Source organism: Ochotona princeps, chromosome 18 (assembly GCF_030435755.1).
Source record: "Ochotona princeps isolate mOchPri1 chromosome 18, mOchPri1.hap1, whole genome shotgun sequence".
Taxonomy (NCBI): domain Eukaryota; kingdom Metazoa; phylum Chordata; class Mammalia; order Lagomorpha; family Ochotonidae; genus Ochotona; species Ochotona princeps.
This window is the reverse complement of record NC_080849.1, coordinates 13,886,899-14,031,077: the sequence shown is the minus strand read 5'-3', so window position 1 is coordinate 14,031,077 and position 144,179 is coordinate 13,886,899. Positions and strand designations below refer to the sequence as shown.

Sequence of the window (144,179 nt, the reverse complement as noted above, 5' to 3'; positions counted from 1 at the left end):
TTTTTTAGATAATCTTACTTAGCTGATTAGGGTACAAAGGGTCAAGTGTTACAGGAAAGTGGGTAATACCATTGTTTCCGCACTAACATCATTTTTCCCCTGTATCTGGGGTCAGGGGAGAAACTAAGGGAAAAGCCCCACCCAGTATCCCACCCATCCCAGGTCCCCGATTTGAGGCACACTCCGAGGGGTCCTGCTCAAGCAGTTTTGATAGTTCAACAGGTCTGAATTGCTGCCAATCTCACCGTTCCAATTGCGATGAAACCTATTCAGAATCCACTGGCTGACATAGTCTCTTCAGGGTTGGGGTTCTGAGATCAGCAGTTCAGTTGGAGGGATCCCCAAAGAATCTCCAAAGATGATCCCAGACCTGATTCTTGTGTGAGCTTGCCAGTACAGGGTCTGGCACAGTCCATCGCCCCAGTCAGCTTATGCACATGTTGGTCATTGCAATTGCTGGGTCAGTTCTGCTTCCGGCCCTGTCTTCCACTTGAACCAATGGGTGTTGCAGTCTAGATCGATCCTACCCACTTCATACTCAGTCCTCACACAAACCAGTGGAAGCTTCAGCCTAGTTGGGGCGACTACCCATAACCCCCATCAGGCCTGCTCCCTACCCTGGTTCCCATGCATGCCAGTATGTACCGCAGGCTTGTTCAGTCTGTCCCACATCCCATTTTGCTTTCATACTTGTCAATGGGCATTGAAGCCTAGTTCAACCCAACCAACCTAGTATCCAGCCCACACACACACTGGCAGGTGCCTTTCTGTCTAGCCACCCCTGCCCCTGTCCTGGTTTTCGTGCTCTCCAGTGGGAGTGGTTACCCATGAGGGAGGTGCCCACTATCTCCCTACTAGGCCACTCCAACTTCCAGATTATTCACTCTCCAGGTGGCTCTGACATTTAACTTAACAGAATTAGCCCCCAATGCCAGTCTCTGCCATCTGATGATGTGGCAAAGCCCAACCAACCCTCACCCACTCTCATTTTTTCTTGCACCAATAGGAACAGTTTGTCCAATCTGGCCCTTCCCCAATCTAGCTCACGTGAGGCCCACAGGTGTTGTTCCCATCCCTTCTTCATTCCCTTTCCCTTTCTGCTTCACTCATCTCACTACCTGCCCTCATTCATCCCATCCTGCATCCTTGAGAGGTGGGCTGTGCAGAATGTGGTCCTTGGATTCAGACAGACATGGTCTCCATTCTGGCCCTGCATTCAACAGCTAAGCAATGGGAATGAGCCACCTGGCTCACACTGTTCAGTTTATTGTTTAATGAAAGGAGAAACAAACACCTCATAGTGGTCTGCAGAGAGGTACCGAGGCCAGGCCAAAGATGCAAATGTAGTTCTGAAGTCACTGATTTGCCTGTAGTCTTCTATTCTGTGCTACTGTCTATGTTAGTTTCCTTAAGTCGTTATAACAAGTTCCCACAAACTGAGTTACTTAACACAACAGAAAGACATTTTTGTCACAATTCTGGCAAATCTATCCATTGTTGGGCTCCTGCTCCTCGTGACTGTTAGCATCTTTGGAATGCCCTGGCTTCTGCTATGTTGTTCCATCATCACCACAGTCTTTTTCTCCCTCATCTCTGTGTCCACGTTTTCCAGTTATAAGGATGTTGGCTAGGGGCCCACCCACATCTTATGTCACATATAAGGTTTTGGGGAGGAGGTTAAGGAGTGCACAATTTAACCCACATCACTCTCCTTACGTTTACTTATGCCCAATGAAGAGTGGGCAATACTGGAAATACAACTACATTCAGCAGAAACACCATAGAAGCAGTCAGAGAAGATGCTGTGTTGGGAGACCTGACCCTTGAGCCCTATGGAAACACACAGGTGTGTGCAAGTCCTGAACTTGAGCAAGGGAGATGGAAGTAGCTTGAATCCCAGTCCTTCCACATGTTTTGTAAGCTTTGGGCTTTTGAAGGAGTCACAATCCCCTCCTGGAAAAATCTATCACATGTACCACATGGAGTTTCTAGAACTGAAAAATAAACTCTGACGTCAGGCACATTCCATAGCCTCTCTGAGGTTATGTCCATGTTGGTGAGATAGGGATACAATAATTACATGTAGGCACTAAATCTGTAAGGATCCAGTGTGATGTCATCTGCAGCAGGCCTGGCCCAAGCTTGACTCTCAAGCTTCAACCCACAATTCATCTCCTGGGTTTGTTTGTTTCACATACCTAGAGATGCTGGCAAAGGGAATACAAGGTGTCAGCTCATTCCATGGCTCCAACACCATCTAGAGCCCAGTTCTTCCTGCATTTCCTGTATTTCAGCCTCACTCTCTCCCTGTCATGCCTACAAAAATGGCCACCACCAGGGCAGATCTCAAAACAAAGCCAACAAAGTCAGGGGAAGAAGAGGGACTACCCTTCTTGATCGTACTTTAAAACCAAGATAGGTTTTCTTAGCACCTCTCCTCATGTCTCACTGACTAGATATGGTTCATGCTCCCTACTCCAAGTGGCACAAATACGGCAGTGTCATGGTGTAATGGGATTCATCAAGAATTGCCCCTAATGAGGAAAGGGTGCTAAGGAGTTCACCTGAAGTACCTGTTGCAGGTGCCAGGAAGGAGTCTCACTCTGTTTTGAAGTATCTGGTAGCAGGTGCAAAGCATGTGGGATAGGCAAGTTTCAGCGCCATCCTCTGGCCATGAAATTCAGCAAACAAAACTCTGCTTCTCCCTACACCTAAAAGAATAGATCAATGGAAGCAAGATAAGATGTGCCTAATTCTAACTTTGTTGGAGATAGAGAAATAAGGAAGACAGATGATGCTTGCTTATAGGAGGTACCAATAGCAAAGCAAAGATACCTAGAGTGCTTTGTACATGTCTAGTGCCATGCCAAATATACTGTCATCAGTTTCCCTCAAACACAGTTACCACTAGTTCCATTTGAGGTTGGGTTAACTGAAGCACATAGGTCCTACGTGGCTTTTCTTAGGTCATTAGATAGTCCCCTTATCTCCAGATTCAAGCCCCGGGACGGTGACTCCAGACCAATTCTATACTTCATCCCTGAACCATTCTTTCCCTCTTGATGACATTTTAAAAAAACAAACTTTCAAAATGACAAGGATGAGTTGCCCAGAGAAGCCAGAAACAGAAGAGAAAAATAAATAAGTTGGGTTAAGGTAAAGAGATAAGAAGGGGCCTGGCGCGGTGGCCCAGCGTAGTGGTTAAAGTCCTTGCCTTGAACAAGCCAGGATCCCATGTGGTCATTGGCTCTAATCCCAGCAGCCCCACTTCCCATCCAGCTTCCTGCCTGTGGCCTGGAAAAGCAGTCGAGAACGGCCCAAAGCCTTGGGACCCTGCACCCACATGGGAGACCTGGAAGAGCTCCTGGCTCTCGGCTTCAGATCGGCACAGCACCGGCCTTTGTGGTCACTTGGGGAGTGAATCATCAGATGGAAGATCTTCCTCTCTGTATATCTGACTTTGCAATAAAAATAAATCTTTTAAAAAAGAGATAAGAAGAATCACATATTCCTACTAAAAATTTAATAACAGATGGGAAGTGATTAAGACCTTGGTGACAAACTAAAATACACACACACACACACACACACACACACACACAGGAACATGCAATTTTCGAAGGAAACGATAGTAGGACTATTTTTTATATAACTGATCATAGATGACTTGCCAGACAGTTTCACATCAGCAACACAAAGAGAAATTGAGTTTCTACAAAAGATTCACCACAAGACCTGGAACTGAATCTAGAAAGCTGTTCAGTGTCCAGGCAAGCTGCTCATAAAGCTGTGCCTCTGAACCTGTCAGTCATTACTCTCCATGCCCTCCCTCCATGTGCCAGAGAGAAGTGGGAGCCATTCTCTGCAATCACCCTTTGGGGAAATTGATCAGTGGATGGAAGAACCTACCCCCGGTCCAGTCCAGTACTGCTGCCTGGCCAGGGGCCAGGCTGGGTCACGGGCAGAGCACAAATGGAGAGACAATGATGCAAGGAGGAATAATAGGGAAGGAAAACGAGGTGGAGTGAATCCAAAGGACTGGAAGGTTGCAGCTATTGGAAGCAGTGTTGTGGATGGGAAACATTTGCAAGAGCTATCTTGTCAAAGAAAGGAAGGTGGTGTGCTCTGTTTTGAATAGGCTATGTTTCAGAAGAGGGTGGCACACCCAAGATGGCATTAGATGGGCAAGACTGGAATGCAGTCAGCACTGTTCACACGGGATAAGAATACTTGGGTGGAAATGATCACTCATCCAGTTACCAAGCATATGCCCAACTCTGTCCTAAACTCCAGAACTGCATTGATGATGAAAATAAAGGCTCTGCCCAACACAGTTCACCTGCTCAGTCTCACCCCTTGAAGACAAGTCATCTTGCCCAGCTGCCCACACCCTTCCCTGTGTCCAGTGAGACCATGCAGAGAAAACAGCAAACCTGAATTTAAGGCAAAACAAAAATGAAGAGCAAGACAGTAAGACAGGTGACTTGTCATCAAAGAACAACACAGAATTGAGAAGCTTGCATTTTATAGAAACCAAAAGAGGAGTGAGTTTAAAGAGGAAATGAGTGTCAAATGGCGCAAGACTCACAGCAATGAAAGTCATTTAATTTGACAGCCGTTGCCATTGGTGAGCTGCTAGCAATGGTTTTTGATCTTCATCATGCATCAGAGGCAACCAAGCAACTTTAAACCACACGGATGCCTGACTCAGTTGTGCTGCAGTGGGACCTGAGCGCTTGCTGGTACATCTCAGTGGCCCAGACAACTGGAATGCACAGACAGAGTTGAGAAATCCTGCTCTACTACTCTAAAGCATATTCCTTCATTTCCTGTAGCCATGCCACATAATATATACATAATTCAAAACATCATGTTATACATAATAAAAACAGAAAATTTTATTTGCCAATTTAAAAGAACCAGTTAAGTGAAAGAAGCTTTGCAATCAGATTTTAAAAAAAAAAGGAATAGTGATTCCAGGAGGGTGGTAGCAGAAGCTGGGTTGCAGGGAATGAAAGGAAAGGTCTGCTTTTTCAATAGAGAGACTGGCAGTGGCAACATCAGACATGGATGGTTAGCCTCAGTCCCCCTGCCTTACCGTGTGGTTTAACCTCTGTGTGTCTTATCTGTGAAATCATGATAGAAATACTTGCTGTGCCCAACTCACAGTTTCCTTGGGAGGTCAAGATGGGATAATAGATGTGAGAGTTCTTTGAACAAAGATTGAAGTGCTATAAAAATGTAAGATTTATATAGTTGTCAGGGTTTTTTTCTCCCCAAAGATGGCCCTAAAGATAGTGATTATCAACTGTAAAAACCTTCGTGGAACCAGCAGCCCTTTCCACAGAGCTCACAAAGACAGCATCCTTTGATAAGTGCTCACAGCTACTATCTAAAGGTCTAATGCTGTTTGCAACTCTCACTTGCTCACAGCTAGCCTTGCACTGGATCTATAATAGATGCAGCTTCCACAGTCTCAGAGGGCCTTCCTAAAATTGCTAAATAACACAGCAATCCAGCAAAAGCCTGAAGAGTTGAATGCCGCCATAAAGGTGAAAAAGTAAGTCTAATGTAGGAAGGTCCCCATTAGGTTGTCAACCCTAGGATGATAGAGAAAGGGGTGGGCAGAGGACAGATTGAGAGCCATCTGGGAGAGCAAGCAATGCTACAATGTTGGAAAAGCCTGGTTTACCAGGTCGAGGGAAGGACCCTCCAAGTCAAAATCAGCAGCAGAATCCCATGACCTTGAGACTGACCCAGAGCCCAGTGCATGCCAATCTATACAACATGAGGGGACTCCAAAACACTCCTGAAAGGGGGAATTAAAAGGGCCCAACACAAGTGCCTAGTAGTTAAAGTCCTTGCCTTGAATCCGCTGGGATCAATATGAACACCAGTTCATGTCCCAACCACTATACTTCCCATCCAGCTCCCTGTTTGTGGCCTGGGAAAGCAAGAAAGGGTAGCCCAAGCCTTGGGACCCTGCACCTGTGTGGGAGACCTGGAAGAAAGAGACCCGGCTCCGGATCAACTCAGCTCCAGCCGTTGCGGCCACTTGGGGCGTGAACAAGTGCATGGAAGATCTTTCTCTCTATATCTGCTTCTCTCTGTATATCTACTTTTCCAATAAAAATAAATAAATCTTCTTTTAAAAAAAAGGAATTAAAAGACAAGTGGGGTTTTTTGGTGCCAAAAAATATTGTAATCATGAATATGAGAGGCCTTCAAAAAAGTTTTTTTACACTAAAAAATTTATCTTTCAATTTCCTTTCTGGGAGTTATTTTTTCAAGATCTATTTTTTTTTTTTTTACTTGAAAGGCAAATTTTAGAGAAAGAAGAGACAAATAGAGAGGTCTTCCATCGGCTGGTTCACCGCCTAAATGGCCTCAATGGCTAGAGATGAGTCAGGAGTTTCATTGAGTGCAGGGACCCAAGAACTTGAGCCATCCCTCACAGCTTTCCCAGGCCATAAACAGAGAGCTGGGTCAGGAGTGGAGCAGAAAGGACTCAAACTGGCATGGAAACAAGGTCTGGGGGAAAGGATAACTTCACACTCATTGAGTCCAAGTTCAAACTCCATCTTCTTTGAAATAAACGAAGTACCCATTGACGGGGAAGGGATTGAGAACAGATGGTACATCCACAGAATGGAATATTGTCCAGACCTTAAAAAAAATAAACAAAGCCCTGTTATTTGCAGCAAAAACGAATGGGAAGTAGAAGGCTTTCTGTTAAATGAAATAAGCCAGGCGAAGAAGATAAAAAACCAGTTTTGTTTCTTCTATGTAGAAGCTGAAATAAGTCCATCTGAACTTTGGAAAGCTGGTGACTGGAGACTAGGAAGGGGAGGAGGGGAATGGAGGGGGAGGACACCAGCTACCAACACACAAACTGAAGGGATAAATTCTAGCGGTCCACTGCACAGTGGCGTGATACAGCTAACAATAACTTATTATGTATTTATGAATACAGAGAAGCAAACTGCTCAAAGGCTCTAAACATAAAGGAATGACACAGAGAGGAAAATAGTACTTATCCTGATTTTGCAAGTACACATTTTCTACATTTATTGAAATATCACATTGCACTCCATAGATAAGCATATTAATTAACCAATTTTTTAAATGTTTAAAGAGATAAAAACCCTAAGTAACCTGATTCCATCATCACACATTGAGTATATGCATCAAGTAATTACAATTTGCCTTACAATCGCAAATAATTACAATGACATAATAATTGACTTTATTTCATCTTTTGCATCAAGCGTTGTGACACAGCAGGATAAACTGCTCCATGGGATATTCACATCCCCTACTGAAGTGTTAAGTCCCAGCTTCCTGCTAACATGCCTGGGAGGCAGCAGCTAATGACCCAAGCACTTGAGTCCCTGAGACTCACACAGGAAACCCAGATGAAGTTTCTGGCTCCTGGCTTTGACCCATGCACGTGGGAAGTCAAATAGAAAACTAAGCTCTATCCCACTTGGCCTTTTAAATAAATAGATTACTATCTTAAAAGTAAATTCTGTCTTTTAAAAAGTAGTTGTCATCCTGGTGAAGTTATTTAGGTTCCCTAAATTATCTTTTCCCCACATCCATGGAAAGGAGTAAGCATTCTACCATATGTCATTATTGGGAGCACAGTTCGAAACTGAACTCGAACAGCTGTACTACAAAACGTGGTGCACTCCATCTTCTTGGCTTCTAGCAAGACTGTGTTTAGGATAAGGGGTCCAATGGCCTCCTAACTTTGGAGCCCCCTGTGAGCACAACACAGGAGATTTTGGCCAGGTGTAGGAGCTTATAATTAGGGTAGGGGGTCCATAGCCCAGAGAGAGAGACGTTTACCAGCCGATCCTCAAGGATTCCATTGTTCTGTCTATGAAAGCAGAACTCATCAATAAATCAGCAAGTGGCAGTGCAGTTGTCCAAATTGCATGGAAATTTTACCATTTCTATACTGTTGTAATAACACACAAACAAAACTGCAGTTCCTCTTGCTCTCAAAGATATGCTGTTGACAATTACAGTTTCAGAGGCACAAGGTACAAAAAAAAAAGCCCAAAAATCTCAAGATGAAAGCTAAAATTAGATTTCTTTTTAAAACATCTCCCCTGCTAGGCTCTAGGTAATGTTATTGCAGCTGCCACAACCATGGGTGATTTTCTGTACCCACAGTCAGTAATAAAGAGACACAATAGACATAAGAATAGCTTAAAACTTAACTGTAAGATTATTTTTCAAGTAGCTTCTCCAAGTATAATACCTTTGCTTCTAGAAAAAGTAATCACTGCACATATTTGAAAAGTCGAAATTCTATGCAAAGGCCTGTGAGATTAACACCAATTGAGCATAATAGCTCCTTCCAAACCATTTCCTAGCAATGGGACTACAAAAAGCCTTGAACCTGAAGATGTTTTTTAAATATATTTTATTTATTCAACAAAGAAAAAGACAACCTGAAATCCTTGTGTACCTTTCTGACGGAGTCCCTTCACTGAGCTGTGAGAGAGGCATCAGGCTGTGAAGGCACACATGGGCTATTCCTCACCTTCTTAAAAATATAATCACGGCAAATATCCGAAATGCTACAAGGCTATGCAAAAGGATTTTTATAGATATGCAGACAAAACTCCTGCAATAAATATCATTTCAAACTAGTCCCAGGGTTGACAAGAAGCAAACGAACGTGCATTCACCTGCTGGCCATGGGATGCATGGAAAAGCTGGACGGAGCAGTGGCTGTCCCCAACCCTGAGACAGTGGGAGGGACTGGTAGTGATCACAGGGCATCCACCCAGGGTTGACATTTTGCTCCACGTGTGTAGTAATATTAAGGCAACTGAATCTAATTACTTCATTAAAAGTGGACTTCCCCTCAGGATGGCAAGCTCACCCTCCCCACGCAGTAGATGACCTATCTCTACTCCTGGACCCGCTTCCATGCTGCTGGGAAGCACAGCAGCTCCCTGCATGTTAACACTGAGCTCCTTCCATTCTGGATGTTGTGCTGACGTTAGCAGGGATGGCCAGCCCTCCCTGACCAACCGCCAGTCCTGCCCAGTTTTCTCCCAGTCCCAGAAATGGCCTTGCATTTCAGACATACCACCCTGGTCTTTTCCTTGGTGTCCGCACCCCTCCAGCCTTTCTCAGCAATCCTGAGACACAACGACGAAAGGAAAAGACAGAAGTCTGCATTCCACTGGGCCCTGGAATATCAGAACTCACCGGAGCCAAATTCTCCTCTGCAACTGACTGGCTGTGTAATTTTGGCAAGTTACTGAACCTCGCTGAGACTTGTTGTTTCAGTTCATGCAATTTGATCACTGTTACATTTTCAGAAGGCTGGAATAAAAGGTTGAATGAGATCAGTTATGTAAAATATCAGTATGATAGCCAACACATACCATACAAGTAATAAATATTGCATCAGATAATCAATCACCATTGTCGATTGGTTCTCACTGCCAAAGCATGGTGCTTCTAAACTCCCCAAAGTTGCACACTGCCAGCTCTGTCCCAACGACCTACAGGCAGTGTGGAAGTGCAGAGAAGCTGGGTTTTGTGGTCACTGAGACTTTTTCTTGAGTGAGTCCTCAACACTTCCAGCATCCATTTCTCCAACTACCAAGTGAGAGTAATTAACTACCCTTCTTCCTCTTCATGGGATCCGGCAACATACGGACAGTCCCTGGCATATAATACATGCTCTATGCATCTTGGCTGTGTTGCTTTACTCCCTTGCTCCTCACCAACCTTTCCCTCTTGTACTTGCACAAGCTAATGGCCCTAACTACCCTGCCCTCTCTCGCTGTCTCCATCTGAAAAATTTTGTGCACCCTCCCAGGCTCTCTTCCATCTGGGATGCCTGGCCTCTGCAACTTTTCCCAGCACTGAATGTCATTTATTTTCCATTGGGAAACAAGACGTAGAAACTGCAGGATGCTGGCTCTGTGGCCACTGATAGATTCCTTAGAAGCCAGGCTGTCAGGCCAGCCCATGCAGAAGGAACTCCTGTCCCATGTCACCATGGAGCAGTCATCCAGTGCACTCCCCCTGAGCTCCCTAGATCAGGATCTCCATATGGTCTGGAAAGGGTCACTTGTCCTCACTGAAGGCAGCTCCTTAATGTCTTATTCACACATGTGGCATAGAAAAAAAACTGACTTACTGATGAATTCAACACAGCAAGGTTTGTGGACGGTGGACAGACTAAAGGCCACCGATATGTCAGCTGATACCCACATGAGTGGCCAACTTCTCACCTCTCCACAAGACCCATCTCCACCTGCTTTCATACCCACTTTGTGCTAATTGGACTGAGTCATTCCTCCCTATAAGCTAGATGGTTCTGAGTAGTGCTGTCAGAGGATACTGACCAGCTACTTTGTACCTACAGGCCCTTCTCAACCTGGCCCTCAACTGCTTCTCTAGGCCATCTTTGTGGGTAGTCAGCTCATACCTCTTGATGTTCCTCAAGCCCAAGTAATTTCCCCTGCCTCCTAGCCCTCCCTCTGCCTGGGCACTGGGTGTCATTTTGGCCTCTTTTGATCTAACGAGTTCCACTCAGCCTTTTAAACCCAGAGCCAACATTGCCCCCAAGAAGGTCTCTGCCAACCTTTCACAAACCAAGCTTATGACCCAGGTCTCCCATCAGTGCTATGTTGCTAAGCTTTTTGCATAGTACTTCCACATTTACATCCTTCCCTCTCCACCAAGACCACAAGCGTTGTGAGCTTGAGATGATTTTATAACCCAGGTCTGCCCAACATGGTATCTGATTACCAACACATTTTACTTAATGGATGATAAAGAAAACAGAAATGAATGAATGGGTGATGCGGTTTCTAACCAAAGACACAAGCCTTCCAAGACTTCCCAGCTAAGCAGTGCCTGGAAATGACTTGGTAGGTATGGAATCATGAGGATACCCAGGGTAAGACAGTCATGTTTGCAAAGGCAGAACACTCACAGGAGAAGGTAAAGGAAGTGAGTGTCCAAAATAACAACGTAGCTAGACCACATGGATCCAGTTTTCATTTCTGTACTTTTTGTTCTCCATCCCCTGTATCCTCATGCAGGGCTGATTTCCAAAGTTCGGTAAGCAATAGTTGGGTTTTTTTTTTTTTTTTTGCAAGACCCAATTATTTTTTAATTCATTAAAAGGCTATACTTCCCAGCCTGAAAAAGTGTCTTAGGCAGCAGCTGCAGCTGCACCCCCACCAGGACTATTGCCTTAGTGATCACCGATCAACCCATTTTCCACTTGAGGCCTGGTGCATGGAATAATGGCTCCCCCCTGCCTGCTTATTTCTGGGATAATTTGGTCCCCTTCTTTCACGTGACCCTCAATAATCCAATGCAAGGTGGGAATCAGCTTACTAGAACTCACTTTAGAAGGCTTGAAGAGGCATACTTAGTGTAAGCAGCACATCAAGTTTATATCCAGACAGACTGAACACACCCCAGACATCCCAGGAAAGCCTGTAATGCCACATTTAAAAATGAACAGAAGAGTCACTTACTTTTTGTCATTCTATGGTGGAAATGCTCTACCCAACTCCAACAGTCCCTATGCATTCTGTAGTAAGGCACTGATAAAATCAAAGATTAAAAAAATTTGCCCCAGCCATTCAGTTCATGTTTATAAGCTTAAGTGAAGCCAAGTTGCAAAGACCTTTGCATGCCTTGTTTAATCACCCCACCCCCTCCAAGCCCTAGGAAGTTCATACACAAATTGTGCAAATGAGAAGTCTGAATTACACAGATGCTGAAACCTGCCCAAGGCCACAGAGCTTGTAGATGCTAGAGCAAGCTGTCAAAGTTGGCCGGCAACAGAGCCTGAAGTCCCCTACCCCAAGCTAACTCTTCACAACACACTCCCCAGACGTCTGTTCAAGAAAGACTTATCCAGTTCCTTCTGGCATTTTGCACTATATTCACATAATGTTTTCTTTAAAGGAAAAAGGGCATAATTATTCAAAACCATTCAAGTGTTTGTCATATTCAGATATGCAAGATTTTTATGAAGCTTTTGAATAATAAAAAGAATCCCATAGGGGAAAAGGTTATTTCTTTTTGAAATATGTTCTTATTTATTTTAAAGGAAGGACAACAGAGAGACAGAGAGGAACACACAGAGAGAGAGAAAAGGAGAGAGAGAATCTTCCATCTGCTGATTCGTTCCCCAAATGATGGCAATAGCCAGGGCTAGGTCAGGACAAAGGAGCCAGGAACGTTACCCCAGACTCACATGTGGGTAACAGGAACCCAACTACCTGGCCTTTCTGGGCATACAGCAGAAAGTTGTATCATAAGTGGGGCAGTCAGAATACCAACTGCCAGCCTTACAGGATGTGCCAGCATCACAGGTGGCAGCCTAACCCATTCCACTGTGACACCAGCCCAAAATTAATTTTGTTTTCCTGACTCACAATTTAAGATTTTTGGAATGAATATCTGTATTACTGAGCTTTTTCACTACTATAGTAAAATATTTGAGCTGGGCTATTTTATGAAGAAAAGTTTGGGCTCATGGTTCTGGAGGTTAAAATCCAAAGAGCATGACAAGATCTCATGAAGGTTCCCAGGCTGTCACTTCCTGGCAGGAGAACACACATATTTTAAGTGGTTTCAATCATAGGGGTTCCAACTTAATGATCCAACTGAATTCAGGGACTTTCCAAAGTTCCCCTCTCTAAATACCAGAGTCGGATTAAGTCCCCCCCCATGCCCCCTTAATATCATTAACTAAGACATCTGGGAATGGAACCCCGGCAGGGGCCTCAGGCTGCAAAGTGACTCCCTTGGCACTGGAAACAAATCACCTGATGCTTCTGCCCACAGATGCACTCCCACAGCCCTGAAACAGGGTCAAAGTCAGGAGGGGAGAAAGAAGACTGGGTGAAAGCTGGCAGGCCAAGAGCCCACCTGCTGGGAGCTCCCAGCCCCCATACAAACAACCCCAGTTTCAAGAAAACACTTTAGACAAGACATTCAGGAGACAAAGAAATCACAAGTCACCTTGGAAAACTCTAAACCTACTTTATTAAGAAAGCTCTTCAAGGACAATTTCTTACTCCCAGCTTCTTTTCATTAGTGTTTGTTGACCAAAACAGGGAGGACCACACCAAACAGTAAGGTTAGGGTTGAACAGGCCATTAGCTAATTGCAAAGCACAGAGCTGAAGATACATGCATGTCCAGGATGACCCAAAAGCATGAGTGAAACCGGAGTTGTATTTCTAATGAATGTAAAACAAGAAGCCAGTGAATATGTGGCAACAAATTTAAGATGCAGTGATACAATCTAGTGTGCTTCCCTACCTCTCAAGGGACAGCCTCCTCCCTGGCTCCCTGGACAGAGTTGTGGACACCTGTAACAACACCATGTGTGGCCCACTTACATTCTGGGACTCTCAGCCCTTCTACCCCCACCCATTCTGAGGAACCTGGCCCAGGGATGGGACTGATGGGTCTGATGACTGCACAATGGCCAGTTCCATAAGGGCTAATTATTCCAGGCCACCCAGGAGCAAACATTGTCCACCTGCTGTAGCCACGGGCCATGTCCTGAAAGGGACAGCCAGTACCTCTGCACTCATAGCTCACCTTGTTAGGTATGCCTACCCAAGCGAAGCACGCTGTGGGCGCAAGGGTCTGATAGGGGATACATTCTAGAACGTTCCAAGGAGGGTTTTAAGCTCTCCTGAGGCAGGCAGGCGCAGACCCTGTTTGGGGCTTCTTGGCCGGTGATGCTGCGGCAGGTGCTGGCCCTTGGGACCCTGGGTGATGCCTCTGCAGGGAGGAGAGAAGCTTTCAAACAGTTGCCTCCTTAAAAGCACCGTGCCTGCATCTGTGCGAAGCAGCCAGATGGTGTTTATCCTGCAGAGCGGCAGATCCGGTTATATATCTCTCTATTCCGCGATATATTTATAAAGTAATGAATGGTCCACCGAACCAAGTTCGTCTGTTTCCGCGCAGGCTCCCCCTCAGCCTCAGTCCCCTCCCAGCACAGCCTCCGCCCGCAAGCCTTCCCTCCCTACCCCTCCCCTCCTTATTTTGGAGATTAGAGTTCATTAATTAAATCCTGCGCTTAGATCGAACAGTAACATTATTCCAATCACATTTATCTTGCAGGCGGTGACGGAGATGGCAGCCGCGCTGGAAACGCGCGGGGGAGCCTGAGCCCGGGGCCGGGAACGCACAGCGCGCTCCCCGCAGCGCCGCCGCGCAGCCCCTCCATCTTTCTGCTCACCAGCTCGGCCCGCTGGCCCCCTAGGCCCGCTGGTTGCAGCCGGGGGTCCCCGCGCGCCGCCGGCCCGCCCCTAGCCCGGCCCCGGCCGCCGCGCCCGCCCCCGCCGCCGCCACCACGCTCCCCGCGCGCGCGGACAGTCGCGCGCGCACTCGGGCACGCGGGCCAGCCGCCGGCCGCCCCATGGACCCATCGGCCCGGCTGCCCTGATCCCGCCCCCCCAGCCCGGGATGAGAAACTGCAAAATGGCCCGGGTGGCCAGTGTGCTAGGGCTGGTCATGCTCAGCGTGGCCCTGCTGATTCTGTCGCTCATCAGCTACGTGTCCCTGAAAAAGGAGAACATCTTCACCACTCCCAAGTACGCCAGCCCGGGGGCGCCGCGCATGTACATGTTCCACGCGGGATTCCGGTAAGTGTCGCCCGGGCCCTGTGTCCTCGGGCCCCGGCCGGCCGAGTGCGGGCCTCTGGGACAGGGATCGGGCTCTCCTAGAGCCCCTGGGCGAGGAAACTGCCTGCTTCTTCCCCCCTCCCCCCTCCCCCCTCTCCGCTTCACCCTTCCTCCTCCCTCTTATTTTTTAACCCGAAGACCCTAAAAGCCTTGGTGCTACTGGGTGCGACTGCCTTTCTCGTTTTCTTCCTCGGCATCCCCTCCTCATTTCAGAAACGGGGGAGGACTCTGGAGAGGCTATGCGCTTGGGAGGGGGCGGCGAGGCAGGTGGTCAGCGCCCTCCCGGCTCCAGGGTCCGCAGCCTTGGTGGCTGGCTCCAGGCAGTGCGGGCGCTTTAATGGCGCAGGCGCCGGGCTCAGCTCACAGCCTCCCCGGCCCCTCCCGCCGGCGTCCAGGGATGCGCGGGTTCCTCCTCCCCAAGCCCCTGGGTGTTCTCCTCCACCGGGTCCCCACCAGGCCCTCGGCGCCCCGCCAGCCCACTTCAGGATTCCCCGGAGGAGGAAGCACTGTCCTCCGCCCGCGCAACTCGGCGCGGTACGAAGGCGCCACGGGGCGTGGGGCCGCACGGGGGAGGCGCCGGAATCCGGGAGAGCAACTCCTTGGATGCGCCCGTGCCTACCTGTGCCCCCGGCGCGCTCTCCAGCGGCGAGCGGCCCACACCCACGCCACTTGCGCGCGCCCGCCGGCCCAGACTGCTCCCACCAGAAAAGTCAAGGGATGGGAGTGAAATCTTACTTGGGCTCGAGAAGGAAGAGGTTAAGGTTAAGGCTGGAACCACCCCACTTTCCCGCAGAAGCTCTGTTTTCCAGTGCTCTGTCCCCCAAAAATCTAGGCGGTCCGGGCGGCCGCTGTCCGTGGTGCTGACTCGGAGTCCTCACCTCGATCCCGGCCCCTGGTACCCGGCCCCTAGTACCCGCCCCTGCCCTTGCACGACGGCCATTTTCTGGCCTCTCCGCACCCGCAGGCCAACAATGGAGACAGCTTCCCTGGCTGCCCGCCTTCCCCCGGGCCGCGGGCGCCCAGGGTGGTCCTCCCGAGGGCGGCCCGAGGCTACTCTCTGCGCTGAAGCCCGTGCTTCTGTCTCTGCTCCTCCCGCTTCTCTCCAGGTCACAGTTTGCGCTGAAGTTTCTAGACCCGTCATTTGTGCCCATTACGAATTCTCTCACCCAGGAACTCCACGAGAAACCTTCTAAATGGACTTTTAATCGGACAGCGTTTTTGCATCAAAGGTAGGATAGGAGGAAACGATCCAAACGTGTGTTTGAATTATCTAACCCACAGAAGGAAACAACTCCCTGAAATTCAGAACCACCAAAATTACTCTTCCCCACCCCCCACCAGCCTCAGCTCCAGTGTTCCAGCCCAGTTCCAGCCCCAGCCCAGCCCCAGCCCAGCCCCAGCTCCAGCCCCAGCTCCAGCTCCAGCCCAGCTCCAGCCCAGCTCCAGCCCAGCTCCAGCCCCAGCTCCAGCCCCAGCCCAGCTCCAGCCCCAGCCCAGCCCCAGCCCAGCTCCAGCCCAGCTCCAGCCCCAGCTCAGCTCCAGCCCCAGTCCAGCTCCAGCCCCAGCCCCAGCTCCAGCCCAGCTCCAGGCCAGCTCCAAGCCAGCTCCAGCCCCAGCCCACCTCCAGCCCACCTCCAGCTCCAGCCCAGCTCCAGCCCCAGCCCAGCTCCAGCCCCAGTCCAGCTCCAGCCCCAGTCCAGCCCCAGCCCAGCTCCAGCCCCAGCCCCAGTCCAGCTCCAGCCCAGCTGCAGCCCCAGCCCAGCTCCAGCCCCAGCCCAGCTCCAGCTCAGCCCCAGTCCCAGCCCCAGTTCAGCTCCAAACCCAGCCCAGCTCCAGCCCAGCTCCAGCCCAGCTCCAGCCCCAGTCCAGCTCCAGCCCAGCTCTATTCCAGCCCCAGCCCCAGATGTATTTGCATGGTCTTTTAGCCCCAGGACCCAGAGTTAGGAGCTATGGCCTCTCAGGAAATCGAAGTATGAGGATGACCAATTTGGGGGAAATGATGTTTCCAGTATTCTCCCTAATTTGGGCTTAACTGAACGCCAAGCATTGCAGTTAGCAAGTCTAGATGATACTACCAAAGCCATCCATTCGAAAATTTAAACAAAACAAACTTGCAAAATGGGTTTAACTACCCAATGCATTTTGATTTTTTCATTGAGAAAAAAATTTTTAAAAAACAAAATGCTATCATCTCATTGAAACACACACAAAATAACTTGATCCACTGCCATCAAATTACTAGTTTAAACACTGGTCCACATACACGTAGATTTCTAGGTATCATTTTCAATGTTTTTTGCTTTGGTTTTATTTATTAACCCTTTATAACTTTTAACTTATTGTGAAACTAACATCAAAATGATTTTTTGTAGTGTCATTATTTTTACATGAAGTTGTTTTGCTTGTTGCTTGGTTGTCAGTTGTTTTGGGGACAAAGGAGTGAGCTTTGCTGAGACTTCCCACTGACTCTGCTCTACTTTCAGTGCTTGGGTCAACTCTAAAACCCCCACCTCCTGTGCACAAGTGCTGTCCTGCTAAACACCACTGTGAGCCATCTAGTGTATTCATGGGGGTGTGAGGACTTATGTTACCAACCTGTCTGGTCGGAGAGCTGTGCCTATCCAGTTACCCCTCCTTGCTAGCTCTCTTTTGAATGTCTTAATCACTTGGCGGAATTAAATTCCACAGATATCCATGGTGCCAGGAAAATATCGCCTAGTAGAAAAACTGACATATAGTCATATGAATATGATTAACATTATGTTTCTTTAGGAAGTAGTTCATGAAAGTTAATTCCAAACTCCTAGAAGTAGTTTTTTAAAAAAAGTCTGTCTCATAGACAATGTAGAAACTTTCTGGGTAAGTCACATGATATCTTTCCCCAAAACCTATTTCTAACTCAGTAAAGATGTTCTTCCCACAGTGGACCACAGAACCCATGTGGTCAATCAGAATAGTTTTCTCAAAGCCTCTTTCCAAAAAGCCACTTAATAAGTAACCTTTAACTGGCTTTCACCTGTGTTGTTTTATTATTGTCTTGCCCTGTAATGGCTTGTATGAAGTTACTGGTTACTTAGGAAATTTTGAAATGGAGATTGAAGTTTGTGTTGCTGTATACTTTGAAGAATGAAGTCTTTTTTCAAAAATAGAATTCCCAGCAAAGTTAAAATGTGCAAAGCATGTTACTCCACTCTCGATATTTTTAGGCAGAAGACATGGAAGACTCAGTGTGATTTCTTGGCACTGGGGAATCTGCCAGCAGAGTAGCCACTGCTTATCCCACTGAAATATTTTAAATAGCTGAGACTTGAACAGGAGAGGCTTCGTTTTACTCAACACTTAATCTGAAAGTGATCTGAAATTAGGTCTTCTTGTCACTCTTGCCTCACTCGGTGCTCTGACTTGCTACGGTATACATGCTTTTTCATGATGTATAGCAGCCTCTTTTTCTAGATTAGATTTTGCCAACTAAATTGTATTTCTGTATAATCAAGCAGAACAGAATCCTTGTTTCATTATCCAAGAACCTTATTAAGATTATCATCTCTTTTTTATTAAACAAATACACCCGCTGCTATTGCCTTATTCCTATTTTAATAATAGATAGTCATGTACCAACGAATCAGATCTGCTTGCCTCTTCTTTGCACACCAGTGGCACCTGATATCTTGTAAACACTTGGGACCAACAGCCAACAGGCAGTCCCTGCTTACAGACTCTCACTTATGTGTACGTGTTAACACGAGCTCTTTGGAGCCTGTGTACATTGTCTCCCTCTATTTTCAGACCTGCTTTGGTCCCCATGTCGGACCCCCTGATCAGATATACTCTTCAAGTAGAGCAAAAGCACAGAAATGGCAGCCAAAACAGTTCAAAATTTGTATTCACAGCTTAACCTAGACAGGCATGTGTCTGTAAATCCCAAGACAGTCATCACGTCAAAGACTGTAACTGCTAATATGTAGACTTTTTGGATACAGTGTGCCCAAGATGCTCCTCTGAGTGCAAATGGCAATGTAACACAAACGATTGCACAATCAGTTCTTTGAAATGGAATGCATTTAATGAATTTCTTTTTATTTTAGGCAAGAAATTCTTCAGCATGTCGATGTAATAAAAAATTTTTCTTTGACCAAGAATAGTGTTCGGATTGGACAACTGATGCACTATGATTATTCCAGCCATAAATATGTTTTCTCTATTAGCAATAACTTTCGCTCACTGCTTCCAGATGTGTCACCCATTATGAATAAGCATTATAATATCTGTGCTGTGGTTGGAAATAGTGGTATCCTGACAGGGAGCCAGTGTGGACAAGAAATAGACCAATCAGATTTTGTTTTCCGTTGTAATTTTGCCCCTACGGAGGCCTTCCAAAAAGATGTTGGAAGGAAAACCAACCTTACCACCTTCAACCCCAGCATCCTGGAAAAATATTACAACAATCTCTTGACCATTCAGGATCGGAACAACTTTTTTCTCAGTTTAAAAAAGCTTGATGGGGCCATTCTTTGGATCCCTGCATTTTTCTTCCATACTTCAGCAACTGTTACCAGAACACTAGTTGACTTTTTTGTTGAACACAAAGGTCAGTTAAAGGTCCAGTTGGCTTGGCCTGGAAATATAATGCAGCATGTCAACAGGTATGTATATTTTATTGCATTTAACTTCTACTCCACCAGATGACAAATCAATATTATAATCTCCGGGGGGAGGTGGCTGAGGTAGGAGCCATCTAGTAAGTCAGTCATGGTTATTTTAGTTGTGTTGGGCAAACTTTTTATCTTTTGTACTGAATGACTATATTGCCATTCTAGGTAAGTTCAGTCCACCCTCAGCTAGTGACCAAGAGCCACATGGAGCGAGTGGTGTTTCATCACGCTCTCCCACTACTCCGGTCCCCTCTCTTGGTGAGAACACGGGTCTTCAAAAAGTTCATGGAAATGCATTTCATACAAAAAAACCTGCAAAATCCCTTTGCACAAAAATAAAGTTATCTCTTAATTCCATTGCCCATGAGCTTTTTGAAACTCCCTTATATGCCTACCAAGCAATCATAGCAATTACCGTAAATCAAGAATTCACTTTAGATGGATAACCACATCTCAAAAATGCCATAAAAATTATTACAGAAATGAAATTTTTTAATAAAAGATGCAGTTGACTTTAAATGTTCCCTTTTGTTCAAAACAAAAGTATTTTGTTGATGTATGACTTCAGTAAACCACCTATATAAATCATAAATACATAATTTTCCTTCATAATTTGTTATTTGAGGGGGAAAACCGCATGAGAAAAATTTCATGAATGCACTATTCCCTGTGGTTTGATAGAGGGATTGACCAGAAATGCAATATTTCCATCTAGTCTGGGAATTCCCAACTCAGGCTGTAGAGAACTTGAAACAAAACACTACTACTTGGGCTCTGCCTTAAGAAATTCTGTATAATCTTGGTGATAATTAGGTGGAGACCAGACATTTGGTATGTTTTGTAAATCCCTGGATGATTCTAATATGAAGCCAATATTGACAGCCACTCATCTGGGACACTTTGTAAAGCAAAAATTAATTTCAAGATGCTTTTCCCTTAAGTCATCTGGAAGATTGCCTCAACTTTAATTTCTCCAGATGTAAGTAGTAGCTGGATCCTAGCAGAGGATATTATTACAAGTTAAACTGGGTTCTCGAAAATCTGGCATATGGACACTTACAAAGATTTGTATCCCATAATAGATTATCCCATCCTGGAGTTCCCTAAAGTCGTCCAAGTTTAGAATCTGTTTAGTTGACCACTCATAGAAGAAAGAACTATAGTCCAATAAATTGGGATATATCTGAAAGACACAGTGATGCCATGATTCATATTCCAGTCTGGAACTTTGAAAGAAAGATGCTGCTGGTGATAACTGTGACAAGGGTCACAAACATACATTTCCCAGCTTCCCTGAATGTTTGTCCTTTAGGACAATGTAACCCAACTCCTAAATTTGAAGATGAATCAACTAGAGTACTAGTAGCAGGATTTTCTATTTATTTATTTATTTATTTATTTATTTTAGCCCAATGTCACTACTCAAAATGATCAGAACAAGAAAAGCCAAGTCTCCTGCCAGCCTGTCCCTTGGTCTTTTGAACTCATCATTTCACTCCTCTCCCCCTTAGTGTCTTCTGGAAGAGGAAAGGTGTACAGGACTGAGCTGGGAAGTGGATTTATCCATGTCACTTGAAATAGTCTAGACAAACCTGCCTCCTGGCCCAGGCTGACTGACTTATTTTATTGAAGCTTTCAACACTGGTCTCTGAATCCATGTGTACTTATCGTTCCACAGGTATTGGAAAAACAAACATCTGTCGCCCAAACGGCTGAGCACAGGTATTCTAATGTATACTCTTGCATCAGCAATATGTGAAGAAATCCACTTGTATGGATTTTGGCCTTTTGGATTTGACCCCAATACAAGGGAAGATCTTCCATACCATTACTATGACAAAAAAGGAACCAAATTCACCACCAAATGGCAGGAGTCCCACCAGCTGCCTGCTGAGTTTCAGCTGCTGTACAGAATGCATGGGGAAGGGCTCACCAAGCTGACTCTGTCACACTGTGCCTAAGAACTCCAAATGGAGAGTGCCAAATGGCTGTTTTAAAGTGCCCCAAAGTCAAGTTGAATAGTCTTCAGAATAGAACCCTAGGGAATGTCTCTTAATCTGCCATTTGAAAGGAAGTAATTCTCTTTCTTGCACTGCTCTTATAAGGGGCTTGGCAGATTTAGCAAGGACAGATGGCATTGAAACCAGATGATTGAAACTGGATTGATAAAGGGAATGTTGCATTTGGAAGTATGCTGCTAACAAAATGGTTTAAATTATTTTCGTGTTTGTATTTTGATAAAAAAAAAACAACTGCCTCCCATCTTTATGAGGATGAGAGCTAGAGTTTCTATAGCTCTTGCTTAGGTACAGTCCTCAAAATCAGAGGCCTCTGGCCAACTGGGGCACATCTCAGTTTTGCTGGTGGGATGGAAACAAACAAAAACCTGGTTTGCATATCTCATCTCCTCCTATATCCCTCTCTACCATTTCTCTTGCTCTCCTTACAGCCATTCCCTTTTGTTCCCTGCCCCAGCACTGTGGAGTTTAATAATTTGCTAGGAATACTGTTGAATTAGCTTTGCTTGTGTGTGTTGCATCTGTACTTGATGTGTTCAAGGCTCTGAGTAACTTTGATGTTTTGTGACAAACCAAGGACAATCATGATGGATCCTCTGGTGATTACTTTCATAAGAAATGACCTTTATAAAGTCCTCTCCGATCCACACAGTCATTCTGTAGCCACGGTGGCCCCTCTGTCGTGGGTAGCATGCAATGCAGTGTACCCTTTACTCAGAGAGAGCACCTATGGCATGCGTGGCATCTCATGTCTTGGTATGAGTGCCATTATGGCAGGTGTTAGCACCATTACCATCTCTACTAGGGCACTACAGTCTTGGTTTGGTGCCTGAGCAGGGCATTGTCTCTGAATTTAGAAGCATCGAGTCTGCTTAAGAGCCTGGGACACATAAAGGAAAAGGAAGATGAATATTCAGAAGTTGTAGAATCCTGTCTCCCTTTAATGCGTTACTATCATGTTACTGGGTCAGAGCCTTTGAGAATCGGCAGGTTAGACTGGAAGAGAAGCTTGGACCTTGGCCAGACAGGCCCCTGTGTGTGTAGTGCCCACATGAGGTTACTTTGAATATCACTGCACCCACGGCTGCCCATCAAGGATTAGACACTTGATATTCCCTCTGCCCGCTGAAGGCATTTCTGTATGCCTAAAAACAAGCATTTCAAAAGGAAAATTTTTTTTCAGTAGCAAAATTGGCTACTAAAGCACTCTTGGAATTGGGTTTTATGCAGACCAATTGTAAAGCAATTGGTTGATCATTCCCCTTTTCATTATTTTTACTGACGAAGTAGAAATCACATCACTTCCATCCCTGACGTTTTACCGAGCATCACTTCGTTCTTACAATTCAAAGTCCAGCCAAGTTGATGTTAAATGTTAATAAGTGTTTCTTCTTTCCAAATGCCAGTCAAGCACACTTGCTTTAGGTTTGAGTGGGGCAGCTCGTTTCTTTCCAGACGTCTGGTCTAGATTACTTGCAGTGTTACAAATACAATTAATGATAATTGCTATAGCTCAGGAGTCAGCTCACAGCCCTCTTTGGGAAGGTATAAGCATGCCCCCAATTAAACCAAATGCAATGAGGAAAGACACAGACTTGATGTTCATGTTGTGCCTGGTCCCAAAGCTGTCCCATTCTTTCCCAAATGCTGTCTAATTAGGACAGTGTATGTAAATATAGATATCAGTTGCTAATAGAGAAACCATTCAGGTTCAGATGTGGCCAGTTGTGACACATGCTCCAATGTTGTGTGAATGGCTATTATCCAAATAGATGGGAAGAAATAGGAGTAGATGTTTCAAAATGGGAAACTCTAAAATAGCTCTGTTCTTGAAAATAATCATTAGGGGAAATAGTGAAATCAGCTTTAAATTCATAGGTTTGATTTGATATCCATCAGAACCACATCGTGTTTGTTCCTTTTATGACAGCACCACCATTCTCAAGTTATTGTTCTTTTGGTTTCACTGTGAGACTGATAACCGACAGAGCTGTCTAGTTGGCTGTTCCCGAGCACTTAGGTCATTTGGTACCGGTTAAGACAGTTATACAACACTAAGGCCTGGTTGCAGGGACCAGATTCTGACTGGAGATTTAAGAACAATGGGTCCTTTGGTTTTTAGGCAGTACTATTACACAGTCACTTTGAACAACACAGGTTATAAAACAAAACACTAGAATCCCTAAAATCAGTTAGTTGCTACAGGGTGAGCTCTTTAAATTTGATCTCATCACAAAGCAAGAGTTAGTCTTTGTTCTTTTTTACACTGACTCCAGGAGTTTTTGAAACTTCACTACACTCTTAGCTCCATCTTAAGTCTAGAGTGGGAGGACTTTGTTGTCCCTCACCATCAATTTGTCAGTTTACCAGAACTCAAAATAGCGAAGAAATGAACTTGTCTCCAGAGCCAGAATGGTCAGAAATCAGCTCATCCCTGCTTCTAGGTCAAATTTCCAGGAGCTGATCCCCAAGGACTAGCCCCCACTTTGTTACAAAAAAAAAAATCTATAAAGAATATTTCAACTCCTTCTCTAGAGGTTCATGAACACAATTCTCATAATTTATAACTTCATCATTTATAGCCTGCTCTCCCCTATTGCAAAATTTAGGTGCAGTTTGCAGGTAAAGCATTCAGTTCAAGTTTTAGCACACAGTACGTGCTCAATGTGTGGCAGCTTTTACTGTTACTTTTACGGTTAGTTATGTCCTTGACTTGCAGTTCTAGCACAGAGAAAAACAGCCAGCGGCTGGTCATACCGAAAAATCGTTTTGTCTTAAATGACTGCTTCAGAGTTGAACATTATATAATCATTCCCACAACCAAAAGACTTGGTGGGTCCCCTGTGTCCTGATTAAGGAAACAGCAGTAGAAGCAACGAGAACTTGCCAGCCCTCCTACGTTTCCCAAGCTTGTGTGGTCAAGTGCAGTGAGCTGTACTGAAGGGACCATTAGGGTCTCCCTTCTGATTCAGCTACAGATCCATCTCCCTGGCTTTTGCATGGACCTCACTTTGTTGGTTCTGGGCTTAGAACACTTTTTTGTTAATCTCCCTGGTTTGGGATGCTCCTAGCAGCTCCCCAGCTATGGAAATAAATTTCATGATAAAGCCCCCAAGAGTCTCTACATCCGACACCAAAACCAATTGAATTGTAGGAGGAGTAAAGGTAAATATATGTAACTTGATAATACTAGACCCTTGATTGCTATCACTTGTTCTGAGTGTAATGTGTATAGATCCAGGGGAAAAACGAGGTTAACAAGTGATATCAGTCATTCCTTCTATTGCTGAAAAACCTCTCCCTTACTTGATGAATAAGAAGTCTGGTTCCTTTACCTTTGTGTCTGTGTGTTACGTGTCCTTGCCTAGCAAAGAACTGTGTGTATGGTGGCAGCACATGCCTGGCAGTGCTGATGCTGACTGCTGTGCCATCTCTCTGGGACCTCAACGTCAGGCACCTGACCGTGGGGTACCAGCAAGAATGTGCAAAGGAAAAGGTACTCTCCCCAGCACCACCAGCCGCCTTCTGCCCAGGCTACCTGTCACTCAAAGATGTGAGTGCCAATTCTGGGAGGAAGTTGAGGGATGAAAGAACATTTCCTCAGACTTTGGGCAAGACAATGATTATTAGACACTCTCAGACAACAACGCAGACTTTCCCTGACGCCAAAGGTGAGTGGGATAACACTTGAGAATGTGTAACACTGGAAACTGAGGAGCCTTCAAGCTTCTCCAGTGCTCATTCTTGACTTTACGAAGAAGATGGAGAAACAGAGAGGCTTGGTGACATGCCCAAGATTGTGTAGGTAATTAGTGCAGCAGTCATGATTCCTCATCAAGCACTCCTCAGCCTTGACAGACTCAATCGGAAGGTGGTTTTGGTCTGGGATATATAAGACACACAAAGTATGTTAGACATAGACATGGGAAAATAACAATAAATCAGATGCTTGCCTCAATATGCAGCAGCCCACTGATACCTTCCTTTGCTTATGAAATAGAAGAAAATCCACTTGGTCAGCCATTATATGATAAATCACAGTTAAGTTAATGATGATTCAGGGTTGACAGCTGAAACCTTACACAAATTTCATCCTAAATCCTGGCTTCAGTAGAAGTTGAAGAGTGAAAATGGTTATGTACGTCTTTGTTTTGTACACTTTGTAACTGGGGTCCCTAGAGTTAAGAAATGCCTCCTATATTGTAAGTTGTTTTATGCACTTAGTTTCATATGCCAAGAAATGTACAGATAGTGAATGGCTTTGCTGGGTCTTCATGTGTAAAATAACAGATTGAGTAATCTTCTGTGTGATTCTGGATCCTATAATTATTTTTCCCATAATTGTTTGCACCAGGTAAAAGTTTCTGTTTAGCTTATTCTGATACCTTTGCTTACTGAATTAGGTTGTGCATATGTGAATGAGGATCCCAGATGAAACAGCACCATCAGGAGATGTGAGAATCGTGTGCCCAGATGACTAACCTGTATGGACTCTGTGGACAATTAATCAAAGCCACAGACGAGCCAATACTAAAACTAAAATGGCAAATTCTGCCTCCTTCACACCCTGATGGCTTTGTTTGGAGACAACACTTGAAATGGGAAATAGCTTAGAATGTCGTTGTGTTATGCAGTGTTTCTGGAAGTGTATTGTTATTGTGATGATTTATTATTGAAGACGTATCATTTGAATAGATGTTTTGATTCTCAACAAGCTCCTTCTCATTGTTTACAGTGGAGTCACAGGGAAGAGCCTGTTGCAAAGTACCACCTCAGTTAAGATGAGTTGAGGGTTCTGAGCTTGCAGAGTAACTGAATTTAAAACTGTAGTGGCATCCTGAGATTAGACTCTGAATTTTGCTGCCAACCCCACAGCAACAGAAGGCCTGACATGAGGAACTCTCAAAGTACAATCATTGCTCCTGATTCCATACCATTGACTCATAATGTCCTAGAATAAGTCAAGCTTACAAAAATTCGAAGATATTTTTGACTTGGTGAGCACTTGGAAACCAGTAGTACATAGCAAAGTCAACATGAGTCAGCTGAATGCTAATCACTCATCAGATACTTATTTTCAGGTGCCCCTTGAAGTTATCATGATTCATGGTAGTGTAGATGCAATCTTAGTAACTCAACCATCCAACTATTTTGGCTCACTTGCAGAATCACCAGTGGTTAAGCAGTAATTGTCAGTGTGGTCCAAGTGGATGCAAGTCTAAAGACCAGGTGGGACACAGAACTCAAATATACTTGAAGACCAGCCTTTCATCTTTCCAACTAAGAGGATCACTCACCTTCATAAATGAGTAAATTGAAAAAGAGGGAATTCACTTGGACAGTAATTCTCAGAACCTAAAATAGTACTCAAGGGGTCTGATTTTTCAACCTCCATGTGAAGCCCCAGATACAAAGGCTTTCAGGCTGAAGGGAATTTCAGGAGCTTAGATTCTGAGACCAACACCACAGAAGAAAGGTGGTCAGTTGTTCCAGCCACCTAGTGCCAGCCTATTAAACAAGATACCACCATCCTAATGAGCTTTGACAAGGCATCTTTCTATAGCTGTGTACATGTGAAGCCTTACATCACCAGAGATACCAAGGAACCCCTTTGGTTTCTCTTCTGTATGATTCAGAAACAGTTTCAGCTCTTTGGAGTGCTGCTAGATATTTAACAGCTGGTTCTGTAGAAATGTGGAGCCCTGATTTGTGGCTCTCACCAGTTTCCATAGTGTAAATACTCTCATCATAGGAAATTGCAAGCTGCTGAGTGTCAGTCAGCTCAGAATTTAACAATACGTTTTCAAGAGCCAATATGGGTTGGCTCCAGCACAACACTGCCTGAACCATCTCTGAGTCAGTGAGTACCAAATAGGAGAGCTTTGGATAAACCTCCAAACATCCTTCTCTCCAGGAAGGCACCTCCACCTTGTTCTGTTGTATTCAGTGCTAGTAATAGAGCATATTATCAAGCCCTCTAGGCTGAACTCCTAGGGAGTTCAAAATATTTCCTAGCCATGTGACTCTTAGGAACCTCTCAGCAGACTCCTCAATACCTTAGGAGATGATCAACCACAGCTTTTCTGATTCCGAAGGGAAACATGTCTTATTTTAGCTGCCAACTAAAACCGTACATGGCTGATATTTTTCGTGTATATCCCATGGTCTGCCACTTCTTTTCCCTTTCCACTCGTTCCTCTTCCTTCTGGCACAACACAGAATGCACAGGCATCCATAAAATAGTGATTGCAAAGAAGCGGTGGATGAGTAAAACACCCATTCAGCTCAGTTGGCCCTACACAGACTGAAAGACTCCTTGGTTCTAAGGTCTCTATCGAACCAGGGGACTCTCAGATAAGCAGTATGCCCAGAGCTTGCATGTGCTATCAGCTGAGCTTTGTTTAGTTCCTACTGGTCAAAATTCACCACCAAACAGGAACCTCTGGGCAACTTCAGGGGTAGGTTACATCATGGGATGCCTTTCCCTTCATTAAGCTAATAGAAGGCTTGAGCATGAGACTGGTCATCATGGTACTCAGGCACTGAGCCATGGAGCCACTTCCCTTCCTTCCCACTAGTTGTGAATGCATTGCACCCAAGTGTTCAGAAGTCAGATACCCTGATCATCCACAGAGCAAGTTTTGCATGCAAATTCAAAGTTTTACTAGAGGAAGTGATTCTTATGTGGGTTTAATTCGATCCTTTGGAAGGCAATGCTAGAAAAAATGTACACAGTGAATATTTGTTCTACACCTTTAGTGAATTACAGTTAGATCATAATGGAACAAATCTATTTTCCCGACTGTAGCAAAATACCACACAAAAAATGTATACCATTTCTGGACTATATATGCCTGAAACTCATTTTTCTGTATTATGTTTTAAAGGCCAAGATATCCTCTGTTTTCTGTTCTTAATACTCCATGGAAATGGGTTTTTCTCTATCCTGAGAAAGGTATATTTTGTTTTAAATGAGTCAAATACATCTTTAGATGGTTTTCTCTGTTCCCAACAAATTGCATGTAGCCCAAGCATAAATCTGGCACCAGAGAGAAAGTTCATAGCTACACGCACAAGGAACTTGACAGGTGTGCTCAAATTTATTATGAACAAATTCACAGCAAAACACAACCTTGAAGAAGCAGTTGCTCCCATAACATTTTTAGCTGGGGAGATAGGAAAGAAAATCGATACATGGAGGAGGAAAGGCTTGGTCAACATGTAGAGGTGGAAGAAAAGCACTGGAGCACTTGCACAATGGGGGAAGGAGGAGATTCTGAAACCTAAGATCTGGATCGCTTTGCCAGATTGGGAACAATTGGAGTCCACATTAGAAATGCTCACTAACAGCAGTTTAAGATCCAGACCTGAGGCCAAAGTATACAGAAGGGCCGATTTACAAATCAAGAACCCTGGGAGAGGTTGTCTAAAACCCAATCACCAAGCAACAGAAATTAGTAATTAAGTTCCCCCAATGACACAGAACTAACCTACTGGAAACTCCCAATGCACAATCATTTACTTGCAGGGTGTAATCAACCAAGTCCACAGTAGAACTGCACTGACCTGAGTATTATCTTAGGTCCAGATCAGCACCTTCAGTGTGGAGAGGAGACAACTGACTTTAGGAAGTCGAATGACTTCTCTTTTCAGCTAGCTAACCAGAATCAGAGTGAGTCTCCCAACCACTGTATAGCACACCATGCTGCCTCCGTTCTTCAGGTGCACACTGACAATCCAATGTGAAAGCATAAGTTAGAAGTTAAGACAAAAGAATGTTTATGATATCTTCTCTCACTTAACCTCCTTAGGCTTCATCATTCATGTTAACATCATTTTAAAGAATGTTCTATTATCATAGAATGAGGAACAGAGCTCTTTATAGAGAAGTGATGAAACCAAAAGGCCAAATGCGAGAGAACAGTGAATATAAGTTACTAAAGAAATGAAGAAGCACGTGTCAGGGAAAATCAGTGCTTCGTAGGGTGTATTACCGTGGCGCCCTCGTGATGCTCACTCGATGTATTTGTTCTGGAAAATGCCATGCTATACGAAGATATTGGTATTGAAGGCTTCACCCTTTCCCAGCTACATCAGAAGTTCTCTGGCTCATGAAAGAGGCCACTGGCCCTAAGGAATCAGACTCACTTTTTGTGAGAGGCAGCCTTACCTGCGTTGGAAACAAACTGTCAGACTGTGAGGCCCACAGAGACTGGAAAGAAAGAAGCCAGTGCTGCTGAACTGAGGAACATGTAAATATCTTCTGCCTTCTTGGTGAGCAAGGATGATCACCTTTTCACAGAGGTAGTTACGTGTATATCGTGACTGTAGTTTGTGAAGAAAACGCAATGGTTTGCTTTGACAGCTCCCTAGCGTACGTGTTAAGTGTGAATGTGCCTGCCTCATTGCCTCACGTGCCAAACACAGTACTTACTGAATGCGTTGTTTTTAAATAAATTGTTTTATTGTGTACCGGAAAACACTGCTGGTTTTCTTTGTCGCATTTGAAACAGCACCCACACATGCACACACTTGTATGCCCTAAAACATTCCCACATGCATGCAATGAAGACAAAGTGTGTGCTCATCTTGTTTTCATCCTGGGTGTGTGGCAGTCTTCTCCTGGAAGGCATGTGGGATTCCACAAAGGCTGTGCTTAGCTGTCAACAACCTGGCACCAGCAGCAAGGACCTATGTGTACTCGTTCCACAAATCTTTTCCATGAATCTTTTGCTTGTAGATCATGCAACAAGCCCTACAATTTTTAATAATGATACATAACTCTTGGAATGTTAAAACTAAGCACATCTTTGATTTCATTAACAAACCAAGGAGGGAGAGATGCTCAGGCCTTAGCTCATGTTGCACACTGAGTAGTGAACTGGAATGAGAACTCAGCCTGGCTCTCAATGCAGATCTTGCCCCTGAATCTCTGCCCTGCCCAGTCTCTTTAGGTCACCTATTCCAAAAGCCTTCCCTGGCTACTGCTAATGGCCTCTATCCCCTTATCCTGTATTATTTTTTATAATATAATATTGTTATAATATTTCAAGTAATGAAAGCATTTCTTTTATTACTTGAAATAGTATCGGTTTACTCCTTGTTTGTCTGTATCTCCCACTAAATTATAAGCTTTTCCTTCTACAAATCTGGTAACTTTGTCTATCTTAATCATGCTATGCCCCCACTTCCTGGAACAGTAGAAGGAACTTATTTGGCTCTTGGTATTTGTACGATGGATGGGTGAGTGAGTGGGTGGTGGGTGGGTAGATAGGTGATTGGGTGAGTAGGTGGGTGGACTGGTAGATGGGTAAATGAAAGGATAGATGTGCCAGAGACTGTATTAGTTAAGTTTTTCCTTTGATTTCCACTCCTTCCACATCTTTGTACCTCTGTCACAGAAATCAAATGTTCTGGCTCTTTGACCATGCTGCTTCAGATAGCACCATAAACGGCACTCAATAAGCATTTTTCGATCGAATGAGTGAACAGTTCTAAGAATTATTTCTCTCAGTATCTATGCTGTAACATCAAAAATGGCTCACTATACTAATGCGCCAAAACACATTCTGTTCTACTCACTGATTGCAATTTCAAACAAAAGAAACTTCAGTAAAAACTTTAACTGGAGAACAATATTCCACTTTCAGTAGACAGCTGCATCTGAAAAGGCTGCTGCTCTTTAATTCAATGTAAAGTCCTTGGGGTTCACTTATACACAACACTGAGCAAGACAGCAACAGGATGCAAAATGGCAAAGTCACAATGTTCAATCAAAAAGTCTTCCTGGAGAAATACTTGGACACATTATAAGAGAGTATCTTTTGTCCAGCTGGCTCAAAGAATGTTGGGAATACAGGTGAAGAACAGAATAAGACAGAAAAAAGGTAGCCCTATTAAACTGAGGGAAGACAATAAATTTTTAGAGGGCAAATGTAATACCCAGGGCTTATATTTTCTGAAAACTATTTGCTAGATTGATGATACACCAACACACAGAGACACACACATAAACAGAAGAGAGTAGCAGGGAGAGAAAAGTTGTTCTAAATCACTTCAATAACTTTGCCAAGGCATGGAATTGACATTAATTTAATTGTGGACTGTGCCTGGAGCTGATTACTACAAAGTAAATTTTAAAGGTAAAATTTTTTCTAGGAAAATGTGATGTCACAGCTTGGCCAAGAGGGGGTTTTTGAGAGAGAGAAGCTTTAGCCTCGCAGTTAAGACAGCCATGTGCCATGCTGGAGTGCCTAGGTTTGCTGCCTAGCTCAGGCTCCTGACTCCAGCTTTCTGCCAGTACAGAACGTGGGAAACAACGGTCATAGCTCAAGGACTTGGCTCCCACCACTCTCCTGTGGAAAACCCAGACTCAATTCCTGGCTTCCGGCTTCAGCCTGGACCTGACCTACACCCAGCCCTGGCTATTGAAAGCATTTTTAACAACAACAAAAAAGTTATCAACCAAAAATTTTCAACTCTAACCCAAGAGTATTTAAAAGGACCAAATGTTCATTTTGCTTAAATGATTTATCTTTATTATTACAAAATATTCATTGAAAAAGTATTAGAAAATAGTATATGACAGAATATTTAAATGTTAAATGTTTCACCTGCTCATTCCACATCATACATTTTGTTATATTTCCTTTTTTCCTCACATAAAAATACATCAAGAACAGAGGGCCCGCACAGTGGTTTACTAACTAAAGCTGTTGCCTGTGGTGCCAGCATCCCATATAGGCGCCATTCTAGTCCTGGAAGCTCCACTTCTGATCTAGCTCCCTCCTAATGCACCTGAGAAAGCAGAAGATGCTCCAAGTTTTAAGGTTTTTCACCCATGTGGGAGACCATGAAGAAGTTCCAGGTTACTGGCTTCGGACCAGCCCAACTCCAGCTCTTGTGGCCATGTGGGGAGTGAACCAGCAGATGGAACATTTCGATCTCTTCTCTTTCTCCTTCTCTCTCTTTCATTCACTCTGTGTGTATATGTGTCTACCTCTGTCTCTGCAGCTCTCACTTTCAAGTAAATAACTTTTTAAAAATGTATAAAAATACATAATGAAGAACAGTTTTCCACAACAGCAAATAGTCTAACATAAACTCACAGAATGAAAGCAGTGTAGTTTCTTTGGTCGCTTTTCCCCTTTTTTTCAAATTCAGGTTCTTTGCAACTTTTCATTGTTATAAGCAGTGTTTTGGTGAACATCTTTTCCTTTCTTTTTTAAGATTTATTTAGTTTTATTGGAAAGGCAGATAAACAGAGAGGAGGAGAGACAGAGAGGAAGATCTTCCATCTGATGGTTCACTCCCTAAGTGGCTACAATGACCAGTGTTATGCCAATCCGAAGCCAGGAGTCAGGAACTTCTTCCAGGTCTCCCACATGGTGCAGGGTCCCAGTGCTTTGGGCTGTCTTCGACTGCTTTCCCAGGCCACAAGCAGGGAGCTGAATGGGAAGTGGAGCCGCCGGGATTAGAACCGGCTCCCACATGGGATCCCGCTACATTCAAGGTGAGAACTTTGGCCGCTAGGCCACGCCACTGGGCCCTGGTGAACATCTTTTCAATGTCTGCAGTTAAATGCTCCATTATTTCCTTAGATAAATCTCTTAAAGCAAATTTTTTTCAAGAGGTATGAACAATTTATGAGTATTTTTCAAAACCAGTCAGCGATGTTTAAGTACATGCTCAATTATTTTATTTCTAAATCTGCATTTTCCAAGAAAACTTGTAAAAATAAATGTATTACTCATCATTGAGCATGATGGAATAGTAGCTTTGTGTATTCTAAGCTAAAGTAAATAAATAAGCCAATGTCTGCTACTTAAATTCAGTTAGTTCAACCCTGGTTCAGGAGACAGAGAAGCATCAGACACTCCAGAGAGAAAGCCCATCCAATTGCACCCTCACCACTAATCAAGTAAGAAGCACCCAGGACTATGTGGGAGACAGGCCTTCAATACAATGATAGATAACTCTTTTCCTTATTCTGAGAGTATGCTTATTGCTTACTCAATTCTACCAACTTAATAATGCTTCCAGGACACATTAAGCCCAAGAAGTCGAAATGAGAAGTTAGAGCTAACCAATGTACCTTGAGGCTACGTAAATCCTATAGGTAGTTATTTTTGTTGAACTTTTAAAATCAGTCTCTCTGCCTCTATAGATGTAACTTTTTAAATAAATTAAAATATGAAGATACAAATTTTTAAAGAAGATATTCTTAGGAATGGCCAAAGTAATTGTTACAGAATTCCCTATCTACCATCATCTCTTTAAATGAACCTATATTTGTACCCTTCCCACCCTCCAAAAAATGTAAAGACACTTGTCTCTGTGGGCCTTACACTTTCTGTCACTCTGTCAACTGTCAACTCTTGTATTGTAGCATAAAAGCAGTCCTAGACAATGTGTGAATGAATATGACCACATTGTACTAGAAGCTTCATTTATACAAACAGGTAGGCAGGCAGGCAGCAACTAAACTGAGCCCATGATACTATGTTTTGCCAAGCCCTGTTTTAGTTACAACTTCCCTACCATATATCAAACATTTCATTTGACCTTCATTGTCTTAATTTCTTAATTAGCTTGGTAAGGATCTTGGTGGCTTCAAACAATAGATCTTTATTCCATCGTGGTTCTGGAGGCTAGAATTCAAATCCAGCTCTTTCTTTGGTAGAGAAACCATTCATGCTTCTTTCCTGCTCTGGTAGCTGCCAGGAACCTTGGGGCCCAGGGCTCATGGGTGCATCACTCCAATCCCTGCCTCCACCTTCACATGGCCTTCCCTAGATGTGTTTCTCCCTTCTCTTTTCTTGTAAGGACTCACCATTGAATGTAGGATCCATCCAACTGCAGGATGATCTCATCTCAGGATTCCAATTTTAATTACCTCTGCAGAGACTCTTATTACACATTCCATGTCTCAATGTGGACCTGTCTTTAGGGCATCATAATTCGTCCACTACAACAGTACCCGTCCACCAAATAATTCAAGAGCTCACAAAAGCACAGCCCATGCAACATCACTTGGTGATGCACAGACTGAGATGTGTTCCCGGTGTGATCACTCCCCTTCAAATGTGACAAATTCACCCTGCAAAATCCCATCAGCACTATTGAGTGATGGAACTTATGTCTTCGGATGAATTATGTTTTGCCAAGTTTTCTACTGTCTGTAGACAATAAATGGCTATGCTACCCACAACAGATTCAAAAACAAAACACCTCAAAGCTAACACATTCTAAAGCATTCCTAATTTACAAGAACTCAAGTCCATGTCAACAGGAAGTTCAATGCCAGGGATATTGATCTTGTGTAAGTGAGTTTTCTGGCTTGGATGCATGCACCACATTGAAAGGGAAAAAAAATATGAAGGTTAACTAACCTATGACATGTTAGGTTCAAAAGACATGTCTACAGTGTTTCAGTGAACTTACTTATACTTACTTGTTCAACACCTTAAAGATCAATTTAAAACTCATTCTCATCTTTGCAGCAGATATCACAGATATATAGATATAGATCTAAACAGCTTTAGTCACAAACACTAATATGTTTGATTTAGCTTCCAGAGACCTTTGTGACCTAATCAGCAAGAAAAGCCCATCGGGAACTAAGGTGGAAATTTAGTTGGAGATATTTTTCTCAGAAATGGGACACACTGAACCTATCTTTAACAATGTGTGGAAGATGGAAACGGAAGCTAACCGAGTGAGTTGGAGGAAACAAAAGTCAGAGTTCAGTAGAAAACCACAAATTGAAACAGCCACAAGATTGGTTTCCTCCAGTTGGAAGCACAATGTCCTTCAAAATGGACCATCTGTGAGAAAATTTGCTGCCCTAAAGGATGTCATGACCAGAATGAATGCTTAGAGGGTTCACTCTTGGAAATAAACTTGTGTGCAAAGTGAAGATCCCCCAAAGGAAATGGCCTAATTGATTTTCCATGTAGATAGTAGGGGTACCCAGATGGGAGGTAAACCATATCACACACTCACCTGTCTAGACCAGGAAATGATCCCCCTCTGGCACAGAGCCCTACGTGGCTTATCCATTTTCATTCTTTGATCCTAGTTAAAACAGACTTTTATGTGAGGTAAAAGGGATGATGAGAGGAGGTGAGTTTGCTGAAACCTTGGTATAAAAGAGGGAGGGCCAGTTTGATCTGGATATTATCTAAAGCCGAGATGCATGAAGCACAAACCAGGGACAAAGGACCAAAGAACTTCAACCTTCTCTTTCATCTTTCCCCATCCCTGTGTTCCCTATTGCTGAATTCGTAGACTGTCCCCTGGTTGTGGTAGAGGTTACTCACTGTACCTTTTTTTTTAATACTATGTTATTTTATTTTATTTTTTTAAGATTTATTTATTTTATTACAAAGTCAGATATACAGAGAGGAGGAGAAACAGAGAGGAAGATCCTCCATCTGACGATTCACTCCCCAAGTGAGCCGCAGCAGCTGGTGCGCGCCGATCCAAAGCTGGGAACCAGGAACCTCTTCTGGGTCTCCCACACGGGTGCAAGGTCCCAATGCATTGGGACGTCCTCGACTGCTTTCCCAGGCCACAAGCGGGGAGCTGGATGGGAAGTGGAGCCGCCGGGATTAGAACCGGTGCCCACATGGGATCCCGGGGCGTTCAAGGCGAGGACTTTAGCCGCTAGGCCTCACCGCTGGGCCCTCACTGCACCTTAAAATGGATTGTATAGTTACAATGCTTATACTCCTCCCGAAACTAATATGTTGAAATTCTATCCCCCAATGTGACAGCATTAGGAAGTGGTAGGGGTAATTAGGTCTTGAGCGCAAAGCCCTCATAAATAGGATTGGTGCCCATGTAAAAGGGATTCCGGAGGGCAGCCCTGCCCCTTCCACCATGTGCAACCCACACACAAGGACCATTTGTGAACCAGGAAGCAGATGCTCACCACACTCCAAATCTGGACTTCCAGTCCCCAAAACTGCAAGAAATCAACATCCAGTCTTTGGGTCACTCCCCTAAATGGCTGCAATGACCAGGGTTAAGCTAGATCAAAGCATGGAGCCTGAAGCTCCACCTGAATCTGCCAAATGGATGTCACGGGTCCAAACGCCTAGGCCATCTTCCACTGCTTTCCTAGGTGCATCAACAGGGAGCTGGATTGGAAGTGGAATATCTAGAACACAGTCCATGGCTCTTTGTTATAGTAACTGGAATAGATTAAGCCATAGTCCCGGTAGCCTCTTGCTTTACTTGCAGCCTACACTGACCCTCCCTACATACAGAGACCATACTTACCCTCCCACTCAGCTCCTAGCTTGGTGTGTCCTTGTGTGGATTAAATCCCATTTTGTCTTGAAAACAAAGCTTGCCCTTGAGATACACAGCCATAGGTTAACCTTAGGCTCATGACAGTGCCCTCAAGCCTAAACCAGCCATCTGGCAACATCTGGCCAAACCCAGTCCACTTAGTGAGGCAACCAAACTATCAGAGCAACCCCAGGAGCTGGGAACCAGAGGCCCACCTCCTTTGCTGCAAGTTAGAAACACAAAGAAACACAATGAAGCCCAAGCCAAAAAAAAAAAAAAAAAAAAAAAAAAAAAAAGATTGCCTACCACTGGCAACAGAAAATAAACTGAGTCCCTTTGAGAAGGAGCAAAGTGACCAATGAGAAAGAGACAGTAAGCTAGGATGGGCAAATTCTTGACAGACTTACTAGAAAATGACATTTTCAGAAATCTTGTCACAGTTTTGCAGTCCTGGCATTGTCTGAAGTCAAATCAACTCCTGTTATTAACCCACTGAGAGTTATCATCAAAGCCAAAACATACCTCATCCAGATTAATACAATTCCTTAGACTTTGACATTTCAAAAGAAGTATCACCAAAGGGTGGCGTGCGTATAGAAGCTGGAGACCAGCAAAAGACTCTTCCTTCCTCAAACAGATCCACATTCCTCACGTATATTGCCTCACTTTACCATGCAATTGTTCTCTACACTGCCTTGAATTCCCCACTACTGGTGGTATTTCTTGTGTTCATCATTTCTTTGTGTTTTCTGCTCTGTATTTAACACTGCACTAACATCTGATCTTGAGGGCTAGAACCACAGGACCTTTGTTTGCTCATTGCATTTCACAGTTGCTCAGATTATTTCTTAGTTCCTCCCAGTTTCTTAGCATCACAATTGGAGAGTTCACGCAGCAGCTACTCTGTTCTTCTTGGCAGCATCACTTCTATCAAGATAAAGGGCCTCATGTAGTTTCAGCAAGAGGGAGACTGTGTGGCTCAATCTCAGCCTTGTAAGAAACACTCCTTAGTGGCTGAGCCATGCCATTCTATCTACTTCTAGCCTCCATCTAAAAGCAGAACACAGAGGGATGAGGCTGAGGACATGTGGCTTTCCCATTGAGAACCTGAGTATACTAACGTCAGAATTCAGAGATTTCAGAAGCTCCAAAGAGCAAAATGAATCCTAAGTCCCTGAGCTTGAGAACAGCAGACATAGACTGGAATCTAAGCCCAGTGACAGTGTGTTGAAAGGATGCAAGGAAACATCAGAGACAAAGCGCACCTGCACCCACGCAGCACCCCACCCCCACAGGGGTCTGTGACGTTCCCCTGTGATGCACGCTCTGGCTCTTAGTCTAAAGGCAGCTGCTTAAATCAGAAATAACCACTGGACTCCATAAATAGCAATTAACTTGTCAGCATTTTAGCAGTAACAATAGAAACACTATGAGGTCCACAGAAAAGTTGAAACCAAAAAAGTAAAATTAAGCAAGGAGAGAGATATAAATAAATATATTACTCAGGGAGTGGGATAATTGGAGCTCATTCTGATTTCTCCTTACAAAAGAAAAGGTAATGATGGGATAGCACAAGTGTATTACTTTTGAGAAAGAGCTGGGTATATTCCTATGAGCTCCTAGGAGGGACAGAGCATCCTGGGGACCATGGGGCCTGAGAGCTGGCTTTGGGGAAACCTGAGTCTCTGGTCAGCCCAAGCAGCTGACCAAATCTGAACAAAATGCAAGCATCCTGTGAATATGGGAAGAACACACAGAAAAAGTTTACTAATTTCCAACTTAACAAATTTATTTTAATTGTGAACTGGGCAACAAGTCACAGTGATATTAGCAGTACTTTCACTTGATATGCAAACACCAGATACTTCCATATAATATCATTTCACTGCTTTGAAATGTGTCAACACCACCACTAACTTTTATTCAATACATTAAAGAAGCACATGTTGCCATGTGAAGATGAGCTATTTAAAAATCTGAAAAATTTCATTTAAAAATTATGACATGTGGGGCCAGCGTTAATAATGCATTGGGTAAAGCCACCTCCTGTGACATCAGCTTCCATGTGAATGCCGGTCTGAGTCCCAGCTGTTCCACTTCAGATCCAGTTCCCTGTTTGTGTGCCTGAAAAAGCAGTAGAAAATGAGTCCTCCCCACCTACATGGGTGACCCAGTTGGAGAGCATAACTCCTGGCTTCACCTAGTTCAGTCCCAGTTATTGCAGACATTTTGGGAGGGAACCAGAAAATGGAAGATCTCTCCTCTCTCTCTCTTTCTCTTTCTCTCTCGCTTCCCCCTCCCCACCCTTTGAAATAAATAGGTAAATCTTGGAGCCAGAATTATAGCACAGTACGGTGAAGCCTCCTCAAGCATCCTGCAATGCTGGTACTCATTTGGGTGCCAGTTTGTGATGCAGCTGCTCCACTTTTGATGCAGCCCCTGTTAATGCACCTGAAAAAGCCGCATAGGGTGTTTGGTGCTTAGGCCTCTACCCACGTGGGAGACCCAGAGCATGCTCCAGGCTCCATCTTCTTTTTTTTTTTTTTTTTTGAGATTTTTTTTTTTTTATGTAAAGGCAAATCTACAGAGAGTTTTTTTTCTTCTATCCACTGATTCACTCAACAAATGGAGCTGAACTAAAGCAAAGCCAGGAGCCCAAGAGCCTCTCCTGGACCTCTCACACAGGCACAGAGTCCCAAGGGCTTGGGCCTTCATTTGCTGCCTTCTCACACCATTAGCAGAGAGGTGGATTGAAAGTGAAGCAGCAAGAACACAAACCAGTGCCCATATAGGATACCAATGCTTGCAGGTGGAGGATCAGCCTGTTGAGCTACCACACTGGCCTTTACGCTCAAATGTCCTTGCTGCCACTTGAGGAGTAAACCAGAAGATGGAAGCTCGCTCCCTCTCTCTCTCCTTCTAATTCTGCCTTTTAAAAAAATAAATGTTTACAAATAATAAGTAGATCATTTTAAATTATGACATGTGGTCTACAGACTTCGATATACTAAAGAGATCCAAATGCCTTACAATTTGTTGAGGATTATAGAGGTGCTATGCAGAATCCAGGACTAACTTTCTAACATGAAATTTACGGAATGATGCAGCAGGGATTACACTCAGGAGTCAGAAACAGTTTTGCATTTTATTCTCCTTCCAACCCTGTAGGTTATTGCTAACCAAGGTCATGGGGATAAAATCTGTGCACCTAAACATTAGGTAATCCAGCCTTCCTAGGAATGACTCAGGACCAGAATTGTCCCTTCTGATTCTTAGTTCAGGATACCCATTCAGGGTTATATCAGAAAACCCATCCTGTGTTATGTCAGAAAAGCATAAAATTGAAGCTAGCATGGTGGTATAGCCACAGATCAATGCTGGCATCCCACATCAGACTGGTGATTCAACTGCTCTGCTTCTAATCCAGCTCCCTGTTGATGCACCTGGGCAGGTGGAGGAAGGTGAATCAGAAACTTGAGTCCCTGTCACACAAGTGGGAAATCAGGATGGAGTTTCAAGCCCCTGACTTTGACCTGGACCAGTCCTGGTCACTGCAATCATTTAGGGAATGAACCAGTAAATTGATCTCTCTCTCTCTCTCTCTCTCTCTCTCTCTCTCTCTCTCTCTTCCTTTAAAATAAAAACATAATTATTTATTCTTGCAGTGCACATCTCTACTTCCAAATCAAAGATGGATTCCCAATGAAACTGTTGAATGTATTTGACATAGAATGTTGGACTCTGCCATTGTCCATGCTTACAATGTCAGGATACACTTAAATAGCAGAATGATGGGCTTACGACTGATTGCGACAACTGTAATGACATGGGAAAAATTAGTGGAGGGAGGATAGTTTGGGGAGGGGGTAAGGGAAATCCCAGAGCCTATAGAACTGTATCATGGAATAATAAAATAAAATAACAAATTTTAAAAAGTAAAATAAAAAGCACAAAATTAAGAAGTTGCTTCCTGCTCCTTCCATGCAAGAGCGTGGCTTTATTTACAAATAAATTTACTTATTTATAGGAGTCTCTGTTCTCCTCACTCTGCACAAGCACCTGTTCCCTCATTTAAATCCCATTCCTCACCCATCATCATGACTCTGAGGAAATTCCCTAACTTCCAGTTACCTTCCACGTATTATCACCTCTCTGTAGCTTATGTAAACCAGTATCTGTTACTCACTGGATGCTTCCTAGAACTGAATTCTGGCCACATATCTCTCCCAGGACATTGAATAACATCACCTCAAGCCTCTGCTATTTCATGATGCCTAGAATCTAAACACTAGCAAAGGATCTCAGTACTTTCCAAGGTGCACAGCACAGAGGCGACTTTAGTGGCTTACAGGCTCAGTGGCTCTTGGAAACATGAGCTAATAAGCACCTCCAAATACCAAAAAAGAAAAGAGGAGAGTGTCTGTTGAAAAGAGAATCATTATTTTCCTAATATCAGAGGAGAGGATAGCAAGATCTATTTTTTTATCCTATTTAGAAAATAACTTCATCTCAACAATAGTTTTTAACTTAGAAGTGTCAGTGCCTTCCTATTAAAAAGCCAGCCACTGGGCGTCCAGACGCCTTTCTAAAGGCCACTCATTGCGTATGCACAGCTGCATATTCCAGTATAAGCACATCTCAACCCTACTACAAAACAAAGCATATATCCCTAAAAACTTGCAAGCAAATCTACTCACACCAGATTCAATTATAGCCACCAAAGAATGGAACAAACTAAGATGCCCATCTATAGATGAATGGATAAAACCATGGAATAGCTGCACAGAGCAAGTATTCAGCAGTAAAAGGGATGAACTATTGATACACTCAACAACATTGATGGAATCTCAAAATACTTGCAGAGTGAATGAAGCCACACCAGAAAGGGCTTGTTCTACATGATTATAACACTCTTGGAAACACCAAGTGATCCATAGTGACAGCAAGCAGGCCGTGGCTGCCTGGAATTGCAGAGTGCGTAGGGGAGAAAGGGAGAGAATTAAGGGAAAATGACTATAATGGGACACAAGGAAATTGCTGGAGTAACAGACATTCACTGTCTTGGTTCAGATGTGTTATGCCTATGCCAAAGCTCATGGCGATTGATTCCCAATCATTATTTTCCTATTATCACAGTATTGGAGGCTGGTGGCATTTTTTTTTAATTTATTTATTTTACTCAAAAGCCAGAAAGAGAGAGAGAGAGAGAGATCTTCCATCTGTTGGTTCACTCTCCAAATGGTTGCAAATGCCAGAGCTGGCAGCTAGGGACTTCTTCCAAGTGCCTCACGTGGATACAAAGGCCCAAGGTCTTTGGCCATTCTCTATTGATTTCCCATACTATTAGTGGGGAGCAGGATCATAAGTGGAGCAGCCAGGACTTGAACCAGTGCTCATATGGAATGCTGGTGCCACAGACAAAGAATTAGCCTGAAGTGCTACTGTGCCAGCCCCAGTTGGTGGCATCTGTAGGAAGCAATAAGGCCACTGTGACTCCAAACACATAAAGGGGTTAATGTAGCTCCCACGTGAGTGGGTTACTATAATGCAAGTTCAGCTTTCTCTGTGTCATGAGCTCCCACCACGTGATCTCTCTTTGCACTACTTGCTTCCCTTCTGCTCAACAAATCTTCCTTTATAAAACACCTAGCCTCGAGTATTTTGCTATAGCAACACAAAGAGGACTGAGAGAATGGTGAAGTTTTATGAACTATAGATGTCAAAACTATCACAATCTGAAACTTAAAATATTGAAGATTAATTGCATATTAGTGATAGAGCAACACACTTCCAAAAAATGTCCAAGCTATTTGAAATTCAGTTGACTTACCCCTGCCTTTGGCATACTCTCCTCTTACCACTACCCCACTCTCTTCTTGAATAAGTTCATCACTTTCTGAATTCTGTTTCCACGTCCTGCCTATTCTACTTCCTGCCCCCAGCTCTCTGTTTTTTAATGACTATATATATAGTCATTAAATATATATATAGTCATTAAATAATATATATTAATCATTTGAACCGTTTTTAATAGATGTACAGTTCAGTGGCACCAAGTGCATTCACATTGTTGTGTAACCATCATCTCAATCCTTTGCAGAACTGATCTTCCCAAACTGAAACTCTGCATCTATTAAACAACAACTGCATTCCCTCTCCTACCACACCCCAGCAACTATTATCTCATGTTCTATCAAACTGAGAGATATGATATCATAAATTGGTAGTCTTTCCCACAAATTAATTCCAATACAAATTCCAGTCATATCTTGTGACTAGAAGACAGAGCAAAGAACAACCTGACTTCGCAACAGGACTGTGATACTGAGACTGAAGAATATGAAAAAAAAAAACCCCAAACTATAATTAGTAATGAATGACTAGCCTTGGCAGACAGGAAAACATAAAAAAGTTACAGTTAAAGGTGCATTACTAGTGGATGAGTAGACAGAAAAATCAATGTATTCTGTTCTTAAACAAAAATTCCGAGAGGAGATCCAATTCAGTGTGTGATTACAGTTACATTTTAAATTAGCAATTAAACAAATGGCATTGGGAAAATAAATGACTAAGCACCCATGAATGCACAGAAAAAAGTACAAGTTACAGTTACTTAGGTTCCCACAGCTAAAGACAAGTTGTCATTGCTGTTGTCATTGGCAGTCAGGAAGACCAAGAGCTCTTTTCTACTGGTTTGACTGCCTGCAACCCCCAGCAGAGTGGAAGCAGGAACTGGGAGCTCCAGCAGGAACTGGGAATTGGATGTCTCCCATAAGGCAGTGAGAAGCCTCTCATTTCAGCCATCACCTTTGTTTTCCAGTGTGCACAATGGAGTTAGAAGTTAGAGCCTGGAGGTGCACATGAGCATCTTTAAAAAAAAAAAGATTTATTTATTTATATTGGAAAGGCAGATTTACAGAGAGAGGAGAGACAAAGAGAAAAGGTCTTTGGTCCGCTGGTTCACTTCTCAAGTGGCTGCAACAGCAATGCTGAACTGATCAGAAATTGGGAGCCAGGATCCTCTTCCGGGTCTCCCAAGAGGATGAGTACAGGGGCCCAAGGCTTTGGGCCATTCTCTGCTCCTTTCCCAGGCCATAAGCAGAAAGCTGGATGGGAAGTAGAGCATCCAAGACATGAACCAGCGCCCACATGGGATGCTGGTGCCACAGGATCACAGGATGGAGGATCAGCTTGTTGAGCTGTGGCACTGGCCCTAGCATTCGAGCATCTTAATTGGCACTTTAATGCCTAAAGTCAAATGCCAACACCTGTACTGTTATGTATAACACAATCCCTCATGCTCTCCTTTCATTATATCTATTTTGGGGGTTCACTTACCAGGAAATTTTTATCAGGCTGCTCAAATGTTTGGATTAACAAATCACCTTGAAAACAGTCACTTATCCAAAAGTAAGCAATATTTTTTTTACTGACAAATATTAAATAATCAAAATTTTATTTTATAGTAGTAGCTATAGTGGAGAAGCCTAAAGAATGGTACTCAGACATTTCCAAGACTGAAATGTGATTCACAAATATTCAGCAAATGCAAACTGAAGCACATATCAGAGGCTAAGCCAGTGGCTGAAGATACAGAAATGAGTAAGGCCCAGTCCTACCTTCAAAATCCTGCTTGACCCATCAGCTAAGTAGACTGTGAGCAGCATTCATCACCTCTCTGCTTATTATGAAACTACATTGCCTGGTGATCAATTGATGATAACAATGAGAAATGTTGACTAGAAAAATCAACGACCAGGTCAGCATGCAGAATTCCAACAGAAGGATTCACTACAGCGTCTGTCTGTTGGATCTGTGCAGAGATCAGACAGGGCCGTTAGCATCTGACGCCTGTGTCAGAGGATGCTCACCGCAGCAGATTTCCTGAACAAGACGGATCCTTCCATTCCTTCCCCTACGCCCCACAAAGCAGTCACAGCTGGATACTCTATCATCCGCAGGATTCAGCATCCTCTTCCCCGAACTGGCCTCACGAGCTGATCACGTTAGGCTGCGACATACAAATACAGCATAATTGTAGACTGTAATCATCGTGATGATAGCTGACTTGATAAGAGAGGTCAAATCCCATTTTTTATATCTGGAATTTTTAAAATATTGTTTCGTCAAAAAAATCAATTTCTCATTTTTCTAGTGTTAACTTGAAAAGGGTATAATTGATCAAGTCTAAATCCCTTACATCACCCAGTACTGTGCAGAGGGCTCAGGCCCAGCAAGCCACTTGAGTCAGGGCCAGGAGAACAGCCGCCCCTTCCACATCTAACACCCACGGGCCTGAGCAACTTCAAAGCAAGGGCACGTTTGACATCCTTTGGTTAAGACTGTGGGGAAAACCTTGGCTCGTGGAATATGGATGCTCAGCTGGCTCATTTGGGTTTTGTGGTGCAATTTGTGGATGAGATATTTATCAAATCCGGTGATTGCAAGGCCATCTCATTAACATTCATTAAATGGAAACCACAAAGTGCAGGATGGGAATCCAGTCTGAGGGGAGAGCGAGGAAGAAGATGAGAAGAGAGACTGGCTTTCCTACCTCTACTCAGGCAAAATGCGAAGGGCCCCTCCTGCTTCTTTTCAGTTAGAATTTGTCTGTATTGAAGGACAAAGGACAAAGAAAAGAGGGCAGCTTTTCGATTTGTTGGTTTAGTTTGGTCCTAAGCAAACCAGGTCCAAGGCAAAGCCAAGTCAATCTTTTCCTGCTAATTTGAATTTGAATTCTCCACTCCTTGAATGAACCAAATTACACCTTCTGCAAAAGTCTGCCTAGGCTAAACTCACCCAGATATTTGCACCAACAGTGAGGGCACATGGGCTGGGCTGGTCTCACCATGTTTTCAGCATAAAATTCTTGCTGCTGCCTGGCAACTGACTTCTGTCCCTGTCCTCATGTGCAGGCAGGGAAGCTACATGGGGACAACCAGGGCTTTGTGCTGAGAAAAGCCCCAGGGCTGGCATGTGCTGAACTCAGGACCTCTGAGCCTAACCACCTTGCAAGCACAGTGGCAGAGCTGTGGAGAAGTGCATGAATGACACAGCATCTGTCTACTGACATCAACCACAGTTTCCATCAGTGGTAACCAGGCTTACTCATGTTCATTGATATCACTGGCTTTTTCCTCACGGGACATCTCAGTGCATTCCGTGTAGAATCAGCAATAGGACTGCCCACGTGGTAGACCGTCAATAAACACCAAGGGAGTGTAGAAATGGTGCAGTGTCCAGAGGAAGGACATTTCAAAGTCGGATTGCAGCTTCAGTGGTTAATTAAATGCAGTGACTATGGCTATGGTAAGTGCAGTGAGCCTCCTCGCGGACTCTTCAAAATTCCTTCTTTATCGATTATAGAAAAACCTCAATCTCCAGTGTCCTTCCTTCCTATGACATGCTGGCTACCCTTACCCTAGTTCCCATCATGTATATACTTGTACACACACACATGGTTATTTTGGCGGGGCTTAGAGTCACTGAACAATTGGTGACAGAGACCAAACAGCAGAGACTGCTGGACTTCCAATCCCACAACCAGCTAAAAATGAAAACTTTAGTTCCTACTTTTCACCCACTCTTCTGTGTTAGGGGACAAGAAGCATGGGGCCACCATCCAGCCAGGCTGTTCCTGTCACTTTGATTCAGAAGTGCCTGTGTGCCCTTCCTCTGCAGAAAAGAGGCGTCTGCACACATATGTACCCGCAGGCCGAGGAACTGAGGCACGAGACTGCAGAACTCAGTCCTCCCCAGGACCAGAGACCATACACAGAAGTTACAAGGGATAAGAAAATTCTTTGGGCCAGGCAAGATCCTGTAGTAACTAAAGTCCTTGCCTGGAATGCTGGGATCCCATATGGTCACCAGTTTGTATCCGGCTGCTCCACTTCCCATACGGCTCTCTGCTTGGGGCCTGGGAAAGCAGGAGAGGATGGCCCAAAACCTTGGGACTCTGCACCCATGTGGGAGACCCAGAAGACACACCTGGCTCCTGACTTCAGATCAGCTCAGTTCCGTCTACTATGGCTAACTGGGGAATGAACCAGTGGACAGCAGATCTTTCTCTCTGTCTCGCCTCTCCATGAATCTCATCTGCCTTTCCAATAAAAACAAAATAAATCTTTCTAATAGAAGGAAAAGAAAAAAGCAAAGAAAGTTCCTCAACCCTCTTGGCCTGGGAGCAGTTAGATAGCAATGAAATTTTCAAGATGTTATCAGTGGACTAATGGGCGAGATTCCTGTCTTGGGGACACAGGAGCGGCCAGCTCTGGGCTTCTTCCACCTGCTGGCCTCAGGGTGGAGGCTCCTCTGTGAGGCTGGGAGAGGTGGATGACAAGAGAGCAACACGAACACAATGTCTTGGAAGCCTTCGGGGATTCTGAACCCTGCTACTGTACCTCCTAATTTATGATGGGTGGGTTCTTAAGACTCAGTCAGTTGTTACCCACAGTCACATCCCTGAAAGGGCTTGGAAAACAAAATCCCCACTGTATTCCTTAAATCTTTTCATTAAGGGAAGAGGACGTCTAGAGAAGAGATTTTTTTTTTCATTCTTCAGCATCAGAAACGTAAGCGTCTTCATCTGTCACCTGATGCCTTCTTCCTCACAGCTGGAATATCCTTAAAGTCCCCCTTCTATTTGCCAAACATAGACTCTCACTGCACCCAAGTTTCATCTCAATTCTACTTTACTCAGCATTAAGTAGAACAGCAGCAGATGGCCTGTGGAGGATTTGAAAGACATTCAAATTCCCTTCCATCCAAAATCTAGCCCTTCTATCTAATTGCAATTGTCCCGGAAACAGCTGCTATCAGAGATACGGCTTTAGATTAAAGCAGTTCTTCTGGAAAGACCCTGGTAAATGCACACTGAGGACTGTAAACACCGAGGCACATGCTAACAATGACAGGATCCTAAAAAGACTAGGACTAAGACCAGAAGGTCAAGATGGGTCCACAAGTGAGGAGCCAAATATGCAAAGTGAATGATGGATCACATTGTTAAGAGAATGGCAAGCCCAGGGGTAATACCATTGTCTGGAAGGAGAATCAAGCAACCAACAGTTCTGGAATAGCGCAGGAAAGACAGCATCAAAACAAACAGCAGGTACTGGTACCATAGCATTGCACGTTAAGCCTCTACCTGTGATGCCAGCAGCCCAAAAAGGAACGGATTCAAATCCCAGCTGCTGCACCTATAATCCAGCCCTGGTAATGCCTGGGAGATAATGCTTAGCAGATGGTGCGTGGTCTCTGCACCCACATGTGACCCAGAAGAAGCTCCTCGGTCCCGGCATCAGACTGGCCCAGCTCCAGCCCCTGTGACCATGTAACGAGTAAGCCAGTGATGGAATATCTCTGTCTCTCCTTCTCTCTCTGTAACTCTGCATTCCAAATAAAAATAAATCTTACCAAAAACTGAAATTCAAATTTAAACAAAAAATAGCAAATAGGTAAAACACATTTGGCCAATATTCATTTATTGATTTCTTGTTCATTGAAAACTTTCTGTCTAGTGTGTCATGGGCTGCCATCAGCTTTGACGTCAGCCAGCATTGTGTTCAACTAGCTCGGCCTGCTCGCTGCCTTTCTGAGCGCTTGTCTTTTCATTTATTTAACCAGGAGTTTAAATGAGATAATCGTGTACAGCACATTTCCTGGCACATATTCCTCATTTTCTCCACCCTCTTCTAGCCATCAATTTACAGTTTACGTAAGATTTGACTCTTGTTTGATCTTTGAGGTCCTACACAAAGCATTCAACCTCAGAAAGGCACTAAAGTCCACTAGGCCTGTGCCTCAAGCAAGTTGTTTCATCTCCAGAATCCCATGAGAGCAAGATCCGCAGTCATGCTCAATGGTGAATGCTATTTTTTTTTAAATTAATGAAAAGCTGCAGATGGCATAAACTACTATACAAATGAGCTAACATCCAACTGGGAGATTATGTAAGTCAGGCATAAACTAGCCAGGGAGAGATGAAAGGACATCAAGGCGAACTGCTAAATGATGATGCCACACTCGATTTGAAAGGGTAAGAGGACTGATCCAAAGAACACATACAGTTAAAGGAACTCGGAGATCATCTCTACAAGACTACACACACCATCACACACATCTCCTAAGACAGGGCTGCATGAAGCCTTCACACTAATGAAAGGACAGTGGGAACAATGTGGCAAACACAACATCTCAGTGTCTCAAGGTGCTATGGCACTTCCTGGCCTCTACCCAGGTCTAGCTGCATGCAGTTTCAGATGGAATAAGGGATGAACTATAAAAGCTCTTCCAGTGGTAAGGAGTCTAGACTATTAACAGTCCAAGAATAAATGGACTGATTCACTTGAACAGACCTCATCCATTCAACAAACCAGTATTTACCAAGCACCTACTATGTGTCAGGCAGTGTTATAGTTGCCGGGAAGCAACTAACAAAACCAAAGCCTCTGACCTCCTGTAGCTCATACATTGGCAAGAGAAGAAATAAATGGACATAAAAGAAAAGCAAGAAAGCAGGAGGAAGGGAGGGAGGGGTCAATTCTCTTTGCACTTGTAACTATCTAAAATAAAAGCTAGAGTCATATGTGAGCAAGGCTAGGTGATCCACATGGCAAAAAGGAAGCCAGGCAAAGATCCGAGCAACAACATCTGAATTGCTGCCTTGTATTTCACAGAATGACACGCTTTTCTTACTGGAAGGAACCTTAGTGATCAAACCCAATGTTCCAAAATCAAGCACAATGGAATCAAGACCCTAGGAAGGAGTGATATCTACAAAGCCACATCTACACAGAAATTTCTCTATTTACTAGAAGATGTAAACAGGAAAAAATGATAATAATTCAATAAACACATATTGTGCAAGTACTATGGATGAAGGGGCACTGTGAAGGCAGGTTTCAGTCTAAGCTTCCTACGAAGGAGTGGAAAGCTCACAACTGAAGTTAGCAGAGATCCATGTAGGGCCAACTGGGGGCCTGACTCACACACCGAGTAACACAAGGACTGATGGAGGCTGATTGACCACCAGGTGGAATGGATCAGCGGGTTGAGCTGAGCTGATTCTGAAGCAGCAGAAGAAGGAGGAGGGCAATCCTAGCAGGAATTTGTTAGAATTGGCACAGGAGGGGCCAGCACTGTAGCACAGCACATAAAGCTGCTGCCTGCAAAGCTGGCATGCCATAGAGGTGTCAGTTCAAGTCCAACAGCTCTATTTACAACATATCTTCCTGTAGAAGAGCCAGTGGAGGATGATCTGTGTGCTTGTGCCCCTGGCACACATGTAAAAGACCTGGGTGAGGGTCCTGGCTCCTGTCTGGTCCCATCTTGACTATTGCAGTCACATGAAAAGTAGACCAGCTAATGGAAGATCTCTCTTCTTCCTCTCTCTCTCTCTCTCTCTCTCTCTCTCTCTCTCTCTCTCTCTGTAATTCTGGCTTTCAAACCAATGAATAAATCTTAAAAAAAAACTTGCACAGGAAGAAGGAAGGGTGGCAAGACCTTAAGGCCCCTGAGAGCAGTAGGTGAGGAGGGAGATGAAAGCTAAATGGTGGGACTTTTAATGCAAGACAGACTTTGTGAGAAAAGAACTCTCGAGTCCACCCCTACACATGGCATAGCCCAGCACTGTCAGTGCCTGCCACCTCTTCATCCACAGACTAACATCTGAAGGACTCAATCCTTTTTCCTCTTCTGCTCTGCTTTTTCTTCACAGTAGGTGCTGTACTGGGTACCCCACGCATACCAGTTCAAAATAAAGACAAGCATCATTTATCCAGCATTTAAAGGATATCTCTTCTATGTCAGCTATGATGCTAAAAGCTTCACAAAGAACATCTCATTTAATCTTCACAACAACCCTGAGGTAGGTACTAGTAACTAGTAATTTAGCTAGCACCCAGAATCTCATGACAGTCAAGAGAATTACCTGAGATGAGACAGCTGCCAGTTAAGATTTTTCTCCAGGTCTTTTGAACACCAAAGCCCAAGAACTCTCTAAGTGCTGCTAGACATTCAAACATAAAATGGTATAAAAATAAAAAAGGAAAACCTCACATCCTTCTTAATTCAGTCTTTGGTCATCCCTACCTATTGAAACATTGAAATGTTTTTGCTTTGTCTGATACTTCATTTTTAGGCTTTGGAAAGATTTACCAGATGCAACTGAGCTATGAGCAACTGGCACCAACATTTTTTCATTTCCTTTTTTTTAGATTTATTTTATTTTTATTGGAAATTCAGATATACAGAGAGGAGGAGAGACAGAAAAGAAGATCTTCCATCCAATAATTCATGCCCCAAGTGACTGCAACAGCCAGAGCTCAGCCAATCCGAAGCCAGAAGCTCCAAGTCTCTTCCAGGTCTCCCACTCAGGTGCAGGGTCCCAAGATTTTGGGCCATCCTCGACTGCTTTCCCAGGCCACAAACAGGGAGCTGGATGGGAAGCGGGGCTCCCGGGATTAGAACCAACACCCATATAGTATCCCAGCGCATGCAAGGTGAGGACTTTAGCCATTAGGCTTTGTGCTAGGCCCTTCCTTTAAAAAAAAAAAAAGACTTATTTTATTTTTTTATTGGAAAGGCAGATGAGATTCACAGTAAGAAGGAGACAGAGAGAGAAAGATCTGCTATGCACTGATTCACTCCCCAGTTAGCCATAGTAGACAGAGCCAGGTGTGTCTTCTGGGTCTCCCACACAGGTGCAGGGTCCCAAGCCTTTGGGCCATCCTCCCCTGCTTTCCCAGGACAAAAGGAGAGAGCTGGATGGGAAATGAGGCAGCTGGGACACAACTGGTGCCCATATGGGATCCCAGGACTTGAAGAAGCAGGATCAATCAGTTGAGCCATTGCACCGAGTCCCACTCCCCACCAACATTTTTTTTCTTACAAACTCTTCCTAAATCCTCTGTAACCCATGAGATATGGAATCTATTTCCCTAGGCCTTTGAATCTTCACATGTGGCATGGCACTACTGTATGTTTTGAAAACAAAATAAAAATGGTTGGAAGATGGAGGCAGAACAACTGGTATCCAGCATTTGCAGGCTAAGCAAGCACGCGCAAGGTGCAAGAGCAGGTTGTCTGTCCCCACACGCTCTCCAGTCCAGTGCAAGCAGCACCATTCCCTCAGCTCCATGAGGCAGTCCCACAGGCCAAAGGATGGAGGAGGAAGAAAGCTGAACTGCTGTACTACAACCCACACATGGGTAGCCTGGGAGACAGCAGTGGAGGAAAAGTTCCCTGAGGACAGATGTAGGTGAGGCCCCATCAACCACTCTGGTGGGAAGGTAAGTTGTCAATGCTAGAATATATATGAAACACATGAGAAATGATCCAGCTGGTTAGTCAAGGGCCTGGCAAGGTATAATTTGGAAGACTGGGGACAAGGAGGCCTGGGAAGAGCCATGTGCATAACATGTGGGAGAGAGCATGAATCCTGAAGATCTCTGTATATATTATGTGTTCTTTCTCCCCAAAAAGCAGCTCTGGTGGAAGACACTAATCCAAGTTGACAGAATGAATTGTCATTAGGCAGCCCAAAGCTGACACAATGTATGATTAAATATAATAGCCATAATTGCAGGCATGAAACCTATGTGTGAGACAACAGCAGGAGTTTCCACTTACCGAGTTAACTTGCTATTGCTACTTGTTACCATCCAATGAGAAACCAATGTTGAGCCACCAATGTGGCACCATCCTGAATAGAGATCAGCTAGCCATTTGGTGTCACATCTATTACATTAGATCTCTCTTCTACATTGAAAAAGCTGGCAATTCATCTTGGCTAGGACTGATACCTATCCTAGGTATGCATTCGCCTTTCTTACTCATAGCACTGGACAACACTAATGTCCAATGTCTTGCAAAGTCTCTAATATACCAACATCGAATTTCAAAAAATACTGCTTCAGATCAAATGATCCACTTTCACAGCAGAAAGGGGCACCAAGTGGACTTTCACAAGACTTCTCTGTAAGTTTAACAGAGCCTGTTTCACGAGGTTCTTAGAAATACTAAATGAGATAATATATTATGATATCCAGCACATAGCAAACATTCTGTATTCGGTCACTCTCAAATAATACAACACCTGCAAAAGTATTTCAAAAACCTTAACACAAAACATCAGCAATTAATGATTATAACATATTTAATATGTAAAATTTGATAGATTTTTTCAGAAGAGTAGCTTTGTCTCCTTAATAAGGGCAAGACCCTTCACTTCTATTTCATTCAACTTCAAAACAAGTGCTGAACCTTTTTCGGCCATGGATGGATCATGTGGATATTTATAACATCATTGGGAGACATGCAAAATTACCAGCTTAAAAATTAGCTTCCTTTAGATTTATTAAATTTTGCATCCCTCCTATTGTTGCCTTTGCAGGGCCAGACTAAATGATTTCTTGGATTTTATACAGTCTCCTGGCTGGTCAATCCCTACCTCTAGAGCTTTTCCCCAACTTGGAAGGTACATATGTTTAAATGTACCGCATTTCTGTTCCCTGTGACTGTCTGAATGGCAAATGCTCTATAATGCTGTATCCAGAAAAGACCTTCTTTTTGGTAAAGACTTTTTTTAACTGGAAAGTCAGATATACAAAGAGGAGGAAAGACAGAGAGGAAGATCTTCCATCTGCTGATTCATTCCCCAAGTGGCTGCAACGGCCAGAGCTCAGCTGATTCAAAGCCAGAAGCCAGGAGACTCCTCCAGGTCTCCCACACAGGTGCAGGGTTCCAAGGTTTTGGGCCGTCCTCAACTGCTTTCCCAGGCCACAAGCAGGGAGCTGGATGGGAAGGGGCTGCAGGGATTAGAACCGGCACCCATATGGGATCCTGGTGTGTGCAAAGCAAGGAGCTAAGCCACTAGGCTACCATGCTGGGCCCCAGAAAAGGCCCCTTTTCCCCCCTTTTCCATCAAATTGGAAAAGGAGAGGGGGGAGAAGCTTCTTTTCCCAATCCAGCATAGACATTTCACTGAATTCTGATATATACCTATTTTTCTGACTGAATTCCAATCGAGTTCCTTTTAACCACCTAATAGTTGAGTGTGCTGGCGTCTGTGCACCCATTTCCCTTTATGTTTTATTAAACAAGGACTCCAGGATTACATCTATCCCATGTTTAAACTTTTTAATGGAATCAAAATCCTCCAAGGATTATCTCAAAGCTGGGTAATATTCTTAAGGAGAAACTGGATGTAGCCAAAAAGCTGTGTGGCTGTAAACATATCTGGTGTCCTTAAAGTAATGCCACAAATTTGGACTTCCGAGTCACTGATCCACTTCAGGGTTGGCAGGAACATCATGAGGACACACTTTGATCAAAATATTGAAAACACTCAGACAAATGCCAGTGTGTCTCGGGGTAAGGCCGGTTGGTAGACTAGCCATCCGTCTAGTCCACTGCATTTTGTTTCACTTTTAAGCAACCTTGCCATGTGCATTTCCTTCCTGCGAGGAAGGCTGACTTTTCTGATTCTCTCTCTGTTGATACACTCAACCTCTGCATCAACCAGATTCTTCCTTTTCCAGGATTCCCTCAAATCAACCCACACTGGCCTACCTAACACACATCACTTTCCAGAATGCATCCCATTTGTGAAACCTAGGATTTCCACCCACATAAATGAACTATGCAGAAGCCACACAGGGAGCTACATTCAGCCTTGGCTTCCCTCCACAGCACTAAGCCCATGTCCTGAGGAGTCACGTGCTATTACAGAGGATTTACAGTGATTATGTAACAATTACCTAAGTCGCAATTGCTGTGTGAATGGCGGGTCTCCATTGCACTTGCTGCTTGTTTTGTTTCTATTATGAAGTATTGTTTATTCATATTAATAATCTACTTTGCTTTACACTGGAAGATCGGTAAGACCCACTTTTGCTTGATTAAGCTGGGGTACTATATTCCCTCAAATTACGCCACCAGAGAACATGCCCTTGGTACGGTCCATTCTCTTAGTTTCTGCTCCATGCCAGAACAATTCAACCGAAGCATTGGCACTAAATTATCAATAGTTGACCAGATGTGCCTTTTCAGGATGGCGCCTGCTTATTCACAAGTTCTTTAGTAGCTGACTTTAAAGAAATGAAAAAGGATGGAATTTCTCAATGCTAGGACATGACAAGGGAAGAGCAATTTTGTAACAGAAAGTTCAGAAATTCTATCAAATGATACCATGTAAAGTGTCACTTTATGTCAAGAAAACTCTGCAATATTCTTAGATGCTCTTTGTCCCAATGTGAAAATTACCCAGCTATATGAACACACAGTGACTCATCAGACTCAAAGTTTCAGCAACACTCCTTAGTTTGGTGAGCTGAGAGGTGAGGTGTTGTTCTAGTGCCCACCTTGTAAATGACCAACGAAGTCCCTTCTGCCTTTTCCTATTGTTCAAGCTGCAGATGAACTTACCATCTAACCTAGATATTCTCAAATAAGAACTTGTAATACGTCGACTTAATAGATTAGTAATTAAAAGTATATTCAGGCACATCTCCATTCAGATCCCCAGCTTCACAAATCACTAGAAGTATGATCAAATAATTGAACTTAATCTTCAGTTACTCCTTCTGTGAAGTGGGGATAAGAGCAAATCCTTTCTCAGAAGCTCCAGGGTGAAAATGAAATGAGATAATTTGGTCTGGCAGTTATGATGTCGGTTGGGATGCCTGCATCCCACGCCAAAGTGTCTTGGTTAGATTCCAAGCCCTGTCTCCTGATTCTAATGAGGGCTAATGCGGTCCTTTGCTGTCAGTAGCGATAGTTCTAGTGGTCAGGTTCCTGCCACCCACATGGGAGACCCAGGTTGAGTTGCAGCTCCCAGCATTGGCCCTCTGACAACTGTGATCATTCAGAGTATAAACCAGTGGATATGAACATTTTTCCTACCTTTGTTTCTACCTCTATCCCTCTGTCTCCTTCTCTTTCTTTCTGCCTCCCAAATAAAAAACAGTGAGACCAAACAAGCAAAATCATTAGCATAGTTCAGTAGTCAGTAAGGGCTTAAATACTGCATTGTTTTAGAAATCTAGCTGCTACTAAAATACACCAGCAATAAAACTACTGTCGGTTTTTCTCTTTGCTGACCGCTGTTTGAAAGTGGGATGTGAGGCAGGTGAAACTAAAACTGAGTTGTGTTCCTGCTTTACTACTGACTAGTGCCAAGTTTAAGTGACTTGTTGACCCTCTCTAGGTTTTAATTTCTCCACAGGTAAACCAGAAATCATAGCATTGCCCTATAGAGCTCAGTGAGTTGTGATAATACATAAATGAAATAAAGTGTGTGATAACACGCTGAAACTGTCAAGTGACAGATAAATGTAACAATTTACTCACCTGTACTTCATTTCTCTATGAATTTTAATTCTATATATTTTATACAATATGTCACACTATTGTTTTAGGTAGTCAATATTTATGTATGTTTATCCCCATATTTATTCTTTCTGATCGCCCAGAGAGGGAGAAATAAAAATCTCGCCAGAGAGGGCAGGGTGGGTGGAGGAAAGGGCGGAGATAATCACATCAGAAACAACTGAAGCCAGATTAAAAAGTGACACCATATTCTTTAAATGATGAAAGAAAACAACCGGAAATACAGATAAACTACCACCAGGAATCAAGGAGAAATCAAGGTCAAAGAAAACAAAGGGATTCTTGGTTTTTTTAGTTTTTTGTTTGTTTGTTTTTGCAGATAAGTTCCACTAAAACAAAGGATAATGGAAGTCTGCTAAACAAAAAGAAAATATTCAAGAAGCACTATAATCCTGAGACATCAATAAGGTAGAATATGAAAAATAGCAATTTTCAGTAGCTACACAGAATTTTCCTTGGGCTCTTGAATTCACAAAATTCCATTTGATTGTTGCAGCAAATAATCACAACACTGTCTGATCTAGTGCGAAATGATGCAAAGGAAAGAATAAAAATAAATATATTCTAAAAGGGGTTGTATGGCATGTGGAGAACAGAAAGATTTCCATGTTTTAATTCTTATTTGTTTTAATTTTTCTTTAAAAGGCAGCAGAGATGGACACTCCCCAGATGCCTACGGCAACCAGGACTGAGCAAGGCCAAAGCAAGGAGCCAGGAATTCCACCCAGCTTCCCATTGGGATGACTGGGAATGCACACTAACACCATTATTTGCTGCCTCCTCAGTGTGCATAAGCAGGAAGTCAGCTCCCCAGCAGAGCTGGGAAGGGAATCCAGGCCTTCAATAAAGGATGCAGGTGTTCTAAGCAGTGTCTTTGCCCTTGTGCCAGATATCTGCCCCAGAAGTAAGATTTTCCTTTTCTTTTCCTTTTCTTTTTTAAACAGATAGTTTTTCATTTTTAAAGATCAATAGCTCTGGCTGTTGCGGTCACTTGGGGAGTGAATCAATGGACGGAAGACCTTCCTCTCTGTCTCTCTTCTCTGTTTATCTGTCTTTCCAATAAAATAAATAAATAAATCTTAAAAACAAATAAGTACATTAAGTCTATACCAATTAAAAGACAGAGATTGGCACAGTGGTTAAAAACAGGACTAGTGGCCTACAAGACAATAAATTCATATATAATTACATATATTGCTTGGGAGTAAAAGGATAAACCATGTAACATTAATCAAAGAAAGCAGGTGTGACATTATTAATATCTAATAAAGAAGGACTTAATATAATGCTAATTATTTCAACAGTAAGACATAGTGATCCTAACGAATTTTCACCAGAGTGCTGAAAAGTATGTTAAGCAAAAACTTATACAAGAAAAGGGATAAATAGACAAATCCAAAATTATCACCCATTTCTCCGTAGTAACTAGACAAAACCAAGCAAGGACCAGAGGTACCTGACAACATCACCAGCTAGCACATCCCTCAGCAGCAGAGGACCCTCATCCCTTCCAAGGACCCAAGGAACACAAACCAAAACACACCACATCCTAAGCCATAAATAAAACCTCCCACAAATTTGAAACAATTAAAAAGATAGACTCTGTTCCTTGCCCACAAAGCAATAAAATGAGAAATCAATAAAAGAAAAATGACAGGAAATTTCAAACCACTTGGAAACTAAACAACATGCTCCCATAATCGATTGGGGAGCCTCATAGGAAATTTAGAAATACACACAGCTAAATGAGTGGGTGAAAATGAAAACCCAACAAGACAAAATGTAATATGCAGCTAAAGCAGCGCTGAAAGGGAAATGTATAACACTATACACTTTACTTTAGAACAAAGAAACATTTTCAAATAAATAGCTAATCTCCTATCTTATGAACCCGGGAAAGGGGACCAAAATAAACCCAAATTAAGAAGCAAGTAGAGGGGTCTGGCATGGTAGTCTAGCAGCTTAAGTCCTCACCTTGCATGAGCCAGGATCCCATATGGGCACTGGTTCATGTCCCGGCTGCCTCGCTTCCCATCCAACTCCCTGCTTGTGGCCTGGGAAAGCAGTAGAGGATGGCCCAAAGCCTTGGGACCCTGCACCTGCATGGGAGACCTGAAAGAAGCTCCTGGCTCCTGGCTCAGCTCAGCTCTGTCCTTTGCAACCACTTGGAAAGTAAATCTGTGAATGGAAGGTCTTTGACTCTCCTCTATTTAAATCAGCCTTTCAAATAAAAATTAACTCTAAAAAAAAAAAAAAACTCTACAAAAAACAAAAAAGCAAGTAGAGGACAGAAATCAGCAAAATGTAAAGCAGAAAGATCTGATGAGAGAAAAAATTAGCTTTTTGTCAATGGATCTATAAAATCAACAAATCCCATACTCACTAACAAATCAGTAAAGAGCGAAAAAACAAATTACCAATATCAAGAATGAAGCAGGAGCCCAGTGCTGTAGCCTAGTGGCTGGGTCCTCACCTTGAATGCACCAGGCCCATATGGGCACCAGTTCATGTCCTGGCAGCCCTATTACCCATCCAGCTCCCTGCCTGTAGCCTGGGAAAGCAGTGGAGGACGGCCCAAGCTTTGGGATGCTGCATCTGCGTGGGAGACCCAGTAGAAGCTCCTGGCTTCAGATCCTCTCAACTCTGGCCATTTTGGCCACTAAGGAAGTGAACCAGCAGATGGAAGATCTTTCTGTCTCTCCTTCTCTCTGGAAATCTGCTTTTCCTATAAAATTAAATAATAAATATTTCTTAAAAAGAACTAAACAGAATATAGTTGTTAAGACCCTGCAAACATCAGAAAGACAAAAGGAAATACTATGGGGCCCAGCACAATAGCCCAGTTGTTGAGTCCTCGCCTTGCATGTGTCAGGATCCCATATGGGCGCCGGTTCCTATTCCAGCTACTCCACTTCCCTTCCAACTCCCTGTCTCTCCTTCTCTCTGTAAATTTGACTTTCCAACAAAAATAAATAAATCTTTTTTTTAAAAAAAGGAAATACTATGAACAATTCTGTATGCATAAACTTGATAACTTAATCTGTGTCAATGCCTCAAAAAGTAAACTAGCATCCAATATAAAACATTCTGCAAAGAGCACAGATGTGCAACTTAAAGCCTCTCCAAAAAGCAGTCTCTAGTTTGAGATGATTTCAGTGTAGAGTATGACAAATAGTCAAGGAATAATTAATGCCAATTCCTTATTTTTATTCATTTCAGTAGACATAATTATTTATTTGTAGTGCATCATGTGGTAGCAACTCTAGGGAAAAGTCCGAAATTTCTTGAAAAATGAGATATGCAACTTCAAGATAATGCAACCATTATACTACTGAGCATTTATCTCAAAGAAACGTGGACTTACATTCACATTAGAAAGATGTGTATGGAGGGCAGTGTTCCAGCATAACAAGTTGAGCTGTAGCCTGCAATGCCAGCATCTTATATAGGAACACCAGTTCCAGTCCCGGCTGCTCCACTTTTGATCCAGCCTCCTGTTAATGTGCCTTGGAAAGCACAGAGTGGCCCAAGTACTTGGGCCCCTGTACCAACATGGGAGACCCCAAAAAAGTCCCTGGATCCTAGCTATGGACTGGCCCAGCCCCAGCTGTTGCTGCTATTTGAGGAGTGAAGAAACAGATGAAAAACCTCTCTCTCTAACAATGCCTTTGAAGTAAATCTTCTTAAAGACAGGTTGTAGGTTTTTATTTAAGTGTATCAATATTCATAGTGGCTTTATTCACAACAGTCAGACCCCGGGAAGAACCTTCAAGAGCTGTGTGTTAAAATAATCCTGTGTATCTGAAGCATGGACTATCACTCAGTAACAAAACAGAACATCTTTCTCATAAATGTATCTTATTCATAGATAACAACCGAGATGATTCACTAAGCTGAAAGATATGCTAATCTCAAATAATTTAATACTCTATAATTCTATCTATATAATATTCCTGAAATGATAAAATTATAGAAATGGAAAACAGACAGATGTTTTCCCAGGACCAAGAAGGAAATGAGCGTGACTGCACAAAAATACTTCAAAAAGTGCAAGGAGCAAAAAGATGAATGCAACTGGAAACCATTTGCTTGGTGAAATATGATGTCTTTTCTGACACGTGGCAGTTAATATAGAATACCAAACAGCATGAAGTAATGCAATGGACATCTTGTGATGTGACTGCTGTTTTAAGTCCTCAGTTACACTTCTGGAGCTGTGGGCTTCCTACTTTTTACATTCTGAATGTTATCAGTAGTAGTGCCCTAAATCTATGAATATAGAGTGAAACAAAAGCATATCTTTGCAAAAATTAAAGGGAAACAAAGGAAGATGGAAGAAAATTGAGGGAGAGAGAAAAGGAGTACAGTTGTTTTCTTGGAACTATACTTGTGAAATACATGAAATCTGTTTATTTACATTAATAAAACCAAAAAGTATTTCTAAAGAGTTCATGGGAAAATGAAAATAAGAGATAAGTTCATTATGGTGCTGAAATTTTTTAATTCCATGCATTGCTTTTTCAGAAAATAATTTCTTTTTTAAAAAAGATTTATTTATTTTTATTGGAAAGTCAGATATACAGAGAGGAGGAAAAATAGAGAAGAAGATCTTCTGTCTGATGATTCACTCCCCAAGTGACCACAATGTCCAGAGCTCATCCAATCCGAAGCCAGGAACCAGGAACTTCTTCCAGGTCTTCCACGTGGGTGAAGGGTCCCAAGGCTTTCAGCTGTCCTCTACTGCTTTCCCAGGCCAAAGCAGGGAGCTGGATGGGAAGGGGGCTGCTGGGATTAGAACCAGCACCCATTTGGGACCCCAGCACATTCAAGGTGAGGACTTTAAACACTACGTCACCGCGCCAGGCCCCAGAATATAATTTCTAATGGTTTTTTAAAGAGTCTTGTATGCAGATTTCAATTTTTTGCACCTAAATAAACTTGTTTTTGAATTTCATTTTCTTTCCTTTTTTTAAAGATTTATTTTATTGTTTTATTGAAAAGGCAGCTGTACAGAGAGAAGGAGAAACACAGAGAAAGATCTTCCATCTGGTGGTTCACTCCCCAAGTGGCTGCAATGACCAGAATTGAGCGAATCTGAAGCCAGGAGCCAAGAACTTCTTCCAGGTCTCCTACATGGGTACAGGATCTCAAGGCTTTGGGCTACCCTCTCCTGCTTTCCCAGGCTACAGGCAGGGATCTAGATGGGAAGTAGAGCAGCCAGAATATGAACCAGTGCCCATATGAGATCCTGGCACATGCAAGGCAAGGACTTTAGCCACTAGGCTACCATGCCAGGCGCTTGGATTTCATTTTCCACAAACTTTTTGAAGTGCTTTCATGCAAGGACAACAAAAGATATCATTGGGATAATGAAATTGTTCTGTATCTTTGCATTCATGTCAGTGTCCTGATGGTGATGCTGTACTTCGTTTTGCAAGATTTTTGTTTGGGGAGACTAGGCAAAGGGTACAGGGATCGCTCCATATTGTCTCTTGTAAATAAACTTGAATCTATAACTACCTCAACATCAAAATTTTAATAGAACTTCAAACTCCAGAATGACAGTAACCACGTAGGTTCAGTGTGGAAGGCTGCACACAGACTTGTGGGGTTTCAGGTCCTCCTGAGAAAACCAAAGTCCCAGACAGCAGTTCCATGCATGTGTTTGGCCCAGAAAATAACTGAATGGTGACTGCAAAGACAAATATCACTGGTAACAAACAGTACTTCAAGGTCTACATGATGTCCTGACACGGAGGAAGGAAACACAGCGGCACAACAGGCAGATCCAAGAGCAAGCCTTCAGAGACTCCGGCACTTGGAAGTCAAGCAAAGGCAACAGAGCTGGCAGGACTGGAAGACCTGAGTAGAGGTACCTCCAGGAAGGGTATGTTGTCCCAAAAGCCAACAGAACCATGTCTCAAGAATGCACAAGAGTTGTCCACAAGCTTCAACTGAGAAAATGTAAGAAAAATAGGATCATCTCAGAATTTCACAACACAATCACCTAGTTCCTGACTTTCATGATCTAATATAACACCACCATTTATAACCTTTTCACTTTCCTCATTTTTTTTTTCTGGGCCTACGGGATGGGAGGAAATGTGGGCTTTTTGTTATAACCACCAGTCAAGCTGCTTCCAGACAATAACATTCCTCCTCTTTTCTAGAAACACTGACAATCACACCCTCCTGCGTGCTCATTTCTCGACACAGTCTCTGCTGTTCTCCTGCCCTGTAGCTCCACCCCTACCACCCTAAGCATTCTCAGTGCTGGCTTTTTCCCTCTATATCTCTTGATACTTTCCCGCGATTATGTTTCCAACTAGACAGCTGCAGATTCCTACGGGTTTCCTGTCTGCATTCACTGTAGAAGATCTCAGTCAGCTCTGTGGCCTGATATGCCACCCAGGCACAGACAGCTCCAAAGCTTCTATCTGCAGAGCCAGCTTCTCACTCCAACACGTGACTTATACCCAGTTGTCTACCCATGTCTCCTCTTCAATGACTAAATGGCATTTGCATTTACCATAAAGACATGATTTCTCCCACCTCCCTGCTTGTTGCTCCCCCTATCTTCTCCAACTTTTCCTGGCTTTCCTTAATAAATGATCATTTTTAAACATAGCCCCGAACTCTGTGATGCTCTGTTGTGTTCCTTTTCCTTGAATCTGAATGGACCTATGGGTAATTCAGGCTATTCAGGCTTTTCCTGATTCTTTTGAGATGTTCACTCTGTGCTCCCCTGGGAAACCCTCCCATCATGTGGTGAGAAGACCAGGGGTTGGCATCATGATGTAGGTTAGGCTGCTGCCCCAAACACTGGCGTCTCACATGAACATCAACTACAGTTTTGAATGCTCTACTTTGATGCCAATTCCCTATTAATCTGCCTAGGAAGTCAGCAGAAGACGGCCCAAGTGGTTAGGCTCCTGCCACTTCCATGGGAGACGCAGATGGAGTTCCAGGCTCCCAGCTGCAGCCTGGACTAGACCTGGCTACTGTGGCTATTTGAAACTGAATCAATCAGTAAAAGATTCCTCTCTTTCTTTCTCTCTCTTTCTCCTTCCCACCTTCTCTCATTTCTTTCCTCTTTCTCCTTCTTCCTGTCAATCTGTAATTCTGAAAATCTGTTTGCCCCTTTTCTTTCTTTTCTTTTTGCTCACATTCCACATGCAATTCTTTAGCAGATTCTGCCACCCTTCTCCGCAGAAAATATCCCAAATCTGACCAATTTTCATGGATTGGACCAATCCCTTATTTGTAAAATGGCTCTCTACTAGACAGGACATAATGGAAGCTGGCTCAGGCTATCTTTCACAAAATGAAATACAGCGAAAGGAAACTAAATGGATCTCAAAACAGGCCAAAGGGGACAGGAGAGAATGGTGTGGAATCAAAGCAGCTTCAGAATAAGGAACCACAGCCAAAGAACCAGTCTCTCTGACAAGCTGACACTGCTGGACACAGGACACATCACCTCGCGGTGTGGATTCCAGGCTAACTGCACCTCTGTATCCTTCCTTTGCATCTTCTTCATGGAGATAAGTTGATATTTCCAAATCTAAAGTCTCTCTATAACAAGTTTTAGGGACTAGATAATAGTGCCTAAGAATCATTCTAGAATGCCGATGCAATACTGTGGAGCTTATTTTCTGGGTTTCTGGTCACTTGATTCAAGCCATCCTGAAAAAATAAGAACTACCTAATAACAGGATATCTAATAATGCAAGTGCACAATCCCTTAACCAAATTATTTGCAAGTAGACAATTTGACAACTTTGTAAATACTTGAAAGATAATAATGCAGGACCCTGATTGTGTTGCAAAGGTTTAAGTAGCTGTTGTGATACCAGCATTCCATATACATACTTCAGATCCAGCTCCCTGCTAACACACCTGAAAAGCACTAAACACTCAATACTCTAGTTCCAGCCACACATGTGGGATACCTGGATGGGGTTCCAGGCACGTAACTAGCCTGATTCAACCCCAGCTGTTGTGGCCATTTGGGGAGTGAACCATAAGAAGAATCTCTTCTCTCTCCCTCCCTCTCTTCCCTTCTCTCTCTCTGTAATTAAATCTTTCCAACAAACAAATAAACCATTTTTAAAAGGATATTAGGGCCCAGTGGGATAAAAAGCCTCACCTTGCATCCACTAGGATCCCATATGGGTGCTGGTTCATGTCCCAGCTGCTCTACTTTCTATCCAGTTCCCTGTTTGTGGCCTGGGAAAGCAGGAAAGGACAGCCCAATGCCTTGGGACCCTGCGCCCACATGGGAGACCCAGAAGAAGCTCCTGGTTTCAGATCGGCTCAGTTCTGGCCATTGCGTCCACTCGGGAAGGGAGCCAAGGGATGAAAGACCTTTCTGTGTCTTTCCTTCTCTCTGTCAATCTGACTTACAATAAATAAATAAATAAATCTTTGAAAGTATATCCTTGGCAAAAAATCATGTATTATATAACCCCCACGTGGTCTGCAGGCACCATCCTCTTTTTAAACACACAAAATGTGCTGCAAAGGTAAATGTGAATGTTAATTCTAAGTAGAATAAAGACTGAATAATACTCTTACATCAGTTCAGATAAGGTTATTTCAACACCTAGGATCCAAAAAAAAAAAAATAGCTTACAAATTTTTAACTTTTAGGTGCAAGTAAGATATGATAAATATCTACTTTGAGATAGATAGATAGATGGGTAAATATCTACTTTGAGATTGATGCTTTGAGATAGATAGTGCTCTACTATGTACATTTAAAGTTCAGACAAACTTGAATATTAAGATCAATTTACCTCTTACAATCACCTAAATAAAATTGCCTTCACAATATTACTTTTTATAAAATACTCAACTCAGCAAGTCCTGGAATTCAACCAAAGCAACCATCTATTTCCATCCTCTGCCTAATAGCATCCTAGTCAGGCTTTATGGGTGAAGAATTTATCCCTTCATACAGCAAAATGCTGTATTCTTGCACAAGTGTAAGCAATGGAATACAAGTCAGTCCCCATGCCACTTTTACCCGTTGGTCCTAATTCTGACCTGGAAGCAGAGAGAAATGACTCGACCTCCTCTGCTGTGACAGCAAGGCAAATATTTGAAGAGGCGGTCACACACCACGCATCATTTACTCTTCTTTAAGCCAAACAGTAGCTCTAACTCTACCTAGAGTGTGGCTTCCTCTCCCCTCGCATCCTGATGCCCATGCTAAGCCTTTGTTTATCATGGTCAGTATAAAATGAGGTACCTATATTTAGATAAGTCTCCAGACCAGAACACAAAAGTTACCTCTTATATTTCTTAGAAGGATAGAAATTGATAATGCACCCTAAAATTACATCTTCTGGTTTCTGCAGCATAGCACTGTCTGGTTATTTCACATTTATGATAGATTAGTACCTTCCCAACTTCTTACATAGATTGCTTACAATCTGGTAACACCCCTCCTCCTTGAGTTATACTTTTCAGATAAATAGTTCTAGCATTAAAAAAATTAATCCATACATGAGATTTACATTCAAAAAGTTATAAAATGAATATTATGGAAAACATATTGATTTCAAAAAATTTTGGCATCACAATAAACTTGTAATCTTTGTGATATTACATTATGTTGGTTTTAGTTCCAACATTCATGTTTCATTTTGAATCTTGATTTTGTCCTTCCATATGTTAGCTATGACAAATACACTAGCTGTGTGTCCCCCCGTAAATTGAAAAGCAATCTTTCCAACCTTTGATAGACTTAACTAGAAACACTGGACAAGACAGAATTAAGAGCTTGTGGCAAATGACTAGAGATTTTCCTCCCAGATGACATCTTCAGAGGCTTACTAGCTAAAACAGCCAATAAGACACACACACACACACACACACACACACACACACACACACACACACAGCAATACCAAGTTTCCTACGGCATGTAGTGTATGAGCAGGCAAAACAAGCATCTAAATACTACACAAAGAAAAAGATTGAGCCCAGAATCATCAGAGAAGGCTCCACTTTGGTAATTAATTTCCAACATAAGCTTAACTACAAAAGAACATTTAAAAAGATGCCTTTCCTTTCTCAAAAATTAAAAACAGAACTACCACATGATCCATTAATCCCACGACTGAGCATATATCCAAAGGAAATGAAAACAGTATGTGGAAGAGATGGCTGCACTCCCACGCCAATCGCAGCATTATCCACATTAGTAAGAAACAGAGTTGGTATAGTTATCCATCCATGGAGAAACAGACAAGGAATACACCTCAAAATCTTCATGGAAAGTGGAACTGAAAAGTAAGTTAATTGTGAGTGCAAGAAAGTCTTGAACTCCATGTTATTTTTTACAATATGTACATCCACAAACTCTTTGAAGGTCACTCCACATGGACATCAGACATTTTTATATTAAAGTGAATTCGTCTTTTCGTTACACTTTCATTTGAAGTACCCTTTTAAACAAGAAATACTATTCAGTCTTTGTTTTTAAAAATTTATTTATTTAAAAAGCAGAGTTATAGGTTGGAGGCAGGGGGTACAGACAGAAAGAGGGATAGGATCTCCATCTGCTAATTCACCCCTCTCCCCAGCCCCAAATAGCTACATGAGCTAGGACTGGCCCAGGCTAAAGCCAGGAGTCTGAAAATCCTTCCAGGTCTCCCACCTCAGTGGCAGGGACCCAAGCACATGGGCCATTTTCTGTTGGCTTGGCAGGTGCCTTCACAGGAATCAGAAGTAGAACAGCCACAAGTTGAGCTGAGGATCGATCATCTGGGATGCCAGCTTTGCAGGAGGCAGCGTAACCCAAGGCACCAGAACAACAACCCCTAGTCAGCCTTTTGGAAAGGAGGAAATCCTCTCATTTGTCACAACACATGTCAACCTGGAAGACATTATCATGAGTGAAATGAGTCCAGCATGGAAAAAGCATGATCTCACTTAAATGTGCAATCCAAAAGAGTCAAACTCATGGCGTCAGAGCAGACTCCAGTTGCCAGGGAATGGGGGCCTTGGTGAGCGGCAAGTCACAGGATCTAACAGAGGATTACGTTCAAGAGAAACACTGTACAATAAGGGATGAGACAACAAACAACCAAGCATTGTACACTTGAAAATTCCTGAGATTCTTTTTAATAGTTTTGCTACTAAAAAGATCATATCATATACCTATTTCCACACAATAAACACCCAAAACATTTATTTGTCCTTAACATTAACTAGCAATCAGTCCCTTCCTAATATGTGTAAATGTGTGTACACTAAAATTACAACATAAAATTCTGCTATGGCAGGCACCCAGAAAAGTTAAAAATGCAGTATTGAAGGGTTAGTAGGATTCAAATTTGTATGAAAAGGGAGAGCTCTTGATCCTCTCAGGATCAATACACTATTACTGATGTGACTCCTCCCACTGCCCACTTCATTTCACCCACCCCAACCATGGAAGAATCAACATTTTCCTGTGTATCTGCATATTTGTTACTGATACATTGGTCTTCCAAGGGATGAATCCTTTTTGAAATGGGACACTGAGAATTTCATTTATAAGACAAGTGACTGTGGTTTAATACGTGTTCATTTGATTGACACCCACTTTTTTATTCAGGACACCAAAAATACGACATTTCCAGGGTTGCTGCTGTTTGCTCAAATTGTGTAACAAGCCTAAGTTAAACACAACCCTTGAAACTGTCCCCACATCTTCCCTGTCAAGACACTTTGATGACACAGTAAACATCACTAGAGTTCTATTTTGAAGAAGTAAACTTTAATTAAGGTTTAACTTTGTCAAGTTTTTTTTTTTTCATGTAGAACTTAAAATCCCCTTCAAAAGAAATACCCACTTAAAACTCTGGTAAATTCCAGAAATAGCAAAACTCCTCAGCAAGTCCTGTCTTTCTGATTAGATCACGGTAGTTTCTGTTTGTGTCATTTTCTATCCTCGGATCTCCTTCCTTTCATGATTTGAAAATTAACTACAGTTAGTAGCCAAAAACTCACAACACACAGTAATTTGAAATTGGAAACAATAAACCCATTCACTGAAATAGATCTATGAAACCAGGAACAGAAGACTTGTGTTTTGAAAAAGGGAATCTTGAAAGATTTTTGGAGAATGAATTACATATTTTTGCATTGGAAACACAGAACTCTTGAACCCCTAAGCTCCTAAGCCATTTGGATTTAGACCTGAAAGATGTAGACCACAAAGGAAATGAATTCACTCATCACAAAGGCCTGGGTAAAAGGGGCACACAGCACATCTGACATTAGGCATGGGAGGGACTCTGAAGGACATCCAGAGGAGAATGGGGCTTAGACACACTAGCCAGTGACAGGACCAGGACTGGAAGACAGCCTTGCCCTGCTTCCCTTGAAATGACACAGAACCCTAACCTAGTCATTTCCCGCTGCCCCTGACCAACAGCCTACCACAACCCAAAACAATAAAAACAAAACGACAGAAGGCAAATTTAATCCTTGGCCTTGAAATGGAATTAAACAATTATTTGAGGCTTTTATTATTTTTGTCTCTTTACATAGAAAAAAAGCAATTATCATTATTACATAACTAAAATGTAAGATTCATCAGAACAGCAACCACCTAGAATTTGTCCACTGATCTATCCCCAGTACTTGGTAATACATTTCTTAATGATTTTTGTTTAATTTTCGCTCTCCACTTTCCATTTGGAGGTGACCCTCCTAAAGTACACAACATAGGTAGAGCGAAGGGTAGTTCCTTTCACTCACTGAGCTGTGACCCTGGCATACAACATCCACCCACTGGCTCTTCCAAAGGCAACACCAACCATAAGAACAACAGGAGAGAGCCAGCCCCAGCACGGTTTCTGACCCAGTCTCCAGCTTGGCTGGCCATTGCTTCTTTTCTTCATCCCTTGATAACTGTGTGGCCCTCCGCTTGCTCCCATCACCTGCCTGCTTTGTCCCATGGAAGTTTCGTTTTACTTGAGTTAGTCTAAAGCAGCAAGCAAGAACTCTAAAAGGTGCCTAGTGGACTCGCAAGTATTTCTTGAATGAGAAAATAAATGAATCAAAATCCTGTCATTTTATATAACACTTTACAACTTCCAAATACTCTTTCAGCTTTGAACTGGTTACTGCCCCATTTACATTCCATTTCCAATTGTTACACTATTTCACAAGGGCGAGAAAGCTCTTTCCCAAGAAGGAGCCAGGTAAAAATGCAACACAAATTTTTTTTTTTAGTCCAAACTAGGCTTAAACATCATTTCCTCAAAGAACACTGGGTTCTCACAGTGTTAGCTATGATTGTGAGCAATAAGAAAACCTTAAAAATAAATTTAAACTATGAGCTGGGAAGTTTGGGACAAGAAGAAAGTTAAGACTTTTTTTTTCACAAAGAAATGAGATATGCTAACAGTATTGATGAAAATCTCTAGAAAAGGCAAGTGAAACCTCAAGCATGAGCTAATTTTCCCAGGTGCAGGGGGGAAGAGGGACAGAGTAAAGGTTCAGGCAGGGAGGGAACAGCACCTGCAAAGGGAAGTATGAATCTACATACAGCATTTGGCCTGGAGCTGGAAATTCCTGCAACAGCACCTAGCCCAACTCTTACTCCCTCCCCCCCAACAGGAAGTGGGGAATTTTACAGACTTTGAACATTTGTCATCACAGCACAGCGTCTCTGACCTCGATGTTTCAGAATGGCCTTTAGAATCCCATCAATTCATGCTATCAACATAAAGAGTGCCACATAGGTGTATCTCCAGCATAGTCCCCAAACTGGAGGAGACTACCAAATCCATCAACCATCTCAGCAAGCTGGACAGCAAAGCTCACTGCTGTTCGCTGACCCATTCTAGGTACGGCACCTGCCGTGATGGAGTGCCCCGGGAGCCGGCAGTTAACTCGTGTCCGAAGAAGGTCTAAACAACACACTCCACTATGCAAAGCAGAGCGAGAAAAAAGACTGGACACTGAGGATGAAGGACTTACATCTTTGGTGCTTTTTTGTTCTACACATTCCCTACCATTGTGATTTCTTAGAAACTGTAAATAAAAATTTCAAGGTGTAACAGGAAAGTCTCCAGACTTGAAACCCGAGAAGAGGACATCACTCGTTTATACTAAAGGCTATCCTGCTGGTTCCCAGCGTTTCTCTGCTAAAGACACCTTTGGGGCTCCCTCACCGGCTGCTGCCCCCAAGCCCCAGAGCTGAGCTCCCAGCCGCCCCATCCTGCGTGGTCCGGATCCCCTGGGGGAGAGGGGTCCTCAGTGTTCTGAGACCACTGCCCCAGGGCAGAGGAAATTGGCTGCCTGCTACTATCAGGGCTCCCCACACACACCCAACTTGGGACTCCCACTCGAGTCCATGGTTCTCCAGCGGCGCAGGAGCCTTTAGCTCGCAGAACCACAGAACGCAGGCGCTGGGGAGCAGAGCATCCCGGCCCCTTGCCCCTGGCTGGCACCAAGGGAGGCTCTCTTCACCGTCCTCCGCTCAACCTTCAGCCCCTCTTGATCTGGGCCTGGACACAGCGAGCAAGAGCGAGGGCCGCACAGCCTGTGGTCCCTCAAGCACCTGCCCAGTCCCAAGCCCGGCCCAGTGGTACTGGAGCCAGGAGGAAAACTGAGTCCCAGTGGCCAGACCCGATTGCTGGCGCAGGGTCTGGGCCGGGGGCGCCCGAGGGCCCAGCCACCCCTCCTCCGGTTCCCCGCACGCCAAGGCTTCCCCAGCCCTCCTCCCTTCTACCCGGGAATCAATGGTGGCCGCTGATTTTCCACGGCAATCGCAGCTGTCTAATTCATCAGTGAATAATTAAATCAGGGGCAGCCAGGCCTCCTGGAGACCTGGGGCCTCCCTTCCCAGGTCCCACCCACCTAGGGGTCAGTGGGGAACCGCGAGAGGTCGCAGGACCCCTGGCAGGGGTGGGATGGAGGGAGGCCTCCATTTGGGCGCCCTCCTAATGCACCGGACCCAGCAGCAGAGAGGCCGGCGGGAGGACGTGCGGGGCCGGCGGGGCCTGGGCCCCAGCCAGCCCTGTGCCCGCATCTGGGTGCGGGTCCGGATCGCGGCCACCGGCCCAGAGGTCCGCGTGGGCACCGCCTGGCCACCGGCCCAGAGGCCGGCGTAGGCAGCGCCTGGCATTCAATCACGCACCCTGGTCGCACCGACTGGGCTAAGGGACAGAAGAAATCCACCCTGGGGAGCCGATTGCCTTTGAGAAAAATGGAGAGGAGCTGAGAGAAGCGCCTAGAAACCGCATTGATTTAGACATCAATCCTGCCCGGCTTCCTCCGCCTGGCGAGCCGCGGGGCTGCGCCGCCCCCTCCCAGGGACGCAGCTCGGCGCGGGCCCCGGAGCCGCCGGGCTCCCCGGGCCCAGCCGAGAGGAGCCGGTAGCGGCCGCCTGCGGCCTCGACGCCGGCCCCGGGGCGGCTGCAGCCCCGCTGCGCCAAGGCCAACAGGTCTCCCCGGGTCCTTCCCGAGTGGGCGGCACGCCCCGCTCTCCCTGCCCCGAGCGGCGGGACGGCCTCGGTGCTCGGGTTCTGGCCCTGGCCGCGCCAGACCAGCGGGGCCCCGGTGGGCGACTCCTCCAACGCGACGACGGCCTCGGAGCCCCGCCGTCCTCCAAGCTTCTTTCTCTTAGGCTTTTCTGCAAGCAAAGCAATTCGAAATCCCCACGCGTGACCCCGGGACTATTTCCGCAGCCTGAGACGCTCCTGAAATACCCCAACTGGACTCTGCTATTCTGCATCTTGTTATCCTACAATCATTAGCTCGGGTTTCTTTGCTGCTTTCATTTCTTCAAGGACCGGAGAGAAGGGAATCTAAAATAAAATAAACCTTATGTGATTCTTTAAAATTCAAATAAATTCTGTAAAGCTCCCCGTTGGTTTTGTTAGCTAACAGCAATCTTTTAAAATCGGAAATGTTTCTCAAGTTTAAAACCTGACCCACTCTTACTACTCTATGGAATTTTTTTTTTTCTCTCGGGAGGGAGACCACTGAAACTGATACAAAAGATATACACAGACTCCCAGGAAAGTCCTGGTAGTGACCCCTAAATCCCAAACAACTCCTCAGTCGGGAAAGTTACTATCCTCCACGAAAACAAACGGTGATTTTCACGAGGTGACAGGTTTGTTTTCTAGCGGCGCCTTGGTTAGAGTCTAGGGCCACCTGAAAATAGCTCAACGTTCCGGAGTTGTATTTGTCCGTTTTCGCCATCCACTGCCACTTGTGTCTTCCTTAGCCAAGGATGACAAAAAGATTTCACGCGCAACTAGACCTGAACAAAGGGATCCCGCGCCAGTGTGTCTTTTGTGGGGTGACGGCCGGCTGGGAGGAAGACTTTATCTGGAGCGGCCTGGAGTTGTGCTTTTTGGAAACCCACGGAGCGCAAAGACGACGCCCAGTAGAGTCCAACTTTGCTGAGAGGCTCATGGCTGGAAAGTGGTGACAGGAAAGATCGGACTTTCGTTTCCGGCTAAGTTGCTTATTTAAAATGCAGTGTTATTCGAAATGGAGAAAGAGAAATAAAATTCCCATTCTCCCTTCCATACCCCGAGGGGAAAAAAAGGGGGTAGGGGCAGATCCAACATTTCCACTTGCTTGCCCAACCCTTCTAAATTTTATTTTCCCCCAAAGAGGAAAATTCTTTCTTATGTCAGCTACTCCAGTGTTTGCAGCCACGAAAGCAAAAACGGGAGTTGGGAGAGAAAATTTTAAAAATTGTATATATATATATATATATATATATATATATATATAAAGAACAGCCGCGAGCCCCAAATCCGACGCTGTGCCAAGCCTACCCGCAACCCTGGCACCCAGTCCTGGGATCAGAGGCCCGGCTTCGCTTCCCACGCAGTTCCCCTCCGCGAGGGGCCGGGCGGCTTAGGACAGGCCGGGGACTTGCATGTAGTGCTTTAGAGGACACGAAACCACCACAGTGCCGTGTGTGTGCGTTGGGGAGGAGGATGATCCAGCAAGCCGACCTAGACCCTGGCGTGCAATCCGACCAAGCAGGTGTATGCGCCCACCTTTCACCCCTCAGAGCCCGGGGCTCCGGCTGCAGCTGTCTGTCCAGACCCGGTGGCCCTGAGACCCACAGGAACGCTTTTGGGGAGAGTCTCCTCCTCTCAGTCCTACCCACTCCCAGCGTCCGAACTACTGAGGAAATTGTAGGTTTGGCTCTCCCGAATCCCAACTCCCATAGACGCTAGACTCGGGGCTCCCAGCTGCAGGTAAGGGTCCTGGAACTTCGTGTCCCTCAACCCCCCACCCCACCCTCTGCCGTGAAAAGACTAACAGATCACCATCCCACACCCCACTCTCAATCCCTCTCACTTTCCCTCTGTCCTCGCACACAGTGCCCTAGATCAACCAAAAAGTTAGCGACCCTCCCCCCCGGCGCGCCTGCCTAGCAGGCACCGAGGGTTCACCTAAGATCCACCGGGAGGAGGAAGGAGACCAAAAGGGTCCCGTTGGGTCGCACCACCCTGAGAACCTAACAAAACAGAAATCGAAACAGAACGTTGCTAGGTCCGGGACAGAAACCTGCTGGGCGTCAGTGGATTTCCTAGCCGCGAGGCCAGAGGGAGGCAGAGGGGCTGGGCTTCGCTGTTAGTTTTCTTCTGCTTGTGCTCAACCAGCCGAGCTTCCAGAGGCAAGAAAATTGAAGCTAATGGAGATATCAAACAGAGCTACGATTCCAAAGGCTCTTTTCTGAGCAAGCACCCCCTCTTCCATCTGCACGTATAATCACCGGCACTTGCGGGGCTCGAAGAAAAAGGGGGTGGAGGGGAATTCCTCGCCCTTGAAACGGCAGCTTCTATTACGCCTGCTCTGATTTGTGTAGCTCTGCACCAACACTTCCGAGACCTCTTCAAATTCCCCCACAAGAAGGGAACGGCATTTGTTGTCTGATTCATACAAATGCTTGAGGCCTTTCTGGAAAACCATTACCATTCAATGGCTAGAAAATTGCTCTCCCTCCTTAAGAAAAAAAAAAGGCACAGCAGCAGTAGCCATAACAGACAACAAAAACTTTCTCCTGCATAATCCTCCCTCACAGAATGACAAAGAAATGATATTGACTTACCCCCAAACGCAAGATGTGTTTGATGGGTGGGGGGGGCACTTTTTTTTTTTTTTTTTTTTTTGAAGATTGCAGTTGGAGGAGCTACTCAGACAGCTGCAATTCCTGGGCGACGCTGATTGCCAGAGCTGCTAGGGACTGGCATGGGGTGTGCAGCTCACAGATCCTGATCAATACCCTTACACTCGCACGCCAGATGGTTTGGGAAGGACAAAAATAAAATCGTCCAAATCAACCCACCATTATGTGTTTTTGTGCTGCTCTGAGAAACCTGGTGGCAGCACAAATGTGCTCTACCCAATACAAAACAGAGAGAGTCCACCGAGCAGCCCCCATCCCTGCCCCCAGGTCTGGACGGTGCTCACTACTGTTTAGTGAAAGCAAAGCTGTTGGCCCCTTATCCAGTTTGGGTTCACTCTGGGTCTGTTTATTTTTCCGTGAATAATTTATGGGATCCCTGTTTTAATTGAATGTTTCTCACCCTTTTTTTGGTTTCTCTCTGCCTAAAAAAATTTTAATGTGAAAAAACATATGAAAACATTTGATGGTGAATTATGTTCAGTCTTTTCCTGTAGTTGCTAAGTGAAGTTCAGATTTTCTTTCTTTTTCTTTTACAGGGCAATAGCCTGTGTGTGTGTGTGTGTGTGTGTGTGTGTGTGTGTGTGTGTGTGTGTTGTGGAAGGTGTGTTTTATTTATATGCTTCTTTTGCCTCCTTTTAAGTTTCTGATCTTGAAGAAAATCCTATTTGTGGGTATGACATGCTAAGAAATAAACATCCTGATCTTGACAGAATGCTTGGTGTAACTGTTCGGCCCAGTTCTAACAGGAGGAACAACATTCTTGATACCACATTTCTAGATGGTCTAATTGTCATCAAAGGCTGGGGGAGAAGGAAGAAGGAGGTGGGAAGTGTAACTTCAGATAAAAACAAAATCTGAGCTGCAGAACTTCTGGAGCCTAGCGTGCGGGTACTAACAAACAGTATTTTAAAAGCAACCCTTTCTTTTTCATTTCTTTAAACAATTATAGGGAAAGAAAAAGTAAAGAAATTCCAAAACATATTTGAAAATTGTATTAGTATTGTTAGTCTTAAAATATCTCAGAATAGAAGAATAATTTTTTTTCTTTTTAGAAATAAGCAGGAAAGAGCATCCAACCTTTATTTATTTAAAAAAAAAAAAAAAGGTAGGGCGCCGACCAAACAAGCACATTTTTCTTTTTAAATAGGCTTTAAGGATGAAACATAAAACCTCAAGCCAACGTTAAAAAAAATAATGTGAAAAATCTGCCTTAATCTAGTCCAATGAAATGATATACAAAGAAGCCAATACGATTTCACGATTTCCCTGTGATCGCCAATATTGATCGGGAGAGGGAGAGGGCGGCTGGGGAGAGGAGGGAGGGAGGAAGGAAGCGGGGCGTAGGGCAGCGAGCAAATGGAACTCACCTTTCTGCTCCCAAGCACATCGAAATGCAATTCCCAGGAGCAGATTTATCTCGGTGGCCTGGTAAATGAGTTTATCATTTTGAAAAATTATTTAAATGGCAATTTATGTACTGAGCTTTCCATACAGAGACAGCGCCAGCCGGGGGTCAGTGGCCATTCCTGGAGCCCGAAGCTCGGGTCCCAGAGGTTGCCTTCAGCCCTGGGGTACACCCGACCAGCCCCCTCCTCACTAGCTCTGCCCCTTCGCCTACCGCAGTTCAGTTCCTGAGTCAGGGGCAGGTTGTTTTGTTCCTCTCAATGGTGGACATTCCCAACGTGAACTGGTTCAGGCCGCCCTGAGTGCCAGCAAAAATCTCTATAAAGTAAGGAATTGGAGAAGATTCCATAGGAGGGAGAAATTAGAGACCAAAAATGGAGTTCACTTCACCTGTCCCCAGAGCCGATACCCCAAAAACGTGAGCTTCCAAGCAAACGTGTCTGTCTAAGCAGGGGAACTGTCACTTTTACACCTAGGTTTTGGTACAACCCAGAACACTCCGCTTAAAAGACTACTGGGCAATGTATTGGCGAGCACTCCCTAAAGCTCATCCATGAATAAGATCTCCGTAGACTCGGGTGACTGGACGGTGTGCGAGCTTTCTCCCTCATGCGTCCAGAGGAGAGAGGGCCGCAGAAAAGGTCACAGAGACGAAGAACTGTTTTCCAAATGAATTAAACCTTGCTCTAGCGCCACGAAGGCACACAGGCAGTATTCCAGACGGAGTCCTTGTTTTCTTATCAAGTTTTCTCTAACAGCTGGAAGTGGTTGGAGGGGCTGTCTTAAGGAGACCCCCTGCTCTTCCTTTGACAGCTGATCAAAAGAAAATAGGTCACGCTTCTCAAACTTATGTCCACCCTGTCCTTAATTACTGTCTCTTTAAACAAAGGCAACATCTGCGCAACCTCAGCCAGCTTGAATCTTCCGAGGCAAACAGAGCAACCTGCTTCGCTTTCAACGCCGGTTGTTGGCCTCTGGGGCTGGCTTCCACCTCTCCCTGGACCCCACACGGGCCGAGGAATATTCCACGACCTTTCCGGCCCTCCCCCGCAACCACTCCGGGGTCCCCAGCACTACCACCCAACCTGAGGCGGCCAAACCACGGAAATTCTAGCAGGAGCAAGGGGTGCTTTGAAAAGCTGAGGCTTCAGGAGCTGACGGAGGGCGGGGGTGAGGGGTTGTTCTGATCCTTGAACGTCCAGATTCAATACACCCACGTCTGGATGCTGGCTGGGGTTTAGGGTCCTAAACCCACCCCTGGCTTTTTTCCCCTGGATTCCAGAAAGACAGGGGTGTGTGTGTGTGTCCGCGCGTGTGAGCGTTGGTGTGTCTGTGTGTGTGAACATACGTATGTTTGGATGGGGAGGGCATCTTTCGTGCGCACACGCGCGGTATGCGTTTGGGAAAGGAGCCTCAGTTACTGTCCCGGCTGGCCTGCACGCTCACTGCCCCGCGCAGAAGTTTGTTCGCCTTGGGGATCCGATCATCCCCACCGGCTGGTTCTATCTACACACTAGCCTTCAGCTTGCCAAGTCGCCGATGGAGCCAACGGCTTGGTCACCTTGAAACTGCAGCTCCTGAAATTCTAATTTTTGTTTTGCAATTTAGCAGGGCCCTTCAGAACCCTTGTAACTGGGAGATTTATGGGTTCGCCGGGTAATTAAGTGATGTGATTGTGTTAACTTTGCATGCATCCGTGGCCCGGCCGCCTCTGGAGTTCCCTTCGCCGCCCAGTAGATTATGCACTCGGCCCAGTCCCGGATTCTACGGGTGCATTAGAATACATTAGCGCTTGCATTTTAAAGGGCCGAACTCTCGGCTCCCCGCGAGAGACTCTCGGGAGGTGGCTCGCAAATAGGCGTGCGTTTGTGTCTGCACCCGCGCGCGGCGGGGCTCCTCCTTCCCGGCCCGCCAGGCTCTGGGGTGAGGCGAAGCGGACCGAGCGCTGCCCCGGAGGGCCGCGTCGTTCGCGTAATCCCCCTGCCTCGCCCGCACTCCAGCCGCCCTCTGCCCGCCGCCCCTCCTCTCCCCTCCCTCCCTCTCTTCCTCTCTTTGACGTTTGGTTCCAGTAGCACTGAAGAAAAAAAGGCACCGAACCGTCAGCCAAACATGAAACGCGCGTCCCCGCCCCCAACCTCTATTGGCAGTTTCGCGTCTAAGGCCCGCCCCCCGGGGGAGCCTCGGCTGCTGAGTGGCTGCTCGACGCGCCCGTCGAGCACGGCCCCGCCCCGGGCCCGGGAGGGTAGGTTGGCTGCCCCAGCGAGCGGCAGAGCCCTTCTGGACAGCTCCCGCTCACCCAAACAGAAAGACGTCGGCTCCAGAGCGGGCTCGGACATGGCGAGGCAGCGCGCCGGCCCGAGCGGCAGGGCCCGGTGATCCCTCCTTCCCTCCCCGCCCCCTCCCCTCTCCCGCAACGCACGCCCCGGCCGCCCCCACCCCGCCCCCACCCGGGCGCGCCCGCAGGCAGCCGGGGCGCACCCCGCGCGCACGCCCGCTCCACTCGCTCGGCACTCCGCGCCCGCGGTCGAGCCCGCCACGCGCGCCTCGCCAGCCCGCCGGCCGTCCCCGCCGCCCCCGCCGCTCCCGGGCCCCGATGGACTGAATGAAGGCTGCCTACACCGCCTATCGATGCCTCACCAAAGACCTAGAAGGCTGCGCCATGAACCCGGAGCTGACAATGGAAAGTCTGGGCACTTTGCACGGGCCGGCAGGCGGCGGGAGCGGCGGGAGCGGTGGCGGGGGCGGCGGGGGCGGCGGCGGGGGTCCGGGGCATGAACAGGAGCTGCTGGCCAGCCCCAGCCCCCACCACGCGGGCCGCGGCGCCGCGGGTTCGCTGCGGGGCCCGCCGCCGCCGCCACCACCCACAGCGCACCAAGAGCTGGGCACCGCGGCGGCGGCGGCAGCGGCGGCGGCATCGCGCTCGGCCATGGTCACCAGCATGGCCTCGATCCTGGACGGCGGCGACTACCGGCCAGAGCTCTCCATCCCGCTGCACCACGCCATGAGCATGTCCTGCGACTCGTCCCCTCCTGGCATGGGCATGAGCAACACCTACACCACGCTGACACCGCTGCAGCCGCTGCCGCCCATCTCAACCGTGTCCGACAAGTTTCACCACCCGCACCCGCACCACCACCCGCACCATCACCACCACCACCACCACCACCAGCGCCTGTCGGGCAACGTCAGCGGCAGCTTCACACTCATGCGTGACGAGCGCGGGCTCCCAGCCATGAACAACCTCTACAGCCCCTACAAGGAGATGCCGGCAATGAGTCAGAGTCTGTCCCCGCTGGCCGCCACGCCGCTGGGCAACGGGCTGGGCGGTCTCCACAACGCGCAACAGAGCCTGCCCAACTATGGCCCTCCGGGCCATGACAAAATGCTCAGCCCCAACTTCGACGCGCATCACACTGCCATGCTGACGCGCAGCGAGCAGCACCTGTCCCGAGGCCTGGGCACCCCGCCCGCGGCCATGATGTCGCACCTCAACGGCCTGCACCACCCAGGCCACGCTCAATCGCACGGGCCGGTGCTGGCGCCCAGCCGCGAGCGGCCGCCTTCATCCTCGTCGGGCTCGCAGGTGGCCACGTCGGGCCAGCTGGAGGAGATCAACACCAAAGAGGTGGCGCAGCGTATCACCGCTGAGCTGAAGCGCTACAGCATCCCGCAGGCCATCTTCGCGCAGAGGGTGCTGTGCCGGTCTCAGGGGACACTCTCCGACCTGCTCCGGAATCCAAAACCATGGAGTAAACTCAAGTCTGGCAGGGAGACTTTCCGTAGGATGTGGAAGTGGCTTCAGGAGCCGGAGTTCCAGCGCATGTCCGCCTTGCGCCTGGCAGGTGAGCCCGGGGCCGTGGGGCCAGCAGTCGGGAGTACTCCTCTGAGCAGGGGCCGACCTGCTGGCTCGTCTCTTCGCCTGCTCCCCTTCTGTTTTCCCCGTGCACTTCCGTTTTACTTTTTCTTCTTCCATTTTTTTCTTTCACTTCTCCCATTTCCTTTCTACTGTTTTCTTTTCCTTCCTCCTTCCTCGCTCTGCCTTAGTTGCCATTGACCAAACACTCCCCCTCTTCTACACACACACACACACACACCCTTCATCCACCCTCTTTGCCTTGTGCCAACCTTTGGCCTCACTCTCGGACTTTTCCCAAACACTGGGAGGCCCGTGAGGGCTGCGCGCTGCCTGCTAGAAGCTCCTCTCTTTCCAGCATTCACACTAACCTGCCCTTATTCAAAAGCCTGTGTGCTTGAACTCTTTTTAGACTACACAACACCGTTTTCCAGGCTGCCAGTCTTGCTAGTGGCGAGAGCTGCAGTGCTTTACTCTTTAGAAGGGAGAAAGAGCTCTCCCTGGTCCTACATCCCACGTGAGACAAACTTCCTTAGTCTTTAGCGAGAGGCACTACCTTCCCTCTCCGGGGCACTGACGGCTGGGATGCTGTACCGCTTCCGGAGCCCATCCTGGCCTTGGCTTTGGTGCAGACCTTGTGACCGAACCTGACTCAAAAAGCCAGCTGTGGTCCGCGACAGTCCACGCCGACAGCAAGGGGTGCAGGGGTGAAGGCTGGAGCTATCCTGTTTACTGCTCTAGGAAGACGGAGGAGAGACTATGGAGAGCTCCCTGCCTGCTGGCCGGTCGCTCTAACCGTGCTCCCGGCGTCTCCAAGGGGTTCTGGGATTCCTGGAGAGACTGGGCGCTCGCACTCAAAGTACTGGGAAATTAAGATGCAGGTTAGTTAATGCAACTCGGTTGCGGGCTGCAGGCTCCGCCTTTGCATTAAGCGGGCTCTAGTTGTGCTGTTAGCGCCGCGACCGGGAGGGCTGGCGGATTGCGGGAGGGGACGGGTCGGCCCGCCGGTTACATTGTTCTGGAGCGGTCCCGGCTCTTTGTGCCTCCTCTAGCGGCCGAGCCGCGAGGTACAGCCCTCTATTGTTCTAGGAGCACAGAAACCTCTTGTGTGGGCGGCGGGTGCTGGAGCAAGAGCCAAAGACGCAGCAAGACTGAGATTGGCACGCAGTTGCGTGCTTTTGTGCGCACAACCCCCCGCGTGGTGTGCGTGGCCACTGCGTTGTCTGTGGACTGGTCCGTGGGCCCAGTGGGACAGTGCCGAGACCCCCTACAGAGTTGGACACACAATACCCTACTGCGAGTCGCCGAGGTTGGCGGCTTCTCTTGGACTGGGACTTTTCTCGGCATCTGCTGGCTAATGAGCCAACTAATTCGTGGTAGCAGTAATTTGCATAGCGCGAATAATGAGATGCACGCGGGCAAATTCCGGAGCTGAGAGCCCAGGCTCCAGTTCTGGTTCCCAAGGGCTTTCCTCCCCCCGCTGCGCCCCACTGGTGGGGTTGCATGTTGCCAGTGCCTGAAGGACAGCCAGTGTCCTTCTCCCCCTCTCGACCCCTCATCCCGGGGCTCGGAGGGGGGGCGTTTCCTCTGACAGCCTCCTCGAATCCCAGCCTGCACTAGGTCATCGTCCCTTCAGTGTTGATCTAAGGTAACTAAAACCGGCTCCCTCCCTCCAAATCGCTGGACACCGGACACTCATGGTTGCATTTTGAAATCTACTTTTTCTTCCTTCTTAATTTGACTCTGATTTTACCATTTTCTCTTGGTTTCTGGCAAAGATGAGGCCGTGCGTTGAGAGCGGCCGTGGGAGATGGACCCGGTCAGGTCTGTCCCAGCCTTTGTCGGGCGGCCCTCGCCGCGCCCCAGGCCTTCTCCGGCCGGCCTCCTGGGCACAGGGAGCCAGAAGGAAGTTGGCAGCTGGTCATAGGGGTACCGTTTGAGTCAGGATGACAGCTGTTCCACTCAGGCCCATCTCGGAGCGCTGCCGCCCCCTCATGCCTGTCGCGCAAAGGACACAGGGTTGTAAATACACGTGCCTGCTGCCTGAGCAGGTCTTGGAGGACGTGGAAAGCAAGGCTTGGGCGATTGGCGCCTTTCCGACTTTAAAGCTACTGCCAGCAGATCTGCCTGGAGGCAAATAGGGGCGCCTCGGGGGACCCTCGCCCTCACCTGCACATGCTGCGCAGGCAGGTCCAGTCCAGCAGCGGCAGCGGCAGCGAGGCCAGAGCCTGGAGCTGCTGGAAGGACCTCAGGAACCTCCTCAATGAGGACATCGCCTCCCGCTGTGAGTGGGAAGTGCCTGGGGATGGCGGGGTGCTGCTGTGGCTCAGGCATTCAAATGTGTCTGCTTTATTACCTGGGGTTTTAAAGGGACAAGAGCTTTGGCCTTTTTTTTTTTTATCTGGCCATTCTATCAGCAACTACAAGTGTGTGGAGAGGTCATTACATAGGAGGCCTTTCAGTTTGGGGCCAGTAGATCAGTCTCCTCAGACAGGAGCACAGAAGAGGGCTGGGAAGTAGGTATTACCTGCTGTGGAGCGCTGGGCCCGGGAGTGGAGGGAGAAGTTTTAGAACCAGGAGGACCTCCTGGGCCGAGAGACTGGTCAGAATCCCTGATGGAATGCCTAGTAGGGCCCAGGCCATTGTGGTCCAGGGGTGAGCCAGGTTCCTGGCGCGCACATCTAGCACTTCTCTTTCCCTCCACCTGTCTCCTTGTTTCACCTTGGGCCCGCTTGGGTCTGCCTGGGTCCGGCCAGAAGCCCAAGCCAAGGGTCTGAGTGGCCCAGCCTTAAGACACTCACAAACCTTGCTCTTAAGTGCCATGGGTGTCCATGGTGCAACCCAGTCAGGGAAGGACTGTCTGGGAGAGAAGACATCAGGGAAGCTCAGACTGCCCTGCATTAGATTTCAAAGAAATGATCTCCAAATGAACTGCATAGCACGAGAAGGGGGCAGCGAGTCCCAAGAGCTCCAGTGGGGCCTACTTGGCATCCTGTTCTCCAGCCTGGCCCCCACAGGTTATTAAAAACCTGGAGGGCCGGCTGAGAGGGCACATCCCCTGCGGGTTCAAGCACGCAGGCGTTTTGGCTTTGAGCGCAGGTATCCTCCGAAACAAGTGCAAATTCCAACACTGAGTGAAACCAGGCTGAATCTGAAGCACACCTGGAGGAGGAAGGCTTCTGTGACAGGGGTTGGTTTCTTCCAATGCCTGGAAGCCACCACTGAACATTTCCACCTCCCAGGAACCTCACTCTTTTTTGTCTTTTCTTTTCCTTCTTTTTATTTATTTATTTATTGGAAAGGTGGGTATACAAGGAGGAGGAGAGACAGAGAGGAAGATCTTCCATCCCAGGGTTCACTCGCCAAGCGGCCGCAACGGCTGGAACTGAGCCTATCAGGAGCCAGGAGCCAGGAGCTCTTCCAGGTCTCCCACGCAGGTGCAGGGTCCCAAGGCTTTTGACTGTCCTGGACTGCTTTCCCAGGCCACAAGCAGAGAGCTGTATGGGAAGCGGGGCCGCTGGGATTAGAACCAGCACCCATATGGAATCCCGGGTGCATGCAAGGCGAGGACTTTAACCACTATGGTATCGCGCTGGACCCAAACCTCACTCTTACAAAGGCCTGCCCGAGGCCTGCCTCCAGTTCCCACCTCTCCAGCTGGCTGAAAGCGCTTACCCGCTGGTCCAGACGTAGTCCTGAGCAGGAGTAGGGCACCACGTGCGTGCAAGACTCCTGCTAGACCAGGGAGGTCCTCGGCAACGCTAGAAACCGTGGTGCAGGGAGGAGACCTCCTTTAAGGTCCCTACTGCTGCCCCACCTCCCGGCTCAGCCCACCTGTCAGGTTGGTTTAGTTTAAGATCCCAGCCAGAGAGGCCAGAACACAACCAATTCAGGTACGGAACAGGCAGTATTTCCAGCCGCTGACTGGATGGATAATTAAAAAGCTTGCTATCCTACACATTACGTGCCGAATGCCTGGAGAACACCTTCCTAGCACTCTGGAAGGTGGGTGGGAGCGAGGCAAGGAGGCGGAACACAAGCGGGGTTGGGGGGAGTGAACCCAACACCGCCCGGGCCTCCTTGCGCCCCGGATGCGAGAAGCGGCCCATTTATTTTTATTCCAGGCTTTCCACCATGTGGTTATGTCACTTTCTCAAACAAATGTGTATATGGAGGGAGATCGATGCTGATAATGTTTAGAAGATTAAAAGAGCATTAATGCTGGCAACAATAACGCAAACGTGTGGACCCAGATTTCATTGATCTGGAACCTGATCCGGCGCGTTTCCAGTAAGCCCGACGGCCGGCGCGCTCCTTCCCAGCAGAGCGCTCGCCAGCGCCCGGGCTCCCCACGCGGCTGCCGTGCCGCGCCGCGCCGGGCGCTCCCCGCGCCAGACCGCAGCTCCTCTGCGGCGCAGTCCCGGCCCGCCCCTTCCTCCCGGGGGCTTTCTCCTTCCTCTCACAGGGCTAACTGCCTTCTGCCCATTCCCACAGAGCTTGTTCAGTTGCGTGCCCTCCCGGAGAGCTCCTTGGCGTGGCTCCCCTCGAAAATACGAAACCTGCGCCGGCTCCTTAGTCTTCCCAGCTCTCCTGTCCTTGGCCGTCACCGCTGGGCCCGGGTAGTCCAACTCCTGGCCCAAGGAGTTGCTCAGGGCAACTTTTTTTTTTTTCTCCTTTCGAAACCATCCTGGAAAGCCCCGGGAGTTTCGAATTTCGGTCTGGATAGGCGCTGGCGGCCAGGCCCAAGTCTGGAAATGAGGTGGTCAAAGATGCTTGGTAACCACGAAGCTTAATGATCCACAGAGTCGCTCCCATCCCTTCCGGTTCCCATACTCGTGGCTCTAAAGGCAGATGTGTAAGTCGAATAATCAAACGTATTCCCAGTGACAGAAGCTGGGCTGTACCGCTCACAAAAGCTTTGCGCTGGGCTCAGCAGGGAAGCTTCCTGAGCTTCCCCCCCCACCCCTGTTAGAGGGGGAAGGTGGAGGAGCGCGCCGGCCACGCCCACTCCCTTCCCACCCGCTGTGGAGTCTCCCTCTCCGTGGCCCGGTGGGGGGAGGAAAGGGCCTTCCACCTGCCAGTTGATGGCTGTGCTTCCTGAAAAAATGCTCGGGCAAAACGTATGGGAACAATGACAGAGCTGCAGCACCACTGGACTGGGATGAGAACTAAATCATCTAGGTTTTAAAACCTAAGTTCTCCAGTTGGAGAAAGCTAAACTTTTCCTTTAAGAGGAAGTCAAGCTGGGAGCAGAGGAGTATTTTCCTTCTTCCTCCAGAAACAATGAACAGACACAGGCAAAGGGAGAGCAAAATCTCTGGTACTTCTGTTTTCAGATGAGGCAGAGAGTGAGCTGGGGTGTCTCCTGTGACCCCAAGGGTCCTTCCTAAAGGAAGGGACCTTTGATCAACCACTTTGAATGCCAGTCACGAAGGATCTTGTGGACTCCTGAGAACTTGGAGCTGGCTCAGGTGGGCAGACTGAAAATAAGCACGGGAGTCTGGAAGATAAGTGGTCCCTTCCCCCACAGGACCCCAGAAAAAGCTCCTAGGCTCTAGGGTGTTGGGGGGAGAGAATGGACATTTGGAGCCCAAAGCAGGGCAGGGCTGTCTGTGTGTGGTGGGAGTAGGGCAGGGGCAAACTGCTGACTCCAGAACCTCCCCAGCGCTGCTGTGCCCTCCTGGTGAGCAGGGGTCTGCCCAGAGGCCACAGGCTGCTGCCCACTACCCTGGTTTTACATCCCCCAACTGAGGCGTGAGCCCTGAGGCAAGGAGCACTTGCCTCCTCTGCCTTCCAATCTGGGTTTCCTTTCAGAACCACATCTTGATGTGGCAGGAAGGCCCTCCTCCTGCCAGCCCCCCTGTCGGGTTCTCTGGCTTAAACACCCTGTGTCTCAAGGAAAATAAGAAGGGGCTGTAGAGTTCTCAAGAAGAAAGTTTGGGGCCCCACTACACCACCCTGGTGGCACAGCTGGCACAAAGTGTCCTCATGAAAAAGTGGTATCATGTAGGGAGACCCTAGGGAGAATGAAAAATCTCAAAGAGAAGCTGAGAGATTTCAGTTCTGGGTAGTAGCCAAGGGAAGGGAAGAGAGGAAGGCAAAAATAGAAATCACTGCCCGGGTGGCAGGCTCTGGGGAAGAGAACCAAGAGGGAGGCACCCTGGGGCCTTCAACTTCATCTCCAGGCTCTCTGGGCTGTGCGTGGCCCTGACTCTTTGAGGGCCCAACTGTTTCTTCCAATAAGCAGAATGTCACTTCATTAGTAAGAATCCCAGTGCTGTGATGTTAGGAGCTGAAAGCCTGCCTCAGCTAGCTCATCAAAGGGCAGGTGGTATCACTCCCAACTCCTCACCCAGTCCTTCCTCCTAACCAGCCTGCATGCCCTGGGAATGCCTTTTGGATTTTTAAACTTCATACAAGGCACTAACTTTAAAGTGTGTGTGTGTGTGTGTGTGTGTGTGTGTGTGTGTGTTTACAGAGAGGGAAAAAGGGAGGAAGTAGGGAAGTTAATGAGGTTGCCCACCCATCTGATGCTGTCTGGACAAGACCTGGAGGCAGGCTGTGGGCTATGCCGATGGACGAGTCTCACTTTGGGGAGCCAGATTCTTAGAAGCGGTGGTCATTTATCATGAGGAGCTGTCCCCCACAAACTGCCCCAGAGGGCAGGGGGACTGCGCTCCACCTTGGCGCCTCTCTCACCATTTGAGGATCCATTACTCTTTCTGCAGTGAGCAGACTTTGTTTGGGTTGGAAGCACACCTCCAGCGTAATTTAATCAGCATTGGACTTTGGCTCGTGTAATCAAATATACATATACTTTCTCCTGCAGGAAGAAAAATAATTTCTCTGTAACTGGTATTGACTTGAAGTCATGTAATCTCTGGAAAGCATCACATTTTTAAAGGGAAAGGCAAAATTAAGGGGAAAAGAACCCACAGTTGCTGTGCTTTGCCTTGTCCATTACAAAGAGCCAGTTACCAGCTAAGCGCGAGCAGAGGGAGCCTGCCTAGGGCCGGAGTGTTCACACTGCTCCAGCTGTAGCGTCTGACTGTAGTGTCTCCATTCTGTCTGTTTCTAAGATTGTTAATAGGCTGGCTGCCTCCCGGGATCCCAGCACCTGGGCCCAGCAAGCGGTGTGTTGGCATCCTTGAAGGAGCCCGTGCAGCACGCTGTTTTTCTGACGTTTGGGGGGCAGCAGCAGCTCCCTGAGTTCCAGCAGAGTCTGAGTGCGCAGCGGGCCGCTTCTTTTAAGGGTGACTGGCACCTGCTGCCAGGACTTCCCCAGAGCATCCCTCTAGAGCAAGCTTGGACTCCTACCCTCTCTCCCTCTAGACCAGGCTGCAGGCTTTGTCCAAGTTGAGTCTGTTAGGGAATCTGTTGTAAACACAGATCCATTGATTTGCATTTGTCAGAGAGTAAAGTTAAACCAGTGAAAAGAGAAGCCCTTACCCTTTTATGCAGGGCCAGGGAAACCTTTCATATTGATCCTATTGATCCAACCTTTCCCTTTAAGGAAACCACATAGTTAAAGACCCTCGTTCAATAGATTTACCCTTCGTGCTTGTGATATTCCTTTAAGTGTTCTCATCTAGGATAGCTGGGCATTAAGCCCGTACTCCAAACCAAACAAAAATGAAAAGGGGGTAGGGAAGGAGGGGGGGGGGGTCAGGAGGCAGAATTGTGGCAAGTGAAATTAAATCAAACTGAAATGTGTAATGACCCAGTTGGGGATGTGTTTCTCATTTTTTCTAACATGACATGAAGGGAAGAAGACAAAATTGGTGCATTTAGCATCTCTTGCCTCCCGCCCCCACAAAAATTGTTTATCTGCATAGAGTTAGCAGTGTTTCAGGAGCACTGTTTTATTTTATAAAATTATTTCCACCAAACCACTAACTTGGTACATTTAAGTCGGTTCACTTTCAAAGCAGTGATACTGCCAGAATAATTGCTTTGTTTTCCTTGTGGAAAATCAAGACTCTTTCCTTAGAAATGCAGCATTACATAATTAAGCAAACACTGACACCAAAGTCAGGAAGAGAAGGAGCTGGGAGTTGTGTGCGGTGATGGAGGTGTGTGGGCACTAGCTCAAGAGGAAGGTGTCACTGTGGCTTCAGGGCTCTGCAGCCACAACAGGAATTGCTGAATGTTGCTCAGGATCCCTCTGGATTGCAGATATGAAAATGAAAGTTCCCTCCGTCTCCAGAACTCTTGGCACCATTGCTTTTGTTTCTTCCTTGACCCTAATTTGCTCTGTAAATAACATCTATTTGTACTTTTTTTCCAACGTGGTACACAAGCTATTTCTAACTGGCTATCTCTTGGGCTGTTTTTTTGGACATTCATGTTTGTTCTATGTGATTGAAAAATATTAATGATTCCTTAGGTGAGCTAATGTATTTATCTGCTCAGCGAGTTCAAAGGGCAGAGTTCAGCTATGGTTCAGGTTAATTGAACAGGAAGCATTCAGCTCTCCAGGCTGTGTTGAACAAGGGACCAGTCCCTCAAAATATCACACTCAGCAAACATACAGTTTCACTGTCCTCATCCTGAAGTCTGATGTAAGAGGCTCAGATCAACTTGATTGCCTGTTTAAAAACCCAAAGCAAAGCACAGCAACTGCAGCAAAACCCCCGAGTTCCCCTCGGGGAAGAAGAGTTTTCTCATTGGCTAATTGCTTTATTGGTAGCACTGACCTGCAGAGCAGCTGCAGGGGCCTGGATGGAGGCTTAGGCCTCAGAATAATGTGCTCCATTAGAACAGGGCAAGGCAGTTTTTTGTTTACTCAATTGGGGCTCCCTGCAAAGTGCCATTAACCCCAGCCCGACTGTATGTGTGCTGCAGAAGCCAAAGGTCGCACCAGTCAGTCTGTCTGTAGGCACAGCCCGCTTTGCCCTGGTGGGAGGGAGGGGCAACCTGCGGGCATCATCCTCCCCAGACTGAGCCCAGCCCTGGGGGCCTCTTCCACAGCCTGGACCGCAGTGAGCAGTGGCACAGCACAATTTGTTTACATTTCCCAACTGCTGAATCATGTTATTGATGATTAAACAGTTTTGACCTGAGTACCATCAATCATATATACATATAAAAAAAAAAAAAACTCACTGACTCTTTGTTTTCTATTTATGTTCCCTTCATAATACTGCCCATCACAGCAAATAGAATTGTGCAAATTGTGCTTTTAGCACACATATAATAGCCTGAGTAAGTGCTTGGGTCAACAAGAAGACAACTCTCCCAGCCTGGTCGGGGAGTTACTCAGACAAAGTTTTAAGTGGCACCTGAGGCATAGTCACAGCTTGCACTGGCAACACCATGAACTACACTGCCACCTGCTGGGGGTCTTATAGAGGCTGTCTTTCTGCACTAACCCCTTCCTTCTCCAACATGGATGCAAGGTCCCAAGGTTTTAGGCTATCCTCTCTTTCCCAGGCCAGTAGCAGGGAGCTGGATTGGAAATGAAGCAGCCAGGACTAGAATTGGCACCCACTGGGATACTGGTGCCACAGGCAGAGCATTAGCCTAATGCACCACCACTCCAGCCCCACTTCTGCCTCTTCTAAATCTTTGCCACAGAGAAATCAGTTCAGCCTGTCTGAGGTGAGGCAATTCACCCACCCTGCACCATGAGGTAATGGTGTCCTGCTTATCTAGAAAGAACTTATGAAAGGAACAGCAGAGGAAGCAAAAAGTATCTGTGAGAGAGAAGAGGAAGTTGTACGTGGAAGAGGTATGGCTCAGTGGATGGTGTCAGGAGGATGGTGCCAACTGTCAAATGCTCTGAAAAGGTGAATTACTGCACACAGGAGAGAGTTCACCTCTACCAGGAGGACATGGAGGAAGAGATGCCAACACAGCAAGCTCCAGGTGGGCTTTGGAAAGTTCCCTGGGGAAAGAAAAAGCAGCCATTTTTTGCAATTGCAGAGAACTGAGCCAGTGAGCTAGAGTTAGAGCCAAACTGCGGAGCTCGCTGCAGCTCTGTGGGTAGCAGCTGGTTCCAGACTCGCCTCCCATCGATCACAGCTGGCAGCCCAGTGCCTGTGGGTGGGTCGCTGCCTCCGTGCCCCCCTACCCCGCGCGTGCTTCAGCACCACGAACAGCGCCACGGCCGCCCTTACATCCACTCCTGGCTGCGACCTGAGCCCACCGGTCCTCCACCTTGAAACCAGAAATGGGCGCTCTGCACAGAGTAGGGCGCGGATTTTCATCCAAGCTCCATGACTTCTTTGCCTCTCTGTAAGAGGTCAGGTACATAAAGGAAGAGGAAGCAGTGTCAGGAGTGGGGAAACAAAAGACGCAGATGCAGAGGGTTCTCAATGGGGTACATCTTCCTCCCCTATGCCTTCTGGAGGGCTGACACCAGGCACTGGCACCGACCTTTTCCCACCAGGCACTCTGCTTCATTTGCATTTTTATTTATGAGGAAAGAGGCAAGTGGTTCTTTCAGCCAATGATTAGCCATAACACGTATCCATGGGTTTTCAGTGAAACTTCCTTTGACTTCCCCAGAGTTGATTAAAATATAAACTTTTGCTTTCTTTCAAGGAATACTAGCTAAAGCTTGGCAATAGCTGAAGTGTTTCTCAAAGAGATGGGGCAGAGAAATGAGCAAATGTCCCCCCTTAAAAAGTCAAAAGTATGATAAATAAATGAGATTTTCTTCCTTGTGATGATTCATCTTTAAATTCCAAGTGGCTCTTATGGGAAAAGAGGGAAAATCTAGTCCCAAGCAAAACAATACTTGTAGAACATTCAGACCCCGTGGGGAGAGGAGACAATGAACTATGTGTCTAAATATCTAAAATTTTGCTCTAAAAATGAGCACAAATGTATCTGAATGAGATCTAAAAGCTGATTTTAAATCTATGTGACAAACTGGCTAAAATATCTCCTTCGAGTGGTACAGTATGCACATAATAGTTGTTGGGTTATGTTAACAAAACCCTTGTCCAGGAAATGTGGTTTTGATAGTGAGAATGTTTTGTAAAGCCCGTTTCATACGTGTCACTGCATCTTATTTAAATAAGACATTACATGCTGCACAGACTGAATCTATTTCCTTTCTAGTGAAAACCATACATGTTTTAAAAAGAGATTTCCACAGGACTGCAATGGGAACAGGATACATTCTATAGGATTCTTTTTTTACTCAAAAAACTAAAGTAAAATAACTATGCTTTTCTGAACCAGTGCCACAGAGCCCCAAATTTAGGAGTGGCATATCTTGCATGTAGCTGTCTCCTAATGTGTATCAGGGTTAAATTTCAAGGCACAAGAGTGAATTCTCTATTCACTCGCAGTGTCTAACTGCAGTCAAACTTCCTTTCTGTCTTTTAAAGAGGGAGACATCTCCCTGTTTTAAGGTCAAGCCCTTTCCCACATTTAGGGCCACAGTCTCCTAACTTCTCAGTATCCGCTCTCCCCCCTTACTGTACTTCCAGCTTTCTCTTCTGTGTTGGCATCTTCCTATTCATAATTTTAGTGGTTTTTTTCCCTGCAAAGATTTATTTATTTGAAAGGCAGCGAAGAAATATCTTGCATCCAGTGGCCACAATGGTTGGGGCTGGGCTAGGCCAAAGACAGGAGCCAGGAGTTTCTTTCTGGTCTCCCACATGGGTAGCAGGGACCCAAGCTGCTTTCCCAGGCCATTGACAGGGAGCTGGATCAGAACTGAAGCAACCAGAATTTGAACAGGCACCCCTATGGAATGACAGCATGGCAGGTGGCAGCTTAACCCACAATACCAAAGGCTGACCCTGCTTCAATCTTTTTCTAAAATACCCCCTACCTAGTGCCTGCTGTAGCTGCATCTCTTCTTCCCCTAATTTCTGGGGAGAGTTGCTATAACCCAGCATTGGAGTCCTAACCCTACCCAGGCTCAGCCCTGTAGCCCTGTTCTTGCTAGTGCCACTTTGTACAAAATTTGAGGGGCCTATGGTGTATTAGATAAAGCTGCTGCCTGTGGTGCCAGCATCCCATAAGGGTGCTACTTTGAATCCGGCTGACCCACTTCGGATCCAGCTCCCTGATGATGGCCTAGGAAAGCAGCAGGTGGCCCCTGTACCCACTTGAGAGAAGAATCTCCTGGCTTGGACTAGCCCAGTTCTACTGTTGTGGCCATCTGAAGAGTAAACCAACAAAGATTGATCTTTCTCTCTTTCTTACCTCCAACCCCTGCCCCATGTCACTCTGCTTTTAAAAAAAGTACACTGAAAAAATTATTTGAAAGGTAGAGTCTCAGTCTCTCTCTCTCTCTCTCTCTCTCTCTCTCTCTCTCTCTCTCACACACACACACACACACACACACACACACACATCCTCCATTTATTGATTTACTTCATAATGGCCACAACAGTCCAGGGGCATGGGCAGGAAGCTGGATGGGAAGTAGAATAACTGAGACTCCAACTCTGGTAAGGGATGCAGAATTGCAAAGAGCAGCTTAATAGTCTTAACACAACACTGGCTCCCCACTCCCACTGTTGAGGACTTTATAGCTAAATCCAGGCCATTGCACAACCCTGACCATGCTGTTGACCACTCTTTTCTCTATTTCTTCCCTTGATCTCTATACTCACTCATTTCTCTAGCCTCTTTCTTTACCTATCTAGCCCTGCATTCTGGCCCAGCTGATTTTGTTGTTTTCCCACTTGGCATACCCACTCTGGAAGATCTTCTCCATCTGGTCACCACCTCTTCTAAGTCTGTCCACAGCCCACCATCTGCCTCCTGAGTGCCAGGTCCCTGTTTCTTTTGCATGTGGACATCTTTGCCTGAAGGCTTTCACACCCAGTCCATCTCAAAGTGAACTTTATCACCTGCCCGCCATGCCCACCACTACCAATGAATCCCTTCTTTTACTCCATCATTTTATACAGAATCTGAAGCCAGAAATCAGAAAGTTCACACAGCCTCTTTTCTCATCAGTTAAGCATGTCAGCCAGGTGGCATATTCTTCCCAAGTATCTACTTTGTGCATCTTCTCTGCTCTTGCCTTAGCTGGGGCCATCCCCAACGTCAGCAACCTCCTGGCTGGTCTCCCTCTCACTGGTCTGGTCCTCTCTCATTTCCATGCTTAAGCTATTGTGATTTTTTTGGAACCCACATCTAACCACATTACACCCTCGTTTAAAACTCTTTGTTCTTTGTGGTTTAATTAACTTGAATTCAGTGTCAGGTCTTGGCTCAGGTGTTCCTGCCATAAGAAGTCTTCTCTGGTCTCCTAAATTGGTATCTCCTAGAACTACCACTCTTGTTTCACTTAGAGAATATAATGGGGATCACCTCATGACTTGTCAATGTCACCCTGTTAGATTAAATTTCAGCACACATACAGTAGCCAGTCAATGAGTATGTGTGCATAAATTAATGAACCTCTTTTCTGTGATGTGCTGCTTTCTGCTTCTTGTGGTCACCCCAATTAGTACCTGGCATTTGAAAAAGAATAGTCAATACTGATACATCTTTTAAGCAAAATATTTCCTATTTCACAATGTCAAGCTCTGATCAATATCATTTTTCTCCAAAGGTAAGACATGGCAGTGATGGATTAATTGTAAAGCTTTTTTTCCCCTTTGATTTTGCTGGATTTCAAAGGTCTAGAGTAGATAATCCTTATTTATCTTCACAATATGTTACTGTAGAATTAAGTCTCATTCAAAGCTTCCGAGCTGTGCCAATGAGATAGGGAATGGAAATGATGACCACTAGGCACCAAAGCAGGTCCTCATTTTACCTGCTGGCTCTAATCCCCAAAGGTGACCTGCTCTGACCAGGCCGTACTCCCTGCTGACCTGCTTCTTGAAGCACAGCCATATAGATGCACTATGGTCCTCCCACTTGGCATGCTTTTACCAGCCATCTCTCCAAGTCCCCTCTGTCCTTCCTGGCCATCTCCAGTCCTCCTTCCCTGAAATCTTATCAGGAAACTGTGGCCCATTCTTCCCTCTCCCTCTCCTGAACTCCCAGTGGCAACCTTCCATTTCAAAGTACACCACTGTTTCATTACTCTGCCCTCATACCTCTCTCCACAGCATTTTTGTATCTTCCTTTCCTGCAGCCCTGGGGGTAACATATTCTGTGCTTCTCACAACCACTAGTCCATAGCTGAACCCACAGGAGGGACTTTTTCAAGTGACTCAACTCTTGATTATACTTAGGAAATCTGATCAAATCAGTCACTCTGGGGGGAACGGATTATATATGTTTATTTGTTTCTGGCACTCCTTTCTAGCTTCTCCTCTTTAAAAAGGGGTATTTTTTTGTAAAGATTTATTTTTTATTGGAAAGTCAGATTTATAGAGAGAAGCATAATGAGAGAAGGATATTCATTCCATCCTCTGGTTCATTCCCCAAGTGGCCGCAATGGCTGGAGCTGCACTGATCCAAATCCAGGAGCCAGGACTTTCTTCCAGGTCACCACAAGGGTACGGGATCCCAAGGCTTTGAGCCATCCTCTTCTGCTTTCCCAGGCAACAGGCAGGGAGCTAGAAGGAAAGTGGAGCAGCCAGAGCATGAACCGGTGCCCATAGGGGATCCCGGTGCATGCAAGGCGAGGACTTTAGCCACCAGACTACTGTGCCAGGCCCAAAAAGGGTAGTATTTTTTATTATAGACATTGGGGCTCTTCAAAGAAATATTTGCGTATATGATCAAAAATGAGTTCCTGAGCTAACCTGAAACAAGACAGAAGCTTCGTAGCAGTGTTCAGGATGCCTTGATTAACAACAGGCTTTTCTGCCCCTCAGAGCTTAGGGACCCCTCCAATTACCTTCATTACCATAAACCAAATTTACATTTAAATGGTCACTACTCGATATTCTGCCAATTCTTACATTGTTATTGACTTAAATTTTGATATAAAGATAAGAAGTCAACATTTTTGTAAGCTTAACCTCTTTGTATCATTCACTTATCTTGTGGCCAGCAAGTACATAAAATTACTTGAAATTTTTGAGACCCTGTAGTTAAAAGCACTGGACTAAAATATGAAGCGGGGAGCTTTTTCCCTTTCAGTTTTACTTGGGTTTAAAGATTTAAGTAGACAGTTTTTAATTTACTTTTATAATATCCACATGAGATCGAGTGAGTAAAGATATTATTACCATTTCAACTTCAGAGAGAAACTAAGACAATCACTGTGTATCCTATGTGGAAAGTATTTCCTTGTGATATTTTCCATCTGATATTCAAACTACATAAATAACAAACTGAAGACCAAGTTTCTAGAAACAAAATTTAACGTGAAATTTAAATCCAGAATGAAACTTTTTTTCTCATAAGCCACACAAACTCAGGACCCAGATATTCTACTCCTTAGAGCTCTGGAAATCCCTAGATGAAGAACAACCCCACCTGAGATGAAGAAAGGACCTGGACCAAGAGGACCGGAAGCCTAACAGTATTGAGAATATTGTCTGTGTCAGACAAGATAGCACTGTGTGTTAGGGAGAAAGAAGGTGAAGAACCAATTTTATTGAGCATCTGTTACGTGCTGTGGGTCACTTGCCTAACTCAACCATAGTGCTGAGCCATGCACCATGCCACAATTCATGGCGTTGAACAAAAAACACTTATTTCTCACGTATTTTCAGGTTCCAGCAGATCTGGACTCCCAGCTGGGTTTGCCCATGCACCTGTCGGGCAACAAGGTTGATGATAAGTCTGTGGCGGGGGCTCTGCTCCTGGTGTCTTCCATCTTCTCCTAGGCATGGCTTTCTCTGGGCACTGGCAGAGGTATAAGGCACAAGCAGTCACATGCTCGGCAACATCCTACTGCTAAAGGAAGGACACAGAGTGAGCCCAGAGACAGAGTGGAATGGCTGTAAGCTCACAAAATAAGGGGCTTGGGTACAGAAGGGGCAAAGGAGTTGGCAGTATGGCACAGTGAGTTAAGCTGCCACTTCTGTCATCAGTGTCCCTTATCAGTTTGGGTCCCAGCTGCTCCACTTCTGATCCAACTTCCTGTTAATGTGCCTGGAAAGACAGTGAGTGATGTTCCAAGTGTTTGTGCCCTTGCCACTTACATGGGAGACGTGGAAGGAGTTCCTGTCCCCTGGCTTCTGCCTGGGCCAGTCATGGATCCTGCAGGCATTTAGAGGAGTAAATTAGCAGGTAGAAGATTCCTCTCTCTTTCTTACCCTTGTCCCATCTCTCCCTCTGTGTTGCTCTGTGTTGCAAATAAATAAGTAAATATTTTTTAAAGGGAAAGGTGAAGAATTGAATAAATTTAGTAATAATAAATAATTAGAAAATTTTTCGTTTTTACCCTCAATCTCATTCCACATATTTTAGTTCATTTGCTCTCCTAGGAAGCACTCCTAAGATGACATACTGGCATCAAGGGATGATAATAGAGTAGGACAGATTTCTATTTATATAGAAGATAAACATGGAATTGCTTCATATTCACAGGCAACACACCCGTGTCCATCAGCATGGGGCCAGGTATCTGCACTGTACCTGGCCTACACTAATAGATCATGACAGGAGGGGTCGTAAGCTTTGCTCACCTTCATCTTCCTCTTAGCCCTACCACAGTTCCTAACATACAGTTGGATGCACAAGTCTCAGGTTTATTTGTTTTTATTGGAAAGGCAGATCAGATTTATGGAGAAGGAGAGACAAAGGTCTTCCATCTGCTGCTTCAGTCCCCAGATGGCCGCAATGGCCGGAGCTGAGCTGAACTGAAGCCAGGAGTCTGGAACTTGTTCCAGTCTCCCACATGGGTGCAGGATCCCAAGCTTTGGGCCATCCTCTGCTGTATTACCAGACCATAAGCAGGGAGCTGGGGGGAAAGTGAATAGCAGGGACACAAATCAGTGACCACATGGGATCCCAGCATGTGCAAAGTGAGAATTTAGCCATTGCACCATCATGCCAGATCCTTGGGTGGCTATTTTACACAAGAGCTAAGGTGCCACTTGGGATGCCCACATCCCATATTGAAGTACATGAGTTCAAGTCCCACCCCTACTGCCCACCATCCAGACTGCTGCTAATGTACACCCTGGGAAACAGCAAATGATGACTTGAATGCTCAAGTCCCTGCCACCCTTGGGAGACTCGGATGAAAGTCTGGATTCCTAGCTTAAACTTAGCCCAGCCCCAGCTGTTATGGCATTTGAGGAATAAACCAGAAAATGGAGATCTCTGCCTCTTTCTGCCTTTCAAACAAATAAGTAAATTAATAGAATATTTTAAAATGTAAAATTCTACATGGCCCCCAAGGTCACACAGTTTTAGTGTCCTAAAGGGAGGGCCCCTTTAGCCCTATGATTACTGGAACTCAACACGTATTTAGAAAGACAGCTTCATTTTAAACTTAAGTTTTTGCTATTGAGATAATTACCAGGCACCTAACAAACAAAAGTGTACATCTACTGCTTACAGAAGTTAAAAGCATCTATTCAGATCTTGGTTATTTTGTATTGGCAAAGCCCAAATAATGCAAATGTTATGTGAAGTTTGGCAGTACAGAAGCAGTTTGTAGATGGTATCAGAAAGATCAGAAGATTTACTAATTTGTGTCCCTGTAAGTATATGCCTCAATGTCTAGGCATTTTTTCTTTTAACCTTACATTCTACATCTTTTTAAAAAAATTATATGCAGCATTAAGGATGTGACAGCTCCGTCTTGATTCTTAACCTGGATGTTTAAGGATGTCTTTCATTAGTTAGTGTGCCCCAGATAATGTCTCTATTTGCATCCTCCTTATTCCTTGCCTGACCCCTAATGGTCTGGAACACAGAGGGTCACTTGAGTTGATTTCTGTGGATCTCAGGCTGGCTCAGATTTGTGCATACTTCATTCATAGAGGAGATCATACTAATTTCCAAGCCCCACTCTTCAAGACATTGTTCTAACATCAGATATCTTAGCTGCTCTAACTCCATTGTCTGGACAGGAAAACATTTTAAATCTTTGCAAGCAATTTTGATGGACATTTCATTGTGCTCTGTATTACTTACATAATTAAATTTCCTTCACTTTGACGTCTGTTTAAAATTAAATCGAGAAGTATTTTTGAGTTCCATTGGGCAGTTAACTTTGTTTAACTGGATTTGTTCTGCATACATATGAAATGGCATCCTAGGAGTCAATGCACTTCTCGTAGATGTGAGAAATGACAGCCTTCGTGGGCAGAGTAGCCTCCTGCTGTTCATAACAGGCTGTCCATATCTATTAAGCTGATTTACCCTGTAATTCCAAATGGTGCTTATGTTTTTGTGCCTGCATTTTGGCAAGCTGGACCCTTCTTATCTTTTTTTTAAGATTTTATTTATTTTTATTACAAAGTCAAATACACAGAGAGGGGGATCTTCCGTCTGATGATTCACTCTCCAACTGACCGCAACAACTGATGCTGAGCCGATCTGAAGTCAGGGGCCAGGAGCATCTTCCAGGTCTCCCATGCAGGTGCAGGGTATCAAGCCATTGGACCATCCTCAACTGCCTTCCCAGGCCACAAGCAGGGAGCTGGATGAGAAGTGGGCTGCTGGGGTTAGAACTGGCGCCCATATGGGATGCCGGCATGTGCAAGGTGAGGACTTTAACCACTAGGCCACCGTGCTAGGCCCCCTTCTCATCTTTAATCCTGGCTCTTATTGACCCAGTTGTTCATCAAATTTTGTATGAAGGTGACACACGGGAATGGAGATATGAATGGAGAGTTACTATTCCAAAAGTACTGGTATAATATTTTCAAAGAATTGTCCCAAATTGCTGCTTTTTGTTGTATTGTTAATTAGTCACAGTGCATTTCAAAATTCATTAGATTCATTTTTTTAAAAATATTTATTTTTGGAAATGAAAAATACACAGAAAGGAGATACAGGGAGAAAGACCTTCCATCTGCTGATTCACTCCCCAAGTGGCTACAATGGTCAGAGCTGATCTGAAGCGAGGAGCCAGGAACCTTCTCTGGGTCTCCCACAAGAGTGCAGGGTCCCAAGGCTTTGGGCCATCCCCCACTGCTTTCCCAAGCAGGGAGAGAGTAGGAAGGGAAGTAGAGCAGCCAGGGATCCCAGCACATGCAAGGTGAGGACTTTAGCCACTAGGCTACCACGCCAGGCCCAAGAAGTCATTAGGTTCTTAAAGGTCTGTCAAAGTCTTTAAGATTTATCTTGTTTATCTCTATACTTCAAATAATAATAGGCTTATCATAACATTATTTTAATCCTTACATGAGCGAGTACAAAAGCTGTTTAGAACTGACATATGGTGGATGTTGTTAGTTTAGTTATTATTATTTCTTGGTTAATATTACTCCTTATAACTTCTCAGTATAGCAACAAGTCACTGACTCTCCCATGGTTTCTGCAGATTAGGAGTTGTGCTTGACCTGTCGCAAAGAGCATGAGTGTCGGAGACAGTTCCACTTTGTTTCTGAGCCTCACTGTTGACTGGCTGTGTGACTTCTTGAAAGGGATTAACCTCAGAAAGCATTTCTTTGCTGTACAGTGCAAATAAGGCAGATGCAAACAGACATGATGGCACTGGTACACTCACCTCTGACTTCCTCTGGACCACAGATGACACCATACTGCATGAGTGCACATGTTCGCTAGCATAAGGCGTGTCATTTCCACAGTGGACTGTGTAACGGGCGAGACTGCCAGACTCTGCACTCTTGTTGGATGCACTGTTTGCAGATGGGTCAAACATGCAGCAGCACCATTTTCTCCATATTTTAAGACATTCTTAAATGGTTAGACAGTTGCTAGACTCATGCTGAGAAATCCAAGTCTGCTATGCACATAGTAGGCGCCAACTGGATCTTTATAGACTCATGAGAGGACAAAGTCCAGTTTGTAAGGGTAAAACATGTGGAGTAAACATTCTACATTTGATAGAATTTTGCAAGTAAAACTTGCAGCTAGGCCAACAAGTTCAACTCATCTATCTCTTCAAGGATCCAAGGTTGGGTCGTACTTCCACAGATCCCTAGTGGTCTGGGAAAGTGCTGAAGGTGCCAAGGAGAATGGTATCCTCCTTAGTCTCCTTCCTGGATCCCGCATAAGCATTCTCCAAATCCAATCACTTGGGTTCTTATCTGATTCCCTGAAGAAGTGCTCTCATTTTGGGTTATATTCTCATCTTTGTTCCCAAACCCAGGAGCCTGAATAACAAGAAAAAAGAAAGAAATCTCACAGCCAGCCACACTTGCTTTTCCAAAGTAGTAACTTATTTTCTTTTTCTTTTAGAGATTTATCATTTTTTTTTATTATAAAAGCAGACTTCACAGAGAGGAGGAAAGACAGAAAGATCTATCCGCTCATTCACTCCCCAAGTGGCCACAACAACTGGAGCCAAGTCGATCCAAAGTCAGAAGCCAGAAGCTCTTCCGGGTCTCCCACACAGGTACAGGATCCCAAGGCTTTGGGGTGTCCTCCACTGCTTTCCTGGGCCACAAGCAGAGAGCTAGATGGCAAGTGGAGCAGCCAGGATACAACCCAGCGCCCATATGGAATCCTGGCATTTGCAAGGCGAGGACTTTAGCCACTAGACTACCACACTGTCCCCAGCAACTTATTTTCTAATAGATTTGAAGCCATGAACCTCTGAATTCTCAACATTCAGGTCTATTTAAACAGTTTCTAGTATCTTTTCCTGACCCCAAATTACTCCCAAGCATTAATTGTTCTGGTGGTTTCATGGCCACATTATTTCATATTCATTACTGTTTTTATGAAAAATTATAACACTAATTAGAGCAGCTTCCAGTTAATTCACTTGGTGATTCATGACTCTTCTCCCACATGGTGTTCTGCATGTGGTCATCCTGGAGAAAGCCTCCACGGGTAATTGCAGCTCTATTCCCTGAGTGAGCACCTAATGCCATTAGTTCTGATCTGCAGGCGTGGCCCACAGCTCGGATGGTGCCTGGTTACAGCTGCACTCATGCCCCTGCCCTCTGGATGTGGGGGTGGGAGTGGGGGAGCCAGCAGGGAGGAAGGGATCCTCAGGAAGGGCTCCAGGGCAGCCAGGAGAGGACATCTGAGAGAGGAGGTGGGAAGGGCTCCGGGATTTGAGTATCACTTTAATATCTTTTGCATACACAAGTCAGAACAGAATGGAACAAAACGTGCCCTGAGAGGAGGTCAGAGTGTGGAAGGTTGATTGTCTGTGTTCTGGCAGATGTGTGGCCAAGCACTGAGCTAGACTTTGGAAGCCTGGTTTCCTCTAAGAGCTCTCACATCCAGTTCTTTCAATTAAAAATTTATTTCACCCCCATTAGTCTGGCTGCTATTAAAAAAAAAAAGAAAGAAAACAAAAAACAAAAAGTGTTGGTGAGGATGGGGAGAAACTGGAGCCTTGTGTGCTGTGGGTGGGATTGTAAAACGATGCAGCCCCTGTGGAACTATCCCGGCATGAACACTGCATTACCATGTGACCGCAAAATGTCACTTCCAGACATACGGGGTAGAGGAACTGAAAGCAAGGTCTCAAAGACAGACTTCGTTATCCTGTATGTGGCAGCATTATTCACAACAGCCAGAAAGTGGAAGCATCCCATCTGCCCATCAACAGATAAACAGTGTAAAAGCATGCACTGAACTGTTACTGAGTCTTAAAGTGGAAGACATTCTTCACAGTCTACAGCATGGTTGAGCCTTGAGACCTGATGCTTGGTGAAATAAGCCAGTCACTAAAAGACAGATGGTATAGGATTTCACCTCCATGAGATATCTAAGGCAAAAACACAAAGCAGAATGTCGGGTCAAGACGAGGGGGAAATGAGTAGTTGTTTAATGAGGATATGGTCTGTTTTGCAAGATGAAAAAGTCCTGGGGCTTGATTGTGTAACAGTATGGAGACACTTGACACTACAGCTATATATTTCAGAAGGGTTAAACAATGTATATTTTACCTCAATTTCTAAGAAAAATATTGTCACTTATTTTGCAGTGCTTCCTTAATTAAAAAAAAAAAAAACAGAATTCTGCCACTCACAATCAACGTCATTATTTTCTTTTATCCAAAGATTTTTTAAGTTACTTTAAAAATACACAGAAACTCTCTCAATGTAAGCAATCCAAATGATAATGGGTAGAGTGTTCTTTGCCTATTTCCTTGTACCCATCTTCATTACTTTCCAGGATAATCACAAAGGCAGCTGCTGATCCAGGTGCCTCCAACGCATTTACTTAGCCAATTACAGACTCACAGGGAAAAAAACATCTTGTATTATATCACAGGTTTGCGAGCAGTTTTAGCAGAGCTGTATCACCCAGCATGCAGCATGCTGAAGCTCTCTTCTTTTGCAGAGGAGTCTCTGTCCACCTTCTGCATGTAACTCATGTTCCACAAACCTGTGCACTGCATAGCTTCTTGCAGCATGAGTGAGTACCTACCGCACTGCACCTGCAGATTCTGACAAAGTGAGCCAGCCTGACTGTCCCACCACTTTTCACCAGAATGTTCCTGGCTTCAGATCCCTGGAAAGAGTACTGAGCATGAAGGAAATCTAGGCCTGTAGGAAGGAGGCCTCCACCAGAAAACCATGGTAGGGAGGATTTGCCCAGATATTGTTTGGGCTTGGTCTCCATTGCCCAGACATATGTTTAGGGCTTGGTCTCCATGCTCCAACCCTCATCATGGATTCTTGGTCATTTGGGAAGTGGCATGGGTATTCTCATCAGTGTAACCACGCTGGAACGATCAGAAGCTTCGGGCTGCCCCTAACATGCCACCTCCAGCTCCTCCTCCACTGGGGACGCTCCCACTCTTGAGGGCCCGAACTGGCCACCAGTGGGGGTCATGGGCCTTGTTCACCATCCCACAGGCACCCACTGCCATATGAGCCACTGGCTGCTATCAGGAAGTAGCCATTCTCGGGTCACACCAGCCCAGGTGGGGTGCGGTGGGGGCTGCTCAGTATCCAGCTGGAACCAGTCCCTGTGGCTCTACACAATTGAGCTTAGTCCTAGGCAGATTATTAACAATCCTGAACATCTTTTATATAGTTATTAGATATTTGCCTTTTCTCTGTGACGTATCAAAGGGTTTTCTTTTCTTTGCCCATTTTCTTACTGCAACGTCTAGCTTTTTCTTAGAAATAAATTTCTGATAGTCTACATATTCTGGATTTAGGACCTTTGTCAGCTGTATGCATTACAAATACTCATGGCTCTCCTATTTATTTTCAAGATTGTTGTTTGATAAACTGAAGTTCTTCATTTTAGTGGATTTTGATACATAATCTTTTTTTCCCTTGGGTTAGTGTCTGCTGAGTCCTATGAATTTTTCTCGTGATTATAAAGCTGCTGGTCTGTTACTCTCTCAGGGCTTCATCATCTTGCCATGCACACTCATGTCTGCCAGTTATGTATGGTACAAAGCAGGGGTCAAGAACTGTACCCTGCACAATGCTTATCCACTTCACCTGCATCCATCACCACACTTCCTCGTGTCCTATGTTGCCAATCTTGCCATTAAATCAAGTGCCCATGTGTATATGGGTCTCAATCTCTGCTTCCTGCTCTGTGCTACTGGCCTGAACTTATATATAACCGCATCCCAGCACAGTGCCATTGACATCTTATTAAAGCTCTTGATGGGCCTGGCACCGTGACCTGGCAGCTTAAGTCCTTGCCCTGAACGCACCAGGATCCCATATGGACACCGGTCCTAATCCTGGCAACCCTGCTTCCCATCCAGCTTCCTGCTTATGGCCTGGGAAAGCAGTCGAGGATGGCCCACGGGATTCTGCACCCTTGTGGGAGACCTGGAAGAAGTTCCTGGCTCCTGGCTCCAGATCAGCACAGCACCAGCCGTTGCGCTCACTTGGGGAGTGAATCATCAGACAGAAGCTATTTCTCTCTGTCTCTCCTCCTCTCTGTATATATCTCACTTTGCAATAAAAATAAGTAAATCGTAAAAAAAAAAGCTCTTGATGTAGCAGCTCCTGCCTTGCTCTCTTTCATCAAGAATAGCCAGATTGGGGCCAGCACGACTGCTCGACTGGCCAATCCTCCACCTGCAAGCGCCAGCATCCCATTTGGGGAGTTAATCAATGGATGAAAAATCTGTCTCTCCTCTCTTTCCAGTAAAAATAAATATTTTTAAAAGAATACTGAATTATTCTTTTTTTTTTTTTTGCACTCTGCTGTAAGTTTCAGAATCACCTTATCAAATTCCAAAAACTAAAAGAAAAGACAAAAGGAAGGGTGGGAAGGAAATCTGCTAAGATTTTGGCTAGGGGTTACATTGTGTCTAGAGACCAATATGAAGAGAACTGAACTCTATTTTAAATGCTAAGTCTTCCAATCCATGAATGTGGGGGTTCTTTAATTTCACTTTCACAATTATGTACTTTTTCTCTGTCAAAGTCTTGCATTCTTATTGTCAGAGTGGTATTGTGTTCTTTTGATCCTATTATTAACAACATCTTTTTCATTTTTAGTTTTGTTCTATAGATATACAATTGATTTTTCTCTGCTGATTTTGAGACATTAATTCTAACAGTTTATCTGTGTATTCTCTTGGATTTTTTCACGTACACACAATCAATATTGATATTCTGTTTGCTCTGTAACTAGCCACCTCACTGAACTTCCTATTGGTTCTAGCAATTTGTCTTTGAGGTTGTTGGGTTTTCTAAGTAAAAAGTCACATTAGCTTGGAAGGGTTCTCTCTGTGCCCGGAGCATATTTGGTAGCTGTTAGTTACATGCAGTCTGGATTCAAGACTGTCTGAATTGGAACCCTAGTTCCATTACTGACTAAGTAACCTTAGTAATTTGTTTAATCTCCTGTACCTTGATATCATTAATAACAAGCTGCCTTATAAGGTAGTTGTAAAAAGCAAATGACTTTATAGTGTTAAAAACATGCCAGTCAGTTGTCTCATCCACTTTCCCCCATTTCTTGACCCTCCCCACCCTAATTGTTGGTCCACATGGACATGCATCCTTCTGAAATATGTAAACATATTAAAAATAAAATGAATGTATTATTTTAAAAAGCATGCCAAATAATTAGCTATCACCTTATGTCAGCTTTTGTCACTTATTTTTATTTATTTATATTTTTAATTAATTTATTTTTTATTGGAAAATCAGATATACAGAGAGGAGTGGAGACAGAAAGATCTTCCTTCTGCTGATTCACTCCCCAAGTGGCCGCAACAGTTGGAGCTGAGCTGATCTGAAGCCAGAAGCCAGGAGCTTCTTTTGGGTCTCTCATGTGGGTACAGAGTCTCTAGCATTTGGGCCGCTCTCAACTGCTTTCTCAGGCCACGAGAAGGGAGCTGGATAGGAAGCAGGGCTGCTGGGACATGAACTGGCACCCACATGGGTTCCCAGCACATGCAAGGCAAGGACTTTAGCCACTAGGCTACTGAGCCGGGCCCTTGTCATTTATTTTTATAGATTTATTCATACACGTGAAAGGCAAAATTAGAGAAATAAGGAGAGATTGATCTTCCATATTCTGATTCACTCCCCAAATGGCTCAATATCTGGAATCAGGCCGTCCAAACCCAGGAACAGCAACTCTATCTGGGTCCTCCACAGGACTGGCAAGAACACAGCTGCTGCTTCCTAGGCAAGTCAGCAGGTGGCTGGCTGCGAAGCAGAGTAGTGGACTGTGAGCCAGGATCCTAACACAGGATGCAGGCTGAAGTGGAAACTTAACCTACTTGCCATCACACCCACCACGGCTTTGATGATTTTATCAAGTAGTTCCTTTTTTTTTTCTAACAATATTGGTTAAATAATCTTTTCTTAAGCTTATTTTATTATACTGGCTACTTTTATACTATCACACTGAATAATAATGGTGTTTTGAAGGCCTTATCTGAAACTTTCTCACTTTGAAATATTGCTTTCTGTTCTGTGTTCCTTTCTTCACGTCTGACATATCTCAAATCCTCTTTCTCCCGACTCATGAATCTGCTTTAACACTGCAAAGGGAGAGAATTCCTTCATTCAAAGTATGCCATTCCTATAAAGCTGAAAAACATTCATAATTAAATGATTTGTTTGGAGACCCTGTTGGAGCAAGAAACACCAGCCTTCCCCCTTCCTACAGAAAGAATTCTCTGTTAATGTAATAAAATTCCTGGGAACATTTGGGATGAGCACAGGGGTATTTATGACCATACAGAGCTGCTAGTCTTTGGGGGGGCATATCTTGAGTTCTTAAGTTTCACTAAATCTTAGAAAGCTGAAACATGTTTTTAACTTATTTTAGTTTTCATAAGGAGTACATGTACTATTTGAGTCATTAAATAACTGAAAGTCCCTTCTTACAGGAGAGACCTCCTGAACTGCATAAAAGTCTGGCATGACAACCACCATGGCAAATTTGCTCTTAATGTCTCCCAGTGCTATTACAGTATTTCTCCTTTTCATCTTCCATCTTACTGCCTTTCTTTACACACTGTTATGTATTGATCTATTTTCTTTGTAATCACATTCTATTCCTGTTTCATAAAATTCTCTCTCTTTGCATCATATTGTGATTATCAGGTGATTTTCTAAAACATTCTTTTACCTTTCTGTACAATATTTTCAGATAAATTTTCTTCGATTTTCAGATGATGGTTTCCATTTCTATTTTATTCTGTTTATTTCTATTCTATCTGTTTTTGCATCTTTTTGGTAGTGTTTGCTCTCACATGAAAAGAAGACTCATTCACACTCAATGTGTTGAACAGAGAAGTGTTTTTGCACACAGCCTGCCCTCTGCAGCTCAGTGCTCACTGCCCTGTGCCACCTCACCAGCTCATGCCCCCACCGGAGCACCTAGCATCTGATCAACTCCAGCCTGCTCCAGGAGAATGAGGTGTATGCAGCAGTGCCCAGTAACAGCTGCTCACCCTGATCACTGTGGGAGCCCCACCTGCAGGAAGTCCTGCACCACCACCAGCAACAGGCGGGTGGGCAGGCTGTTCCAAAAATCACCCATCAAAGTATGCTGAGAATGGCTACATTTGAATTTTGGAACAGTTGGAAGACTAAGGCATTTTTTTTCAATGTGGGTGCTATTTTTTTAATCCAGGCCCACTGGCCTGGTAAATATTTAGGTGAAAATTCCCTAAAAAATGTAACTCCTCTCCCAAAGCACCACCAAAAGTGTTGCTTGCAGTGACAGTCATCAGTGTGATAAGTCTGATCTTTCATTATGGGTCTCAAATGATTTTAATAGGAAGCTGGAGAGGCCAGTCAGTCATCTGAAGCCAGATGATTCTGTCCAGAATTAAATATCTGTTTTAGCAATTCAGGGTTTCCTAGATGGCTTGGCAGAATGCAGGGCAGAGCTAAGGATTCCTGTGAGCCCAGGCTTCTGCACAGGCAGAATAGATGACTAGGGCTTGTGAATTCAAAGCTCACTGTCCCAAAAGATGTATTCTAACAGACTTAAGACCTGCTGGACTAAACACTGAGGGCTTCTCTGTTCTCAGGGCTCTGTTGCCGCCCAGCCCTGTTCAGAATTGGACAATGTCCCCTGGGAGTTCTGCTCTCCACATTCCTAAACTAGCAGCCTGGGCTGAATGGTTTCTAAAGTCCTGCTGTTTAAGGGCTCCAAGGTTTTCCTGCCAGCCTAGATCACCTGTGGTTAAAATCCCCTCCTTCAGGGATCCCTTTTTTGCCCTTGGGCTTTCTGCTGAAGGAAAGTGGAGATGAGCCCTGAGCAACTGGGCCAGCTGCAGGAGCTCTGGGCAGCTTGTCTGTCTCCCTCTGCTCTCTCTCCTCCTTCCCTCTAGCTCCCACATCCTCCTGACTGTAAGATTTTTCTCTAATAAACCATGCAGCAGGGTTCTCATGGGCATGTGAGCTGTTCACCCTGGAGTATCTCGGCTGTCCAGGATAATCTAACAAATGGGTAAGAGGTCTTTCTAGGGCCTTGCCTTGATCCACAATTGGAAGGCAGCAAGAGAGGGGAGGAAGGCCAACAACCAGTGGACTCCCAAGTCCCTTGGCACAGAGCACCATCCCCTATCCCCACCTCTGCTCTTGGCTCCCTAAATGGATGTTGGTCTGGATGTCACTGCCTCTATCGCCTGAATGGAGTAGCATCTGGTCCATGTAGACAAGGTTATTTTTCCATTTTTTAAAAGATTTACTTACTTTTATTGGAAAGGCAGATACACAGACAGGAGGAGAGACAGAGATTCACTCCCCAAATGGCTGCAATGGCCAGAGCTGAGCCGATCCAAGGCCAGGAGCCTGGAGCCTCCTCCAGGTCTCCCATGTGGGTACAGGGGGGACTCAAGAACCTGATCCATCCTCTGCTACCTTCCTAGACCACAAGCAGAGAACTGGACCAGAAGTGGAGAATCTGGAACATGAACCAGCGCCCCAATGTGATGCTGGTGCTTGCTAATGGAGAATTAATCAACTGAGCCATCCCACCAGCGAACACGAGTTTCTGAGAAAGCCAGCTCTCTACCTTGAGTCAAAATCTCCCCTGATTCGGACCAGGAACACTTGCACAAAGTCCAAGCTAAGAATTTAGCTCTTAGAACCAAGTTCATTTGACTAGCTCAGCCATAATCTGGATCCAGGAAGCCTTCGGCAATAAGGTCACACAAAGAAATAGAACAAACTGCAGAGTACCTAATTGCAAGCCATAGATTCCAAAATGTAAGCAGCAAAGAACAAATACTGGTGTTTAAATAGCCCTTCTCCCACCAGCAAGCCTTCCCTGCTCCAAGGTGGGTAGGAGCTGGCTCCATGTGACCAACTGCCTAGAGCCTAACCCCCAATCATTGTGTGTCAGACTCTGCTCTGCCTATCCTTCTAACAATTTACTGGTGTCTGCATTTAGCCTGCATCACCAACACTGACCAGCATTGATGATTAGCTAAATGGTAAATATATACCATCAAACGTGTTCAGTTATTTTTAGCCAATTTACTTATTTGAGATGCAGACAGATAACACACAGATCATCCGCAACTACTGATTCACTCCTCAAATACCGCAAGAGTCATGGCTGGCCTAGACTGAAGGCAGGAGCTGCCAGTGGCAGGTCTGGGCACAGGTAGCAGGAATCAAATTGCTTGAGTCATCACTGCTGCCTCCCATGGGCTCCGTCAACAGGAAGCTGGAGTCAGGAACTAAAGCTGGATGTGGGCAAATGAACTGCTAGGCCAAAGGCCATACTCCAAGTTTGCAGTTCTTCCACTTTTTTGCTTCCTTGTTTAAATGCAAGATCTTATTATTATTCAGAAGGCTCCTCAATACAGAAAGTAGTTCCTCTTGAAGGATGCTTTTAAATCACCATCACCTCTTACGTGGGCTGGCTATTCTCACAGCAACAAACTACCACCTCTTCAGAAGAGCCAAGTGAAAGGAGGTTGTTTACTTATTTGTTTTTTCTCATCCCAAATACCCGTAGCTTTCTCAGGGAACAAGGTCAGACACAAATGTAAACTGTTTTGTAATTGATTTTCCTAGCATAACCCCATTTAATGGCCAGGGTTGATCTTTCCAACATAACCACAAGCCCCACATTCTCCCTGGAGTATTCCCTCTTCCACAAAGGTCACACTCCCCTTGGCACAAGCCCTTCTAAAAGGGGCAGCTTCTCACTCTTCAGCTACAAGATGGAAAGGATTCTGGTGTATGCATAGTTTTCAAACCCATATACACGGAGGTTAAGTGTCTGCTGACGAATGCACCTGGATGCATTCCTTCCCTTCCCCCTCTCCCTGCCCTGGCGAGATCATATTGAACTATTCAGGGAAAGTATTTACTGAATGCAAGGAGAGTACAGCACTGCTGCATTATTTATGATGGGCTAACAATACCCATCGTATGTAGAAGGTATTTGGGCATAAATTAGTGATGTGAGGAAACACCAGTGGTCCAGAACCTATTAGGATCTCTGACACGTGTGTGCAAACACAGTACAGTCTTACCTCTTGTACAAGGCAAGAAATTGGCTGTGTGACAGTTTCACAAGGAAAACAAAGCTCTTTAACCTTTTATTTGCCATTGTCCCTCTGAGCAGTTCATCTACTGCTGAGTCAGACCTGAGAAATAATTTCAAATCCTGAATTTCTAACCTCTGCAAAGGAAGGCTGTTTACATTTCCTGCATGCCTACTCTGTGCCATATGTTATAGCTGGTCACTTGAGGCCCAGCATGGTAGCCATCATTATCTCCCTATACAATGAAAAAATTAAGGTGCAAGTTTACGCACCTGGTAAGTGGCCAATGTGGAGTTGGAAACCAGGCATTGATTTCTGACTGAGGCTTTTCATCGTACACTTCACCCACTCCCTCAACAAGAAGGCAAAGGGGTGTTCTCGCTATCTATGATTGGTTATTTGTCACCACAGGAATGCTGCCCAGCACAGAACAGCAGGATGAGAAGCATAGGCAACATTTATTTTTGCTCAGGAGTCTGCAAGTTTACTGGGCTGCTCTGATGATCCAGAATATGTTTGGCTCATCTCAGCTGGGCTCATTCAAACATCTACAATGAACTGCTGGGTCAGCTAGGTGCAATCCCACAGAGCCTGGGCTAGAATAAACCATCTCCTCCACCAGACCCACTGCAGAGTTCCAAGTCCCAGCACTAAGCACAGAGCTTCTCAAGGCTTGGCCCCAGATTTGCCGCACTGTCACCTCCACCACTAAGCCAAACCAAGCCACAACATCAGCCCAGATCCACAGAAAAGTGAATCAACCCCACTTTTGCTGAGGGCAGTTGGCACACTAGAAGAGATGTACACACTAGGACACTTTTTGCAAGTCATCTGCCTTAGCTCCTCTTTGGGGCTGCTTCCCCAGAGCGCCTGTTCCCTTAGCTCCTTCCTCTCAACGCCTCTCCCTGATTCTTGGCTACAGCAGATGACTGGGTCACTTGCCCAGCCTCGAATATCCTTGTTTGGCATTAGATCTTGCTTGCAGAGCTGGGTCTTCCCCAAAGCCTTGTGCCATGACCTCACACTGGGCCCTAGGCTTGTGGTTTGGGGGACTGAACAGAGAGCAATTTCTGCAGGACACCCTGTGCTCACTGAGTCAGGCTGGAAAATGACATTTGACTGGGGGGCAGGAATGTGTATAGACACTGAGCAAGTCCTCGCCTGAAGAGAACATGGTCTAGGGTGGAGCGTGGTTGGATGGCATTGGCTCAGAGTCCTACTGGGAGACCCAGGCAAAACTAGAAGATAGGCATGAGCCAAAAAACCTATGAAAAACAAGTGAGAGACAAGAGTTTAAAAGTCCCACATGAAGGATCTGAGACTCCTGGGCTGACTACTGACAGCTGTAAGAACTCTGGGCAAGTTACAGAACTACTGCCTCAATCCTTTGGGCTCTTGGATTTGTACGTTGGAAGACCACAGGCCACAGTCTTGCATTTGCTGGTATGAAATCTGGGGGGGTTTGAAAGCTATTAGGAAGGTATGTGCAGGATAAACTGGCTTTTACCTTTTAGGAAAAAAAAAATACTTATTTGAAAGGCAGACTTTCACAGACAGAAAGAGATCTTTCATCTGCTGGTTCACTCCCTAGAGGGACACAGTGCCCAGGGCTGGACCAGGCCAAAGCCAGGAGTTCTATCCAGGTCTCCCACATGGGAGAGAGGGAACCAGACACTTGGGCCATCTTCGACTGCTGGTTCGAAAGTGGAGCAGCCAGGGCACAACCTGGCACCCACATGGGAGGTGGAGACACAGATGGTGACTTAATCCACTACACCACACCACTAGCTCCTTCATCTAGTCTTTCTCTGCAGTTTGCTAAATATTAAATCTTCACCATTTTCCTATTTTATACATACATACATATACACACATAACTATGGAAACACACAGAAATAAAATAAAATGTAATTTGGCAATCATACCTAATAACCCTATTAAAAGCACTAATAAAGTATTATCTGAAAAATCATCCATATTGATATGAAAATTGAAAGCTATACGGTTAATCCAAAGGATTATAAATTGAGGGAGAACATCCGTAAATATTTGCAGAAGCTTTTTGCCCTGAATTTGTTACTAAGAATTTATCCATGCATCACTATTTTCTTTTAAAAGATTTATTTTACTTATTTGAAAGCCAGCAGCAGAGAGAGAGAGAGAGAGACACAGGAAGGGCTTCTAGCCACTAATTTACTCCCCGGATGTCCACAATGCCTAGGGCTGGGCCATGCCAAAGCCAGGAACCAGGAACTCCATCTGAGGTGGTAGGGGCCCAAACACTTGGGCCATCTTCTGCTACTTTCTTGGGCACATTAGCAGGGAGTTGGATTGAAGTGTTGCAGGCAGCGGCTTCACCCGCCAGCTATAGTGCTGGTTTCCACACCTCACTGTTTAAGTAGAGTCCTAAAGAAGAAAGTTTGGCACCAGGCAATCCAGGAGGTGGACCCAGGATGAGGCAGCAGTGCAGTCAAGCATACTGGTTCCTGCTTGTCAGGAGGGCCTGAGAGGCCTCCCTGCACACAAGGGGGGTCCCTTTAGGATGCATCTGAGTATGGGTAACACCCTGGAGAGGTGAAGAAGAGACCACCCCTTGAACCTATGTCAAACCTGGAATGTGGCCTTGGGGTCCTCACACTCTAGGTCTTTATTTATTTCCCTTTGAAATGAAAATGATTGTTGCCCAATGGCCCAGCTCTGGATGGCTATGATAATCCAATAAGAGAAATGGTCAGAAGTGAACATTTCCCTAACTTATCTCATCAAAACCTTTCTAGACACTTGCATTATGATTTCTTTAACCAGATGATGAGACCAGCATCCAAGTGCCTCCACCTATAAGACTCAGACCCTACAAAGGCCTTCACCTGTTAGTGCGATTTCCACATGTTCTTTTTTTTTTTTTTTTTTTAAAGATTTATTTTATTTTCATTACAAAGTCAGATATACTGAGAGGAGGAGAGATAGAGAGGAAGTGGAGCTGCTGGGACTAGAACCAGCGGCCATATGGGATCAAGGCGAGGACCTTAGCCACTAGGCCACGCTGCCAAGCCCTCCACATGTTCTTATACTTTAACATTGTGTGCCATTGAACCCTTACAAATCACTTTCCTAAGAGACCAAACCTGGCTGTGAAGTAGGCATACCAGGTCTCTAAGTGAAAATGGCATTGACAGCCCTGTCCCAGCCATTCAACTGCATCTGTGACTCCAAGAAGGCTCAATCAGTAGTGTTACATGGAGATATCACTGCCTTCTAGGAAGCTGTAGGCTAAGGAGCAGCTGTGACCTGGGAAGAAGCATTGTGATTGTACACGCCAGTCCACATGCAGAAACTCATTCATCCTGAGCCAAAGAGGCGCTGGCATCCACAAGTCCTGACACTGTCTTTGGGCTTCCTTCCTGCCCATACAACCCCTACCTTCTGCTTCCCACTGAAGCACAACTGGCTAAATGAGCTCTTTCACAGTCTTGCCCTTCCTGCTGGTTCTGGTGTGTTTTAATTTTTCAAAAGTCAGAATGAAGGGAATTTGAGTCAAAATGAGACTATCATCCTGTCATTTCCAATTTCATTCTGTTAGCACTTTTTAGAATTGTGGTGGTAGAAGGTTTGATTTTGGAAAGAAAAAAAAAGACTCACTTTGAAGTTCCGACAGCAGGAGGAAGTTTCGGCCTCACTGTAAGCATTTCTTGAGGGTGACTGTGAAGGAGGAATTGCCTCCCTGGCTTCTCTCGGGGCCAGGAGTCTGCCCTCCCTTCCCAGAATCCGAATTCAGAAAGATTTTAAGGAGGTGCTGGGAGGGCATGGACAAACTAGGAATGGCGACTACAGTTGGCTCCAAACCAGACTGTGTGAACCAGTCCTGTGGTCCCACCCCTATAGCTAACGGATGCCTTCTGTCACTCAGAAATGAGCTGGAAAGGCTGGGTATTGACAGCCAGGCAATTTGCACAATGAAGTTTAATGGCTTACATCACTTTGTACAACTCTGTCAAATGCTGTCAATGCATCGCCTTCCAGGTACTGGCACTCCCACTCCCACTGACTCTTATCCTTCTCTTTCCCTTCAAGCATGCAAACGTAAAGAACAAGAACCAAACAAAGACAGGAACAACTCCCAGAAGAAATCCCGCCTGGTGTTCACCGACCTCCAGCGCCGCACACTCTTTGCCATCTTCAAGGAGAACAAACGCCCGTCCAAGGAGATGCAGATCACCATTTCCCAGCAGCTGGGCCTGGAGCTCACCACTGTTAGCAACTTCTTCATGAACGCCCGGCGTCGCAGCCTGGAGAAGTGGCAAGACGACCTGAGCACAGGGGGCTCCTCAGCCACATCCAGCACTTGTACCAAAGCATGACGGAAGGACACTCACTTGGGCACAAGTCACCTCTGAATGAGGACAACAGATACCAAAAGAAAACACAAAGGAAAAAGACACCAAATTCACAGCTGGGGCCCTTCACTGGTGATTTGAAAGCACAATTCTCTTAAAAGGAAACTTCTAGCTGTAATCATAGGCCAGGTTTTTTTGTCTTGTCTTGTTTTGTTTTGTTTTTAATGGCTATGGAGTCCAAGTGCAAGCTGAAGTTAATCTCTTTAAACCAGACACTGTCCTCTGAGCGTGCTAAGCATTACAGAAACTCAAATGGGGCCTTCCTGTAGGAGCTGATTCCAGTAAGGTGTCACCTAGGCTCAGGATTGCTGAAAATATCAACAGTCCCACTTAAGTTCTGCCAACCTCATGTCATCAGAGCCCACGTGAGAAACAGTAAGACTTTAGTCTGTATAAGGACTCTGAGTTTAGGCTTCCAAGATGCTTATGTGAGAGAAGACTCTTCCACCAGATTGACCTCATTTGCTTTCCAAGTGCTTAGCCTCAAGATACCACAGTCCACCAAAGTTCACAGCCATAGTATGAAAAACATCAGAAAGGTAATTACTGAGCACAAGTTTAAATATGGAAGTTAAAAAAAAATCCAAGGACCTGTTTTTCCAACCCAGGCATCTGTTTTCATTGAGTAGCTTAGAAAACTTTAAGTTGATTCAGTTTACAATTTTCTTTACCTCCTGGAAATCTCACATGGTCTTGGATCTGTCCAAAAACAAATCAGTTTACTTGAGCTCAAAGTATCAAGCACAACAAAAGGAAACAGAAATAAGAAAGGTTCTGGATTTACCACATCTGGGTTTTCAAGGAGCCTATTGTGAAGTCATTGGAGAGTCACTGGGAATATGGCTTCAAGCACACTTCGCAGTTTGATACAAATTCTGCTTGTACCTAATGCGGATGAACACTCAGGAGGCCAACTGAACTGTTATGGTACATGGAGAAAATGCAACATTTTAACAGATCTAGATATTTTTAGAGCATTAATGTGTCCTTCTTGGTTTATTAGTCATGGTTCCTTCTACTGTGCATTTTGATCGTCACTCATTCTCACACTGTCTGATTTGTGTTGTTCCTTCATCTATCCAGTTAGTAGGAACGTTTTCAGTGTTTTCTAGCAAGGAAAAAAAAATAATAGACCACCACACATATTGCTCATGACTGTCATATAGTCATAAATCTCCTCCATGCTGAATCATTCTTGCAGAATAACTACATAAATCTGGAAAGAAGAAAAAAAATAAAAACACAGCACACCAAAGAAGCAGAATACTGCAAACCAAAGACATTTATTACTTGCCATTTTCTAGCCTAAAGATACTGTGATTACTTTTAGAAATCAGAAAACCTCTGCAACTCCGAATGGCATTCAGCTCTTGCATTTGGCTCACCATCAGGCTGAGCGGACCAGCTACACCAAGGACAGTAGCCAAGCTTTGCCACGTCAGCTGTGGTTCCTGGCTGTCACCTTCCAACAGCAAGCAGAAGAGAGTGCCCATAGAACTCTGGGAGATTGCAAAGGTCACCATGTGCATATTTACCAGTGAATGGCCCCAGGTGGGCACGGGGGTGGAGGGTGGTGGTATTCGAAGCAAGCCAAACGCTGCAATGATTCTTTACAGACACTTGAGAATGACTTTTTTTATGAATTACTTAATCGAAACCAAAGAAACTTTCTCTGCACCTACTTCTGCAACAAACAAAACTGTCCCATTAAAGTGAATAAATAAATCCGTGAATCAATGGAAATCACCACCAAGAAGGAAGCACGCCAGAAATAATTTAAAAAAACATCAAAACCAAAAAAAAAAAAAAAAAAAAAAAAAAAACCAACAGCGAGACACACTGTGTTCAAACAGACCTCTTGGGACAATTTTTGGAAGCAGATTTTAAAGAAAGGGTTGAGACAAGAAAAGAAGTAAGGAAGGGCCTCGGTGGCTGCTGCTTCATTTGACAACTCACGCGGTAATCTTAAAGTTGAAGATTGTCTTTAATTTGTGCCTATGCAGTTTTTTCAAAAAAACACAGAACAGAGCAACAGAAACCTCAACAGCTACAATACCAAAGATGAGGATTTCTCACACCTTTTGTTTCAGTTCATTATCTCCTCTTGCCTGGCTAAATACTAATATCGTCATTGATCTGTACAAAGGTAATCAATTTTGTTTCTCTGAGCAACAAAAGGAAAGGGTCATTTATTTGCTGTTATTGTTTTCCTTTAATTTTGTCATATGGGTTTTTTAACCCCAACATGGAATCTCCAAAGGCTTCCATGGACTGCAAGTGTAAGATGTTGGGATACTGAATGACGTCCCCCTCTCTGCTCAGCAATGCGGGGAATAGTCTTGTCACTTGAATGTTCTTTGCTTAACCCTTAGACTTGGTTCCTTCTATGTTCAGAGTCTGATCATCAGGGGAGGGAAGGAGAGTGAGAACCAGGGGTGGGGGTCTTGGTGACACATCCTCTCCCAAGCCACAAAACCAAAGAGTTCATAGAGGAGTTTACAGCCTCGTCTTCATGGGACTGCTACATCCTAACAGGGCTTCATTTGGGGGTGGGGGAAAATATGTAAAAATAGTTTCCAGTTTCTACTTTTCTATTAGCTTTTTAAGAATCACCTGTAAAGTTGCATTTCTAAAGAAAATATATAATATATTAATACATATATAGACCAACTTGACATTGGTGATCACTCAAAATTCTTGCTGTCCAAATTCAATGTCTTATTTTTGTCAAATGTTTCATTTGCTAAGTATTCGGTTCAGAATACTGCTCATTTCTCCTTCCATTCTAGAGTTAATTTGCCACTGGGGATGATGTGGCGTATTCACATTTCTATGAAAATTCCTGAGAAAGGTTGAAACTCAAGTTCAAGCACTTCAGCATTTAACCTGTTGGTAATGGATCCATGGTGTAAAGAAACTTGATTTGTATTTTAAGTGCTCTCTATTCCCTGCCTCGACCATGATCGAGATGGTCAGCGAGGCTCCTCCAGCACAGAGAGCTCAGCCATGGACAGAGTGCAATGCTCGTCTGCAGCCTGGGAAGGAGGCTCAGTGATCCACTCCCCCAGTGATGGGCTATGAGGCCAGCCCCAGGGACTCTACTGTTCTCCAGGGTTATCCCCTTAGTTAGCAGATCCACCAAAGGGACTTCTCCCAGACAAGTCCAACCCCTGTGGCAAAGGGCTGATCAGGTTTCCTCAGGGTGGTAATTACCAATTTGCTTCAACAAGCCTGTGTGCAACCACAGCTAGCTAGCACTGGGGTAGGTTAGTGGTGGTGTTGGGATTGGGGTGTTGCAAACCTGGAGAGAAAATGAAAAGCAAGTTTTGAGGAGAGGCTCTCTACCCATCTCCTTGATTCCACTGTGCAGGAGCAGCAGTCATGGAGCTACGTGAGACAATGTGGCTCTCTGTGATTTGTAAAAGTCATCCTGCCTTGGCTGCTCCCCGTGTCCCTGTAGTCCCTGCTCAGACTCCATATCAGGAGATTTAGAAAAGGATACATTTCAGCTGTGGGTTGCTAAAGCTGAATTTCAGCTTGGGGATGTTTAAATGAGTCGCTGGGACTCATTTAGAATCTCTGGAAATGGTTGTTCTTCTCAAGGTTAGATTTAGGTTTGATGCCTGGTTTAATGAATGACTCTTGGACATCCTAATCTCAGCATTTGGTCTCTGGAACCCACTGAAAATGTCTAGACCAAAAGAGGCTGCCTTGGGTGCCTGACAGTTCAGTACTGGCCATACCAAGCTCTGGTGAGTAGAGGAAGATGTTACAGAGCAAGAAAAGGTGGTAACATCCTCCAACAACTCATGACAAATGTCTCATACCAGATAGTGTCCTACTGAAGAGAAGGGCTTGTGTTTAAAAATTTACATATGTATAAAAAATATGTGTATCTATACATTTTGTATCAAGATTTTAAGCCCTGCAAAATTTGAATTTCTTAGTTGAAAGAAAAATTGTTAAACGGAAAATGTTAGAATCTAACCCAGTAAATTTCCTCAAGTACCTTAAAATTTTATTTTAAATTTAAAATTTCAGAGAAAATTATCATATGGATTTTGTTATTGCTTAGAGTCCATTTCCTCAATCTCAGAAAAATTCCAGGAAGCCTCAGCCATCAGGAATGAAAGGGACAGTGTGAAGGGACAGTTCTTCACCAGATCTGACAGCAGCAAACACAAATGCTCATGGCTACTGAGTGGAAAGACTTTTCTTCTTTATTCCTTTCTATAAATAGGCTTGCTTTGATTTTCAATGTGATTTGGGGACTGGGGATGTAATTATTTCATTCTAGGAAATTAAAAAGAAATTGAGCCAATCTTTTTTTTTCAAAGAAAGGTAGCAACAAGTGACAAAAAGAAAAACAACAGCAGTACTTAAACACTTCTCTAAGATGGAACAGTGTTCAGTTTTAATACATAAAGGCATGGACTAGACTGAGCCGAGAAGGACCAGGCACAACACACTTTCTGGAGAAATTAGAGCTTGCCAGACAGCTGCTTTTTCCAAACATGCTCTTGGCAATTGTGGGATTAGTAAGTCCAAGCTTAACTTAAACTTCAAGCCAAAATAAAATCAACATTAGCACAATGACATTGGGAAAGTTAAGATTATGTATTTCAAAGCCAAATATGGGTTTAGATAATCAACTACTTTACCTTGTCCAGGCCCTACACCCATCTATTAGTGTCAAGAAATTAAGGCTGACCAGATTTAAAAACAAAAAATCACTACTACCTGGATGTGAGGAGAAACTTTCATACTTCTGAAAGTGTTGGTAAAATTAGACATGTCTGTATATACTGAAGTGTCACGATAGCTTGCCTCTGGAGTAAACTTGGATTTTCAGGAAGCTGAATGGCTGTAATCTTTTAAAAATGAAGAACAGACTGGGTTCCAACTTTGTTGAAGAATAATGAATTCTGTTTTTAAAAAGAGATGACACACATGGTCAAGACTGATCACAAGCATGGGATACAAGTCCTGTGATGATACCTCTCGAGATTAACATGATTCAGATTTGGTAGCCTAATAGGATGAGGGAGTGGAAGAGGGTACAAGGGACAGAACAGGTACACATCCATCTTTTTCAAAGTTATCTGTAAGTCTGGTTAGACTGATAATTCTGTACCTTTAGCTAAGATGAAATCAATTCTGGAACAACAAAAATTTCCAAGTTTTAAAATAAAACCACAAAAAGCATTGTTGAAGATAGGCTGACATCCCAGTTGGTTATAAAGTTTCTCCTAAGATAATGACATTGGCTTGAAGTATGGATGTCCTAAATCCTGTATCAATGGCCTCCTCTTTCTAAAGTCTAGAGGGGAGTTCTGTTTGTTTTAGACAGTCTCAGCATAAAGTTAAAAATATATATTACAATAATACAGCCCCATCTCCCCCGCTGTCATGTAAGTATATAGAAAAGTATCATCAAACTGATATGCTAAGGTGCCAATTCCACAGACCTTCAGAGCACCTTGTTCTGACACCAAAGCGACTCTGACAGGTTGAGGTACATTCAAGCTAGAGCTCAAGCTTCCTGTACAGATTTTTCAAGTGGGTTCATTGGAATTAAACAGCTAATGCTTTTTTAGTGGACAAAATATATATAAGAAAAAACACTTGCTGCAGATCCATTCATTCCCAAGGAAATGTCCCACTCTGCTCCACTTCTAGCATCAGACATTTTATGTAGCATAACACGAGCTACGTAAGTTGGCCTAAAGCTTATTACACAGTCTCCCAGCTTGGATGCACACAGATTTAGATACACATCTTGACATGTATTCTCATACATGTCTTTACAGCAACACACATACCTATGGGAGTTTAAACTGTACATAAAGTGGACACAGACATGCTTAATACATCTTTACTGCAACCTGTTACAATAAATAAAATTTAAACAATTGCTTAACATGTATATGGTACATGTACAATTGTACATGGTCTTCATTACTATTTATTGTAACATGGAAAACCAAAGTGCAGGAAAGAGGAAAAGAAAGAATATCCCAGCATCTTCATTTTGTGCATACTTGAAATTGCTTTAATTTGGGTACACCCAAGAAGACACTCACCTTCAAAACTCTGGATACTATTCAATCACTTGTTAGAATGACACCTATGCTTGATGACTTCAGTTAAATAGCTCTATTCCGGTTCATTCATAACTAAAGCTAAATCCAAAAACATGAAAAAGGACAAAAAGAAATTAAAAAAAAAAAAAGAAAAAAAATAGTGAAATACAAACCAGTGGGGAGAAAATGAGCCATGGCTTCCAGGGTTGAAATGATGCTGACATGGCCTTAGAGAGTCTGTGCTAAGGGGGATGGGAGGTGGGGGGAGGGGTAGTTTTATTTCAAGTTTGTCACATTTAAATGGTCTTTAATGTGAAAAGACCTTACAAATTATGATTTACTGCTTTTTAAAAATTTAGATCATGGAAAGAGGTTACCCATCTTGCCAGTCAAAAAGTGAAGACACCCTCCAAAACTATTTTTACTATTTCTTAAATTGTCCCTTTGGGTCACCACCCAACAAGCTGAGTACCATGAGCGTAATTAATTTATTTAAATTAGTTTTAGAACACCAATATGTAGGATTTGGGTAATTATTTAATCATCCTTCCCTAGTTGCATTTTATTTCTTGTACTTATTTATCAAAATCTAAACCAATGGTGCATCAGAGATGCAAAATCCTATTAAGATGGACTCTTGAAGTTTAGTGTGCTTTATAAAGCAGTAAAGTTCTGTTACAGGCAGGGAAGAACTACAGGTTACAGGAAGTTTTTTTAAAAAAGCAGAATTGGGGGTATTTCTCCTTACTGTGTTAACTTTTAAAATAGTTTAACAATTATTAAATTATTTAATTTAAGTTCACAGCCCCGCTGGTACCAGGCGAACTTCATCTAGCTATTGAAGCCCTAAGAGCCTTCATATTGTAACTTATTTATTTAACTTATTCAGCATCTATGAAAGGTGCACTGTATAGTTTATAGTTTTTATTTAAAACAACAGAGAGCACTGCAGTTTGTTTGCTGTCAGAACAACAGAGCAAAATTTCGTGGACAAGCAATGACTGTTCAACCTGAACTTGTGCATTCAGAAACTTAAGTTGAGACCCTGCCTCACCAGCCTGGATTTTGGGGCTTCTATACAGAAACTGGAAAGAAAAATCATAAAGAAAAAGAGAGAAACCCTTACACTAGCTGCTTCCAAGAATGAACTCTGTGTGTGTATGTAAAGCAACAAGACTAAAAAGGAAAAAAAAAAGCAGAAAAAAAGAAAAACCGAAAAAACTTTCTATTTCTAGTGAGAACCAAAGGAGGCTACCTCACTGACTGTTTCCTTGTGTAATTTTAATCGTATTGATGACACCAAAGATACCAAAGATTTCTTTCTCTGTGCGGTCTGCGTTTTGCCTGTGCTCTTTTATAATTTGAACTATTCTCTCTAACACATGGTATGTACAGCCACAGCTCAGACACCCCAAAGAATTTATTATCTATGCGACGGTGGCTGCTAATTTGGAAAGGGATATTTTCTGTGTTTCGCTCATTTGTTTGCTATCCCCGCCTCATATTCAGGGGTGCAAGTTCTGACACTGCTATAAATTGGATTCCTTAAATTATGATTCCAAATGGTGAAGAAGACTGGTTGGAAATGGCCTTCAGTCCTAGCCATGACCTATGCCCACTTGGAAGAAATCACAGGAAAGAATTCAAACCACAGACACTCTTAACCACTGGATAGCAGAGCAGAAAAGAGCCTGAGAGATTCCTGAGCCAACCCCCTCTTGCTGGAAGAGTGACACAGTTATCACAGTGAAATGACTACTTAGAGCCAAAGGTCACACAAGCCTCCTGGCTCCACCCCTGCGCACTGAGAGGCAAAGGTGGCCTTTAGCCATCATCAGGAACTGCAGCTTAGCCAGTAACATTTCATCCTGTGAGGACAGTTGCAGGCATTTTCTGAGGCTGTCCAGTTGTATCTCCACATGGTCATAGATGCTCAGTAGATACTAAAGGTGACCAGCTTTGAAATATGAGGGCTCATCCAGGCTTTGCAGCCTAGAGCACTAGGTCCTAATCCAAGCAGGGTGACTGCTTTTGAACCTATCAATTGTAAAGCATTGTATAAATAACTTTTTAATTCAGCGGGAGGAAAAAGTTCATTCCTGTCTGATTATTATAGACATTTTTCAGCCAGTATTTATCAAAAAGAATTTGATCCCCACTTACAGGTAGAACAGTTTGGCTCCCCAGCTTTTTCCTTTTACCTTGTGTGTATTTACGTTTCATTTCTAAACCAACTTCGTATTTATGAGAGAAGCTTAACCCTTACATCAATGTGACACTAGGGATTACTCATTGTAGACGAAAACTGATCCTAGAGTTTCAGAGGAATTAATATGCCAGTTTAACAAATGCTATTTAAAGTTGCTTCCCTCTTTCCTTCTTACTCATGGAATTCACTGGTCTTAAGTTTCCTTTGAGTCCATAAAACGATTAAATCACTATTAATATCCATTCATCAGAATGACTTGGATGTTAGAAAACGAATCCTTCTCAGCTTTTGACCAAATGAGTTTTAGACACATACAAAACTCCCCCTCTTGTCCCAACTGCTTTCACTGAGTGCTGGTATTTTGCATTTCTCATAACATAGTTATCTTTGAGCCCATTTAGAAAGAGAAACTGAGGCAGGAAAGGACCAGTCAGTTCAGTTCCATGCACCAACAGAGGGTAGCTGGTAGAGCTTGGGAGACAGACTGAGAAACTATAGGACACACTCAGTTACTTCTTTTGTAACATTGCCTAGTACCACTGAGAAAATTCCCTCCTGTGTCAACAGGCTCAAAGTTCCCCCTTCTCTCTGTACAACGGAAACCTGGAAGACCATTCTTCCAATCAGTAACTTGCTTTGGTTTTCTTCCCATATTCCTTTTTGGAAACGCAAGTCTCAGACAATCTGAGAGATCCAACAAAGATGACTAAAATCACCGAGCAGAGTGCTCCCCTGTAAGGCAACATAACTTGCCCAGCCTCCCTGAGGGAACCTAGAATGAACGTTGGCATCCTGAACACAGAAAACATCTCCCAGTGGCAGTGCCCTCCTCCGTAACTCCCCCTCCCCCAGCCTCATGCTTCACGTGCAAAGTGTGACACAACCACGGGACGAGTGCCTTGCTTGAACCAAAGCAGCGATTTAGCCAGTCTGGACCTCTCTGTGCTTTTTTTAATCCTTCCTGTGAATACCTCAGCTTCAACTGGGCCTCCATATAGTGAATTGGTGGGCTTATTGTACTGTGGTGCTTTGCAACGCAACCCTGCAGAGAACAAGATTTGTACTAATACCAAAGGTTCTTTCTCTGTCTCCTCCTCCTGCCTCCCCAGTTCTTCCCCTTTTCTAGTTCTTCATGGTTCCAAAGCTTTAATATGAACCTGGGCATGTTGGCAATGCAGACCGCGCAATTCCTTACCGAATTTTCTCAGATATACCTCATAGATAATAGTGTTTAGAGTAATGTTATTATAGCGTATGTAATAAATTATTCACTGTTTCTTTTGGTAACTGTGATTTAAAAAAAGAAAAAAGAAAAAAAAAGCTTTATATGTTTTAGGTTGTGCTTTTGTAATAGACAAAAAGGTGCGCTTAAAAAGAAAATGTATGTTTTTTTTCCCCTTTGGATTTTATTTATTCTGGATTGGGGAAAGTTGCAGAATGAGCCCAAAGTTTACAGTTTCATATTTTGCTGAAGAAACAATCTGTGTTCATTTGCTCTGTTGAAAAAAAAATAATTATTTTCTACATTTGTGCTACTTGGTCTGAACAATTAATTGTTCTGTGTTAGCAGTGTAGTATTATAATTAGCAACTGCCAATCAGTGCTATAATTTTATGCATGGGGCTAAAAATTTAGCTGTGTGATGCATTGTGGTTTTAATAGCAACATTTTCTTTTTCATTTTGAAATAGATCTTTCCCTTTGGTTAGACAGACTTTATTTATGCATGGGCGCCTATTGTTTGTTAGCAGTCGTGGAACAGTTGTGTATCATTAAACTGTGAAAATGTACACAGCCTCAGACAGTGGTAATATTGGTTTTCTTGGGAGATATCTCACCTAAAAAATATCTTCACATCTGTTAGCATTTCAAACTGAGTTACACTGAATCGGTTCACATTTCATTATGAAAAAGCACTATGAGTTCACCAACCTGTATTCTCCACACTGGGATCCCCATGATCTAGTTATATCACCATATCCCAGAAGGGTTTGAAAACAACCACAGAAAAAGCAACTCATTGCTTTTTAAATTCCCCCTAAAAAGAGTGATTTGGCTTTGTGTTCATGACCTTGAACCCATGGGGCCATGCACCCTGGGGATGCTAACTCCCTTAGCTCTCTTAGCTCTCTTGGGTCTTTGGCTTGGGAATGGCTATTTTTGACTGAGTGTGTTATCTTCTGATATTTTGTTGCCAGAACAGTTTCCAGTAGAAACTCAAATGGGCATCAACATCACTAATTCTCTGGGTTTTTCTGTCCATTTTTGTGGACAATCCAAGTGTCCCAATGATTTCAGAAAAAATATATAGACCAATCCCCCAAATTTACTTCTGTAGCTACAACATGATTCTTCTGTAACAGCGTCAAAGAGTACTGCCACCAACTCATTATCTGCCCCATGATGCTCTAGGTAAGTAGTGATACTGGAATGCAGTTTAAGGAAAATATCCCTAGTTATCTGGGGTCTTAGTTATCTTTGCCACAGGAGATTGACAGGTTTCTTCTGATATTTGGGTTCAGAGCTTCACTTTCAAGTTCATAACTGTTCCCAAGCCAATATGTTTGACATAAAGCCAAATCAACTGCCAACCACATTTTATTTTGCATAGTGCGTACAACAGCAGTCTGCTATGTAAAATACTAGAAATCACTGACAATACAGCATTCATACCATCTGTTAATGAAAATATACTGGGAATGTGTCTTCATTAATAATACAAAGAAAAATGGTTTTAGTTGGCCTTAAAAAATGGATTGTGATTATGAAAGTTTTGTGATATAGTATTTCAGTTTTCCTCTTATTAATCTGCCAAAGATGGAAATAGATACAAGAATTTTTAAATCACCTTTTGTAAGACAGTTGATGATTGTAATAGTGTTTAACCTTCCAGAAAGCTTTATATGTTCTGCAATAAAACAAATACATATTTGTTTTAGTAAAGTTCTCACAAACCTAGAAACTGTTCCTCTTGATGCAGATGTTGTATCTACAAAATTCAAATGCATTAGGATCCAAAGAATAAGAAGGTGTCTAAAACATGAGTGTGCCCAATCCTTTCTATTACACGTACACATGGGTCTGGCTTACTGGGATATGCCAAGAAGACTTTGTCTTATGAAATTTGAGGTATATTTTGTTATGCCATTTCATGTCCTTTTTTTTTTAACTTTGTGGAAAGTGATATGTTGAATTTAGTGTAAGCTGAGTTTTCCAGACAACGGAAGTAGCTACATTGTGAATGTTATTTTGCTATTAAAGGGTTTTTACTCAACACTTTGTGCTAATGGATGTCCTTTTCCTTGGAGACACAAAACTATGGAATTATCTTTTTGTGGCCTCAGTGGGGGAATATGGGCATGGCCTGTGATATCAATGAAAGGTCATGGGCTAGAAAGTAGGCCTGGAATACTAGGAAGACATTCTGATTTCAACTTCAGAAAGAACTAGGTTCAAACACTCTTCTCTGGATCCCAAAGCTTTTGAGATCCCTTGGTTTTGAGCACATGATAGCATGAGAATAGAAACTCCAATTTGTATAGGAAAGAATGAGAACATAGCACTTTTAAATCATCTATAACTGTATACATCCTCTACCTTCCCCAAGTTGGGCTGCACACAGCCAAGGCCATGGTGGCCCATTTGACTGGATTGACCTGGGCCATCCATGAAGATAGTCTCCTTCATCCTTACCACTAGAAGGGAACTGCTTCTCCTCAGTCCAGTGGAACTCTTCCATAGCAGGAGCCCCCTTCCCACCCATCTTGTACATCCCATTCAGCTATCCCACCCATAACCTTCTTTGGAGATGATTATTTCAAATACAAATAAAGGTACAGAATCAGGTTTCCTGTTATTTTGTATTTCCAAACTATATTTTACATAGGCCAAATTCTCTGATTCTCAAAACTCCAGAGGGAAAGGTCTCTTTCTGCCTTGCTCCCCTCTCAGGGTCCCTGCACATTGCCCTTGCAGTTGATCTCTTAGGGGACTGGCTGAACCACAGATACTAAGCCAAAAGAAAGCATGGCCCACCAATACAGACTTTATCTTAGCATATAAATCCTATTCATAAAATTGTAGAATCTGGAGCTTCCCCACATCCTTTACTTTGAATTTACTGGCATTTTGCTTAAGAGCCAGTTCAGTCTAGGAAAGATTCTGTTCAAGATTGTGACAGGGAACCTGCTACCTGGGAAGAAAAGTCAAATATTCAAAGACTATTGGGCAGGTAGTCATATCATTAACAGGTATACCCTTAAAGGTAAATTGTTATTTACTTTCTTTACTATGTTTTTGGTGGTATACAAATCCAAATGGTACCAGCAAGCTGTACCATGAGAGCTCACACATTACCTGGCATACTGAATTTCTGAAACAAATACCCAGGCTTCAGACTGACAGAATGACATAAAAATAAGTCAGGGAGCTGATACAGGAATACACCTGCTGTTGATTCTTTTTTAATCCATATCTCCAATCAGCAAATCTTATTTTTCCGCTTCATCCAAGAACAGTTCAGTCTTTTCTCTAAAGGCCTAGGATGCCAAAGGTTTCGTGGGTAAAGATAATTAGAGATTGATTAACATTGTAATTAGTTCTTTTCTTCATTGTTTGCTTTTCTCAAAGAAAGTATTCTCCTGGCCTTCAGAGAAAAGAACCTGGCTAATATTTTTGATCTTTCTATTTGAATATTTCCATCTAAATTAATACTTTATTGGCACAGGTGCTGCCAATTCTTTCTTGGTCAGTGAAATCTTACAAGAGAAACTATCCTTCCATCAAAATAACTGCATACAAGTTCTAGTATCTTTTCTTCCACCTGGTTTTGTCTCAGGACGCAAGTCAGTCTTGGCTACTTTCTCACTTTGCCCTGGGCTTCAGATGTGCTTATTTGTGGCATTAAAAACACCTATTTTGCATGCTGGCCTGTAGGGCTTTACTCTTCTCTTCCTACCTGTTGGCTGCTCTATGATATTTAAAGGTGACTGCAGTCTGGGCCCGGCGGCGTGGTCTAGCGGCTAAAGTCCTCGCCTTGAAAGCCCCGGGATCCCATATGGGCGCCGGTTCTAATCCCGGCAGCTCCACTTCCCATCCAGCTCCCTGCTTGTGGCCTGGGAAAGCAGTTGAGGACGGCCCAATGCTTTGGGACACTGCACCCGCGTGGGAGACCTGGAGGAGGTTCCAGGTTCCCGGCATCGGATCGGCGCGCATCGGCCCGTTGCGGCTCACTTGGGGAGTGAATCATCGGACGGAAGATCTTCCTCTCTGTCTCTCCTCCTCTGTGTATATCTGGCTGTAATAAAATGAATAAATCTTTAAAAAAAAAAAAAAAAAAAAAAAAAAAAAAAAAAAAAAAGGTGACTGCAGTGGAGAAAGGATGGAGTGGTAAGGGAAGCCCCAGTTCTGCTTGAAGTTTCAAAATGGAAAATACACCCACGGGGAAATGGCACTCGTGATCCTGTCCAAGAACACCCTCTGCCACCCACCTGCCTTCTACAAAAGGATTCCAGAAGGTCAGCACTTTAATAGCATCCAACCACCTTTCTCGCATGGTGCTTCCAGATTCCAAGGCGACAGAAGATTAGAGAGTTGCAGACACATCCCTTGTTCTATTTCCTTGCTTCTACAGAAAATCACAGGGGAAGCTTCAAGCTGGTTAATCTTTGGTTATTCCATTTGCATCTCTTCTTGCATTTAAAATTGGGAAAGCATATACCTAAAACTCATAATTCCCTTCTGTTTCATAAGAGAAACCCCAACATTGATCCACATGTTTCTCCCTTCACCCTGGACTGTGTTCCAAGTATGCTATAACTCAGACTTTGCCCTGTGTCAGACATGAGCAGTAAGATTGTGATGGCAGCTTTGCTGGGGATGGTCAGCAGGATGCATGTCCAACTGTTGCTCTGAAATCCTGGGAGACTGGGGATCAGCTTCATTATCCAGGGATGCTCGCCCTTAGCAGTTCGCCCTCCTTTGGAAGATTTCTTTGAACATTAATTACATTTTCAATTTTGCTCACTCCCCATCCTGCTGTTTTGTCTGCAACATTGCTTACACTGGATTCTATTTTTATTCCTATCATTAAATGATAGTACTGTAAATTCTGCAATTAATGTCCAATAAACTGCTTTAATTCATTGACCATGGCTCAGTGACCTTCTTTCTGCTTCCCTGGAAAGAATCACTTTTCTCACACTGCCTCCCCTTACAGGTTCATAAGGTGAGACTGCAACTTCCTTCCCTAAAAGGATGCAGAAACATTCTACAACCAACTAATCTGACCTCCTTGTTATCAATCACACAAACTCATGGATATACTCTAAGGACTACCTCACCTATTCTTAAGCTATTAAAACTTTAGAGATAACTTGTCCTAACCTTATTCTTGGACAGATTCCATATGAGTCTTCTGTGGTGCACCAAGAGAAAGACTGTGGAAGAATCAAGGCAGACAGAGAAACAGACCTGGAGCCAAGATGATTCATATGAAATCTAGATTCTGCCACAAACTGGTTGTATGAATGGGCAAGTAGTTTAAATTTTGGTCTTCAGTTTCTCCTGTTATACAAAGTGAAGGTCTAGCTAGGTTAAATCTAAAATCCTTTTCATCTTACCATTTGCCAAGAATTTCTTAAAGAAATTTATAACTTAGGACAGCTAATAGTGCAGATTACTGTTCATAATAACAGGCTTCTTCAGCCAGTATTTGGTTAAGACACAGACCAGGATGCCCACACCCCTGAAAAGAATGCCTGGATTTGAGGTCCGGCTCCACTTCCAATTCCAGCTTCCTCCTCCTGAACCCTGGGAGACAGCATGTGGTGACTGACCCAATACTTGGGTTCCTACTACCCACTTGAGAAATCCAGATTGAGTTCCAAGCTTCTTCTTCAAATGACCAGCCCAGTTTACTGCCAGCATTTGGGGAGTGAACCAGTGGATAGACGATCTCCTTCTGTTTCTGTCTCTTTCATATAAGTAAAATAAGTATTTATTTAAGGAAAAGAGTTTGCGAATTCACTTTTAACTCATATATCTTAAGCTTCAAAGGAGTCCTATTAAGTCTAACTTTGATGTAATCCAACAGTAACATCAGTAACTCAGCTCATGGTGCACAAAATGCCTTTATCTAAACTAATGATTTTTATCTCTGAAGGCAGGCTAAAATCACTAAGAGAATTTGAATTATACTGATAGGTAGGGTCCATCCAAAACCAATTAGTCCAACTCATTTGGGGCTCAAATACTGGTGTGCCAGTTAGCTTTTGCTACATAACAATACACTGAAATATCAAGGATTGAAAAAACAACCTCGGGAGCTGACATAGCAACACAGCAAGCTAAGCCTCTGTCTATGGTGCTGGCATCAAAAATGGATGTCTCCCTCTTGGGTTACCACTCCCATGGGAGGGCACGAAAACTAGGACAGGGACTGGGGTGGCTAGACAGAGAGACACCCAACAACATCCGTGAGGGCTGGATAGTTGAGCTGGTTAGATGGAACTAGGCTTTAATATCCATTGACGTGTATGAGAGCCGAATGGGATGTGGGACAGACTGAGCCAGTCTGCTACACATACTGGCAAACCAGGGTAGGGGGCGGGCCTGGTGGGGGTTATTGTGGGTCACTCTCACTAGGCTACAGCTCCCACTGGTTTATGTGAGGGCCGAGTGTGTGCTGGGCTTTACCAGGCTGGACTGCAACACCCATTGGTTCCAGTGAAAGTTGGGGCTGAAAACAGAATCAACCCAGCAATTGCAACAAGCAGCTGATCGGAGTGATGGACTGTGCCGGGCCCTGTACTTGCTAGTACATACAAGAATCTGGTCTGGGAACACCTCAAAGTTTCTTTGGGGATCCCCCCAATCGAACTGCCGGACTCAGAACCCTAACCAAGAAAAGACAGAGGACAGAACAAGACAATCAACCACCTCAGCTATATGTTGGCTGCGAAATACTGGGCAAATGGAGACTTTATGATGGACTATGTCAATCAGTGGATTCTTCAGCGACCTCATCATGTTTGGAATGGTGAGATTGGCAGCAATTCATAACTGTTGAACTATCAAAACCACTTGAGTCAGACTCTCAGAGCATGTCCCACATCTGGGACTTGGGGTGGGTGGGAGACTGGGTGGGGCTTCTCCCTTAAAATCCCCCTTTACCTCAGATATATGAAGGAAACAATATGGAAATAATAGTCATACCCATTTTCCTACAGCCCTTGAACCCTTTTACCCTAGTTAACTATGTAAAGATTGTCAAAAACATAATTAAAAAAAAAAGAAAAAAATGGATGTCAGTTCAAGTCCCAGCTGCTCCACTTACGATCCAGCTCCCTGCTCCTGGCATGAGAAAGCAGCAGAGGATAGTTCAAGTCGTTGGGCCCCTGCAACCATGTGGGAGACCCAAAAGAAGCTCCTGGCTTCAGACTGGCTCAGCTCTGGTCACTGCAGCCCCTGGAGAGTGAACCAGTAGATGGAGGCTCTTTGTCTGTCTTTCCTTCTCTCTCTGCAAATCTGCCTGGCCAATAAAATATTCTTCTTAAAAAAGAAAAATCCTATTGTACCCTATAAACATGTACACATATTTTACATTAATTAGAAATAAAACAACTTTATATAATTTTTAAAATTTTAAGAAAAAGAACTTCCAGATGTAAGGTTCACAATTTTGTCAGTTAACAGTTTGGGGTGATCTGGGCTGAACTTACTCATGCTTCGAAAGTCAGCTACCCAGGGTCCTGATTAGCCGGCTAGTCCAGGGTGGCCTAAGTTTCAACAAGTGACTTTATTGTCTTTGATACCCCCTGCAGGCTGCTTTGATAGGGTTCCAGAAGATCAGGCCAAGCACACAAGGTCCCTGAGGCTTACACAGGGAATTGTTGAAGTAAGTCACTTCTGCATGTCTTGTGGAGAGAGGAAACCTGTAAGTCCAGCCCAGGCTCACAGAGAAGGCAGCAGAAAGAGGCTCCATTTTCTGATGGGAAAAACTGAGAAAGCAGTCAAGGATGGCCCAAAGCCTTGGGACCTTGCACACGCATTGGAGATCCAGAAAAGCTCCTCGCTCCTGGTTTTGGATCAGCTCAGCTCTGGCCATTGCAAGCACTTGGGGAGTGAATCATCGTACGGAAGATCTTCCTCTCTGACTCTCCTCCTCTCTATATATATCTGACTTCGCAATAAAAATAAATAAATCTTTACCAAAAAAGTAATTAGAAATTGCAAACTTGTTTGCCTGGCTCTGAAACGACTACCCACAAAAATTTTTGTGAAATGACCCACCGAACTTGGCTATGCACATCATTTGGGTTCTTTCTGGTAGCTAATGGTTGCCATTTAAAGCTTTTAAGATGGACAGATGTTATCTACTTCTCCTTAACTTCCTGCCACATTTTAAAGAAAGTGAGTCTAGCACCAAATTATTGCCACATACACGTCTTTAACAAATCACAATCGGTTGTGCATGTCATCTGCCATGAGAATTCAGCAAAGTCTTAAGTCTCTCTGTTGTTGGGAGTTCTAGACACATATGCCTAGCAACATTCCAGATGTGAGATTTCACAAGTCCTTGGGCAACAGCAGACAACACCTAATATAGAGTGAGGATTTAACCCAGGGTCAAATCCCTTGTTCCTTCCCCTAATAAAGCAAGACACAGATTTCACTGGAGTATTAAATCCAGTACATACACAAGAACAAGGTAGGGGGGGTCTCCCCAGCCCATATAAAGTCCCTTAAATGTTACAAATCACCAGAGCCCACTTACCACTTTGGGTGAAAATAATACAACCTATCAGAGCCAGAAAGGGTCTAAACCTTGGTCAATGCCTCTTGGTTCTATAGATAACTGACCTGCCATTTATACTTTGTTTCACTTAAAATATGCTTGTATTTCACTCTGAATATTCTACAGAAAAAAGAAGTAAAAATAAGGGAAGGTGGAGGAGAAACGAGGTGAAAGGAAGAGGAGGAAGTACAAGACAATAGCATGAAGTGGAGGTGGAATGCCAATCACTGCAATGTGCTAAGAAGCCTGGAGTTAGTGAGTAAGGCTTGGGTTTCTGCAGATTTTTTGTCAGATATGCAAAAGAATAGCTGTATTCCCTAATCTGTCTTCATTGTTTCTCAACATTGAAACTCAAGATTATCCACATGGATTAGATGTTAAGAAATTGTAATATTTGTCGCCTTAAATTTCCCCAAATCTAAAGTGGGATTCTGGGAAAGGACATGAGGATAGACCCTAAAACTGACCTATTCTATGAGAGACCTTCTTTTGCTAACACAAATGACTCTATGTGAAGTACTGAGGTCCTGTAAGATTTGTTGTAAGAAGGATAAATCCAGGACCATGGACAGCTTCCCAAACCCTCTTCTGAAACCACTAGATACCATGCCCCTCAGGCCTCCCTTCTGGTTTGGTCTTGGCTGGCTCAGACATATTACAAAGTCTAGCAAAAGGAAGGGGACATTGAGTTGCTGAAGGGAAGTTTCTGCTGAACCACCAGACTCCCCTCCAATCACAGGGCAGAGTGAAGTAGACAGGAGACCTTGAATCCCTTGCTCCTCAGTGGGCTGATTGATGTTGTTCATGGATCACTGTTACAGAGAGGAAATCAGTGTCACCCAGAGAAGCAGCAGTATCTTCCATCCAATTGTGACTGAGCCATGCTTAAATGTTTCTCTCCAAAATAACTTCTTTTCTAGCACAAGTCTGAGAAACGAGGAATGACTGTGCCCCACCATCTACAACGTGAAACCTCACACACAGACCTGCCCCTTGTTTGACCCGCATGAGAATATCTGTGGTACACGGACCAGGAGTGGAATTAGTGGGAATGAGAACTATAGAGTGAACTCGACCAGATACACAGTAGCTTTCATGGTACATGAAATGAAAAATGCTATGTGCTTTGACACTGAGGCCTGAAATCCTACTTAATCTGAGGTACTCTTTCGGGTTAAATATTGCCCTGTTTGGCCATTCCTTTTTGATTACTTCTCTCTTAAGGCTTATCTTACAAATACATTTTCATTCATTTCTTTTCATCTTTGTTGTCTGCACCATTAGTTCTCAATCAGGTGTGACTTCTCTCCCAAGGAACATTTGACAATGTCTGGAGACTTTTTCAGTGGTTCAAACTGAAGGGAGTCACCAGCACCTAGTGGGTGAAGGCTAGGGATGCTGCTGATTACACCTAAAGCACAGAGAATCCTCTGCCCCAGTGTCAGTGGTTTAAGACACTTTGCTCTATACCCATTCTCGTCTCTTACTGCAATTTTATAATTTTGTTTTCACGCACTCATAAAATGCATATGTCAGGTATATGCTTTTTTAAGATTTATTTGATTTGAAAGGCAGAATGACAGAAAGACAGGGAGAGGCAGAGATCTTTCACCTACTGGTTCACTCTCCAATGGCTGCCACAGCCCTGCTGGGCTATGCCAAAGGCAGTAGCCAGGGACACCATTTCAGTATTCTGTGCAGGTGGCAGGGACCCAAGCATTTAGATCATCTGCTGCTGCTTTCCTAGGTGCATTAGCACAGAACCAGAAGCAGAGCAGCTGGAATGCACACTGGCACTCTGATGCAGGTTCCAGTGTTATAAGTGGTAGCTTAACTTGTGATACCATAATTCCAACCCCAAGATGGTATGCATTTTTAAATTTATGTGTTGAGTAATGTACAAAATCATCATATTTTCTCTTACTCACCTCCCTATATTCAAGATCCTTTTATATTTCTGTATGTGCTATGATCCACAGCATCTAAGTGCTGTGTTGTTCTCTATAGAGAAATCACCAGCTACCCACTCAGCATCCCCAGGAGCAGGCCCAGGGTTGACCCCCACTTCCTGCCGCCACCAACATTGCCACAGTGCATGTCTCTGTATGGCCGCATGTAAGAGCATCTGTGGGGAAAGTACCAGGAGTGGAATTACTGTACGAGGCAGCTACATAGTGACCTTGACCAAATCTTCCCAAACAGTTCTCCAGAAAGGCTACCCACACTACACTCACACCAGTGGTGCACAATAGATCCTAAATCGCTTGCTTAAAAGGTTTCCTCAGGGTGATCAACTGTGCAATAGTTAAGATGCTGCTGGGTAGGTCTGCATCCCATAGCAAAGCATTGTGGTTTAAATCCTGATTCTGCCCATTTCCAGGTTCCTGCTAATGTACACAATGACAGGCAGCAATTACTTGGGTTCCGACCAAACATGTGAGAGGCATCCCAGGCTGAGTTCCTGACACCTGGCTTCAGCTTGGCCAAAACCTGGCCATTGTGGACATTTGGAAAATACTCCAGGAGAAGGAAACTCTCTCTTTCTCTCTCTGAAATAAAGTTTCTTTAAAAACTGAGGTACTCTTGAAAATGTACTGAATCTATACTAATGAATTCACCACCAATTTCTGGATGTATTTGTCAGATCATCTGCCTCACAGAAAGTAGTTTAAGTAACCTGGGTCATTAGCCTGGAAAAGGAACTGAGGGAAAAGTGTACCACTAGTAAGGGAAGCCATTACAAAGACGAGAGGACAGGACTCAAACATAAAACTTCCTGTTGCAATTCATCAGGGGGTGGGAAGATGGTTGGGCATCTTTGATTACAAAACTTTAAAGAAAGAAAATTATTAGAACAACTTCCATTTGAAGACTGTCTTTCTTTCACAGAGTTTCCACCAAAGTGCAGAGGAACAGCCTACAGAAACAGAAGCATGCAGTCCACCCCTGCAGCATCATGCTCATACTAGGTCATGCTGTTATTCTTAATTCTGTAGCCCTTCAGTTAAGCCACGACAGGCTTGCAATAAACATGGCATGGAAACTTAACCACAAGGGATCAAAGCCAAAGGGACAAAGTATGCACCAGCACAAAGGGTATGAAGGAGAAATTTTTAAAATATTCAACAATGTTTCATCAGCTGGGTTTTGGCACACTCAAAAATAGGTTAAATAACATTCTGCTCCGAAGTTGGGCAATTCCAATATCCTGAAGCTAAAATAACATCCCATCAAGGTAGCAAATGGTGAAAAATGACCCTGACTAGCTGGCAGACATCAGCTGGCCAGACAGCAAGGAGTCTCTGGGATAGGACTGTGACCCTGAGTGCCTCAGAGGACCACCTGTTCTCAGAGATGCACAAGACAAAACCTTCTGCTAGTTGAGCAGCTCCCCATGTTACTTGTCCTCTAAGTGTCCCCTGATTCTTCCAACAAAACAAAGGATGGCAACTGGAATGTCCACCCCCTTTATGTCCACTCCCCTGTGGAAGTCCATGTTTTATTTAGATCTCCTTGGTTTTTACCAAATGTGCTCTTTCTGTTTCGGGACCCCACATTACATTTAGGCCTCACATGTCCTTAGAATAAAATTCTGAAGCAGCTGGAGTTGTTCTTTGAGGTCTTCTCTCATCAGAACAGTCTCATTCCAGACTCATTTCCCAGGCCATCACCAAGTGGCCATCCTGATGTGCTTGCCACTAACTTTGGATTTTTTTTTTTCTCCAAAGCCAAGACACAATCACAAGTGAATTAGCAACTGAAGTTGCAAACTACATCGAGGGCAGGCAAAGTGGGCTGGAGATCTCAGATTCTCTCCAGGAGAGGGAAGAGGCCGAGAAGCTGGGTCGGCCAAGAGCAATGATTGCTAATGCATTTCCCGGTCACTGCCTGAGAAGTCTGAAAGTTTCCTACCTCTGTGCGCTCAACCTATGGAAAACAGTCATCATCGAATAGTGGAAAATTGATTCTGCCTCTAGGCGTTTCTATTCAGCTAGGGGACCAAGAGGCAGCTTTTGATTTGCATTTCTATCACTCTCTCCAAGTTTGATTAAAGTAACCAGTGCTTCCCCGCTGTCCCATTAGTTTTCACAACCACCTTTGGCTTCTCTCCGTCCGAATCAAACTCCATTTTAGAAATACTAGTCATTGCTCAGAAACTTGAGAATCTTTCTATTTTCTCCTTGTGTGAAGTTTTAGAGAAAGATTTATTTTCCCCTCTAGGCTTATTTTGCTTAGCTGAAGTCATTGGAGACAGCATAAACTTTGCATTTTTATCGGGCTTCTTTCAAATATGCTGGCGCTGCAGTTGAATTTCAATGATTGCATTCAATGATTTGCAATACAGAGTATCAGAAAGGCCTACTCCCATGGCCTTCTAGTTAGCAAACGGCCAGACAGCACAGCACTTACTGCTTCTTTTCAATACAACTGCATGGGTTCCCATTCCTTTCACAAACCAGAATGTGCACCTTTATTTGAGCCAGCCTCTCAATCAGCAGACAAGAAGTTTAAGAGTGTCCACTGGGCTTCAGAATCCTCACAGCTCAACTGAGAGTCAATGCATACATAAAATATGGTTTAGATAACATTATAAAGTAATAGGAGGTCTCACAGGGTGGCAGAGCAGGTTAAGCTGTGACCTTCAATGGGTGCCAATTTGAGTCCTGGCTACTCCACTTCCAATCCAGTTCCCTGATAACAGACTGGCAAAAGTAACAGAAGATAGCTCATTGTGGGCCTCTGACACTCATTGAGAGTCTGGGATGGGGCCCGGCGCGGTAGCCTAGTGGCTAAAGTCCTCACTTTGAATGCACCAGGATCCCATATAGGCACCAGTTCTAATCCAGGCACCCCACTTCCCATCCAACTCCATGCTTTTGGTCTGGGATATTTTAAAGTAATGAAAAGTAGGCTTATACATCTGTGCTTCCTATAAATAATACCTAATGTTCTATTAGTTATCCCATAGACACCTGAAACCCTACTTAAAATTCCATTCATCATTTCCTCTGATTCCTTCACTGCAGTCTTCACTCAGGTGAATACATGGAACAATGTCACTCCACTTCCTTTTCCACAGAGAATCATCTGACTCGTCTTTCTCCCTTAGCCCTAACCTAACCTCACCTAACACTGGGGACAATTCCACTTGCTCCATGACTCACAGATCTTTCTGTTTCTCTGTCCTACCATTCCTTTGTCAATGCCTCACATTCATCATTTCATTACTGAGTCTTAGAAGGAGACCCTGACTATTCTTGCCTCCAAAACTTCTTGGTTAAATGATTCTTTACTTCTTCAGTCAAAACACTCTTTCTTTCTTAATCTAAATTGACATGAGTTTCTGTGACTTGTAGCCAATGAAGGTTTTGACAAATAAAAAGGATTTCTATGAAAAAAAATCTACATGAAGTTATCATTAAATAACTTATATTGTACTAGGTAGCAAGGTACTTGTGGTCAGAAGAAACTTGGAGCTCCAAAAGAACCTACTAGAGTTGACTATAAGGAACACAAAATCTCAAAAGCAAAATAAAGTAATGCGACTCATCTTTTAACAATATGTGAGAGCTCATGCATGCAAATGTGTGCTGATTGCTTTGTAATAATTATCTTGGGGGAACCAAATATGTAGGAACAAAATCAAAATCCAAGAGTTGGAGTGGAAAGAGCTCCCAAATTAGGACAGACATGAAGTTACAGACTAGAGGGAAACTACTAGAATGCAGAGTCAGGTCCAGAAGAGAGGAGCCAGGGTCCAGCCAACAAAGAGAAATGAAACACCTGAGTGTTGGTTGTGAGTTCATTGGCGGTGGATTCTTAGGGGCAGAGGCCTACAGCGGCATGAGAACACTGTCGAGAAGTGGGGTCCTGGGCTCATGGGGAGCTGGCTTCCCACCGACCATACCATTCCAACATAAGTCCTGAAGCCAGCTACATGGGCCTGGACTTCACTTCTCATGGGAGGGCTCAGAGCCCTGCCAAGACAGAATGACTCTGAGTGACCGTGCTGTTGAAAACAACTACAGTGGGGGCTGGGTGCAACCACATAACTAGACAGTTTCTGGAAGATTTGCTTGGACACAGGTGCATAAGCCCAGGGTAGCCTAAGAAACCTTGCCTTTTCTCCTATTTCAAGGAAATGAATAGGATGCTGTAATTGTCCCTGCAAAGTTTTCCAAAGTCACAATGAAAATGTGCTTCCTTTGGATGTCCATCTCTTTGATGTACATGTACACAATGACCATGACAAAAGTCCCTCTTTCATCTATGGATGCCCATCTCTTGTCATACCATCCCCCACGAATGTTGATACAATATTTATTAAGGCTTAAATAGCGCTGTTAAGTGCCCAGGTTGATTTAGAATGATGGAGTGTGTCAAAGCAAAGCACGGGAACTCGGCCGCAGAGCAGGGACCCCCAAAGGACAGGCAGATACATCATTAGCTAAAGATCCGCACTAGCAAATGTCACCAGCAAGGAAGAGCTATTCTTTAATTAGGGCTTTCTTTACACCTATTATTAACACCAATTTTTTTTCAAAAACATGTTTCTTCAAAATTCAAAATGATACATGCACAAGGTTAAAAATTTCCAACAGGAGAGACTGGTGTTGAAGAAAAGGTAAGCTCTCCATTGCACCTCCCCCACTGCAGTCCTGCCCTTCACAGGAAACCCTTTTAACCTTTTGTTGTTCCTTCTCATGATAAATTACCACCATAATCCTTAACAATGGGCTTGGATCTCAGTTCTGCCCTAGACAATATCCAGGCATTTCCACTCTTCAACCATTCATTTCCATTTCCCACCATCTTGCTATTCTTGGGTTTGTTAAACTAATGCATGTAGTTCTTCAACTAGCTGCCTGGACACAGTCAGTAATTACATCTTTTTACCTTTAAATACCAGAAACTTAACAATTTCTCCCACTTTTCTACAGTGTTTCTTGTCTTATTCCAAAGTTAAATGAAGCAAATTGTATCCAAACACCGCACCACGACAACAACTGCCATACACACATTCTCCCTCCACGTCCACTGTGTCAAGTACACACACAATTCTCCCCTATAACTGTAACCAAAGCTCGCTTTGATATTAAAAACAAACTAGCAACCACTTCATTATTGGATATGATCACAGGACTGATAGTTACTGTAAAAAATCAGTATGGTGCAAAGGTCCGAACTGTGGAAGAAGAAATGCCATCCTATATCACCAACGGATTCTCTTGAAGGGAAACCCCACACCAATAGGTCAAATGGAGTCTTTCTACTCACATTTTCGACGGCTCAGATTCAAGCACCATTTTTACTGGTCATGTATTTGAACAAGAAGTTTCTTCTCTAGTTTCGCCACTGCTTTGCTGGCATTCGTAACGACGTTTTCTGGGTCCTGGCAAGGACTCCCTAATAGTCATCATTGTTTCGTTGGAAATTAAAAAACCAGTACTGTCCCCTCAAGCTTCCCAACTGGGCATCCAGAACGGGGCAGCCGCTACCATCTCTCCCTGAGAACTTTCCAGAAAGACTTCGGTTCCACCAGCTCAGCTGACGCCTTGGCCTGGAAAGGTCGAACCTGTCCGTGGCCTCTGAGCTCCCGGCAGGTTTTATCACTGCGAGGAGGCCGAAGCGCCAGGAAAGCAGTTAGCGCCGGATCTTCCTGGTTCCTGAATCCGGTCCCCCTCCCCTCACTTCGGCATGGACTCCGGCTTTCTAGTTCCGGTCTCCAGGGTTCCGAGATGAGAAAGCAGGTGTGGATGCTTGAAGGCGTCGTCCTCTGTGAAAGCACAGGTTCTGGAGGGTTTTAGGATCTTTGCCACATTATTTCCAATGCACAGTGACTGAGGCCTCATCTTTGAAATTCTCTAGATCCAGTCAGAGCTCGACAGAAACAGTTTGCGCGCTGACAGCAGAAGCAGAGTTTGCAGGGTCTCTTCTCAACGTGGAGGTTTGGAGAAAAGTGTCCAAAACCCACCTCAAGCTAAGAAAACTATGGTGTGACTGTCCCCACCTAACAGGTTGGACTTTAATTCCCATTGGGTGGTGTTAGGAGGTAGAGCCTGGATGGGGATTTTAAGGGAACAGGTCAGGCTGGCACAATGACTCAGTGCCTGAATCCTCACCTTGCACAAACCAGGATCCCATATGGGCACCAGTTCTAATCCCGGCAGCCTCACTTCCCGTCCAGCTCCCTGTTTGTGGCCTGGGAAAGCAGTCGAGGACGGCCCAAAGCCTTAGGACCCTGCACCCACGTGGGAGACCTGGAGGAAGTTCCTGACTTCTGATCAGCTCAAATCTAGCTATTGCAGCCACTTTACAAATGAAGCGGTGGATGGAAAATCTTTCTGTTTCTTTTCTCTCTGTAAGTCTGCCATTCCAATAAAAATAAATAAATCTAAAAGAAGAAGGAGGTCGAGAGATCTGCCCTCCTGAGTGGATTATCCACTTGTGGATTAATGGATCAATGGGTCATTGTGAGCGTCACTGGAAAAGCCAGCTTTTGTAGCAAATGTGGTCTGTCAGCACCCACGGGGTGCCCTGTGCACTTGGAACGCTACAGAGAGGCCCTATCAGCAACAAGGTTTTCATCAGACACTCCGTGACCATGGACTGCCCAGGCTCAGGCAGTGGAAGTCATACATTCAGTTTCTTTCTGAATACCTGAGTCTGTGAAATTTATAGCAGCAGAAAACAGACCAAGGCATATCTTCAATCCACACAAGCACCTGCTGGGACTCCCAGCGTGGAAGAGATCTCTGGGACGCCTGTTGCCAGTTCCGCTTGAGCAGGCCCCAGGCCACACCCTCTCCTGGTGACCCCCAAGGCCTCCCCAGCCAGCTTCTGAGCCCATTCCACACCCAGCAAGAACACACATGTCCCCCACTCTGCACTGAAACCCTAAGGTGCCCCACACACCCCAGGCTCCTGCTGTCTCCTGGGGGCCCTAGAGCCCTGTCAGGGGAGAATAATGGCAGGAAGCCATATGTATTAAAACAGTAGATTAAAACAAACCAGAGCATTTTGGATCATATTACACATCACTTTCCTCACGTCTGACAACAGGGAAAAAAAAATCAAAGGCGGTAAAAGAGACTCGTAGACCATAATGGTCTAATAACTTGGTGATAAAAGTGCTTGCGGGAGCAGCATGGGCGCAGCCTACTCCCAGCGCCAGCATCAAAGGTCTGTTCCAAATCCACGGTGGTGTGTGCAGCAGCATTACCGCTTAAGTGCGCACTCAAGACTTCCTCCAAAATGCAGTGGGAGCTCGCCGGAGAAGCATAATTAGGCCTCAGTTGTGGGCCATATTCACACATTGTGCATCATCCTTAAAGATGACAGAAGAAAAAAATTACCCAGGGCTATGTGGAGTGGATGTTAGATCTCTTATTGTCCTTCCTGGTGGGGCTGGGTGCCGGGGGGGGGGGGAACACCACTTAATAATCCTGTCTAGACTAATAGCTTTCTGAATATTGAACGATACGACTTTGTTTTGTTTTGAAATTAAATGAAAGAAGAAAAGCCCAAGAAGGTAGGAAGGCAGTGAGCCCAAAAGCTCAAGGTTTACTTGACAGCCTCTGGACAAAGTCGAACCCATAGGAGAGCAGAGTGGAAGGCATTTTCCCTGCCTGGGGCACTGTCAAAGCCTGCAGGAGACAAAGCATCCAGAAAGTCACAGCTCGAGTTCCTCCAGGGCATCACAACAGCCCAGATCTGATGAACTTTCTGGGACACGTAAATCTATTGAAAGCCACTCCCAGGTGGCAGCCTGCAGGATGAAAGAAAGGTCCAACCATTCCCATAGTCCCTGCTCTTCTTTCTCCTTTTTCTAACCCCACTCACTCCCATCCCCCAGTATTGGCTCATGGAAAATGCCTTCCTAGGAACGGACCCCCAATCCTGCCGTTCGTTACTCATGCTCTGCAGGGTCCTGGGCTTGCCTCTGCCTCTCCCCCTTCCCTGGCTCAGAGTACCCTGCCTTGGAGAGGAGCTCCCTTCAGGTCAGCACTCCAGGAGAATAGACTTAAATATGATTCCAAGCCACCCTTGCTTCATTGGATTTCTTAAGTGGACCTCTAGAACAGTGGTGTGGATTTGCCGTGCACGTAGGACTACTTCAGCTCTTCGTGTCCCCATCTCGGCCCTTGGTTGGATTTCTCTTAGTTCACTCGGCATGTTCATAGATACAGTCTTCTCTCCATAACCACACAGCTATCAGATCCATTTCACCGTATGAGTTGATCATACCAGTACCCATTGCAGAGCTTCAATAACTGCTTATCTAGCTGACTGCACTGTCCACACATCCAGCACAAGCCTGCAGACCTGAGGGATGAAACTAATGAGAGAACAAAATCACTAGGCAATGTGCAAATCTCTTAATTTTTCTTATTTTCTAAAAATGTTTGAAGAAGAGGATTTAAGGGGCAGGTGTTTAACTGTGAAGTTGCTGCTTGGAATGTCTGCCTCCTGTACCTGCGTGTCTATGTCCAGGTTCCATTCTCTACTTCTAATCCGTAACTCTGGGAGGCAGCAATGGCCTCTCGGGTGCTTGGGCCACTGCCACCCACGTAGGAAACCCAGACGGAGTTCCAGGCCCCAAGCTTTAGCCTGCTATAGTCAGTCTCAGTTGTTGTGGGCATTTGAAAAATGAGCAGATAGGAACTCATGCTTTTCCTCTCTCTGCCTCTAAAATAATTGTTTTTAAAAATATTTTTATTTAGGCTCAGTGCAGTGGCCTAGCAGCTGAAGTCCTTGCCTTGAATGCGCCAGGATCCCACATGGGCACTGGTTCTAATTCCAGCGACAGCTCCACTTCCCATCCAGCTCCCTGCTTGTGGCCTCAGAAATTAGTCGAGGACGGCCCAAGGCCTTGGGACCCTGCACCCATGTGGGAGAACTGGAAGAAGTTCCTGGCTCCTGGCATCGGATCAGCGCAGCACCGGCCATTGTGCTCACTTGGGGAGTAAATCATTGGACAGAAGATCTTCTCTGTCTCTCCTCCTCTCTGTATATCTGACTTTGCAATAAAAATAAAATAAATCTTTTAAAAATATGTTTTTATTTGAAAATGCTACTTTTACTCCCCCAAATATTTGCTAGGGAACTAGGAAAAGGCGAGCACTCAGTCCAGGTCTTCTCCCTGAATGGCAGCGACCCAGTTGCTTGATCACTGTTGCCACCCATGGTTTGTCTTAGCAAGAAACTGGAGAGAGGCACTGAAGCCATATATCAAATCTAGATGCTTCGTCAGGATGCAGCTGTCTCGACCACTGGCTAAACACCTGCCTCTAGTTCTACTTGCAGTAGCACCTCCATCTCCTCCTACCCACCCCCTCCAAAAGAACCACTTTCTTTCATTTATAAGAGTTGGGGAAAGAGCAAGACATGGACAGATGCAAAAGAGGTGCAGAGAGACAGCTCTGACCAGATAAGATACAGCCCTCAGGGAGTCCACGGCTCAGGTCGGCAAAGGTTCACCACATGCCGCAAGTTTCTTTAGTAAAATGCTAAACAATTTGCCATCCATTTTCTCCCTCTGTCTAAAGTATTACTGGCCATCAAAACATTTGTAAAATGCTTCAGAGAGATCATTCTGCATCAATGTCTCTCATTCTATTTTCATGACAACTGTAGGTGGTCTGTAGCAGATTACTGTTTCCGCTTCACAAATGCTAAAACCTGCACCTCAGTAACAGTCCCATAGCTAAAGAATAAGGTATTCCAAGTCAGTCGAAAGGAATGGATTATTCACATTCAATCTTAGACAAACTGACTCTCTTGGTGGTGGGAAACATATAAATCCTTGGGCTTGGCAGTGTGGCCTAGTGGCTAAGGTCCTCGCCTTGATCCCATATGACTGCTGGTTCTAATCCCGGCAGCTCCACTTCCTCTCTGTCTCTCCTCCTCTCAGTATATCTGACTTTGTAATAAAAATAAAATAAATCTTTAAAAAAAAAACATATAAATCCTCACTTCATATCACAAAACTAACTCCAGACATATTGAAAGTATAATTCCTAGAAGAATACAGAAGCTGGACAACTTAGGTAAATATTTATCCTCTACCACTGAAACCATTTTCCAAGCATAGAATAATAGAAGCAATTACAAAAGAAAACTAGCAGAGTACACAAAGATTTGAGATATGTAGATGCTAAAAAAATTAAAAGCAAGGAAGAACCCGTAAAAAGTATTATCCATATATATGAACAAGGTTCATATTATTAATATATAAGGCATCTATACAAATCAATAACAAAAATAAATAGAAAAATACATAAAGGTTATGAGTAAATGTTTTGAAAAACAGGAAATACAAATA

At 44.7% G+C, this 144,179-nt stretch overlaps 2 protein-coding genes across 2 annotated transcripts; both read left to right on the top strand.

Annotated features, from left to right (window-relative positions):
• The first annotated feature begins 13,995 nt into the window (after positions 1-13,995).
• On the top strand, positions 13,996-21,644 carry ST8SIA3 (ST8 alpha-N-acetyl-neuraminide alpha-2,8-sialyltransferase 3). Its single transcript, XM_004579475.2, has 4 exons — positions 13,996-14,665; positions 15,811-15,933; positions 18,790-19,347; positions 21,035-21,644. Exons 1-4 carry the CDS (start codon positions 14,487-14,489, stop codon positions 21,315-21,317), a joined length of 1,143 nt encoding a protein of 380 aa, XP_004579532.1. The 5' UTR covers positions 13,996-14,486; the 3' UTR covers positions 21,318-21,644.
• A 56,543-nt stretch (positions 21,645-78,187) lies between these two features.
• On the top strand, positions 78,188-115,594 carry ONECUT2 (one cut homeobox 2). Its single transcript, XM_004579474.4, has 2 exons — positions 78,188-79,478; positions 113,445-115,594. The coding sequence occupies exons 1-2, from the start codon at positions 78,239-78,241 to the stop codon at positions 113,729-113,731; spliced, it is 1,527 nt and encodes a 508-aa protein (XP_004579531.3). The 5' UTR covers positions 78,188-78,238; the 3' UTR covers positions 113,732-115,594.
• The last annotated feature ends 28,585 nt before the right edge of the window (positions 115,595-144,179 follow it).

Bases quoted from the DNA above. Each gene is read 5' to 3' on its own strand.
- ST8SIA3 (XM_004579475.2), top strand. From the start codon at position 14,487: ATGAGAAACTGCAAAATGGCCCGGGTGGCCAGTGTGCTAGGGCTGGTC. The intron at 14,666-15,810 runs GTAAGTGTCGCC...GCTTCTCTCCAG, and splicing joins ATGTTCCACGCGGGATTCCG to GTCACAGTTTGCGCTGAAGT. The intron at 19,348-21,034 runs GTATGTATATTT...ATCGTTCCACAG, and splicing joins ATAATGCAGCATGTCAACAG to GTATTGGAAAAACAAACATC.
- ONECUT2 (XM_004579474.4), top strand. From the start codon at position 78,239: ATGAAGGCTGCCTACACCGCCTATCGATGCCTCACCAAAGACCTAGAA. The intron at 79,479-113,444 runs GTGAGCCCGGGG...TTTCCCTTCAAG, and splicing joins GTCCGCCTTGCGCCTGGCAG to CATGCAAACGTAAAGAACAA.